Source organism: Homalodisca vitripennis, chromosome 1 (genome assembly GCF_021130785.1).
Source record: "Homalodisca vitripennis isolate AUS2020 chromosome 1, UT_GWSS_2.1, whole genome shotgun sequence".
NCBI classification, from domain to species: Eukaryota; Metazoa; Arthropoda; class Insecta; order Hemiptera; family Cicadellidae; genus Homalodisca; species Homalodisca vitripennis.
This window is the reverse complement of record NC_060207.1, coordinates 73,757,899-73,892,931: the sequence shown is the minus strand read 5'-3', so window position 1 is coordinate 73,892,931 and position 135,033 is coordinate 73,757,899. Positions and strand designations below refer to the sequence as shown.

Sequence of the window (135,033 nt, the reverse complement as noted above, 5' to 3'; positions counted from 1 at the left end):
CCGAGTGAACAACAGTGAGTTGAACACCGTTGTAAATAATACAGTTATTGCTACGGATAAAGTATATAATTGCAATAACAATTAAACCCACAATATTTTTAAAACTAATAAATTAGTTAAATTAACTTGGTTCTTTCGTAAAGGTATTTTATTGCACAATAAACTAATTTATTGAGTTAATACGGTATCAGTGAGCCAATGCGCCAACTACAGTTCCGGCAGAAACGTTCACTCGCTTCAAACGCTACTACAGGCAACAACTAAACTTCCAATAAAAAAAATGATAAATTACAAAAAAAATATTCATCTATTGTCACACAACTTTCTCGCTGACAAATTTTGTCTGACCAAAAAATAAAAAAAATCCTCGCTTACTACTTTTTTCTTGTCATTGTAAACGCTATGTAAAATGTAAAACAATAATCAAAATTATTTCGAAATTTTTTTAATATTTAAAAATGTAACCAATAGATTGCCAATATTAAGAGCTTTAATTTGACGCATCTTAACAGAATTGTACGACATTGGCTTCACTTTTTAAATCGCGAGAGGAAGCCGTAAAGGTCACTGATTTTCGCAGTCTGTTTTCATACTCCGCCGGGACAGTTTTAAACACAGCGAGACTGACTTTTCATGCAGGTTAGTAGTCCGCGGCCAAGTCTACGGTTAAAAAACACAGCGAGACTGACTTTTTTCATGCAGGTTAGTATCATTAGCATGTCGGTGACGCGAACCGAGGATTTTACCCTCTACCAAAACGCTCAACGCGCCTAAAGAAGTTTTCACTTCAAAAACTTGGGAATCTACATGCTTCAAAAGGTTCTACCTAATCTTGTTGGAATATATCCAATATATCTTAAATAGTTAAAATCAAATACCGCTCTCCATTTAAAAATATTTTTTGAGAACAGTTTGTTGCACAAGGCGTATATTTACAAGCTCTCAAACCACGACGACACATTCCGTAATATAAACCCCAAATTCCGGCAAATGCTGTAAAACTAAAGGCTATTCTTATTCAACTTATTGATGATATAAGGCAAAATATAACAGGAATATCAGCTGCTTTTTGAAGACAGTCTAAGCTGTATCTTGAAATTAAATCACCACAAGATCAGATTCAACTACAAACGATCCTTGATTTTATGTTTGTACAAATTGGTAATCCACTAATTCAATAGACTTTGATTTGGATAAATTAATTCAGTTACATTCTGTAGATTGCAACAGTGTCACCAGTTTCAACAATTAAAAATTTTTAGAAGGGGTGATACTCGAGCGGATAACGCTTTGGCGTATTAATTACAACCCACAAGATCACATGTTCAGAAAATTTGCAACATCAGACCTTCACAGTAATGGGTTTTATATCACGTACATAGAGTATGAAAGAATAAATTACATTAACAAATGACCTACACACGCGCTGTGTCATTTTGTATGATCACAGATTCACAGCTAGCTCATCTATAGATTATTAACTTGGACTCATCAATTCATAAGTAAAAATAAAACTAATAAATTACAATATTACGGTGTCAGGGACTATTCATTGGAAATCTCGAGATATTATCTTAATAATAGGTAGGCCTACCAGTTTTTTGCAGTTAAAGGTAAAAACTCGTTAATTAGACTCGTTTCTATAGGTGTACCTGAGGGGTTAGGCCTGAGCCATTTTTGTTCATTATTGCCATAAAGGATTTTGTCTGATAATAATGACAAAAATTATGAAAACATAAAGATTTAGGTTATATAGAGAATTTTATGAATTATGCTAATAAAGATGTCGATTTCTTTTACATTTTTCTGAGCATAACTGAATACTGGATGAATTAAAATGAATGTGTCATTTACTCTAGTCAAGACTGTCTTTCTCAATCCAATGTTTATTGTTGTAACACTTACAAAAATGATAGTTTGGCAGTTTATGTGGACACTGATGTAAGTTCTTGTGCAATAAATCGAGACCAATTCTGTGCTGACAAAACTAAAGAACTTGCAGTCACCGAGCTGTTATAGTCATGGATTTAGGCCTATCGTGGTTATCTCTGTACATAAATATCCAGGTGGAGACTGATATATTTCTGCAGCAACTTGACGTTTGTCAGCCAATGAGAAGGACATAGTAGGTAATAGGAGGTGATTGTAATATTCATAAAGAGACTACATCCAAAGAAGAAGCTGATTTTACAAATTTACTTCACCGTCACGGACTCTACATATCCAGCCAACAACTTACAAAAGTAAAGGCATGTCTGGACACATGTTCGCCACAAACCTGAATAGATGGAATTTTCAAGTATCTGTAGTCGAGCCTTTGATTGCGGACCATTAGACAGTTATCCTAAAATTTAAGACACAATCTACCCTGGTAAGTGACATACCTTCTCCCTTTTGGCACTCTAGATGTAGTTTTTTTTGTAAGAGAAATATATCAAAAGACAAAATACCACTTTTTTACAAAGCTTTAAAATTGATTGACTGAGACCGAGAAATAGTGAGTAGTGGCCGGAAGTTTATCACGCTCTATTCCTTTGTTTCAGTCATAAGTTTAATGAGCTTGTTCCATTTTTACCATGTAGAGCATCTAAGCAAAAGGGAGTTTTTAGACCTAAGTTTAAGGAGGTTAACAGGAAGTGGTACTCACCTGAATTAGGTAAATTAACACTGCATGATTTAGATTTAAGGGACCTAATCCCAACAGTAGGGCTATACTGGACTCCCAATGCTGTAAACATAGGAAAATTTAAGGCCCAAACTGACAGAAGCTTAAAAAGCAAGCAATGCTTCATATATCTGCTAGTAACTGATGCAAGGCATCTTGGGAGGTAATCAACCAGAACAAAGCCAGGCTGCTTAAATATAAGAATCCCTACATACATTTGTTCAATCTTATCCTGGAAGGAGGAAACCTCTAAACAAATTAAAAACATTGTCAATAATTTTAGGCCTTAAAAAAACTCTATATGTGTATGGCTTAACATGTGATGTCGTCAAGTCAGTCATCGATGCAGTACCGATCCGTAGTTCCATCAACATTTGTCTGAGGTATGGAGTTTTACCAGATTTTCTAAATATAACCAGAACTGTCCCTGTTTACAAGAAGGATGATCACCATATCCTGTCCAACTAATGATCAATTTCTGGTATTACAGCTCTGGCGAAGATCTTTAATTGCATTATGATGAACCAGCTGGTAGACTACTTTGAATCAAATAATTTGTTTTTGGACAGGCAACATGGGTTTAGGAAGATTCGATCAACTACAAAAGCTATTTTTGTTAAGAAGATTTCAAAGGCATTCAAAGATGGAGAATCTGTGGCACTAACGCTTCGTGATCTAAGAAAAGCGTTTGACTGTGTGTCACATTCCATTTTGAAAATTAAGTTGGTCTTATGTTTGCTTAATTGGGAGAGCAGTTCATGCAACACTTACCTCTTACTTATCAAATAGAAAGCAGGCTGTGTGTGTATCTACAGGGTGCAAGAACTGAGTTCCGAAACCTTGAGCACAGAGCCCCACAGAGTTCGATTCTGGGTCCTCTGCTATTCTTAATCCACATAAATGACTTACATCAAGGAGGACATTCACTCTTGTTTGCGGATGAAACTACCCTGAACAACACTGGAAGGATCTTCATGCTCTGGAGTGGGACGCAGCTGAAGTGATGAGGCAAGCGAAACAGTGGTTTGATGCTAATCACCTTCAGTTAAATACTGAAAAGACCCAAAATTTTCTCTATACTCTTAAAAGTGTGGCGGACTCTGACGCTGAAGGTTCGATTAACCTGCTGAGGTTTCAGCTTGATTCCAGATTATCCTGGACTCTAACATGAAAATGTCGGTGACTGATGCGGAAACAATTAATAACAGTATCTCAACTGAATGTCAAACTGACATAAATGCAACATCAATTATAATATTTGAAGAGCTCTTGGGAGATACATTTGATGATGTTCTACATAGATATTTTGAACTAATCAACAATTATCTGTTGGACAATGATCGTTTTCTCATTGTAAGCCCAGTATTATCTCATGCTGTTAAATGCCTGGAGGATTATTCACATTTCCTTGAACCTAACAGCTTGGGAGAGAAAGATATGTTTCTCATTCCAATAAGTGATGCTGGGATAATTGATAATGCTGGCGGATCTCACTGGAGTATTCTGATGTATTATAAAAATACAAACACCTTTTATTATTACGACACATCAAAGCTATTTACAAATCTGACACATGCTGAAACAATTATGCATAAGCTATCAAGTTACCTTAAATTGCAGAATCCTTGTTTCGAAGCTCAAAGTCAAATAAATGGTTACGATTGCGCTATTTATTCAATAGTTATAACAAATAACTGCATCCAAGAAGCTCTCACAGGCAATATATTTGATTATGAATATATTAAGAAGTTGTCAATGAGCAACATAGAACTAATAAAAAAGAGATCGTTGTTGGCCTATATACTAAAAAACTGCAAAGGATGTGAAAAAAGAAAAATATTTGAACTTTTGATGGAATTTACCGAAAAGGAACCCAAACTTGATAACCCCTTAAGTAAACAAGAGAGTAAAATTGAGATACTTCAAGAGTTAGTGAAGAATCAAAAAAGAGAGATTGAACATTTGTTACTTCAATCAAAGAATGTAAAAGAAATACAAGGTCAAAAAAATTGTTAAAACAATTAAAATAATTGTGATTATGACAACTTCAGCAGTTTGAGTAATTCTACTATTAGTCATACATCAAACTCTCTGAAAACCAATAAGACTATACACACGAACGAAAGGACATCAAATGAAATAACCGTTTCCATTGACCATAAACAACATGGCAAGCCAAAGAACAAACTTCATGTGTATGCCGATAGCCATGGCAACAACCTAGGCAATCTTTTGGCAACAATAATGCCTGATACTTTTGAAACATTTGTATGTGCTAGCTCTGGTGGTACAACCAACCATATTTTGAAAAAAACATCCCATATGATAGAACATTTCACAAAAGAAGATACTGTGATTGTTATAACTGGAGCAAATGACATTTCTGAGTTGCCCTATAAGGACTCAAATGTCAATATATCAAGCATGTTTCAGAAGTTTCCACTGGAAAATAAACATACTAACATCGTGTATGTAACACAATTTCATCGCCATGACTTGGCCTGGGAAAGTTTAATTAATAAGGAAATACACAAAGAAAACAAAACTCTACAACAGCTGAATGATTTGAAGATAATAAATATTACAAATTTCAAGAAACATTTTTTCAGCCAGCACGGTCAGCACTTAAATAAATTTGGGAAACAAGTTTTATGTAGGAGGATTGCTGATACAGTTCTACACCCACAATTTGAAACAAACAAAATTAGCTTTTGAAGCTCAAAATACCATAAAAATTATTGAGGCAGATATGAAACTCTGTTTGAACAGTATTGTAAAAATCCTGAAGTGGCTTTTGGACACTGTATCTCGACAGATTTTGAAATGAAGAAAAAAACATGAGTCAGGGGGTCGCTGTAGCATTCAAGAGAAAATTTGGGAAACACAGTAGTTTACAGTACTGTTCTCAGAATTTAACTTACCAGAAATCAAAATTTGGGGCAGCTGTATATAGTTTAGTGACAAAGTCTAAATATTTTCTCAATGCCAAAAACTTTTCAAGTTATAAAGAAACATATGACTCAGCTTTCAACCAATTAACAGAAGATTTTAAAGCTCGTAACTTGAAATTACTGTTATCTGTTCCCCAATGGGTTGCATCAGAGACCGTGTTTTACCTCAACATTTCGTATCTAATCTGTTGAAATTCAAAAAGACCACAGGAGCATCTATTTTAATAATAACAAAAAATGATTCACCTAAGAAAAACTTGCACAATGGAATGCCTTATAACGTTTTTGTAAAATACTTACAACAAATCATAGTAAATAAATATGCTGAACAAAATTGGTCCAAAGTAGATCAAACATACATCAAACATTGTACATTGTATAAGTACAATAAACTGAATAACCTCGCAATGGATGAAGTCTTTACTAAAACATCAACTCTGTCTGTTCCCAATGACTTGATGGAAAACACTAGTTGTGTGAAGAGCGCACAAACGAATAGCCCAAATAGATCAAATGATGTCAGCCTTGATACACCATCAAAGCTGGAGCAGTCAACTACCCCAGTAGTACCTGGTGAACTTAGCTTTGCCGATGTTGTAACCCAATCTTCACCGTCTGAAGCACTAGAGACCATTCCACTGCTGCATGCTGCCTCAGTATCAAGCATGTCAGCATCACCTGGAGGTGTGTTAAGTGAAAGTGTGTATGAGCAGAGTCAGTCATTGAGTGAGGTGCAAATCCAACATACGAGTGAAAATGCCGGAGAACGATCTGTTAACCGTTTAAACTCAGTTACCAGACCTCTCAAAGGGAAAACGTAAATTTTGATCCAAAAATTTCAATCAACCAATCCAAGAAAAAGTCTAGCTACCAATATTCAAAATTTTAAAAAATTAAAATTTTTCATCAAAACATTCAACATTTAGAATCCAGAAATGAATCACTAGAAATACTTTTAGAAGAATTAAATCCGGATATAGTAGTTCTTAGTGAACATATTAAACTGGATGAAATTTGTCGATTAAATCTAAGTAAATATACGGTTACTTCTCATTATTGTAGGAAAACAACCATTAGAGGGAGAGTTATGGTACTATGTAAGATGGGATTGAATGGAAACAGGTATAGTTTCCGGCATGCAATGAATTGCAAGAAGATAGACAGTTTGAATTTTGTGCAACAATGTTTAGCTATAATAGCTTTAAGTTTATTGTAGTAGGTATTTTTAGATCTCCCAGCTCTAATACAAATATATTTCTAGAAAAATTGGATAAATTAATAAATTTAATTAAAAAAAAAATGTGAATATATTTTTTTAGTGGGTGATATAAACATAAATACACTTATAAATTCTAAAGAATGTAGAAATTTAAAAAACATTTTGAAAGGTCATGGGATGAATTGTTTGGTAGATTTTCCTTCTAGAGTCTGTACTACAGCTCAGACCTGTATTGATCATGTTTTAAGCAATTTTCCTAAACAGGGTGTAAAAGTTGAGGGTTATTACAAATATTTCTAACCATGACGCCTAACTTGTTGCAATAGATGGAAATTTAGATTATAGACACAGTAATAATGATTTAACGAAGTTTCAAAGAAAATTCAACAAGGAAAATAATCAATTATTTCTTAAATGTGTATCTCAAGAAAGTTAGAACAGTATACGAGGTATGGCTATTAAATAACGGGACTGATATTGTAAAAAAATGTATTTTCATTTTAAACATGATTACTTATTATCACCTTCAATATACACCCCTTCTCTATCCCTGCAACGCTCCATGCGAATTTTCCATTGTTGGAAACAATGCTGAAAGTCATCTTCTGTCAATTCTTTCAGGAGTCTTGCCGCTTTTTCTTGAACAGCTTCTACGGATTCAAATCTCGTACCTTTCAATGCAGATTTCACCTTAGGGAAAAGATAAAAGTCGCATGGTGCTAGGTCTGGCGAGTAAGGTGGATGTTCTAACACTGGGATGCTGTACTTGGTCAGGAACCGCTTGACAGATAACGCGGAATGAGCTGGCGCATTGTCTTGGTGCAAGATCCATGATTTGTCCTTCCACATTTCGGGTCGTTTTTTTCTTACTCTTTCACGTAGTTTATTAAGTACCTCAAGATAGTAATGTTGATTAATTGTTGACCTTCAGGAACCCAGTGAAGGTACACAATCCCACAAATGTCAAAAAAAAAAACAATCATCATTGCTTTAAATTTTGACTTGCTCTCGTTCAGTGAAACAAGAAAACAATTCAATTCAATTCAATTCAATTCAATAATATCTTTATTCACACATTCATCAAGAATGGTTACAGAGTCAACACATGCAGTAAAAATTGATGTCATCAAGAAGTAGGTAAACTAGTTTAAAACTATTATAAATGCAAAGAGAAAATATCTTTAAAATTTGATATTAACTAACATTTCTGTAAAATAAAATATATATGAGGAGAAAATATATGAATGCATATACATACACATACATGTCTTAAATAATAGCATTAACAGAATTAAAAAACTCATTCAAACTATAAATTGTAGAGTTTATCAACAGGCTGTGCAGTCTTTTCTTCAGAGTTTTAGAGTCACATGTTTTGAAGTTTTCTGGAAGCATGTTAAAGAGTCTTGCACCGCTATAGGAAGGCTTCTTGGTGTAAAGGGTTGTTCTATGCGCTGGAAGGGATATATCATTTGCCCGTCTTGTTGTGTAGCTGTTGACGTCACCAACCCTTGGTAATCTTTCTCTTGAGGCGTGGGTGATTACCTCGATGATGTATATGGACACTACTGTGAGTATCTCAAAAGATTTAAAAGCCTCTCTACAAGATTCTTGTGGCTGTAGTCCTGCCATGATCCGCATAACCCGCTTCTGTAATACCAGGACACGATGAAGGTTGCCGGCAGATGAACTTCCCCACAGAGTTATTCCATATCGAACATGTGATTCGAACAGAGCGTGATATGCGGCTTTCAAAGCGATAGAGGTACCAATGGATTTAATCCTCTTCATTGCAAAGATTGCAGAGCTAAGCCTTGAACACAGTTGGTCGGTGTGATTGCTCCAGGAGAGGCCTTGATCCAGAGTTAGGCCTAAGTGTTTTGTGTTGTCAACTCTCTGAAGATCTGGGGGCTCAGTCAAGCATTCTTTTAATCGTCCAGAAGCGAGATATTTTGTCTTTGCAGCGTTAAAAACTAGGTCGTTATTTGAGCAATATTGTTGTGCCATACTGACTGATATGAAGGTACGAATGTCCAGGTCTTCAATGGCATTGCCACTCGTTACAAGAACGGTGTCATCAGCAAACATGACTGGGTAGCTTATATTACCCAAATACTTAGGTAGGTCTGCAGTAAAAAGAACAAACAGAACCGGGCCCAACACTGAACCCTGGGGAACACCTCTTGTAACAGCCAAGGGCCCAGATCTTGCAGTCCTCTCTGTTCCATCCAGGTTTTGTTTTATTTCAACGACCTGTTCTCTTCCCGTTAAGTAACTCTCAAACCACTTGACTGTAGTCCCTCCAAAACCAAGAGATTTAATTTTGTTGATAATTAAACTATGGCCCAAACAGTCAAACGCCTTACTTAAATCAAGGAAAACACTTGTAACTGTGTTCCCTTTCTCCAAGTTGTCAATGATGTGTTCTATTAAATCGGTAAAAGCACTTGTGGTTGATCTTCCAGGGATAAACCCATGTTGTCTATCAGGCAGGAGATTGTTGAGTTTAAGGTGGTTTTGAATTCTGGTTAAAATTATTTTTTCTATGATTTTTGAAATAGTTGGGATTAGGGATATCGGCCTGAAATTTTGTAGCTCCTTTTTGCTTCCCTGCTTATGAAGGGGATAAACTTTAGATATTTTGAGTTTGCTAGGAAAAATCCCCTGAGACAAAGACTTGTTGATTATATCTGTAATGGGTAAAAATACTTCACCAATGCAAAACTTTAGCAGCTTAGAGCTTACGTCATCAATACCTGAAGAAGATGTTGACTTCAGTGACATTATAGTGTTAAAAACTTCACTGATGGAAGTGAGTCTCCATTCCATAAGTGAAGTTCCAAGAAAAGAAGTATCACTCATAACAATGGGTCTTGATTGATTGTTTTGCAGTAGAGTTTGCTCGGCTATATTGGAAAAAAGATATTAAAGTGTTCACACAATTTGTCTGGGTCTTCTTCTACCCTTCCTCCAACATCAATCTGCCATCTTGCCCCTGCACTGTCTTTTCTTGAAATTCTCTCACTATTGATGACATTCCAGATGGCTTTAGATTTATTACTTGACTCAGCAATAAGGCTTTCATTTTCTTCCCGTCTTAGAGTTTTTAGTTTTAGATCATACATTTTTTTCTTGTTAAACGCATCCACTTTGTCTTGCTCACTTCCAGTTTTTTTATATTTGTCAAGCGCCAGGATGAACTCTTTTCTAAGGCTGTTAGCTTCTGGGTTGTGTAGGGCTAGAATTTTTCCTCTATTTTTTTCGGTATGCAAATTTTACGTGGACATGTGATGTCAAGGGCTATTGTCAGGGTATCAATAAAGTTCATGTAAGCCTCGTCTGCTGTGGCTGCCTGATAGACTCTGTCCCATGATTGAAGTGACAGGATGTCCTTGAAGTGCTGGAGGTTGTCAGGATTATAATTTCTGTGAGTAGTTCTAAAAGCTTCATTTTTCTTTATTGGGGCGTCAACGTAGCAAAGCTGTCCCATATGATCTGAAAGGCCCGTATTTTCCACTATGACTTTGACTCTGTCAGTGTTAAGATTGGTGCAGACAATGTCAATGGAAGTAGCAGAGGTATTAGTGACTCTTGTAGGAGGCAACGGTATTCTGGTTACATCGAAGGTGGCGAGTGCTTCGCATAATGCTACATTTTCTCTTGATGGAAGCAAGCAATTTACATTGATATCACCAACAATACAAATTCCACTGTTGTCACAAGGAAGTAAGCTGAGGGTATCAGTTAACAGGGCCAAGGCATTGTCAAGAGGAGCACTGGGTGGTCGATATATCCCAAGAATGTATAAACATGATTTCCTGTCGAATGTTATCCTGATTGAAGACATTTCACATACGAGTTCTTCTGAATGGTCAGCAATATTAACACTCTCCACCTCATTAGCCATGTCAGTGTGCTTGTAGATGGCAACACCACCTTTCCTGTGACTCTCTCTGCAAAATGCAGTTACCAGACAGTAGTCCACCAGGCATACATTTTTCAAAGTTAATTCACTTAGTCCATGTTCTGTGAGGACAACTAAATCGGGCTTGTGGATGTGTAAAAAGTTATTTAATCTATCGATTTTATTGCACAGCCAATCTATGTTCTGATGGAAGATTTGAATCTTGTCTTTAAATTTGAATTCAGGAAGATTCTGCATCGAGTTTTGCTTCTTTGAGTTGGGTCTAAAAAAGTCTGGGTTTCTGAAGAGTTTGAATTTTGGAGTGGTAATTTAATTGTTGGTACAGGTTGACGGCATAATTTTGGATCTACCGTAACATTCAGTTTTTTTGACAGGGTTTGGCTGGCTCCCTCAGTGGCGGTTTGATTCAGTTTTTTGGACAGGGTTTGGCTGGCTCCCTGAGTGGCAGTTGGATTCAGTTTTTTGGACAGGGTTTGGCTGGCTCCCTCAGTGGCAGTTTGATTCAGTTTTTTTGGACAGGGTTTGGCTGGCTCCCTCAGTGTCGGTTTGATTCAGTTTTTTAGATAGGGTTTGGCTGGCTCCCTCAGTGGCGGTTTGGTTAAGATTATCATATGTAGTCTGGTTGGATAAAACATGAAGCTTGTCGATATTATCATTAAAAAACTCCTCGTAAGTTTCTCCCTCTCTAAGCACCTGTGCAGTAAATGGAGGTGACTTCATTTCCTTGCCATGCGCTTCCGACAGATGAGTTTTGTGTTTGTTCTCTGTAGGTTTGTCTAACTCTATTAAATTATAAAGTGTGTTCACAGGATGCTTTATTTTCTCACTACCTGAGTGGGAATTTTGGGATTTTCTTATTTCAAAGTTTTTTCCACGTGACTTTTTTCTTATTTGAATCGGAAAGGTTCCATCTTCATAAGTGTGTATAATGGGAGCTACTAAGTGAGTTGTTGGTTTATCACCATCATCATCAGTTGACTCCATTGCATCATGAGATATCTTGTTGATGTCAAGCGTCTGACACTTAAGTCTGGCTTCCCAATTTTTTGCTGCCTGAAGGGATATACTAAACAGATTCTTTCTTTTGGTTTTATTTTTTGAATCTGTGCTAGATTTTTTCACATGGAAGTGGGTCTTGCCAGAAGAACTGTTCCTGTGACCACTTCGGGGAATGCAAGGTGAAGAGTGTTTTGTAGGCATAATGTTTTCAAAGTTGTTACAACATTGATGGTGAATACCGTCTGACAGTTTCTGAATTGTTTGCTCCATTTGGTCTTGTCGTTTCTTTAGAAGCAGAATTTCCAAGTACACTGATGAGGATTGTGCTACTAAAGGGGAGTTGCTGTCATCAGAAGTTTGTGTGGAAGCAGATTTAGTTGACTCAAGATCGTTATTTTCAAATTTAGTACTCTTCTGAAGTGTCAAAATAGTCATTTCCAAATTTTTAATTTTTGTTAAATTCAAATCAATAAGTTTTTGAGATTTTATGTCTTGTTCTTCAAAAAGGTTCTGCAGTTCCAGTTGAAATTCCTTTTCTTTATTAAGTTGGAGTTCAGAGTCTCTCAGTTCTTGGCTGAGTGATTCTATCTTGTTAATGTGGTTCTTTTCATTTTCCTCCAATTCTTCTAACTTTTCTTCTGTCCTAGCTATTGTGGCAACCAATCTAAGATTTTTTTCCTCCAAAAGCTTAATTTTTTCCAAAAGAGTTGTTCCTATCTTGGCAGCCATTTCCAGTTTGTCCTCTTTATTCGTTATGTCTTCCAGGAAATTACTTTCAACTAGACTATTTTCTATGTCCGCTAATGAGTTGTTGAGAGAATTTGTTCTATTATGTAGGTAGGGGAAATTTTGAGGCCTGTTACTCATGTATGACTTAAGTGGAGAGTCAGCAGAATGGATTTCTTCAAGTTCACTATGTAGGCTGATTTCTTACCTTTGTGATACCTCTTGCTGCTGCCTTGTGGAAACAGTGCAGCCATTGCAGGTCCAGACATTAGCACCCTCTATTTTCAGTTCCTTAAGACGCTTGTCTGTAAGATTTGCACATCCCGCATGGTACCAGTTACAGCAGGGACCAGTGCATTTAATTCCAGAATATTTTACTCCGATCCTACAGAGACCACATGGGTATTTAGGGGTGCTTGCTTTGGATTTTATCATTGTGGAAAATCAGATTCAATTGTTTAAAATATAATTTTCCACATTTCCTTATGTAATGAAAATAATAAAATTGATGCTAATTAAAAAAAATATATATTAGAATGGAATATTCTAAAGAGTCAAATTGTCCAAAAGTGGATTGTCAGTATTGTATAATTGTGGTTGATTAGATGGCAATCAAAGCCTTGTCAACAATGTATACAGTGCAGCCAGCCGTATGCATAGCTGTAGTAACAGTTGTAATATAGAGTTGAGGTAGGCTCTGTAGGAATGCGTGCCAATGCAGAGTCAGCACAGGTGTTGAGTTGCTCCCTCCACAGTGCTGGTGTGATTGTCGCTGTTGCAAATGATTAAGACCTCACTGCCAGCAGAAGTATGTCAGAATTTGTATCTATATATCAGTGAGTCAGTTTCACATGCGGCTGTATAAGTATTTAGATAATGTTGCGTTGGAAGTTTAGACGTCTTAGTTGATGAGTTGGCCTCTGACGTCACTTATGAATATTTGTGTGGCAAGTTGATAATGTAGTTATACTTATACTTAGTTGCTATATCAGTAGTGCTATAAAATAATTAAATTAGTTAGAGAAGTGCTTGAGTTTGTTATATTATGTGATATATCTTGAAAAGATTGTTGCAGTTGTTGATCTAGTTCGTGATGTTACTTAAAGTTTTCTTGGATTATTATTGTCTTCAAGGTATTTAAATGTTCCTTAAATAGATGATACTAAACTTACAGTTTAGAAGTATTGATTGGTGTGCAGTTAAGTTGGTACTTTGTTGATTTTCCCACTTAAACTTCACTAAAATGTAGGATCACTTTCACACTAGATGATGGGTGTCCGCCATGTTTGATTCGGACATTTCAACAAACCAAAACAGTAACACTACGTTTCGAGATCTGCAATGACTTGCATGGACCAAAAGTATCAAACGGATCGGATATTTGTAATAAACCAATGCGGAGTCACAATATGGTTTTAAGAAGTTCGTCTCGCATGAACCAATAATAACGAAAGGGCCCATTCCTGTCCCCCCTTCCCTTGTATTTCCGCCATCTTGTTTTAGCCAGCCGTCACGATTACCATTGGCTAGTCCCTCTGGTCAGTCGTAGGTGGTTAGTAGACGAGTGAAGACGTATTGTGACCTGTATTCAGTAGTTTAGTTTTAATGGTTAGTGTTTTGTATAGTTTTGTATTAAGTGCATGTCTATAGAGTTAGTGAAGTTGACAAACAACATGTAGGTTGTGATTCCTGACTTAGGCGTGCCACAACGCTTTAGTAAGATTTGTTTATTTTAACCTAGTTTGTAATTATGTATTAGGTTAGTTCTTTACCTGAAGAAGAGATCAGATTGCAGATCTCGAAACGTAGTGTTACTGTTTTCTTGTTTCACTGAACGATGGCAAATGTCCTGAAAAATCCTGTTTCCTTCACAATCCTTCCATCGTCAAAAATAACCTTCAAACAAAGAATTGACTTGCTCATTCTTGCTTTTTTGGCTCTCGGTGAAGTTGAGTCTTCCAATGCATGGATTGGCGCTTCGTTTCCGGATCATAAGTAAAAAACCACGATTCATCACATGTTATTATTCTTTCCAATAAATTTGGGTCATTTTCAATGGCATTCAAAGTGTCAGTACAAACATTTTTACGAGCTGCTTGTTGATCAATCGTAAGAATTTTTGGTACCATTTTTGCACACACTTTTCGCATGTTCAAATTGTCATGTAAAATTTGCCGTACACATTCTTTATCAATGCCTACAGATTCAGCAACTGCACGAATGCTTAATCGTCGGTCAGACCGAATCAAATTAGCAACTTTTTTTACATAGTCTTCCGTTTTTGATGTTGAAGGACGACCTGGCCGCGAATCATCTTCCACGTCTTGTCGACCATCTTGAAAGCGCTTAAACCATTCAAAAACACGAGTCCGCGATAAACATTCACTGACATACACTTCTTTTAGTAAATTATAGGTTTCGGTAGCGGTTTTTCCAAGTTTAACGTGAAATTGAATAACAATTCGTTGCTCTATTATTACGCTAACCATTTTTCCGGCAAAACAAAATAACAACACTTACATAAATGAAGGTTATGACACAACGATGTTGTTTACAGAAACGAGACTAACTGCATTCTGAAGAGGAAGTCTCAAACTACACAGCTGTTGGTCATTGTTGGTTGGTGCATGCGCACTCGTTCCACTGCAGCGTCAGTCCCGTTATTTAATAGCCATACCTTGTATATAACGCACCTGTCCAGGAAAAGTATGATGCATTTTTTTCAATATGATTTTATTATTTTGATACATGTTATCCTAAAATGAAAACTAAACAAATTAATAGAAAAGAGTCATGGATAACTGAAGATTTACTTAAAATGAAAAATGAAATTTCAAAAATTTCTTCCCTCAGTAGAGAAAGTAACAGTCAATATTTAAACAAGTTTTAAAAGTAAAAATCAAGGAATACAACAGTCAATGTAAAATAGAAAAACAAATGTATTTAGATTCATTGATTTCTGGCTCCTCAAATGTATGCAGGGAGACTTGGAAGATCATAAACAGTGAAATTGGTAAGAGGACTAAAAGTCATGAAAATATAGCTTTAAATATTGATGGTTTAGTTGTTAATAATCCTAATATAGTTTCAGATATGTTTAACAACTTCTACATAAATATGGTTGATTCACAAATCTTATCAAAACTAAAACTTAACCCTTCCCGTGCAGTAAATGGATATATCCGTTAGGCCTAATTTTTACCGAATCGCGGTAAACGGATATATCCTTCAAAGTCTATTTTAGGTTATTTAATAAATTGTAGTTGCCGTGGAATCCGCTGTTCAAGGGAGTGTTGAATACTTGTTCCGAAAAGCAGATGTTACAGTTTGAACCTCATTGGCACGTCGCAGTGGTGGGAGGGCGTGGCTTTGTCCCCCGTGGCGTGATTTAGCCTGTCTGCGGCGAACCATTACGCGGTAAACGGATATATCCCGGCACAGCATATTTTAGTGTTTAACGCTGTTTGGCCATATTTTCTTATTTACTGTTCGTGTTCCTGTTGTATTTAGCATTATATTATCTTTTTATTTTGTTATTACTTTATTTGTTGTGTCGTTATAGGCCTGTATTGTTATATGCAATGGCGAATCCTGACAATTTTTTGTAAAATTTGAAAATTTGTTAAAAAATATTGGGGTCTGATTATTTTGTGATACTGTATTATTTTTTATTCCTAATAGCCACCACTAACTAAAAAATAAATTAGAGTTGGTAAAATGTAAAAAAAATTTTTAAAGTTAATTACGCGTTATGAGTCAAAATTGAAAGATAAATTCCGCGTGGGAAGGGTTAACTCAACTAAATCAACTAAGTCATTTGGTGAAGATCAACCAATCAAATTACAAACAAAAAACTTTTTATACCTAAAAATATTTTAGAAATAGATCTTGAAAAAATTATCATTTCTTTTCCAAATAAATACTCAACAGGCTATGATGAGGTACCGATGCCAGTCATTAAACTTACTAGACAGTGTCTAATTCAACCTCTTGTTTATTTAATTAACTCCTCATTCATCAGTGGGATTTTTCCAAAAAAATTAAAAATATCCAAGGTTAAACCTTTATTTAAAGAGGGCCTACGGGAATGTGCATCAAACTACAGACCAGTTTCTATGATATCTTCATTTGCTAAGATTTATGAGCGAGCCATGTCAATCCAACTAACAAAATACTTAGAAATTAATAATCTTTTTGATAAAGAACAACACGTTTTTGTCTCGGGAAATCAGTGATTAGTGCTGCTACACAAATGATAGAGTCAATTATTGATTCGGTAGATAAGGGTAAAAAAACAATAGGGGTCTTCTTAGATTTGAGTAAAGCATTTGATAGTGTAGGGCATAGTGATTTGCTTGATGCACTACAAAAATTAGGAATTAGAGGAAGGGCACTTAATTGGTTTAATACATATCTAGTGGATAGGTTACAATTTGTACAAATAAATTTTGTTTCAAATTTTAAACAGTTATCCTGTGTTAAATCTGACCGTAAGCCTGTGAAAAATGGACTCCCACAGGGATCTATATTGGGTCCATTACTTTTTCTGTGCTACCTCAGAGGATTACCCCATACAAGTCACTTTGAGAACATTTGTTTGTACGCAGATGACATAAATTTGAAAATATCAGGAAAGTCAGTTGAAGACATACAGACCTCAGCTTATGTTAGTCTGTCGTCTTTGAACCAATATCTAATTTCAAAAAATTTACTGTTAAACTCACTAAAAACAAAATATGTTACATTTTCAAGTAAAAAACAACTGGATAAGATTAATATATTTTTAAATGAAGAAATGATATAAAATGTAGATGAAACAAAATTTTTGGGATTAAAATTAGACAAAAACTTAAACTGGAACTCACACTTAGACCAAATTTGTAGCAAAATATCTTCCGGTTTGTTTGCGTTGAAACGTATGTCAAAATTTTTTAATTTGAATACACTCAAAACAATTTACTACGGATTAATTCATTCACATATTACCTATGGTATTATAGGTAATACTTGTGGTACAAGTAAAGCTAATCTGAATAGAATTCTAATTTTGCAAAAGAAAGCACTTCGTATCATGTTAAAATTAAAATGGAATGATTCAGTAAGGATTCATTTTTCAAAGCTGGGTATTCTCACTGTTTATAGTCAGTATGTTTTTGAGCTGTGTCTGTTCATCAAAAGAAATTTTAATAATTTTGTGAGAAACGGAAACAATCATAAATATAACACAAGGTGTAAAAATGACCTGGCTTCTGACCAACATAAATTAAGGATGTATGAAAAAAAAAACCATCATATTCAGGTATAAAATAGACTGCCTAAAGAAATTAAAACAATAGAGGACTTATATAAATTCATAACTAAGCTGAAAACAATGATGCTGGGCAGGCCCCTGTATGCATTGGAGGAGTTTTTTTTTTTTTTTTTTTAATAATATACCGATAGTTTAAATATTATTTTTAATATTGTTATGTGTAGTTTGTAATATCATTTGTGTAAAATATCAATTAAAGTATAATCAAGCTGTTTTAGTATACTAAATAGATCACAATTGAATAAATTATTATTTTTATAAATAAAATTATTGTAAAAAAAAGATCATAAAAAGCCTTAGCCAACTCTTTTTAATATACTGAAGAATTTTGTACATGAATTTCTTAAAATGTATCTTAGAGTTTGTAGAAAGTAATGTAATGACACTATTCTGTACATGTTGTGCAATTGTGAATAAAGAAATTTGAATATGAATATAAAAAAAATATGAATAGTAGGTCGCTAGGCCCAAGATTATAGTTAAGGAACTTTCAGAATCATACCTAAATTATTAGTTAACAATATTATCATGAAAGCTGGTTAGGTTTGGATAAAAGAAATTGGGTGGTGAATCTACGGTAGATAAATAGAAATGGCACGAAGTCGCTAATATTGGTAACGCAACCCCCACCTCAGATTCCCAGCACCATTCCTACCCAGCATTTAATTCAAATCACACCTACCAATCCATTTTTCATATTCGGATAATATACCTGTGATGAATATTCAAACAATGGATTAAATCACCCCAATGCAATGATCGACGCCACAAGGGAAGCAGTGACCTTCACCAACATGATCAGATAACTAAATTAGTTCTAGTCATTTAAAATAAGCACTCTTTGACTGCCCTGCAATAGCAAGGGAGTGGTACGCCATCTTTGGTAGTTTGGCCAAGGGTGGAGCCCCAGGAGAACTTGATTAGTTGTTTTCAGTGGTTTGTAGAACTGCTGAAACCGTAGACTGGTTAGCCTCATAGTGTGCTTCCGGGGTGCGCAAAATGCCTATGAGTTTTAAGTGCATGGCAATAGGCAGCCTCATAAAAGAAGAAGAACACTGTTGAAACACCAATATTGATAACAGATTACAAAGATTATTATGCAGGAAAAAAGTTTAAGTCTACAAGTAGTTTAATTATTTATAAATTGTGACATTTTAAGGGACGACGTACCTCATTTGGGAAGACCAACCATCAACTGCCAAAGAGACGAAAAATGTTTAAAAAATCTGACATTTCAAGCTAGGCTGTAAGAAGATTGTGCTAGTGTTTGTCAAAAAGACCTGATTTATGACAGTTAGGGAACTAGTTTTTCCATCATGATCATGTACCTGCACACAGACATCTCTGTTGGCCACTTGTGCAAAAACAATTATTTGGCCTTACCAATAGGGTTAGAAAAGAGCTCAGTTTTAATAACATTGATGATATAAAGAATAAAATGAGGTAGATGTCAGCCATTAATAAACATAAATATAATACATTTTTCAAACAATGGAATCACTATTTTGACAAATTTATAATTTACTTTGTTTTATTAAACATTTTAATACATAAATTTCTGAAGTTGTTCTTTAAATATGAAATTAAAAAATGTCAACTAATCATTTGAAATTTGGAGTCCAAAATCAGTGTATATTTAATATTTGAAAAATAATAATAAAAATGTGTGTATATATATATATATATATATATATATATATATATATATAAATAATATTTCAATAAATATTGAATCACAAAAAGTACTCACTCCGCCGGGACTCGAACCTGGATGTCTCACTTGCCGGCTGAATGTGCTACCTTATACCACAAAGCCCTTACTTTTTACGATTCAATTATTTTGCATTTGGCCGTATCTGTCACTCATGCGTTTAAACAACCAAACTAACATATGATCGGAAGACCAAATACCTGTCAAACGACTTTTATTTACATTAATTAAATTTGTATAAATGGCAATAGCCGTATTTAATTTCAATAAACATTGAATCACAAAAAGTACTTGCTCCGCCGGGACTCGAACCCGGACTCTCACTTGCTGGGTGAATGTGCTACCATACACCACAGAGCCCTTACTTTTTATTTACTATATAGTATATGTATATTTACAAAACGGATTTTGTAATATTTAAGTTAAATTAAATAATTTAACTAATCTTGCAGGTTGGTTATTCTGCACACTTGCAGAAAATAATATTGATTTCTCTTGAATTTGAAACCACTTCTATTTTTGAAAAATTTAAAAATTAGCATAGTTTTCAGAGCATGGTAACTAATTTTTGTCAGCAGGTTTTTTAACACACCATAGAGGCATTGCTAGTTACCAATTTTACATGGAATAAATACCAAAGGTGATAAAAAAACAATTGGACCTCCCATAATATGATGGTGGTCCACAGGCAAAGTGTTTCATACTGCTACTTTTTTCAGTCTATTGTTTACTGATCCAACATCAATTACATCACTACAAGGTGCTTTCTGTATTATTCAAAGTAACAATAATTATATCAAAAGCCAAATGGTCACTCATTATTTAATTACAAATGAGCTCATTGTTTGGGGTAAAATAAATAGTGGAATCACTATTGTTGTAAACTGTTTACATTATTTCTATTTACTAGTTTTGAGTCAATTTAATCTCATGTATGAATGTAAGGTATTACCATTATATATCTTTTTACCGTTCAGATAAGAAGGCATAAAATAGTCAACAAACTGTGCCTACTGTCACCACGCATGAAATGAAATCAAAACAAGGTGTACCATATACAAAACTTTTATTTACTTACTGTGGTAACTCTATTTACAAGCCTGGCATTATATAAGCAATATTATCTAGTATTTTAGAAAGGGTTTCTGGAGAGCAGCCATTGCTGATCTCAGGTACTTGCTGGGTGAGACACAATAAAGGCCCCAGAGCACACAGTAGAGAATCTAACAGCACAGACAGACTTCCTGAGACAGCAATCTGGCCCTGCAACAGTAGGCTACAATCAGTAACACGTCAGTAGTTATTATGTGAGTATAATAGTGATGGGTAAGAAAGAACGGAACTGTAATATTGGAATCCACAGAGCATTCGGATATGCATATATCTTTTGAGGATGTAAAACCATATTTACACTCATTCACCCAATTGTAAACAGTTGCAAACACAGGGGCAGATGTCCCATGAACTTCTTCCATCTTAGCTTTGATTTCTTCCAGCCCATTCAAATAATGAAAAATCACTGCTTGAATCTCACTTTTATCCATTTTTATAGATAAATAAATATGTTCACTTCAATTGATGACAACAATTAAATTATGTATGGATACAGCTGAAAGTTTAACAGTTGACTAGTTAGGAGTACTACTTAATGGCAAACATTTATTGTTGATATTACAATCATCATATCTTGGATTTTCTAAGGACTTATTGAATGACCCCCATACTACAAATAATATTACAAATTCAAATAAATTACGTATTTTTTTATAAGTGCTTTATAGTGGTGAAAAATATAATTTATATTAAATTAGTACTATAGTAGTTTCCCAAATGTTCTATCAACTTTTAATTTTTAAGAATGAATGACTGCTTGTCTTAATAATATTGTTCAAAAGATTTTGAGAAAATACAAACAGCAGCAGAAACCATGTAAATATTGCCTCTTACTTCATGTTCCTTCAGACGTTCTCCGATGATGGAGAGAGATTCTCCGAGCAGTCGCAGATGTGCTGACACGTCAATTGGTTGTGTGCCCACTACTTTATACATGCCGGGACCAACCACAGGCTCTGCTACCAGAGTAGACCTTCCTCCTCTGCCACAAACATCATTTACAAATAGTGTTTCACAATTCAGATTTCTTCAGCACATGGAAGTTATAGGTATATAAAAAAAATCATGAAAATTACAACAGAATAGAACAGTTCTAACTAGGTTGAATTATGTTTTAGGTTAGTTATTTACCTGAAGAAGAGATCAGATTGCAGATCTCAAAACGTAGTGTTACTGATTTTTTGTTTCACTGAACAATGGCAAATGTACGGAAAAATCCTGTTACCTTCAAAACCCTTCCATCATCAAAAATAAACTTCAAACAAAGAAATCATTCTATTTAGAAATGTTCCATGTATAATTTAAAGTGTACAGATTAAATTTTTTCAAGAGTTTTTCAATAGTTGGGCAACATGTGTTAATATATGCTGCATGATGTATATGACATATGATTGTAATCAGTTTGCTTAAAAATTTATTTATTTTGTGATTTCTCAATGCCATTAAGGTTACCCATAAAACCAATATAAAAGTGTCTGCTAACACTGAGCCAAACCCCATAAAGCAACATGCACCATCAATTCGTTGTTGCCTGCATACAAATGAAGACGCTTCATGCAAAATTTAAAGTCAACAAATCAATTTGTTCTCAACATATTGTGTGGACAGACAGAAAAATAAAATGTTTCCAGTCTTTCAAGTGATAGGCCTGCTATGATCAGCCAATTATAATTGGTTAGGCCTACTTTATAATATATAGTTGTAATATAATAATATATTATAATTATTACCAATTATTAAAGCAAATTTTATAATTAATTATAGCTGCCTTTCACAATTTAAATTGAACTAAATTCAATAAACGTAAATTATTTCATCTGTAAGTTTTACATGGAGTTATTATTTCCAATTATTCAATTATTTATTCATAGCACAAATATTTACATTATAATTCTACTATTTTAATCTTTTAATATGTTTTATGTAAGAAAGTTGTCTGTATATTACGTTTACATAATTATTGTTTACACTGATTAATATCAATGTGATTAGCATAAACAAGTCATACTAAATAAATCTGAGCGTAACATTAATGAGTATAAATAAGCCTGTAGACTTAACATTAATGTCTTGTACACATTTAAATTTAAAAAATTGAATAATTATATACATTTAGTATATTTTAGGTATACTTTTAAAACATTTACTTACTCTGACTTTTTCTATTCTTGTTACTGTTAAATTAATTAATAATAAATAACATCCACAACATGTCTTTAGATTATGTTTGAAACATTTTATTGAACATTATTGAGTACAGGCAATGATAAGCATGATTTTTCATGTTACTACTGGGTCAATAGACAGGAAGAAAGTTTTTCAATAACACTGATTCATAGATGAAGGCTGTTTTCTATTCAACTGTTACTGTACACAACTACTATCCTAGTCTACCACTAATGTAATAATAATCAGGTGTAAACATGGAAAGATTAACCTTCTATTCAAATCACTTTAATAATTTTAGTTGAAAAATATATACTGAAGCAAAAAAATATTATAAATGCAATATAAAATAAACATTATAATAAAAATAAAAATTATAAATAAAATAAAATAAATAAACCCTTTATAAAATTGTATCATATTTTTATAATCTGCAAGCAAAAATGAATAAAAATCAATAGGGAAATGAAATAACAGAGTTTGAAATATACAAAGTGGCAGTAGATTGATATAGATTCAGAAAACAATCTAATGGATTTATACAAATAAAATATAAATGAGTATGATATGTATTTGTCAATAAGAAATACATACTTGGAGGTATGAGATGTTTATACCATTCAATAAAAATTATAATAACAACAGATTGGTTGCAATTTAAAAAAGAGGTAAATGAAGTTGTCTCTATATCTTTAAAACAACTGTCATAAATATAATGAATTAGGTTAAAGAGGATCTTCAGATTAATTTTTATAATGGGCAAATATAAGTTATAATACGGTCTTATAGTGTAGTACTCTTAAGTAGGCTAAACATTATTAGTTACCATTGTTATAAATTTATTTATTTAATTTAATATTATTATTAGTTTTGTTGAAGTGACACTACCAAGATATACGTGAATACAAAGAATTGGCTTATGCAGTATTGTACTACTCCAATAATCATATAGACTATTTCTGATTATTTATGAGTCTAATATTTGGTATACTGGAGTGTTTTTATGTCGTGGTTAGAAAAACACTAATTGTAGCGTTTATATTAAAACTAGTCAAATTTTATTTGTTACTACTGTATGCTTTATAATAGACCATCACAAGTATATTATAGAACTAGTATAAAATGTTGTTGGTAGGAAGCAGCTAGCAGATGAAACAGTTATACTAAAAAAATTAATAAACCCCAATGTAGTAGTTCCAAAATCAGATACACACGGTAAAACAAAATGAAGATGGAAAATATTTTGTGGATGTGGATTTAAACAACATCCTAGTAACAATGGAATACAATACTGCAGCTTATAGGGAAAACTTTGTGTAAACACTACTATCTCTCGAAATCATTAGAATTTCCCGTTTCATTGGATACTCTGAGATCTACAGGTATACATATTCTTCACTTTTCTCCATAAAAAGTATAATTTGGACTATTGCAAGAATTTAAAAATATAAAAAGCCACATTGGTCGAACCATTCTTGCAAACAAATAACAATTAATTTTTATTTATGTATATAAAATTGCAGATAGATTATTACAGACTTTTACAGCTAGCAACAATGTGTAAGCCAAACATACTATTACCAACATGCAAGCATGTTATTCAGTTACAATATATTCAATAAATTACTCTAATTACGCCCTCATGAACACATAGAAGTTTTTCTCTAATGCCATTGGTTATATCATTTACAGATCTCTTCATCTTACCAAGTTTGTCAATTAACACAGTTTATAGATAACATAGAAGAATTTGTTGTTATGGCACATTATTACTTTTTGTGGAAGTAGTATTTAATACAAGAGTATTTCGTAATGCACGTATCAACAGTGAAACAGTAGCGGAGTTTAGACATTCTTTAATTGAATTTTCAAAGAAAAAATCCAAATCAATTGTCACTAATTTGTATCTCCATTACAGCAACTCATCAACAGAGATGCTGTTCTCCCTTTACACTACTGAATTTGATCTAAAATACCACATTAACTAAAATGTTCGTTTAATTGGTCTTTCCAATTAAATTCATACAATTTTGACAATATGTGATATATCCTAATTAGGCATTTTAGGCATTAGAACAGACTGTAGTCTGGACCTTGCTTATCAAAAATAGTTTATATCTACTTGTTCCTTTTAACATGTGAATAATGATATAGTTTTAAAGTTGTTTGCAAGCTATCTGAAGGATATCTACCCAATGTTACATTTTAAATTTTTTATGCTTTCCAATAGTGAAAACATATACAGCTAGACATTATCATGCCAATTAACTTGTTTCATTAGTTATACTATCTTCACAGATAATAACTAATATTGTAAATACCCTTATAAAATATAAATTAATCATAATTAAACAACTGAAATCCAAATCCAAAATAAAGAGATATAATGGTCATAAGTAATTGAAAAATGACAACTTATTTAATTAATAAGATTAATAAATATATTTAATTTAAATACGTCTACTAACAGAAATAGAACAAAGTAGTGTGAACAATGGAAAATATCCGGTTATCCTTTGTAACTTGGTGTTAAACACTTTGGTTGCTCTATTGGAACAGTAATGCATGTTTGTATTATACAGTAGAACCCCTCATATCCGGCCACCACGGGACCGAGCCCCTGGCCGGATAACGATTCGGCCGGATAAACCAACCTACAGTACACAGCACTTGACGAAACAAAACAATTGTACTGTACTGTACTAACCGCACTGGAAATAATCAACGAACTGTTTACAGGTTAAACCTATTAGCTCAACTGAGGACAGCACAGGAAAATGTAAACAAATAGATACACCAAAATAACGCAAGAGTCGTGGGAGACTAGTGCGTGCAACTGCGCGTCTGCAAGCCGTGGTAAATAAATTTCGATATTGGATTCCGGGAAGTGGCCGGATAAACCGAGGTGCGGTAAAACCGAGGCCGGATATGAGGGGTTCTACTGTAACAGTAATTAAATTATTTCATACAATGTCTTAAATGTATGAAATAATTGGGAAATATTGAAACTAAGGGGTGCTAATTCAGCCTTAACCATGCACTAAATAAGCATACACCCTCCAGGCCTAACGTCAGAGCCCAAGGAGGTACAGCATCTCCAGCTTTACCACAAACTAGTGACTTTCATATAAGTCTACAGCAAACCGTACAAATCTCTAACATCAGGTGTAAGAATTGCAAACTCCCCATCCAAGAGAAAGTAAGTATCCTATTTTATATAATTTATTTACAATGGAAAGCAGCTGACATACTAGATACTTCCAAACTCATCAAATGGTTAATATTATAACATTTGGAATATTGTTTCCGATGATGCTAAAACTCACTTGACTGGGTGGTCGGGGGGAGACACAGGGATGTTTCCTCCCACTGAAGGCTGGCCCAGCTGTAGCACTGGCTGGCTGGTCTGCCCTCCACCCCCAGTTGATTGCTGTTTGTTGATAAACTTGCGAGCGGGAGGAGACCTTTTCTTTGGAGATGATGTCGTGACCATTGGAGTACTTTTCTCCTCCTTTCCTCCCTTGCTTGCTAGCCTTTTGGCTTTTCGTTTCCAGATCTATAAAGTTTACAAGATTAATCTTTAAATTTAACTTCTAAAATATCAAATTAACATTTTGAGTGCCATGAGGAGAGAAATGTCTTTATACGAAAAATCCTAGAATATTTTTCTAGTGTAGTCTACAAGTAAGAAATGGGGTGGCTTTTATGTAAAACACAAAAGAGTAAGAGAAAAATTATTAAAAATGTAGTGTAAAGACATATTTCAACCCTGTGCTCTGAAAAATATTACCTGATAGATGAATATGCTAATTACTTTGTGAAATCAAATTTCTTGAGTTTGATCCATAAAATCTATTAAAAGTTTTTAAAGAATTTAACAATTTAATATAAGTAAAAATGATGCAAAAACAATATTTAAAAAAATGTTGTCATGTTACAATTAACATTTTTTATGAAAAATTCTGTTTTTATCATTATTCATTACAATGATAGTGCTGTATAATATCAATATATTTTACCCTCATCTAAAGTTTTACCACAAAAATGGTACATAAGGTCTTGATTTGCACAATAGACCATTCCTGCATCACTTCTTTTCTGTACATATACATTGTATACACTAAAAGGATGTATTTTTTTATACCAGAATCTTGTCCTAGTACTTATGTAAGGTCAAGTGAAGTAATATTGTCTTCTTGTAATATTCTGCTAATAAGACATTAATACATTCTTACCAAATTACCCTTTGAGGGTAATTTGTTACCCTCTGATGATGTCCTAATCGGCAAAAGTGGTTTTGAAAGTATATTTTGTAGAAGTAAAAAATGTTTAAACTAAATTACAAGTCAGCTGAGTCAGTCAGTGTGCATATAATTTGCTGAAAGAAGTATATGGCGATGAATGTTTATTGCAGGCACGTGTTTTTGAATGGCTAAAATGTCGTCAGGGTGGCATACCCTCTTTTCAAATTCCTGGTAGAAAATTTCCAATTCTCTTTTTTTTCCTGAAGGAAAGAGATAAATTGTCTCCGCACTTAGCCCCAAAAGGAGCTTCGCGCCTCCCTTGCTTATATTTGTGTCCTCAGAATCTGAAGCTTTTACAAAAGCCAATCAGTTTTGAGGACTCCTGTTCTTTGATGTCCTTGGGGCTGAGGAGATATGCCCCCAGGAATCTTTTCTGAATTTTTGATATGGCAGGACAGTTTAGCCAAATATGTTCCGTTGATTCTTCCTCTTCTCCGCAGAGTCTGTATTTATCAGTCTGGCGAAGACCTACCCTCCTAAGATGTTTCCTAAAGGGACCATGTCCTGTCAAAATCCCTAATATCATTCTTATATCCTCCTTAATCTGATGTAGAGATGCCCACCCTTTAGCATAAGGAGAGATAAAAATGTTAAATTGTCTTAATCCTGAGGTCCTACTCCAATTAAAGTTTCTTATCCTCTTTTCCCAATCTTTTACAAGAGCTTTGCTTCCGATTCTCTAGTCTATTTTCAAACCAAATACACAACTGTAATGCTGTATTTAACCCTTACGCCAAGGGCAACGATGATGGTTTATCGTCACTAGCAGCATTTGCAAGAAATGCCCCAAAGCTGCGGTGCTCTAGCATTTCGTAGCTAGCGATATACGAGAAATTCGGTGACCATTTATCACTATCACCTATATTAAGCTATTTAGTTTTTATCTCTGTCTTTCGATGTGGCGATATAACATCGTGTATACCTAATAACTTTCCTTTCTGGGATGTTTAGAAAATACATGTATCCAATTCGGAAATAGAAAGATAACAAATAAATACCAAAACAGCACTACTGTGGGGCAGAATGCAGTCGAGTATTGCGGGTCAGAGGTCTAGCGGTGCGCGAACTTTTGGTACAAGACAATGATTTCACTGGTACACAAGGTCAGTTCAGTACAATCAACAAATAAACCAAATACTTTCATCTGAACTTTCTTACTACTTAATTAATTTATCTTTTTTGAGGGAGGGGGATGCCTAAGAATACCACTCACTACTTCAAAGGAATTTGCAGAGAGTCAGGGAAATGAATATATTTAAAATTACAAGTGATTTCTTCTTTTAAGTAATAGAAATGGTAGGTTATAAAATGAGCTTCCAGAATATATTACAATTAGCTAAAAATGTATGGATGTGTATTTATAGAGAACATATTTATTTACATCTACGAAAAGTACGAAGTACGGATAAAATACAAATTAGCGATCATCATTCTGTTTACTATCCAGGAGCTAAAATCCGTGCATGGAACCAGCAGACACGCTAGCGTTGACAAAGCAAGAACAAGATAAGCAATTTTACTCATGAGAACTGTCGCAAGTACTTGCTACAGTTGTATCGCTGGTTGTTTCAGGAGTAAAGACGAAGTCTTTTCACATACGGCAGTGATGTCTCACAACTTCACAACATCAAAAGTAGCCTACCCAGATTAAATCATTATAATTAGATTTTCTAAGTATACATAATTACTTCCTGTTAGTTCTCATGAGAAAATTATTATATCAGTAGTATTAGCTATTTTACAGGCTTCATTTGATGGGTAAGCCAACTTCGCATTATGATAAATACCTAGCATACCCACATTAAATAAAAATAAGCATGTACTCGGAATATTTATTGTTATTTCCTGTTAGTTCTCACAAAACTTTCATTAGTTCAGCAATATTAACAACATTACAGCCTTAATTCAATGTGAGTAAGCCAACTTCACAACATGAAAAGTAGCCTACCCAGATTAAATCCTTATAATTCGATTTTTTAAGTATACATTGTTAGTTCCTTATTAGTTCCTGCTAGTTCTCATGTGAAATTCTTTATTTCAGCAATATTAACAACTTTACAGTCAATGAGTACACTAATTTCACACCATGAAAAGTTGCGTACCCAGATTAAATCATATTAGATTTTCGGAATGTATATCGTTAGTTCCTCCTACTTTTCACGAAAAATTCATTAGTTCTGCAATGTTAACAACTTTACAGCCTTAATTCAATATAGTCCATAGTCAATTATATATTGCGGAGACAAATTACATTAGTATAGCAAACATGAAAACATGTTAAAATTTACATTTGACCACTCATTCCACCATCTATCATCAATACTTCCCACTACATTCGAGTCAGTCTTGTTATTGTGTGGTCTCCCAATCATACTCTAGAAACTTTTATATTATAAAATGTATTTGACGCTAAATAGCGTTTCAAACGAGTTTTTAACGCCTTGAGCGTAGAGGTTTTTCTTAATTCATTAGGCAATCAATCTGTTACTAAAATAAACCCCTGCGTGTGAAGGTAAGCGTTCATAAACCACCGTCCTGTCTCCCAGATCGGTAGTTGTCTCTGCCTCTAGTCTCATACGAATGAATATCTGGGCACATAGTCAAGGCACATTTTTGACAAACAATACGTTGTTTCCAAAATGTAGAGGCTAGGCAGAGTTAACAGTTGCAATCTTTTGAAGTTGACCTGCATGACCCTCTAGACCAGGGGTGCCCAACCTTTTTTACCCAAGGGCCACATTGTAAAGCCTTTATGGCCAGGCGGGCCAACATCCCAGGGAATTTGGAACCCCAAACAAAACGTATTGCCCGGGGTTTGTTCCAGAAATCTTGTGCAAAATATGAGTTTTAAGGTTATTTGGCCCTTGTTTCCTGATTATTGTAATTTCTTATTATTTATTAGTTGTTAGGTAAAGGTTTATAATATATTATGTGTTTAGGTACTTTTAGTAGAAATAAATATAACCCCAGACTTTTGGATGTTTGCTCTAATTCTGAGGGAACAATAAAAAAGTCACCAATAAATTGAATACATTGATTTTAATTAATCCTACTAGGATACTAGGACATACAAATTACGTGGCGAGTGGTGACCTTGAGTTGGGTAGGGGTTACGTCGCTGCACCGCGCGCTGTGCTGTGCTTTACGCGCACTCTATTCGCCAGCCGGCAGCCACCACCGTAGTCAGTGAAATCTGTCTGCAAATACTTTACTTCTTTGAACACTCATACTCCACCAAATGAATACGGCTCGTTCTACGTGAAATCGGCTGGACTACTTGGTTCTCAAAATTTGTATTTATTTAATATTTCAAATGCTTGTAAACAAATTTGGTTGTTTTGGCAACAAGGCGGGCCACATAAAACTGACTCGCGGGCCGGATTCGGCCCGCGGGCCGTAGGTTGGGCAGCCCTGCTCTAGACTTTAATTTTGCAATGGTGCGGATCGCTTGCTTCTGTAATTTGAACACTCTTGAAAATTGATTACTTGCACAGGCACCCCACAATACCAATCTGTAAGTGAGGTGGGAATAAATTAAGCCATAATACACGGTTATCAGAACTTGACTTGGGCAGAGACCTCAGAACATAAATGCCTGAGGCTAACATTCCATGGATGTGAACATTCCATGTCAAACCTTGAACAAGGTAAATTCTAAGGAATTTCGAGGTGTAGACTTCTAGTATTGTATCTGCTAACATGACGCTAGGTCCGTACAAGAAGTCTACTGAGTTTAAAGTGAAATTCAAAACGTTACATTTAGAAGAATTTGTCTTTAGATTGAGACTATGTAAGTGTTGAACACAATGGATAATTCTTTGACATAGGAATGAACTAAGCAATGTGAGAGGCACGCCTCGAATGCCATGAGATTTCATTCTGTCAAGCAATATAATATGGTCAACACAATCAAATGCTTTAGATAAATCGAGAAACACACTTGAATCGGTGATTTTACAAAGGGCATAAGTCAACATTTTTTTCAAAATTTTTCAGGAAACAAAAAAAAAACCGATTATGCATTAAATGGTATTGATTTGATATAAAACAATTGGGTTTTTTTTGGCTGATAATTATATATGAATTATGGTATAGTTTATGTAATTTAAAACATAATTTATATTATATACAACCCGTCAAAACAAATTTAAAAAAAACACGACTCATGCCCTTTTGTTGAAATCAGTCATACGAGGAAAATAGCTATAAAAGGAGGGATAAAACAGAAACTCATGTTGTATTATGACCAACACAATTTTTATTACCAACATATTATATACTAACATTTTAAGGTCCCAGTATTCGGTTTAGATAATGACAAAATTAAAATGGCTCTCCAGTAGAGGCTTACAGAGTAAAAACATCTAGCCTCATTCAATCTCCAACACTTTCATCTTGGTCAACGCCTGGATCTACGTTCTTCGGTTGGGCGCCACACAACAAGTTGTTATGTCATTATATGAGAATCCAAGAAATATTTCATCGAGGTATGTAACTGATGGTCATCTTAATATCTTCCATTTTTTCAGAAGGGAATGGGTATTTTCCCCATTGTACTTTGGTGCGGGTCCGGGTATGTTTGTTGAAGTATCGGCTCCTTTGCTAGAACAAAAGTTTGTTCTACAACATTATTGTCTATGAATGGACACGTTTTTTTTACTGCACCTGGATGTTCATTTGAGTAGGTAAACATCATGTAAGGTGATGTTATGAAAGGATACTTTTTGTTCCTTCGGTACTGCCCTAACCAATGTCTCATCAGAAATACATGTTTTCTTAAAAAGTTCTGGCCACCACTACTAAAGTTGAGAATATTTTCAGTTTCATTACATTTTTAAGAGTAAAACCTTGAAGCGATTTCGGTAATAAGTCCGAGAAATCTCACTGGGAACCGTACAACCGTCAATATTTGTTCAATTTTCTTTCAAAACTCCAAAATACCCGGTCACAGGGTAAAAAAGAATGACCCCGAAGAGGAAAGAAATGAATAATTTTTGAAAAACGTTGGGTCCATTACTAAACTTAAAAACATTCTAACTATTGTATTATTCTTATTTTTTGTCCGAAACAACCCATCACTTGAAAACGTACACAACTCCTTGACAGAATCCAGAAAATTGTCAATGAATCTTTCAAAGAAAGAGCAAACTTCGTCTGGACCTTTTTTTTGGCAATAACTTCATGATACTGGTATAAGATGTAAGTCTTTGTTGTTTGGCTTAGATTGTGGATACAAAACGTATTGAGGCCAAGTTGTCTCATGTAAAAAAATATCTTGAACATGGAATTTTGGGAAGGTATATAACTTGCATGAAGCTCAAAACGCAATAGACTAAAATGTCCATTCCTGTTTTTGACAATTCAGTAAATTTCTTCCAATTTCTTGTAAAACTTTTTTGCTTCGCCTTTTGTGAAATTCAATATTAGTTCACCTGCCACTGCTCTTTTAACATTATCTGATAGATGAGGGCTTTTCAACTTGGCATCCCCAATTCTTCACATTTACAGCATGTTTATCGATTTGAGTGGCGCTACCGAATCTTAAAGTAAAATTTTCTTTGAAATACTTATTATAAAATTCATAATTTCAACTGATAGGTTGTGGGTATTTTTTGACAAAGAGTTTCATGCATGTGCCTTTACAGTAAGACGGGCATTCAAATTCAAATTGCAAATTCAAAACAATCTTTTTTTACCATTTGCAACATTACATTACAAGAATAAATATACAAATAACGAATGGTGTCCAAATAGTAATGAACTTGAGATTTAAGAACTCATACATAAGTTAATTTGCTAAAGAACGGTATGTATTTAAACAAAAGTACAATTATCACTTAAGGCAATAATCTATAGTTTATTCCACCCCCACCTGCTCTCAACAAAAACTCATTAAATGAGTATAAATGTTTTGTCAACAAGGATAGTTCGTTTTAATTATAGTCTGAACAATTTGACAGTAGGAATGGCTTTGTTTATATTTTTCGGGGATATGTGTACTATTGTAAAAACCTTTACTGTCCAAGCAACTAATGGGTTTTTTTCTCCTTAAATTCTAATTTTTTGATTTTGGTACTGCCAACTGGTTTCGCTTTCCTAGTCAAGTAGCCATGTTGATATCCCAATACCAGGAAGTAACTCTAAGTAAAAGCATAATTTGTCCTAGAATAATGAGTCTCTTTCTTCGGGAAAGACCTCTATGGTGAGATTTTTATTTTCTCACAACATCTGAGACTGTAAAACATTTCCGGGTAATTTATGGTGCCCCGTTTTATCACTAGGGATGTCTCCAGTTTTTAACAAATCACAAATTCTTCTAACACGTTTTTCCCGTTATTCCATGTAACGATATAAATAGGCCTTTTTACAAACTTCATAGCTTTTCTGGACCCTACCTTGACATGATATTGAAAATTATAAGATCTATCTTCTTGGCCTCAATCTTTTCGTGGTCTTCTGTGTTTCACATTCTGTAAAGTTAGAAGTCCTTGCAAATATATATCTATGTTTTTCGTTCTTAGAGTTTTAATAACAAGAAAAACAACCGTAAAATATCCATTTTGGTACAGTTTTCAGTAGAAGTGGTTCAAAACATTTCCCTTTTTACAGCTGCAGTTTTTCGCCAGTCATGGCGGTTCAGGTACAAAGCCTACCTTTAGAATTAGTATAACTCCTTTACCTTCTATTCTTGGCTTTCTTCCTCCACATTATGGTAGTACAAATTGTCAATTCCTAACACCTTTCTTTTTCGTTCTATTTTTGAGTTTACCAAATCATTATTTAAAATAGATGTATACCATTAGAATTTCATCTTGAGTTATGAAACCTTCTAAAACCTCACTCAGAAAACTAAGTAAATACCGTAGTTTTCAAAGTCGTAACGTTACATAAAAAAGAAATTAAGCTTATTGAGTCACAATATGCAACTTGATAGTTTCTATTAAACCAAAACAGACAAGAAAACAAAACCTCAACACCCAGAAGAAAACAACAACCTAATAAATTGTACTGATAATAACACCGACCAAACCCACAAACAAATACACATCAACTTACTACACTTCCACAATAACCTAGGAAGTCAGAGTGGCTAAAAGGGCGGCAATGATCAGCTGATCTAGTTTGCACTTTGGCAGTAGTTGAGTGCTGAAGACGGCACGAGTCACTGACTCATGCCGTTTTTGTGAACCACACGTATAAAATATAAGTCTAACCATAGCAACACTGAGCTATGGACTTAATGCCCGTTTGACAACTTAAACAATGTATTGACCCTCCAGACAGTAAGAAACCAATATAAACCTCAATTTCATAAAAAAATGTGACTCATGCCCTTTGTGTAAATCACCGATTCACTTAAAGTGTGATATTTTTACTTTTCAGTCCCTCTACAATCATATCGACAAGACCCACAATGCATTTATTATCGATTTGCCCTTTCTGAAGCCAAATTAATCATTTGAGAGCTGATTGTGTTGCTCAAAAATTGAACCATTCTCACTAAAAACAACTTTTCAAATATTTTGCTTAAAATAGGCAAAATTAAAAGAGGCCGATAGTTATTCATGAGTGTAGGGTTGTCTTTTTTAAAAATAAGGGTTACTTTTGACATCTTCAGGAGTGAGAGAAAAACTCTCAATTGAAATATGGGTAAGCCAACTTCACAACATGAATAGTAGCCTAGCCAGATTAAATCTTCTTAATAATTAAATTTTCGGAATGTATATCGTTATTTCTTCGTTAGTTCCTGTTAGTTCTCATGAAAAATTTGTTAGTTCAGCATTATTAACAACTCTACACTACTAATTCAATGGGTAAGCAAACTTCACTTCAATGGGTGCGGAAGTGGCGGGATCTTCATACCCCAACACATGTGCCAAGCCAGAGCATCCACGAAGCACATGCACAGCCATCTTCTCTCTTCTAAAGTGCTGTACTTTTCGTGCACGTGCACCTGGGAACTGCCTGATCCATACCTTGTCTTCGTTGATTATTCCAATCAGACTGAGCTGATCTGGCGGGCTTCTTTCAAACTATTCTCACTACATTCATTTTTCTTTTCTTACTACTCTCACCTGTCAGGTAAACTTCCCAAAAATCTATCTATAACTACCCTAAATCTAAATTTCCTTCTGTATCTAAGCCAAGGTGGAACAGCATATGCCGAGGGCTGCATGATCAATGGAGTGCTTGGTTGTTAATATGCCAACTCTGGATACCTGGGGACCTTCAGTTTAAACTTAGCCTTCCCCAAGTAGAGCGGGACAATGCTTGGGGTGACCTTTAGATCTCCACTCGTGGGAACAAAATGAGTAAAGAATCACAAAAAAACTAAAATAAACCGGAGAGCTCTTGTAGCACTCAAAAGTAGATGAAAATTCACAAAACATAGAGGGATTAATGATGGGTTCTGACCCTAGCAATCCTGAACAAACTCAAAAAACAGGCGGACTTCCTAGTAGAAGTCCTCAAACCTCCGACTCGGCTAGAGTCGACACGGAGAATAAGACACTATACTGGAGGGCGAACACCAAAAGGAAGAGGGAGAAAAAGCCGAAACGCTGCTCTCAGTACTGCCTAAACTATGTGGAGACGCCAGGAAAACGTATGATCTGGCTTCGGAAAAGAGGTTATTCTCAGGAAGAAGCCGGGGAATTGGCCTTAAAACCAATTCCAGAAGAAAAAAATAAATTTCTGACAAAAATAATAGGATAAAACATCAAAAAGACCTCACTCTGATGGATTGATGGATCCACACCGCAAGTTCATCGGAGAAAGAAAACAAAAGATGAAGGAAGACAGGGGGAACATCGGACCAATCTGCACAACCCCAGAAACCTTCATATAAACAAGCAGTAGAAGGTATAAGGGTGGGGGTTCTACACTCCAATTTTCCCGAGACCCTACTACAGAACAGATGGAGGAGATCCAGAGCTTCATCCTAGAATCTATCGTGGAGGAACAGGAGGGTCCTTACTCTCCAAGATTCTACGGTATCAACAGGAGACAAGGAGTTCTGATCTTCACCTGTGAAAACACCAATACCGCTGAATGGCTTAAGGGGAAGCAAGAATCCCCTGAGCCTTGGGAAGGAGCCAGTCTGAGGATTGTACCACAGGAAGAAATTCCACGTGCAAGAATTACGACTGTCTATCTCACTAACAGTATACATGAAGCCACCGACAAGATTATAAAGTTCTTGAAAGTACAAAACAAAGAGCTCTCTGTCGGAGAATGGAACGTTCTGCGTAGAAGCGATGAGGGAAAGTCAGTACTACTTACCCTGGCAGTTGACTGCGCCACAGCAGACAAACTTGAGAAGGAGGGTCCATGGATCGGCTACAAGTTTGGAAAAATTCAGCTCAGACTGAAAAAGAAACACTGAGGAAACACGGAAAAACCTACAAAGGTAGAGGAGACTTCAGAGAAATCTGAGACAGCCACCACCGAAAAGAGCACCGCTGAAGAGATGGAAGTGGAAGAGACCATGAAGGTGTCAGAGCAATCTGAATATACCTTACCTGAAAGGTCTACTCCACAAGCCAGTGCAGCGGTCGAAAGCGAAAACCAACTTGTTCCCTCTTCTTGAAGAGGGGACCCTCTCTAAAAGGACCATCCATCTTGGCCCGAGGAAGAAAAGGGAACAGCGTCTCCAAACAATCCAAAAGGAGGGACGGGGATGGACCACCAGGGGGCGGTGAAAAAAAGCGTAAGTATGCGCCTAAAACAGATATAGGCGCATGCTAAGGGTGCAACCGACATCTTGGGAAGGAGGTTTATCTCAACAGGCCTGGATATCGCCCTAATCCAGGAACCTTGGATCAATAGAGGTTGCATCAAAGGATTGACGACTCAGGTAGGTAATCTCATATGTGATCAATCAATTGAAAACCCCAGAACATGTATTCTAATTTCAAAACAAATAACAACCTTTGCTATTACAGATCTTATAACAAGAGATCAGGTGATAGCTACAGTGAAAGCTGCGACTGCAATGCTCACCATACCTACTGGGGAAGCACAAACATAAACCAAAGAGGTGAGGAACTTCTACAGTTTATGTTTAGCAATGATTTAGTTTTAGAAAATAGAGGGTCAAGTCCAACCTTTATTACTAGAACTAGGAAAGAAGTTCTAGACATAACCCTATCCACAGGACTCAAAAACAAACATTGTAAGGTGGCACGTCTCAGAGGACACCTCACTATCGGACTACTGCCCTATTAGGTTCGACATAGAGGAGATAGAGGAAAAAACGTGGCCCACAGGGTTTCTAAATCTACCAACTGGAAGGGATACCGAGTGTCCCTAGTAGAAGAGTTGGAAAAAATAAAACCTTCCAGAAAAATGAATTTGACTTAGAAAGGTCTGCACAATTAGTGGAACAAGCTATAATGAAGGCCTACGAGAAGAACTGCCCTCCTATGCCAAACAGGCTGAAGAAAGACGTGCCGTGGTGGACTGGGAGGTTGGAGACATTAAGAAATAAAACTAGGAAACTACTAAAATGGGCAAAAAGGACAGACAATTGGCTCCCTTATCTACACGCCCAAAACGAATATAAGAAAGCACTTAGAATGAATAAAAGAAGAACCTGGAGACATTTTTGCAAAAATATTAATAGCCTACCTGAGGCTACCAGGCTTCAAAAAACTCTCCAAACTGACCACACTAATCGAGGGGGGATCCAGCCGGGAGGTTGCTAAAGCCAGACAGCGGTCTAGAAGCCGGGTCCACACTGAACAAATGTTTGACAAACATGTTTGACAAATATGTTCGTTGAGGTGATCAGGGACAAACATTTTAAAAAGTTTGGTCAAACATTGTTTTGTCAAACAAAAAATTACTGTTTGGCCAAAAATTTCAGTGTTTGCTAAAATAGTCAGTGCTGAGCTATCAAATGGAACAGACATGAACGATAATTTGTTGTACCGTCGTCGTCCGCCTTGCTTGTATAGCCCGCGGCCGCGGCGTTAGTGTTCATCAACTCACCTAGACCTCGAAGATGGTGGCAGAGGCAGCTGTTGCAAAGGAGGTACGAGTATAGTGGTGAGGACTTGCGTTACTGACTTGAGAGCTGGCTGTTTTGTTCACTAACTTTACACGAGTGTCAAATGCAGATTTTGAAATACTTGCTAACATGATTAGGACCCATGGTTGCTAAGAAAAATACAAACTGGCGAGAAGTGATAAGTGTGAATGATCGTTTGGCTATAACTTTACGATTTTTAGCAACTGGTGATTCTTACCATTCTTTGATGTACTTATTTTAAAGTATCAAAGCAAAGCATATCCCAAATCGTTCCTGAAGTGTGTTCTGCCATGTTAGTATGTTGAAGGACTATATAAAGACCCCCCTAGCAAACCAGAAGAGTGGAAATCGATTGCAACTGATTTTAAGCGAGCTTGGCAGTTTGACCAATGCATCGGTGCTCTAGATGGCAAGCATATTGTGATACAAGCTCCAGAAAACAGTGGCTCTACTTTTTTCAATTACAAGAATTACCACAGCATTGTGTTAATGGCACTTGTAGACTCTAATTACTCGTTTTATCTATGTGAACATTGGATGCCAAGGACGAATATCTGACGGTGGTGTTTTTAAAAATTGTAGTTTGTGGAGAATCTTGGAAAATGGAACAGGTCTACCTGAGGAAGAAGCTTTACCTGGAAGATTATTTGCTGTCCCATATGTGATTGTGGCAGATGATGCATTCGCCTTACATAAGCCACATAACGAAACCGTTCCCAGGCCACCAAGAAAAGGGAAGCAAAAAAAGGATATTCAACTATCGCTTGTCTCGAGCTCGCAGATGTTCTGAAAATGCCTTTGGAATTCTCAGTTCAGTCTTTAGAGTACTGAGAAAGCCAATGCTCCTAGACCCAGAAAAAATCTACTCTTGTTACATGTGCTTGTGTCCATTTACATAACTTTTTGCTTCAAAGCAAATCATCAGCAAATGTATACACACCTCCTGGTTTCCTAGACAGCGTAGCTCCAGATGGGAGTATTGTTCCTGGAGATTGGAGAGAAGACAACCAAGGATTGCAGTCATTTTTATCCACTTCCTCGAATAGGAAGAAAACCCAGTGAGTTTGCGAAATCTGTGAGAGAAGAATTATGCAAACTACTTCGTCTCCAACATTGGTAGTGTACCGTGGCAAAATGACTACTCATGAGCAGTGTGGGATGAACTCTGGTTCCTTTTGGCATAAACAACTACAGCTGACTTTTTTATTTTATAAAGTTTGAATTTTTTTAATTGGAAGTGATGTTAGTTAGACGTTCTTCGAAATTTGGACATTTACCTTAAAGGCTGTAGGTAAATATATAACAAATCATACATAACAATCCATAACTATAACCTAATTATAAATTTAACTAAACCTAACTGTACTCCTAACCTAACTGTAAGGTAAATCAAATAAATATTACTCACATTGTATCCTGAAAAACTTGTATTTTTCTTGAACAAACACTTAATACAACACTCTTAACAAATACTGAATACAACACTGTTAACCATCATTAAATTGTATTAAATGTGATAAAAAATAACTGCAACAACTGATTAAGAAGTGTAAATGTTATAAGTCCTCAAAGTATCCAGAAACTGTATTCATTGATGAGGCTATAAATGAAGAAATATTTCCCGATGTCTTCCTCTTCCACTGGTTTCTCAAAAGTTCCTGGTTGTTCAGATGTTTTGTTTTGTTCAGGTTTTTCAGAAACGTCCTTGTACTCTTCCATTTCAGCTTCAAAAAGTATATTGTCTATCTTGTTTTTAACAATGCAGAGTCTCATGGGTTTTTTATTTTTCTTATTCGGTTGGCAACGCACTCCCCGTAAACTGTATGGCTCATCTTTCGTTGGTTTTGGCTCTTGCTGCATTTCGTTGAAACAAGTTTTGTCATGATATTAAATGCTTCATCAACTAGTTTTCTTTTATTTCCTCGTTTGGCAAACAGGCTTACTACTGACACTACTATTCGAAGTGCCACTAAAAAGACTAGCAGACTAAAAAAAGGTGTGCTGGTTCTTGAAGGGCCAGCAGATGAAAGTAAATCTTCATTTTCACTCAATAGATCTTCAGAAACTTCATCCTGTGTCTTGCTTGACACTGTTTGTCTAGGTACATTTTTGTCACTTAAAAACTGAAAAAATTGTAAACCCCACCAAAGCCTTTTTCTTGTCGGCAGTTCCCATTCCTGACTTTGGTATACTGCCTTTTTCTCTCTTCTAAATTGCACTAAAAGACTTTCAATTTTTTTTCTTTACTTCTTCGGTATTGTTTACACCTAACTCTTTAGCTATACTAGTGTAGGAATCTTTCCTCTTGTATTTTGTTTTTTACAGTTTGGTTCGTTAGTGTCCCAAAGTAACCTATGCGATTCGTACAGTTGTATTAACGAAATTACATTATCTTGTGTCCAAAAGTCCCTTACTCATTGTTCTTCACTTACCAATCGAATAGGAAACACAAAGAGCAGCCACTCACTAACAGAAAAACACCACAATAGACCTGTTTCTGACTAGGAACTCGCATAGACTGACGACACACAGTTTGCCAGTTGTCGCTCTGAGAGCAAACATCGAGTCCAAACAAAAATGGCGGCACTGTTCTCCCCCTACCTAGAAATATTTTGTTTCTTGACGCGTCCACAACTGGCCACGGGCAAACATTGTTTGTCAAACATAATAAAATTTGGCCAAACTGTTTGAACAAACATGTTTGTCAAACATTTGTTCAGTGTGGACCCGGCTTTACAGACTATTTACATATGAAAGAATTAAATGGGCTATAAGATCGTTCCAAGCCATTTAAATCTCCTGGGACAGATGGAGTTTTCCCAGCCCTTCTTCAAGAGGGGCTGGACATACTATTAAATACTCTTTGCATTCTGTTTAGAAGCAGTTTCGCCTTAGGATACATACCAAAAAACTGGAGGACAGCACTGGTGGTGTTTGTACGGAAAAAAAGACAGGGATCGGACTAATCCCAACTCGTACAGACCCATAAGCCTAACCTCCTTCATAGTGAAAACTATGGAAAAAATAATAAACAGATACATAAGGGACGTAATATTACCAGATCACCAAGTTAGTCCCACACAACACGCTTACATAGAAGGTAAATCAACTATCACAAAGGAGAACACCTTTGAAAAAAAGGAAGCCCTAGTCAGCGTCTTTATGGACATTGAAGGAGCTTTTGACAAAGTAGCATATCAATCCATGGAGACTGCGATGGAACGTTTTGGAGTTCCCCCCATGTAGTCAAATGGATGCCCTCCTAAAAAGAAGACAAGTAAAAGCAAAGTATGGAGACAAATCTGCCGCAATCACGGCCCAGAAAGGCTGCCCCCAGGGGGAGTTTTGTCTCCTCTCCTATGGGCGATGGAGGTGGATGATCTTCTAAGCAAAGCAGAGAAGAGGGGAACTAGGCTACTATGTTATGCGGACGATCTAGTGCTTATGATCAAAGGAAAAAACAAAGATATGCAGGAACGCCTAATACAAAAAAAACTAAACCTCATAAGCAACTGGTGTCATGGGGAAGGTCTACGGATCAACCCATCTAAAAAAAATATGATTACCTTTACCAGGAAGAGAAAGTTCCAACTTACACAACCTGTTCTGGAGGGAATCAGCATAAACCAAACAAAAGAAGTGAAATACCTGGGTTTAATCCTGGATGAAAAGCTCACTTGGAACTCCCATATTGAAAACAGGATATCCAAAGCGATAATGACCCGTGGGGCCTGTAAGACTTTTTGGATTTAAATGGGGACTTAAACCCAAAAGGATATATTGGATTTACAAAACCATAATAAATCCAATGGTCACATATGCTACCTTAGTGTGGTGGCCGAAAGTAGAACATACAAGTCACCTCAACTAAACGTAGTCATCATTTAGCAAAACTGAGACTTTACCTATGTTAATAATTTGTAGGTTTTATGTTTTTTTTAAATAATATTCCAGCAAATAAGCCAGAAGAGTGAATTTAGCATTTATACAAGTAACTACTCAATTCATCACATGCAAAATACAATAAATTTTATTTGAACAATAACAACTTCAAAAGTTTGTTATATAAACAAACCAGCCAACAGTCTCATGCAGTTTGATAGTCAGCTATCACTACAGCTGGTATCAGTTGATGTGATATTCAATTAGAACCAGTGGTAGGGGCACACAATACTCAGATTGCCCAATATCAATGTGTGGAGGTTCAAACACTGGTGCTCCAGCTTATCTTATCTGCTGGTCAAAGGTCAGCTCTCATGTATCCTTATCTGAGAGTCTATCCTATCAAACTGGTTAGAAACACTTACTTATATTCAAATTTGACAAATAAATTGAATTTTATCTCTTATTGTAAGTCAAACCTGTTTGGTTATAGTTCATAAAATCTTCACAACAAAAAACTGCTAATTTAGGTACCAATTATTAGAATAAAAACACACTAAAAACTGTATAAAACTGCACAAAACTGAAGAGCTGACTTGCACATGGATTGTGCACATAATATACCTGTAAAGGCCCTTGTATGTCAGACCATTTTGGTGTTTTAGCAAACTTTAGTAGCCTTGACAATCTCAAAAGTAGAGCTAACGTAATCACTAAACAGGTTAGATCTTTAGACTCCCATGTTGTATCTTATCTTAAAGAAAATTTAAATAACTTTAGTTGGAATTACTTGTATGGGTATGCTAATGTAAATGAAGCTTTGACTTATTTTTTAAGCATATTAAGTGTTAATTATGATGAATGTTGCCCTGTAAAAAATGTAAAGGTAAATGAGTCCAAAAGTAAAAATAAAATAAAAAATAAGTGGTTTACACCTCAACCTAAATTCTACAGGGATTCTGTTATGGTATTTTATGATAGATATACAAATCACAAAGATCTTACTGATGAAAATGTTCACAAAACTGCATACATTACAATCAGAAAGCAATACAAGGCTAAAATAAGACGGGCCAAACAAATTGCTTTTGAAAATTACATTCTATCATCCAAAAATAAGTGTAAAGCTGCTTGGAATGTTATTAAGTCTGAATCAAATTGTAACAAGGAATATCAAAAGACTACTATTGATTCTGATACTTTTAATAATTATTTTGTAAATTGTGTTAGCCAAATGAATAACCTACATCCAAATGATAACTTTGATTTAGCTATTCAAAATGTAAACAGTTTTATCTCTTGTAGATCCTCTGCAAGAAAGTACTTTACTTGGAAACCCATTACTGTCAAGGATGTCTTGTTTTGTGTATCTAAGTTTAGCTCATCACAAAGTGAAGATTTCTATGGGTTTTCTAATAAGATATTTAAGGAAATAATAGACACAATAGCTGAACCTTTAGTATATATATTTAATATGATTTTGGATCAAGGGATTTTTCCTAGCATACTTAAGGTAGTGAGGATTACACCAATATTCAAGAAAGGTGATAGAAACAGTCCCTCTAGCTACAGGGCAATATCATTAGTCCCTATAGTGAGTAAAATATTTGAGTGTTGTGTTAAAGATCAGCTGTATAATTTTTTTGACAGTAGGTCGCTTTTGTGTGAAGAACAGTTTGGATTTTTACCAGGAAAAAACACATCAAAAGCAGTTCAATCAATTGTTGAAAAGGTCCTCATAAGTTTTGAAAACCTATCCATGCTCTGCTACTCTAATTGTCAAAAGCATTTGATAGTATACCACACAAGCTTCTTGTTAAAGAATTACACAGCTACGGAGTTAGGGGTAAAGAACTTTTCTTGTTATCATCATATTTAACAAACAGAAGTCAAATTGTGATTCAAGGTTCCGATTTCTCAGATTACAAAAATGTGCAAGTTGGTGTACCACAAGGATCGGTACTTGGTCCTTTTTTGTTTATTATAGCCATTAATGATTCTGCCAATAGTATGCCCTGTGCATCAGTTTTATATGCGGACGGCACAACTTTATTCAATTCAAGCAAACACCTTAATGACTTAGTTACATTGCAAAATCAATCTTTACAAATAGCGCTTGAATGGTTCAAAAACAATATGTTGACTGTAAATGCTGGTAAAACCGAAGAAATATTTTTCTCTTTGGACAACAACAGCACAAAAAGTTCTGTTAAACTTTTAGGAATTCACCTGGATAGCAAACTAAGCTGGGATAATCATACTAGTCAATTATGTTGTTAAGTTATCTAGAGTTATATATTTGTTACGTAAATTAAGTCTCTGTGTTAGTAAAAAATTGTTAATTATGTCATATTATGCTTTTTTCATTCTATATTATCATATGGTATAAATCTATGGGGGAACAGCTGTGGGGTTCAGAGAGTTTTGATATGGCAAAAAATGGCACTAAGGGTTATCAAAAATACTGGTAGTAGAGAACACTGTCGTCCTATTTTTAAAGAATATAAAATAATGACTGTTATAAACATGTATATTTTCTCTGCTCTAGTCAATGTTAGGGAAAATATTGATAATTACCAGCTAAGACAGGACGTACACAATTATAATACGAGATCTAAGTATAAGCTAGAATTACCATTTGTAAGGCTCAAGAAAGCCCAGGTCAGCCATTATTGCATGAACATTGCACTTTTTAATAAACTGCCAAAGGAATGTTGGTACCTTGAACTAAATAAATTTAGATTATTACTCAAGGGTTGGTTGGCAGAAAATCCATTTTATAATATTGAGGAGTACATGACATGTGACACGAACGCTTTAGCAGGATCAATTTTACAAACTTGATAATAACTGTTAATTTATTTTATGTAATATTTTATAATGTCTGTGTTATATGTGCTATTTATTTTTGTGTGTATCTATATGTTTATTTATGATATTGAACAATCTTGTTTGAAGATAATAACAAAATGTAACTGACGATGCCTATTGTAATCACTGTATTATTTAATGGAAAATAAACGATCTTGTATCTTGTAACAACAGCTGCTAAAAGGCTATAGAGTCTTCAAAGGCTAGCTTGCTTAAGCATCACGGGAGCGATGAGCTCCTGCCCAACACTAGCAATTGAAGCGGTCCTGGGATACACTCCTCTGGGGCAGGAGGTGGTGAGCACACCCGCTCTAAGTGCAATGAAGCTTCTAGGAACAAAGGTAATAAATGCTACCTCCTTAGAAGGCCATATGAAGATATTGCAAGTATTTCCTGAGGCTGAAATGCTAACCAAAGTGTTATACGTAATGGTTAAGAAATACTCCTATAACAACCCATATATGGTCTCTATCGGAAGTAAGGAGAAATGGATTAAAAAGGAGGCCTACCCGACAAAAGGAGTCCTGAAGTTTTACACAGATGGTTCACGCCTTGACTGTAGAGCAGGATACGGAAAACATGGACCAGGAGTCAACATGGCTGTGCCCCTAGGAAGACATGTCACGGTCTTTCAGGTGGAGGTCATGGCAATAGACTCATGTTCCAGAAGACTCATACAAATGAGGACAAAAGGATTAAAATACCTAATACTTTCTGATAGTCAGGCTGCACTGAAGGCACTTGATACCTGTTTGTTTGATTCAAAAGCGGTCTGGGAATGTAAGAATGCCCTAGCAGAGCTTGCAATGAATAACAGGGTAACACTCGGATGGGTACCGGGTCATGAAGGCATTCATGGAAATGAAAAAGCAGACATCCTCGCCAAAAAGGGAGCGGAATCCAATGGTGGAGCCTTCTTTGGATAGCCTTCTCCAACATTAAAGCTCTGGTCAAAGATTGGGAAAAGAGGACAAGACACAATAATTGGAGTAGAGCCTCAGGATTAAGACTATCCAAACTGTTTATCTCTCCTTACGTTAAAGGGTGGACAGCTCTCTTAGATCAGAATAAGGAGAATATAAGACTAATATTAGGAATGTTGACAGGACATGGCCCTCTAAGGAAGCATCTTATGAAGATAGGCCTTAGCCAGACTAACGAGTGTAGACTCTGTGGAGAGGAGGAGGAGTCAACAGAGCAGGAGCAGTCTAATTACTGTAGACCGAGGACATAGGTGCTCATATTCCGAACACTGTATGGAATTAATTCTTACACTAGGAGCTTTTTTTGCCAATTGTACTCCTTAATTTTATACACATTATTATTCTTTGTACAGACACTTTTGGGCATTATTAGTGAACATTTTGACTGAAACAATTAAAGCAGCAGCACAATGTACATATGTGTCTTTTTTGCACCTACAGTAGTTAAACTTCTTATAGTTTTTAAAAGGACATTCATCGAGCTGTTTATGAAATTGCGATAATGCTTATACATTGTGTAGGTTAAAGCAATAACTTCAGCTAACGTATCGAATGCACACATGTTACGTAAAAGTACCTTAATTCCATTTGATTTACATGTGTTCCTATTCATTAAAATTAGTTTTTTTGGGTATACTACAATTTGAACTGGAGTATGATAATGAATGAAGAGTTTATCACTACCAATACCATGTATAGTTCTAGCATAAGGCTGTTTTATTATTAAAACAGCTTCTATACCGGTGCATTTATTAGGGATGTTAATGCTATCTGCTTCTTCTTTTTCTTTTTTTACTTTAAAAAAAAGTGAGATAAGTGGTGCATCACAAGCAAAATCTGCTTTTCCTGTTCAAAATTTTGCCACTGTGGCTGACACCGGGGGTGGGAGAACCATAGCCGTGGCTAACTCTTTCAATGATTTTTTTTCACAAGTAGGGCAGAGTTTGGCGATAAGTTGCCACGGCCTGTCGGCCCGCCCCTTGTGGATGACGCAGTGTATCAAACTGAACATGTGTTTCAGTTGGAGCCGGTCACCGACAGCCAGGTGGAGAAGTGCGTGGCTGAGATGCGCAGTGGATCTGCTCCTGGATGTGATGATTTTCCTTCTAATACCTTAAAAAACAATATTGTACATTTTCTTCCTCCTCTCAAACATTTAATTAATCTTAGTTTCACTTCCGGCATTTTCCCCGAAAGATTTAAACTGGCTAAAGTTATTCCGTTACACAAGGGAAACAGCAAATCGGACATGAACAGCTATAGACCTATCTCCTTGCTTAGTGTAATCGGTAAAGTGCTTGAGAAATGTGTAAAAAAACAATTTCAAAATTATTTAGAATCTAAATACTTAATATCGGAATTACAATTTGGTTTTAGACAGGGAACAAATACTTCAGACGCCTTTTTCAAAATTAATAAACAAATAATGCATTTACTAAATGAACATTTTAAAGTTTTCATGGACTTAGCTAAAGCCAATTCAATTGACAGAAATTTGTTGATTAATAAATTACAATATGTTGGTGTAAAAGGAATTGCATTATAATGGTTCTGATCTGAAGCAATTTGTAACAATAAATAATCGAAATAGTACTCTGTTGGAAGTAAATTACGGCGGCGTTCAAGGAAGTACACTTGGTCCATTACTCTTTCTTGTTTATATAAACAACATAGTAAAGCTAAATATTACTGGAATGTTACAACTGTTCGCAGATGACACAGTAATTGTTTCCAAAGGAAGAACCTGGCAAGAAGTTTATTAGGTTGCTTCGAACGACCTAACGCAAATACAAAATTGGTTTCATTCTAACATTCTAACCATGAACGTCAGTAAAACAAAATGTTTACCAATCGCATTAAGGAATGTCAGTGAGCCACCCGTGGAGCTGCAATTAGTACTGCACTCGTGCGGCGATTCAGCTAACACCGCCTGTCACTGCCAGCCTATCGAGAGGGTGGATGAGTACAAGTACCTAGGTATAATTATTAATAAAAAACTTAGATGGGAACCTCACATTAATTATTTAAAACCTAAACTTAGAAAAATGATATATGTGTTTTACCAGTTAGGGCAAATTTTAAATTATAATGAATTAAAAACTGTTTATTTTGCATATGTTCAGTCTATTTTACAGTATGGAATCATATCGTGGGGAGGGAATCATAATCGTAAATCATAAATAAACCTAAACGTTTCTCATCAAATCAGTTGTTCATAGAATCAGATATTCCCACGATCCGTCAGTTATATATTAGGAATGTGAACGAGCTCCTCATGCAGTAGAAGAATGGGGCGATCAAGCCAGGCGGAGAGAGAGAGTGGGGGCAGAGCCGAGCAGTACCGATAAATCCCGAAAATTCCTGACAAACCCTGTACATGCGGCTGATAGCGACCTCAGTTCGGAACGGTTCTGATTTCTATTATCTTACGAATTAATGAGTCGTTTTATATCCGAACATATCTGCAAAACATAGAAATTATATCGAATTAATTATATTAATATTGAACTTTCTTTGTAACTCCAAAGACACTTTACAAAATGTGAGATAGTGCACAACGAATAAAATGTCATAATCTCATCATATTTTGCGTATAGGCTTAAAACGAAGGTAAATATTTTTTTTCTATTGGAATATATTCAAATTAATAAGGCAAAAGCAACATATTATAATGTGGAGTCGTTAATTGGTAGTAAATAAATTAATAATTACGCTACAAAATCTGTAATAAGAGTTATGTAATAGCTGTAATAAACTAAGGGGATTAAAAAAGAAACTTGTGAGTAAATACTCAACCAAAAACATAATTATAGAAATATGACAAAATCAATGACAACTACCTGACTTAAATACTTAACATAGCACGTGACATCATTAATATATACAACATTTTAATAACCTCAAATTATTACGATCAAGTTTTAACTTATAGCAATAGCTCTCTGTCTGTTTGTTGGATATATCGAGAACGAAAAATAAGCTATAGACTTGAAATTGTGCATGCAACTTCGACCAAGCCTGATATGTGTCATGTGGCGTCTGGCGTACGCAATTATAATACTGACCTGATCTATAGTACATGGCAATTATCGAATAATTTCTAACTAATAGTAATGTAACCTACAAATTATATTTATTTGATTAAGGCAGTTGGAAAATGCAATGAACCAAATATAATGTTACAAAACAATTTTAATGGATTACATTTTAATACAAAAGATGCAATTAAAAAACTCAACTTAATTGTTGATTTTGTTTTTTGGAGACCACGAAGTTCATTATTTAACTACTATGCTAAGAACGCAAGTCTCGAATGTTTTGAAAAGTTTAAATGTTTTCAAGCATGAATGCTTACAATCACATTTGAGCGACTAAGAAAATTAAAAAAAAGTACAATTAAATTGAGAATTCACTTGTAACAAACAAATTTCTAAATTTTGCGAGTAGGGCTCTTTTTAATCCTCCTGGATGTTTAATCCACCCTCGAATGTTTTCTAGCTGCGCCACTGAATGTAACGAGGTTACTTTGTTACATTAGACTTCCTTACGTCTTTTTGGGTCTTTCGATACTCCGTTGTATTGGTTTATTTGTATGTAGACAAGATTAATTGTCTGTCATTAATTACGTTGTAAAATCAAGGTTTAATGAAATAAATTTATTTGCGACGCATCCTGCAGCATCCAGCTTTGAAAATGTAATACATATGTATGTTGTACCAAATTACTGAAAGGTGTTTAACTCAAGAGTAGAAGCTAAAAACAGTGGTACATCTTAAGAGGTTTATCAGATTAATTGCCTGCAATTTAATTGTGCTGCATCCAGCAACATCCAGCTTTGAAAATGTAATTTAAATATATGTATGCTGTACTAAACTACGGAAAGGGGTTTGAAAATACAGTGATACATTTTAATAGGTTTGCCAGGTACTGAACTAAATTAAATTCAGAGGAGTACAGAGCGAGAACACGCGGACTGCTCATTCCACTATTCCAATACATGGGCTGTAGTTGGCAGGAGGGGCCCCTCCATCCCCACTCTTTCTCTCCGCCTGGCTTGATCGCCCCATTCTTCTACTGCATGAGGAGCTCGTGGAATGTGATGGTCTACACCTATAGGCACAGGGAGGCGGTACTCGGTCAAACCACTCACAGCTACTCTACCAGGGCCGCTGTGGGGGGTGGCGTGCGGGCTCCTGTCATCGAGATGACTGTGAACCTGACGAATGCATACTACGTGGCGAGTACATTGTACAGGCGCTTGCCTCCAGTGATAAGGGACTTGCGGGCCGAACCAACCGGTCTGTTCAAACGACTGATTACTACCTGGCTGCGGATGATCGGCTCTCCTCACTCCCACTTATCGTTATTAACTACATTTACTATAACTACTTTCAGATGCTTTGCCGTCATGTCAGCATATACAACATGTTCAACCGCTTGCTTAGATATTTTTATTCATAACTTTTATTTTATTTTATTTTTTGGGACTGATTGTGTGAGCTGAATTTTGCTTATTGTATGGATTTATAAAAAAGTCTATTCTATTAAAATTGTTTTAAATAAGAGCTCGCCGTCACACACAGGCCTCGGCCCATGTGACGGTATTTTCATAATAATCATGAAATTGTAATTATTGTATATTTTGAAAATAAAGAGTAATTTGATTTGATTTTTCTTAATACAGCAGACGAATATAAATTTGACAGTTCTTGGTCACCTTAGTCCAAACATTGTGTTTTTAGCTTTAATATGTCTAAATACAGAAACAGATCTGTGAAGAAGTTCTTTGCCTTTATTTGCTATTCTAACACCCATTAATGGCATTTTTCTATTGTGTTTTAATTTCCGACTGTCAGTTAAAAGTGGTTGCCAAGCAAAAGGTGGAAGTTTCTTCTACATGATCGCTCATTACGTTCATAAACTTTAGATATCGGTTTAATTTTAGACCATGGGGAATTAAAATTTCAAATGTCTTTTCTGGAAAAAACATGTGTCTCCGAAGCACTACTAGATATATCAGAACTGTATTCTGTGGATAAATCATCATCATCAGACCAGTTACCTTCAGGTTTGCAAAATTTCTTAGGCAATATTATTCCCTTTAATTTCCTAAGCTTCTCATAAGAACAGTTTGCCCACTATCTGTTTGATTATCAAGTATTCCAAGAAAGGTGGAAGTCGAAAATGGACAGTTTTTGTCAAAATGGACAGTTTTTGCCAAAATGGACCGATTTGTATTGTTTCTCACTACCAAATCGTGTTGGAGCAGTACCAATCTACTTGATTTGTCAATAGACAGTTGCATTAGTTAAAAGCTCGAATATAAAATGACGTGAGACCAAACACAAATCAAATGCCGACATTTTTCCACTTGGAAGTAATCTGCGTAAATCTAAAATTGCGAATTGATTGCTAATCTACGTATATTCGGCTCAAATCATAAGTTGTCTTTTTACACAAACTAGATCTTTTCAACATCAATCCTGAAAATGAAAGCCTGCACTTCCCTAATTAAAAAAAAATCAGCAGTGACAACAAGCTTGACGTTGGCCAATACAAAATGTTCATTAATGATCTTAAATAGGAATTTGAAAAGATTCACAAATTTTAAGAACATTAAGATTGTCTTCAACATCCTCAATAATATTTACTCTCTGGGTTCTGCTGATGAATAGAGCGATGAAGCTGCAAATATTTTCAGGAGTAATAAAGCTGCTCTCAAGATAGAAATTATCGATTTCCAAGAAAACAATTTTTAAAACACCAAAAAGACAAAGTGTAATGTCAAGAGTTTTGGATAAAATTTGTTTGTGTTAACAAATATCTAGAATTTTAAAAATTAGCCTTAAACTTCTTACTTTGTTTGGGTTGACATATGTTTGGAAGCAGCATTTTCTAACAAGAACTTCATTAAAAAATAAATTCTGGAGCAGACTTATGAACGAAAATTTGTAATGTTTAATGACAATAGCCTGCACAAACTTTAGTCCAATCTTCGGAAGGATAGTTCAGGGCTAAAACTATTATTTTGCTCATTAAAATTGTAAAACACCCATGATACTTCCTTTTGATTATAACGTTTGTTTATTATTTAATAAAATTATGTTCCAAAACCCATTTGTTTTATTTATTTATTGACATTGCATCTACACATATTTAAATATGACATTTTATTAATTCAATTATTAAGCCACAATAAAATTTCACAGTTCCTATTTTTTATGACAAGCAATTTTTTGTTTAGAGCAGTATTTAATTTTATAGCGTTTATATTATAATAACAAAGGCATTACACTAACAGCATAAAAAAACTTCGGGAATAGCATAACTAACGTAAACTAAGGATTCCAACCAATTTTAAGTGGATGAGCTATTTTGGGTGGACCAAATTACCAGGAATAGAAATTTAAGAGTTCTTAATAGAAAACTCTGTAAACAAAGGTGGTGAATGACAAAACTAATGGAACCTAACAAAAATTTTGTCTGGAATGCATTTTTCATCGATGATACTACAATCTAAATAACTTTTACGGTTTAATCTTGCATTGCCACTTTTCGCTGTGTGAAGTATGACTAGCCATTGAATTAGGGTTGTAAAATGATTTTTATTGCTGAACTAACAAATCTTACATGATAACTAAATAGAAATAATGAGGAACTAACGATATACATTACGAAAATCAAATTATTAAGATTTAATCTGGGTAGGTTACTTTTCATGTTCTGAAGTTGGCATACCTATATTGAATTAAGACTGTAAAGTTTTTAATATTGCTGAACTAACAAAAGTTTTTATGAGAACTAACAGGAACTAATGAAGAACTAAAAATAAATATTTCGAATACATGCTTATTTTTATTTAATGTGGGTAAACTAGGTATTTTTCATACTGTGAAGTTGGCTTACTCATTACATGAAGCTTGTAAAATAATTAATACTATTGATATAATAATTTCCTCAAGGAACTAATAGGAACTAACGATGTATACTTAGATGTATAATTAAAAAATCGTATTATAAGGATTTATTCTGGGTAGGCTACTTTTAATGGTGAACAGTTAGCGTAACCATTGAATTAAGGCTGTAAAATTGTTAATATTGCTGAACTAACGAAATTTTTGTGAGAACTAACAGGAACTAACGAAGAATATGAAAAAAATGTGGGTTTGCTATTTTTGGTATGTCAACTTCACAGACCTCTTGGCAGTCAAAGGATTAACCCTGGAACTGGCAATCAATATTATAATGTCGATCTGACACGCACCCGTTTTGACAGTTTTTACAGTACTTAGTCAACACTACCACCACTATTTTTATACCATTTCAAACAGAAAGAGTTGCTCATTTAATGATGAAACTTGTTTTCCTGTTTTAGTAACAGTGATTGATGTCACGGTCATAAACTTACCAGAACGGTTGCAATAATCTAGCCATTTTGAAACAGGTGTCTGTCTGTTTTGGTCTTTAGATTTAGTCACAGAAGATATTTATTTCACGAGACAGTGTTAATCACTTATAAACAAGTTTTATTATAAATCTTTTAAAATCGATATGTAGTGTTAATTTTATTAATTTCATGTTTTTATATGTGATATGTTGTAATTACTAATCCTAGGTAAATCTAGGCTATTGTGCAGTGCAGTGAAAGTGTTTGGGAGTTACAATATCAGTGATCATGGGTATGGTTTATTATGTTGGGTTAAGCTATGTTTTAGGCTCTCATTATAATAATGTTCCAACATTTTGCTGACATTAGAGAACTTGTGACTTGTCAGACTCAAACAACCTAGGCCTTTACAGTGACACCTAGGTTTCACTTTATACTTTCTGAAACTGCAAATTAAGCCAATATTTCGGCAAAAGTTCATAAATAGTATTTATTTATTGTAAAATTAGTATAATCAGCCAAATACAGGGTGGAGCGCAGTAGTTTGCTTTTTTGCACTGCAGGCTGTGGCGGCTCTGTTGGTCGAAGAGAGGGGAGAGTGGGCATGGCGTTTCAGTTGCCATCATGCAGTGGACACGAGAGGAGAGATCGTTTTGTGTTGAAGCGTATTTTTCAAATGCCCACTCGATCATTGCAGTGCAGCGTACTTTGCGTTTACGATTCACTGTTCCCCCACGCGGACGTGTTCCTGGTCGGCAATCAATTGTAAATTGGGTAACTGCATTCAGAACAGCAGAGAGTGTGTCATGTGTACGAAGGGGACCTCAGAGAAGGATTACAATACTGGAAAACATCAATAGAGTTAGAGCAGCAGTACTGCAATCTCCAAAACGCTCTGCTCGGAAGCAATCACTTGCTCTTGGCATTTCAAGACGTTCTCTCCACCGGATTCTTCATGATGAACTGAGATTTCACCCGTATAAAATGTGCGTGGTCCATCAATTGTCATCACGGGACTATTTGACACGGCGTACTTCTTGTGAAGACATGCTTGCAACTATACCGCATGACGCAATTGTGTTCTTTTCTGATGAGGCACATTTTCACCTCAGTAGGTGTGTCAACAAGCAAAACATGTGCTACTGGAGTGAAACAAACCCCAGAGAAGTCCACCAGAGACCCCTGTATTCGGACCGCGTCACTGTGTGGTGCGCCATATCACGAGTAGGCATCATTGGACCTTACTTTTTTCAGGATAACCGTCGTGCCATAACTGTGAATTCCGAACGGTACTTGACTATGATACAGGATTTTTTTCAGCCGGCTCTTGAGGCAATGCAATTAGAGGATACATGGTTCCAACAGGATGGTGCCACTGCACACACAGCGAGGGTTACCATGAATTGTTGGAGGCAAATATTTCCTGGACGGCTTATCTCTTTGAGGGGTGATGTGAACTGGCCGGCACGCTCACCAGACTTAGCCCCATGCGATCTTTTCCTTTGGGGTTACCTGAAGTCGAAGGTGTATATCAACCGAACCAACACCTTGGAAGACCTAAGGAACAATATTGAGGCTGAAATTGGCAGAATACCAGTCGACATGCTTGTTAGAGTTAATGAAAACTTCAGAAAACGTATGCAGCAGTGTGTGGATGCCGAAGGTCGACATTTGCCAGATACATTATTTAAAACCATGTAATTTAAAAATTCCCTTACTGTTCAATATAATTCAAATAAAAAATAATTTTTTCTAAGGTTCATAATTTTTTTATTTCATTTCAAAATCAGCAAATTACCGCACTCCACCCTGTATTTTCATATCAAAATTTAGTTTTTAAAGTTTTATTAATAGTCATAGTAATAAATTTAGGTTTTACACTCCAATTTTCCCGAGACCCTACTCACAAAGGAACAGATGGAGATGATCCAGAGCTTCATCCTGGAAGCTATCGTGGAAGAACAAGAGGGTCCCTACTCTCCAAGATTCTACGGTATCAACAGGAGACAAGGGGTTCTAATCTTCACCTGCGAAAACACCGAAACAGCTGAATGGCTTAAAGGAAAGCAAGACTCCCTCAAGCCTTGGGAAGAGGCCAGTCTGAGGATTGTACCAGAGGAAGAAATCCCTTGTGCGAGAATTGCGACTGTCTATCTTCCTGATAGTATACACGAAACTACCGACAAGATAAAGAAGTTCCTAAAAGGACAAAACAAAGAGCTATCTGTCGGAGAATGGAACGTTCTGCGTAGGAGCGACGAGGGGAAGTCTGTTCTACTCACCCTGGCAGTCGACTGCGCTACAGCAAACAAGCTTGAGAAGGAAGGTCCATGGATCGGCTACAAGTTTGGAAAAGTTCAGCTTAGACTGAAAAAGAAACACCAAGGAAACACAGAACAACCCACAAGGGAAGAGGGGACTTCAGAGAAATCTGAGACGGTCACCACGGAAAAAAGCACCGCTGAAGAGATGGAAGTGGAGGAGGCCACGAAGGTGTCAGAGCAATCTGTACATACCTTACCTGAAAGGTCTACTCCACAAGCCAGTGCAGCGGTCGAAGACGACAAACCAACCTGTTCTCTCTTCTTAAAGAGGGGACCCTCTCTCAAAGGACCATCCGTCTCGGCTCGAGGAAGAAAAGGGGACAAAGTCTCCAAGCAATCCAAAAGAAGGGACGGGGATGGACCACCTGGGGGAGGTGGGAAAAAGGCGTAAGTATGCGCCTAATACAGATAAACATTTATCTCAACAGGCCTGGATATTGCCCTAATCCAGGAGCCTTGGATCAACAGAGGTTGCATCAGAGGACTGACGACTCAGGTAGGTAATCTCATATATGATTGAACAATTGAAAACCCAAGAACTTGTATTCTAACTTCAAAACTAATAACAGCCTTTCCGATTACAGATCTAATAACAAGAGATCTGGTGGCGGCTACAGTGAAGGTGGCTTCACTGCAAGGGGTCACAGAGGTTACTATAGCCTCAGCCTACTTCCCCAACCCGTCAACAAGCTGCCCACCGAAAGAAATAGAAAGACTTTTGCAGAGCTGCAGAGACAGAGGTTCGGCCCTCATTCTCAGTTGCGACTGCAATGCTCACCATACGTATTGGGGAAGCACAAACATAAACAAAAGAGGTGAGGAACTTCTACAGTTTATGTTCAGCAATGACCTGGTGTTAGAAAATAGAGGGTCAAGCCCAACCTTTATAACTAGAAATAGGAAAGAAGTCCTAGACATAACCCTATCTACAGGACTCAAAAACATAAACATTGTAAGGTGGCACGTCTCCAAGGAGGCCTCACTATCGGACCACTGCCCAATTAGGTTCGACATAGAGGAGATAGGGGAAAGATACGTGACCCACAGGGTTCCTAAATCTACCAACTGGAGAGGATACAGAGAGTCCCTAGCAGAAGAGTTGGAAGAAATAGGACCCTTCCAGAAAAATGAATTTGAATTAGAAAGGTCTGCACAAATAGTAGAGCAAGCTATAATAAAGGCCTACGAGAAAAACTGCCCTCCCAGGCAAAACTGGTTGAAGAGGGATGTGCCGTGGTGGACTGGGAGGTTGGAAACATTAAGAAACAAAACGAGGAAATTATTAAAATGGGCAAAAAGGACAGACGATTGGCTCCCTTATCTACAGGCCCAAAATGAATATAAAAAAGAACTTAGAACGAACAAAAGAAGAACCTGGAGGAATTTTTGTAAAAACATTAACAGTCTTCCTGAGGCAAAAAAACTCTCCAAACGGAGCATACTAATCCTATGGGGACTCTAGTAAAGGATAATGGAGACCTAACAATGAACAGGAAGGAGACCTTAGAACTACTTCTGGAGACACACTTCCCGGGGGGGGGGGGGTCACCTAACTCGTAATGAGGACACTTATTCTCTATTTGGGGGGGGGGGGATCCAGTCGGGAGGTGGCAAAAGCCAGACAGTTGTCTAACAGACTATTCACATACGAAAGAATTAAATGAGCGATAAGATCGTTTAAGCCATTTAAATCTCCTGGGGCGGATGGAGTTTTTCCAGCCCTTCTTCAAGAGGGGCTGGATATATTATTAAACTCTTAGCATTCTATTTAGAAGCAGTTTCGCCTTAGGATACATACCAAAGAACTGGAGGATAGCACTAGTGGTGTTCTTGCGAAAAAATGACAGGGATCCAACAAAACCCAGTTCGTACAGACCCATAAGCCTAACCTCCTTCATGGTGAAAACTATGGAAAAAATAATAAATAGACACATAAAGGACGTAATATTACTGGAACACCCGCTTAGTCCCACACAACACGCCTACATAGAAGGAAAATCAACCACCACTGCTCTCCACAGTTTAGTGAGAGAGGTGGAGAATACCTTCGGAAAAAAGGAAGCCCTAGTCAGCGTCTTTATGGACATTGAAGGAGCTTTCGACCGAGTAGCATATCAATCCATGGAGACTGCGATGGAACGTTTTGGAGTTTCCCCAGTCGTAGTCAAATGGATAGTAGCCCTCCTAAAAAGCAGACAGGTGAAAGCCAAGTACGGGGACGAATCGGCTGCGATCACGGCCCAAAGAGGCTGCCCCCAGGGGGGAGTTTTGTCTCCTCTCCTGTGGGCGATGGTAGTGGATGATCTCCTAAGCAAAGCAGAGAAGAGGGGAATAAGGCTATGTTATGCGGACGACCTAGTGCTTATGATTAAAGGAAAAAACATAGGCAGGCTGGAACGCCTAATACAAACAGAACTGAACTTCATAAGTAACTGGTGTCATGGGGAAGGTCTACGGATCAACCCATCAAAAACTAATATGATTACCTTTACCAGGAAAAGAAAATTCCAGCTAGCAAAACCGGTCCTGGAGGGAATCAGCATTAACCAAACAAAGGAAGTGAAGTATCTGGATGAGAAGCTCACTTGGAACTCCCATATTAGAAACAGGACATCCAAAGCAATAATGGCCCTTGAGGCCTGTAAGAGACTCTTTGGATTTAAATGGGGACTTAAACCCAAAATGATATATTGGATTTACGAAACCATAGTAAAACCAATGGTCACATATGCTGCCTTAGTGTGGTGGCCGAAGGTCGAACAAACAACAGCTGCAAAAAGGCTACAAAGTCTTCAAAGGTTAGCTTGCATAAGCATCACGGGAGCAATGAGCTCCTGCCCAACACTAGCTATGGAAGCGGTCCTGGGGTACACTCCTCTTGGCCAGGAGGTGATGAGAACAGCTGCGATGAGCGCAATGAAGCTTCTAGGAACAAAGGTAATAAATGCTACCTCCTTAGAAGGCCACATGAAGATATTGGAAAATTTTCCTGAGGCTGAAATGCTAACCAAAGTATCTGATACTATGGTTAAGAAATACTCCTTTGAAAAACCATATACAGTCTCTATCGGAAGTAGAGAGGAATGGATTAAAAGGGAGGCCTACCCTAAAAAAGGAGTCCTGAAGTTTTTCACTGATGGTTCACTCCTAGACTCTAGGGCAGGATACGGAATACATGGACCTGGAGTCGACATGGCTGTGCCCCTAGGAAGACATGCCTCGGTTTTTCAGGCGGAGGTCATGGCAATAGATTCATGTTCCAGAAGACTCACACAGTTGAGGACAAAAGGATTATCATACCTAATACTTTCTGATAGTCAGGCTGCACTGAAGGCACTGGATACCTGTTTGATTGATTCGAAAGCGGTCTGGGAATGCAGGAATGCTCTAGCAGAGCTGGCAACAAATAACAGAGTAACACTCGGTTGGGTGCCGGGTCATGAAGGTATTCATGGGAATGAAAAAGCGGACATCCTCGCCAAAAAGGGAGCAGAATCCACATTGGTGGGGCCGGAGCCAGGTTGTGGGATAGCCTTCTCCAACATTAAAGCTCTGGTCAAAGATTGGGAAAAGAGGACAAGACACAATAATTGGAGTAGAGCCTCGGGTTTAAGAATATCCAAAATGTTTATCTCTCCTTATGCAAAAGGGTGGACAGCTCTCCTAGACCAGAATAAGGAGGATATAAGACTGATATTAGGAATGTTGACAGGACATGGCCCTCTGAGGAAGCACCTTTTGAAGGTAGGCCTTAGTCAGAGCAGCGAATGTAGACTCTGTGGAGAAGAGGAGGAGTCAGCGGAGCACATTTGGTTGGATTGTCCTGCCATAGTAGAGACTAGGAAAAGATACTTGGGAGCATATCTCCTCAGCCCCAAGGACATTAGAGAACAGGAGCCCTTAAATCTGATTGGCTTTTGCAAAAGCCTCGGTTTTTGAGGGCACAAATTAAAGTAAGGGAGGCACAAAGGTCCCTTTTAAGACTAAGTGCGGGGACAAATTGTCCTCTTCCCTCAGGAAGGAAAAAAAATAAATAAATTTAGGTATGGCCACCACTTAAAAAAAATTAAGAAATTGGTTATTAATTTATTTGTTGTTTTGTAGTGAATATAATTCTCTAAATTTTAATATATTTTGGAAACATTTAGTGTAAAAATATTTTTTTTTTTTTAATAATCGTAACTATAGTAACAAATTTAGCCTTTCATGTACTATTTGTGATTTTTACAATATATTTAATTTTTCTTCAAGAAAACTTAGATGTCATAGGCTGTATATTTTATGAAACTACATAAAATGAAGAATAAATTGGCTATATTGTATTATCACACTTTTCCAGGTGCAGTCCAACCACTTAAAAAAAATTTAAACTTTTTGGGTAGTCATATTTTGTTTTTGCTTAATGTTTTATACATCTTTTTATGTTTTATCTCCATATACTCCTAAAAAATAATGTATTACACATATAGGTTTATAGTAAATATGTATGTTTTAAAAACTTTTTAAAGTTCAGATAAAAAACAATCAAATATGGCCTGCCATATGAAAAAAATTACTGCCAGTTTCAGGGTTAATATTCAAGATAGCTTATACAATAAAGCAACATAAAATCCATGTAAACAAAGCAGGCATGTAGATATAATTTAGCTGACAATAGTTTCTAATAAATTACTTTTATTGTTTATATCTACAGACAGTTCATGAAGAACTTGAAAAGAGTTGTTCAAGTTATGTTTTGTAATGTTTCGGCCACAAAAATTAACCTTTAGAATGTTGAATATAAATTTCTGTACATCCACCTAGTATGCTAATAAAAAAATCTTGTAAACTTTATTTTGTTTAAAGTTCTATATGAATTTGGGTTTCAAAAACTATTGTAGGACAAAAAATATATAACCTGAATTATTTAAATTATTTTTATATTTTTGTATATGTTTTATCATGTTACTAATGAATTGATGAAAGTTTCATCATCTAGGTTAGCTGTTTTTATAATTAATTTAATATAAAACTAAGATTTGGGATCATTAACAGGAAGCCAGGAACAATGGAGATGCAGCTGTTATCTATTCTGATCTTTAGTCAATACTCTAGTGCATTCTGTTATCAGTTTTACAAACCACAATTCACAACAATAAATAAACTTGATTAACAACATTTCCCATAATACAAGTTTTACACAAATTTAATCGTGCAAGATTTTCTGTAATATGCTTTGGAAGGGTTAACCCTTTTACTGCCGGCCATTTTTTTATCGTACCAGTCAAAATTGCCAAGGGGGAAAATCGCTGTTGTGCATTCATTTACAAAAAATGCTGTATCTTTTTTATTTTTCATTAGATTTGCATTAATTTTTACTTTATTTACTCGTATTTAAATGCTGTTTTTCAAGTAATAAAAAAGAAATTTTAATTTGAAACAAACTCATTATTTAATTTTAAAAATTATGTAAATAAGAAATAAATAAAAAAATAAAAATTGTGTTTGGCATCTGATAATTTATTTTTAAAATTATACTAAAATTTTGAGCATGATATCATTATAAACTAGAGCAATTGCTTAGAACATATACCAAATTTGAAGGTGCTACCTTGAAACATAGCTGCACTATGAGGATTTTCCCAAAAACTGGTAGGCCTCCTCTAGGCCTACCAGTGGAAGTTGAAGGTAAACTTATCTGTGCCACATCCCCCTCACTATCTAATAACTCCTCATTATCTGATGGTAAGATAAAGTCAGGATCGTCATCAGTGTCATCCACATCACTTTGATTGTCATCAATAGCCCTAACACTAATATCAGAATCGTTCTCGGCATCTGAATCTGACAAATTCTGAAGGAAATTGTCACTCAGTTCGTCTTGCACTTGTACACCACCATCGATTAGACTGTTAATTATTGTTCCCTCACTCACAGGAGAGTTAGATGTAACTCTTTTACTCATTTTATCCTTGATCAACAAAAGTAACACTTCAAAAAACTTTCGATAACATTGTAAACAACAACAATGAACGAAGATTTCAGTAATCTAACCCGATCATCTGGTTTTGACAGCTGTCTAGGTAGTTCGTCAATTCTAGTCAAAGACGACGAAAATAGAAATCCAAAGTTCTTCAAATGGCTTCTTTCATTATCCTTTCCTCCTAAACAACCAAAATACCGAATATTTCGGCATTTGAACATTACAGTAGCCAGTAACAATAAAAAAAAACAGACGTCCGACATATCGGACGTCGGCAGTAAAAGGGTTAAATAATGGTGTGATAAATAAAATGCAAACAAACACATAACAGGCTTCCAGCACTTCACGTATAATACATGAGATCAACTCTGGACTCTACTTTTTATTAAAAGATCAATATTTTAAAACCTTGGCAATTTTCTAATGTTTCAGTAAAATTAAAAAAAAATAATATTTCCAATAAATAAAATTTAAAAAGTAATAACAATGTATCCATCATTTTCTTAATTTTACAATAACGTTAAGAGCAACTAAATGGCAATATTTAAATAAATTAGCCTCACAAACAAATAGTTATAGTTAGCAATTGCCAGTTTCTTGGATCTGTTTATTATAGACAATAGTTATATGAGGCATGTGTTTAAAAAGTAAGTACTGTTTTGATATAAAAAAATCAACAAGTAAATTTTTAAAAGAAACTTTATTTACCTGAAAGAGCATTCTTTCCTCTACTTCTCTACACAATTTCTATTATTATTAAGGCACTTGTTGTATCTTGGGACCAGCTTTTGTATGCCGTCGTCAAAGAAGCTTGCCGCCAGACTGGGCAACCACTGTTGCACAGACGTTTTTACTTCTTCATCATTGGAATGACGCTTCCCCGCCAAATGCGTCTTCAAGTGCAGAAACAAATGGTAGTTGCTAGGCGCTAGATCGGGAATGTATGGAGAATGGTCCAATTGTTCCCAGCCAAATAAAGTGATGAGCTCTTGCGTCCGATTTGCTGAATGTGGACGAGCATTATCGTGGAGCAAAACGATGCCTCCACTCAGCATGCCACACCTTTTGTTTTGAATTGCGCTGCACATTTTTGTTTTAGTTTCACAGTATGCGGCTGCATTAATCGTTTCACCGCGAGGCAGAAAATTAACCAACAACACACCTTGTCTGTCCCAAAAGACAGTGCACATGATTTTCTGGGCAGAAATTGTTGCTTTAATTTGACTTTCCTAGGGGATGTTGAATGCCGCCATTCCATTGACTTGTTTTGATTCTGGTGTAACGTAGGCTATCCACGTTTCATCGCCTGTAACGATATGGCTTTAAAATCATCGCCCTCGTTACTGTAACGCTCGAGAAAGCTCAATGCACTGCCCAATCGTTTGGTTTTGTACTCATCATTCAACATTTTCGGTACCCACCGTGAACACAGTTTCCGATAATTTAAACGTTCGGACACAATTTCGTAGAGAACACTTCTTAATACAGCAAGCAAGAAATTTTTCAGCTAAGGACGAAATTGTGAACCGTCTGTTCTCTTTCACTTTACAGTCCACTTTTTGAATGAGATCATCGTTAATGACTGAAGGTCGCCCACTTCGTTCCTCATCATGGACGTTTGTGCGGCCATCTTTGAAGGCCCTAACCCATTTCCGCACCATTCCTTCACTCATAATGTTTTCACCATAAACTTCACTGATTTAACAATGAATGTCAGTTGCTTTTAAGCCTTTAGCACAGAGAAAACTAATCACAGCACGCACTTCACAGTTGGTGGGATTCTCGATATTCGGCGGCATTTTAAAATCACGTAAACAAACAAAGACTCGATCAAACAGCGTCGTAATGGTCTGTGGCTTCCCAACTGATGTAGCTACACTACGTGCATGCGCTAAACGGCAACTACAGCGGATCTGTTTATTATAGATAATGTATTATTTATAGTTAATGGACTTACATATTTTTCATTATATGGTACAGTTGCCCATAGCTCACCCAACCGCTTGCTTGTTTGTGAGAAATCTGAAAAATATTTTATTTGTATGGTAAAAACAATGTAAAACATAATAAAAAAACAAATATCTATTTTCTTGCCACCTTAAACATAACTAGTATAACTATATATGTTGATACATTCAATGTGTTCTTTGGGAGCTCTTTTATGGACCACAGATGTATCTGAAATACTTTTATAACTGTACTTTTTTCAATAAACAACACTAATTACTAAAACAGAACTACAGAATACAGGTCACAATACATGTGCACCCGTCAACCAACCAGCTACGACTACGATGTTGTGTTTAGTTTTTTATTAATATTTAGTGCATTTTTAGAGTTAGTGAAGTTGAAACACAACATGGTAGTTGTGATTCATGACTAAGGCGTGTCACAACGCTCTGATATGATTTGTTTATTTTAACCTAGTTTGTAATTATGTGCAGGTTAGTGATTTACCTGAAGAAGAGAACAGATTGAAGATCTTGAAACGTAGTGTTACTGATTTATTGTTTCACTAAACGATGGCAAATGTCCGGAAAAATCCTGTTTCCTTCACAAAATGAATTGTTACAACTTCTATGGGAAAGATTTAATAAAATTCCAACTAGTGCAATTTAGATAATCAGTAGTAAAAGATAAGACCAGTGAAACACACTTTGATATTCTATAACTATAGAGCAATACAGTGTCTAATTTTGAGATACTACACAATACCACTTTAACATCTGGTAGCAAACATTTTAAAGGAAATCGAACTATTTTATTGGTAATATATTTCACACTAAATTGTTTATAAGTAATGGTACTGTCCTAAGCAAGCACTGAACAAGCACATATTATGTACAGTCTTGAAAGAATACTTCATACTTTCTACTTATTCTTTTAACTTTTGATGAAACTGTTTTCTTTTTCTACAAATATACAAACAAAGCTAAAAATATCATGATGATACAGTGAAATATCAATATTACCTAGCTCTGGATTTGCACGCATCAGTTCTTGGCGTATCTCTTTTGCCCATAACATATAAGCAGTGAACCGTGTTTTCTGAAAAAATAAAATAAAAAAACATCATCGATATTTACACCTCCAGAATAAATAGTAATTAATTACATTGTAAAATTATAGAGATTAGTATAACAATTAAGTAAACATTTCTTATCTTTATTGGGCATAGAGCAATGATAGTCAATAGTCATGGTCAAACTATGTTATACCATATTACATACAAAGTAAAAATCACTCCAATAAAACTAATAACAATAATAATATAAATTTGAATTTTTAATGATTTTCTATTATTTAATCACACAGACAAAACATTACTTCAGATACATTTTAATTTAAATTGATTAACCATTGTAAAAATGTTAATTTTACTTAATGTATTAATAACGTTATTAATTTAGTTTTATTATTAATATTTATTATACCTTGAAAAAAAAAAACAGTAAACAACAAATATTTGTTTTTGAGCTGATTTAGGTATAAATCATTAATAATGTTATTAGAACAAAAATTGTGTGATATACTTTATTTACTCATACATTTAATTGATATAGATAAGAATAGATTCTAAAAAAGCCGAAGCCAATACATACGCCTTTATCTTTTCGTTGCGCTTTCATTCTTCCAACAATTCTTCCATCACGAATAATTAATTTCTTCTTAGATGATTTTTCCAACATGTACAATGACTGAGCCTGAAAATACAGTTTTATAAGTTGTAATAGTTTGCCTTTTTTTAACAGCAAGCATATTTCAAATATCAGTTCATACGTTATAATTATTATAAAGCTACATTGATTTATCCTTGGATGACTTTTCAAACATGTACATAATAAGTACTGTTTGAAAAAGTCATTGTCTTGTTTAAAATCAAGTCACAAATCTTCACCAGGAAAACATTGAATAATCACGAGATAAAAATCTTATAGTATTATTCTGACTTCCTGTGTAGAAGCAAAATGAATACTAATACAATGAGTGAGTTTTAAAATAAAGCATTTGTTATAAATAGTTGTATTAAACAATCAGGCACATATATTTTCTGAATATTTGAAATAGAGTTATAAAATTGGATGGTTGCCATTCAAAACCTATTTTTAAATTCCCGGTTTTTCTGGTCAAAAATTTCTGATTTTCTTGTCCATTTCTAAACCAAATAAACAACTGTATCTGTAAAACTGTACTTAACCCTTACACAAAGTAAAACGATGAATGTTTATCGTCAGCAACTATATTTGCGGGAAATGCCATGAATCAAGAATCTTTAATTGTCGTCCCACAAACAATGTATTGATAAAAAGGATTAGTTGTCTAAAAGTCACATGATAGGCTACCTAATGTACGCCTAACCTAAAAAATTAATTACTACCAATTAGGTACAGTGAAAAGTGCAAGTCAAAACTCTTAAAACTAAATTAAAAATTAAAATAATAAGTCGTCAGTACTGCTAGATAACATTTCTTCAACAGAGTAGAAGGAATTTTGCTTCAGCCACCTTAAAATAACATTTTAAAACTTTTTATTACTAATATTCCTACAACCTAATGGTAACGTGTTGAACAATTTTATACACAGATACATATGTTGGGTTTTGGTTAGCCTAGCAAATCCTAAATCTATGAGATACCGGTACCTTGTGTCATAGTCTTGAGCAGAGCTTCTCAAATGACAAGAAAGGCTGTAGCTATAGCCATGGACTACAAAACAACAAGACATAAGGCTCCTCAAATACAATGGACAATATGGTTTGGACAGTTTGAATACTATACGACCGATTGTCACATCTACAGGTAAGTTTTTCAGATGAATAGTTGATCAGAGGACTGATGGGATTTCTACCAGCCATCGTCCATCCAATGCCACTTTGAAGGTGATAACTAATGAACGTGATAGATTTGGTTGGCTGGCCCTGAGAACTGCCGCAAGTACTTACGAATTTTAATGGCCGACTCTGCTCTGAGCACTTGTAAAGAACTGTTGAACACTGGTTGAGGCAGCTGGGCGTGAGAGCTCTTGCTCCCGTTGACATTAGTGATTATTATTGTTGGACACATAAATAATGCTTGCACAACTTTTTGCCAGATAAAATGCAGCTTACATCAGTTGAGGTTTGGATATTAACTGTGATATCAAAACATAACATTAAATTATTTGTTTTAACCTATGTAATCTGATGTCCAGTCACAACGTGTATGTGAAGAGCAATTGTTCATAGACCAACCGAGGCTTCAGTCACAATTCGACGGTGGGCAATAAACGTTATAGTGGCAACTTAAAGTTTGTATTGCACATACTGGGAACGCTCAACACTGGCCACATGAGCAGCATGGTGGTACCACATGGTGCCGTTGATCCGCCGCCAATTCCATATTTTAAATTCTCCTGCCGCATAGCCCTCAGCTCATTCTGTCATTGCTGTGTATCACCCATCACACCCAAACATCCCTTTCTCAGCTTTACTTGCTGTTCCAATCCCACTATTTCCTTCTCTAAAAGGTATCATATCAGGTCTGTTAAAAATCCAACTGAAAATATGGTGTACTCCATAAACCGGGTAGCATCTCTTATTAAACCGTCAAACAAATGACAATATTGACCGAACCGAATTCTAAACCTGAATAGGGTGAACACTACATTTTAGGCCTGCGAAATCTACCTAAAAGAGTTTTTACAAAATGCTATTTTCACTCAGGAATAATAGTTGGACAACTTCATTCAGAGATTCATTACATAAACTGAATAAAACTTAGAAAAAAAAACATTGTTTGTATCGTGGCCACTACTCTTTACCGCTACCGCTCATATAGTGGCTGAGGCCTGAGATGATCCGTTGGTCGACTTATTTGCTCAATGGATTCTTATGTGTTTGGGGGCTGGCCACGACACAAGGGTAGAGCTTGACAAGATAAACTCCACAACACCAGTAGAGGCAACCAGTGTCAGAAGGGACTCACGAACACATATCCGATCTTCATTCAAAATTTCACGAACCACGTCAAGTATGCCTAAAACACGATGTTTTGAGATTAATGATGTCCTAATTCAAGGAGGTATTAAATTAATTCTTGATTCCTAAGTTCTTAGATACGGAAAAATGGCTTTTGAGATTTTCCTGATTCTACAGGAGATTCCTGGTTTTTGTTTCTGGTCCATTAAATTCCCAGCTTATTCCCAGTTTCCCAGTCGTGTGGCCACTCCAATCCAGGATTCAATTTTATTTGAACATTTCATTATGTTACCAATCCACATGTTACAACTAATTACTTGTATTGACACCAATTAGTATAACGCACTTACCTGTTGCGGCTGCACATGAAGCGTGTAATAAGAAAAGAATTAAGGTAGTACATGTTTGTACTTTAGTATAATTTTAAGTAACAAGTCAGTCACTAAAAAATGTGTCAGACTGGATGAGACATCTAGGTTAAAATAGTTTAAGTATTTTGAAAAATAAATCAGTAAATATACTAAAATAATCTTTAAATGTCCTTAATACCCTCTAAAATCTATATATATAAATGAAACTGTTCGTGTGTGTAACAGCATCACTCACAAACGGCTGGACGGATTCGCCTAATTTTTTTTTAATTTGTTCGTCTTGATCTGTAGAAGGTTATAGGATACTTTTTATCCCTTTCCCGATTCAGGATTCCGCCCCACTGGTTACAGAAATACCCGTAAGAAATGCATTGCAGCAAACATATGTTATTAAGTGAAAGAGTCTTTTCAAATTTTTAATCAGCTGTTCTTTGTAAACATATATAATGCGACAAAAAATTGTTGTTATTTTTGACAGTAACTAAGTAAACATAAATATTTTTGACGTTTCTATGTAAACAAACATTTTTTGACATTTACAACGTGTCACAAATGTCAAATTTTTGATAAACGTGATTTGATATCTTTTTTACAATTTCCAAGAACAGTGTTATTTTCCATCAGTAAAAGGTTTAAAAAAATAGGCAAGTATTTTTGTTTTCTCATGTAAATATTCTTTGAAGAATGTTTTTCTCAACATTTTTTTTTACAGAATTCCTTTGAGCAGTTTTTTGACGAATTTTATTGGAAAATAACATAATGCCGCCAAGAAAAAAAAGTGCTTTAAGCCGTCACAGCGCACGTGCGATAGCAACAAAACGAATTCGTAAATATTTGAAGGCGCTAAATTATTATGTATATTTACATACCTTTAAGCTAAATTTCAGGTTGAACTTAAAGCTTGAGTGTTAGATCACTTTATAATGAAGTACGTGTACGTGTGCAATTGTTATAAAAATACAAAGATTTCCTTGATCGTTGCAACGAGGCAAACTCTACATCGGCGTTGTAAATTGAATTCACTTGGTCCAGAAGTACACATACACGGGCCAAGCTTACGAACAGCGTGCGAAGCCACGGAAACCAGCTAGTTCTAACTAAATTATTCTACAGGTATTGCTTTCCTTGTTATAAAGATCAGGTGTTATGAAGATTTATTTCAAATTCATATTAATATTAAGTCAATAATAAATACAAAAATCTCTACAATTCTCCCAAATAGCTTCTCATCTAGATATTTTACATGTATGCTATTTTGGACTTTATAAGCCAACTTTATAAACTTGCTGGTTTACTTATTTCCACCGCTATGCTTAATAAAATTGTATTTACACACTTTTACACTTTGTCAGTACTTTTAATAGAATTAACCGCAATTTTAATCTGTAATAATTTCCTCCAAAGTAATTTGGACCATCAAGATTGGCTCTACCATAAGTATAAGGAAGAAATTCATCATGATCAATTATTTAAATTGAATTACAGTTATAATAAACATTTTGTGCATATAATATAGTATCCAGCTACCTGAGTAGGGGTACCAGTGTCAGGACTATCAGGATTGATTCTCTGAAACCCTTCAGTGACCTGAGCATTGTCTGTGTTGCCAAGTCCCATGTGTTCCTCCATGTCATCTTCATCTACTTCACTACCTGCAATGCACAGCACACCACTGATAACTAGAAATTTACAGTAGTTTGTTACAAGACTATCAGAACAACTAGTTGTCTACAATCTGTGATACTCCAAAATACATGAATAAAGCATTAATTTAACTTTGTAACTCTGTATTTCCTTGGTTTTTAATCAGAGTTTACTGTGATTGTAGTTTACTTTGTACAAAAATAGACAAGTTAATATAAAACAGACAAAACACTATTAATATTAATTACTTCTTAAGACTAAAAAATATATATATGTATATGTATATACACAAAATAAAATGTGTATGATTATGCGTGAAAATGTACATTCTGCCCAATGAGAGAGTCCACTCAAAACTTCTTTTCATTCCCAATTTTCCCGTTAGAGAATTTCCAATTCTCTAATCCATTTTCAAACAACTATAAAGCTGTATTTAACACCTACACTGAGTGGAAAAGTGAAGTTTTATTGTTACCAGCTGTATTCGCAAGAAATGCCTCTAAGCTTTAGCGGTATAACAAATTTTGTCGCTAGTGATATACGAGAAATTCGGTGACAATTCATCGTTACCAACTGCTTTAAAAGCGCCTTAGTTTTTGTCTCTGTGTCTTTCAATGTATCGACATAACACCATATAAAACTAATAACTTTTCTTTCTGTGATTTTTGAAAATACATATATATACCAATTTGTAAAAATAAAGAGAACAAACAATTACCAATATAGCACTACCAAAACAACAAGTCATATCATGTACCTTCTCCTTATGAATAATAGAAAGGGTAGCTTACAAAATGAACTTTCAGAATGTATTCCATTTACTTAAAAATGTAATATTTATAGTGAATCTATCTATTTTTTACACCTACAAAAAGTTAAACGTATAGATAAAATGGAAATTAGCGATCGTGTGTCTACCGCCGAGCAGATACCATCATCCTTGCATACATCAGCAGACACGCTGCCATTAACAATTACAGAAATAGAAATTATGAACTTCAGTTAAATTAATTTTGTTATACATCACGTTATTTTGTTACTGTATGTTTCTAAATAATTTTATACACAAAGAAACTACAAAAACATGTTTAAAAATTGGTAATTTGCATACTGAAAATCAGTCAATGTCCATGAATAAACGCAGCAGACTTGTGACGATGCCCCAAAATAAATATAGAAAATACTAAGTATAATTAAAATATTATTTGTTAAAATACAGTAATTTGTTAATTAGCTTATCTATCAACATTTTTCAAACAGAAAGTAAAAAAATGTTTTAACAATCCATAATTTGTGTACTGCCGATCATCCATCGTCCGCAAATAGACTTAATTGGATTCGAGATTCAGTTTCCACACATCACTAGTTGTAATATTGTGAAATCGTAATTTTCAAAGTGTATTTAAATTTTTACTTCTGTTGGTATCGGAATCAATCCATTACCAGTAAAAATACCAGAGAAATTATACACATTCACGCATGTTTTTTCTGAGCCAAAAATTCATGCATATTTCACGTTTTTCAACATTATTATCGTTGCTGGCAGACCTACTTACAGTTCCGCAAAAGTATTGTGGTTCAGAATATATCTCACTGACGGCCAATACATGAAGAATGCATCAGAAAGTTATCTGCTACAGAAATTACCAAAGTGCAGTTAATTTGTGACCTATAGAAAAAGTAGATACCAGTAGAGAACAAAACCTTCCTTAGTTGCCCCCAGAATACAATTAATCTTATCAATTACTGGTTCTTAAATAATTGATGTATGCCCTTTAAGATAATATAAGAATAGAATCACCCCTTCACAACACAAACACTACTAAGTAAATAAATACAAGAAAGACTGTGATTGAAGTCATTAAGTGTTCGATAAGCTATAGTCAAGGACTACGAAACAATATGACGTAAGGCTCCTCATGTGCATTAGAATATTTAGTTTGAACAGTTCAAATACTGTCCAAACAATAGTCACATGTGCAAGAAAGTTGATCAACTGAATAATTCATAGGAAAACTGATGGGATTTTTACCAGCGTTCGTCCAATGCCTCTGTGATGACAAAAACTAATGTACGTGGTAGACTCAGCCACCTGGCCATCTGCAAACTGGTAAAAATATTAAGCTGCATTTAGACAAAATTAAAGTTGCAAAAAAATTGTTGCAACTACTGCAGCATAATATGAACAAAATAAGCAATCTTAGTAGCAAGAACTGTTGCAAGCACACGCTGCGGGTGTATCGTTGGTTGTTGTTTGAGTCAATACAATATCTGTTCACACACCGCAGTGGTGTCTCACCAATGTTTATAGTTAACATTTTAAAGTTAACACTGCCAGTTCTTGCAAACAACTGTCCGACACTGATTGCAGCAGTGGTCACGAGACCTCTTGCACCCGCTTAAACTACTGATATTTTACTGTCGGACACAAAAAAAGTGCAAATGCAGCTAGTTCAGTCAGGTTTGGATGTGACAATGATATTAAAACATAACATCCCTCTCTTTGTTTTAACCTATATAATCTGGCTTCCAATCGGAACATGTGTGAGGAGCAATCGTTCATAGACCAACACAGGCCTCAGCTGCGATTGGAGTTGTAAGCGGAGAGTATTAGAGCTATGACTTAAATCGTAATGTTTGTATTGCACAATCAGAAAACGTTAAACACTGGCCATGACAGACACAACCAGTCCCCTTGTGGTACCACCATATCCACTGCTAATTCCAGACATTTAAATTTTTCTCCTGCCATTCAGTCCTCAGCTCATTCTGTCTTTGTTGTGCATCATATCGAACTCAAACGGCCCCTCTCGGTTTTACCTGTTGTCGTAAATCCACTATTTTCTTCTCCAAAAGGTGTCTTACCAAGTCTGGTAAAGATCCAATTGACACTCTGGTGTATCCAAAACACTGTTGCATCTCTTAAAACTTTTAAACAAATGACAATAATCACTTAACCATTATAGGGTGAACAGTGAACACTGTACATTTTAGGCCTGCACAATTCATCTAAAAAATGTCTTTCCAAAATGCTATGCACAGACTCATTACAGAGGCTAAATAAAACTTAACACGTTCGCTGCGGGCAGTAACTCTGGTTACCACAGAACCTTTGTTCTGAAATGAGTTCAGTGTGTAGCCAGCACTCAAGCTATCAAAACGCTGTATTTCTCGCTCCTCGGGAGGTAGTTTTCACACATTTTTATGCACTTTGTTTACACATTAGACTTTTTCATTATTTTTAATGATTTTTTAAGGTTTTTTAGTAGTAAATGATTGTGCAACACAATGGATCTTCCCCCAGGACCAAGTGGTGTACAACAGAGCCAGTATTGAGTTCAGATGATGAGGATGACAACATGAACAATGTGGAGTATCAGACAGACTCGGAAGTTGAGGATCCTGATTATGAGACCAACCCACCCCAATGGGGTGCTCACAACCAGATTGGAATGAAAGATACTTCCTTTTACTTGACAGAAAGGATTTTTAGTTCCTTTGCCAGATGACAAATCTCCAATTAGTTTTTTATATTCATACTGCTTGTGAATATAGTTTTTTAGAGGGAATTGTTAAGGCAACCAACAAGTGCGCATTCGAATTTTTTTGTGGCCCCATACTGTACCCGGTTCTTGAGTTGGTAAATGGAAAGACCTATCTATGGAAGAGTTGTTGGTTTTTCTTGGTCTTATTTTACACATGGGCATAATAAAAATGCCCAGACTCCAGGATTGTTGGAAAACTAATAAATTGTTTTCTTCTTGTTTTCCAAATTTCATGTCATGAGACTGATTTTTTATTATTATCTTACTCTGCTTGAATTTCAAAAGCCATTCTGATCGATCTAACCGCTAATCTAAAGTCCAGTTCCTTATTGATTACTTCAATAACAAAATAAAGCCTGTGTACTACCCACAACAAAACCTGTGTATTGATGAGGGAATAGTATTTTGGTGTGGTCGGCTGTATTTCCGTCAATACATAAAAAAATGGCAAAAATTAGGATCAAACTATACAGTCTGTGCTATCCCCATGGTTTGATTTTAAAGTTCTTTGTGTATTGTTGTGTACTTGATGATTTTGGTGGCAAGGGACATGCAGCTAACGTTGTACTAAAACTAATGAAAGAAAAACTAAATTGTGGACACAGCCTTTACATGGACCATTATTATTATAGTTTTTCTCTTGCCTCCACTCTTTTGAGAAGAAATACGTACAGCACAAGTACACTCCGATTGGATAGAAAGTACATTTCAACGGATGTTAAGTCAGTTCAGTTGAAAAAAGGAGAAACCATTAAACACTATGCCGAAAGTGTATTGGTTGCTAAATGGAGGGATAAAAGAGTAGTGTCTTTCATATCCACAGAACACACTAATGAAATAGTCACTTCAATCAACTGCAACCAACTTGAAAGGAAAAAACCTCTGCCAATTGTGAAATATAATCACTTTATAAAGGGAGTTGACTGAAGTGATCGGATGATGGCCTATTATCCCTGCGGGAGGAAAACCATACGCTGGTACAAGAAGACTTTTATTCACGTTTTGCAGATGCTGATGATGAACGCACACTACCTCTTCAACAAAATGCAAATTTCTCGTAATGAACGAAAAATGCCTTTGTATGATTTTCATCTAGCAATTGTTGACCGTCTCATACAAAACCCTCCTGCACTTCCATGCCATTGAAGCGGGAGAGTGTTGACTATGTCCCTTCCAAGATTGAAAAGAAACAAAAGAGTGGCAAAAAGTTAAAAAATAAAAGATGCTGAGTTTGTAGTGTAAAGGGAATTGTGAAACGAGTGGTATGGCATTGTTTGCAGTGTGATGAACAACCTGGCTTGTGTGTGCCTTATTGTTTTGACCAATACCATGAATAATGACAGACAAAAAGGTTTTGATTATGTTTGTTTCTTTGTTTTTTTTAAGTATTGAAATTATAACTTTTCATATTTTCCACCAAATATTTGTAAATAATAAACGAATTTTGAGTTGGTTTGTTGGATGTATATACACATTTATATCAATATTTTATTTTAGTAAACTTATTTCTTCTTTTTTCTTATATTTTTATAAACTTATTTACAATATTTTTTGTATAATTTAAAGTAAGCATTGTTTTATAATTACTCACTACATATTTGTAAATAATAACTGAATTTAAGTGAGTTAGCGGGGGATATATATAAACTATTTCACGTTTTTTTAAACTTTTACATTCATTTTGGTTTACACAATTACTTATAGATATTGTTTATGTTTGTCTAAAACGAATAAAATACGGTCCAGTTAGCTACAATGTATTCATTTGGAATATTTCCACTGCCATAAAAGGACGTTCCCTAGTGCGAGCGGTAACTAGAGTTACCAGCTGGCAGGGAAGACTGTCCCCAGGAGCTAGCATTCCCAAAATGGTCGAGAGTGATAATTTTTGTGACTAATGAGTAATTTTCATATATTTCTATCATATTTCATCAAAAGTAAGTAAAATATATTTTTTAAGTTTCAGCATATACGGAACTCTATATAGGTATTTTTAGCAGCGAATGTGTTAAACACAAAAACACAACTTGTATCACGGCCACTATTACTTTGCTGCTAGCACTTGTATAGTGACTTAGACCCGAGATGATCGGTCGGCCAACATTAAATGTCCAGTAGATTGTTACATGTTTGGGGACTTGACACAACACAGGGGTAGAACTAACCAAGATAAAATCCACTACACTAATGGAGGCAACTGGTGTCAGATGGGGCTCGCGTACATAGTCGTTAATCTTCATTCACAATTTCATAGACCACGTAGTGTAAAATATGATGTTTTAAAATTAACCAAGTCCTCATTAAAGGAGGTGTCAAATTACTTTGTGATTTCGTGAGTTCTTAGAAACAGAAAAATTGTTTTTGAGAATTTCTCGGTTTTCAGGAAGATACCCGGCTTATTCCCAGTACGTTAAATTTATTCTTGGTTTCCCCGTCGGGTAGCCACCCTGCTAATGCAGCTTATTAGTGATTGATATTTCTTCAGTGCTTACTTATTAGTGCATGGGTTATTATTATTACTTATATCAAATCTAGCAGATTGTCTTGCAAACCATTAGTTTTGGCTAGTAAAACTCTTACATTTCCTTCCATTTCTATTTTTACTGTTTTACTAGTCCAAAAAATTACCATCCCATTAAAGTGAGCCTCTGTCTCATGAGTATAGATTGAGAAATTGGAATACCATTAAAATTCCCACACATCAAACTTACTTTTTTTTAGAAACATCTCATGTAGAATGGGGCGAAGCTATTTAATTCCCTGCCTCTAGTAGTAAGGGCTTAGATCAAAATAATAATCAAATCTATTGGAAATAAAGTCATAGCATTCCTACTGGATAAAGGCTATTATAATATCACAGAGTTTGTGGTCAATGATAGAATTTTTATTTATTTAAGCTTGTTGCCAACCCATTAAATATAATAAACATATAGTTTGACACAATGATGCAGTTTGTACTGTGATAAATAAATATGATTGAGTTTGACCTTGATCTCAAGATATAAGGTGTATTTAGGCTTATTGTTTATTTCTAAATCCAATTTTATACTTGAACATTATAAATCTAATAAATTTTATATTAAACTTTTACCTCTGTATAATGTTTGTTTGGCTCTTAAATTCAAATATGTAAACTGATCAATCTAATGATGTGTCATATAATATTTTGAGATGTTAGAGACAATAATTAGGCTTGTTATAACAATATATCCATACCACCACCTTATTGGTAAGAACAAGTACATGTATTTACCTAAAGAATCTAAGCTGGAGTCATTGTTGTGAAACATGCCCAGTTCGGAGTCTGATTCAGAATACTGAGGCACCTCTTCCTTAATACCATAATTTGGAACTGGAACTTCATTATCTTCCTGCATTGACAAAAAACAGTTTGTTAGCTCTTATTCAAGTCACTTAGAGAACATTCAATATTTAAACTTCAGAGACACAAGCATCACTTTACCTGCAATAAGTTATAAAAATTGTAAAAATAAAAACTTACAAAATTGTGAAACTAAAACAATCTTGGATATTGACTGCTTAGTGCCATAAATACACCAAGAAATAAATTTCATCTTAAATATGTATTATACTTATAATAATGTATTACTTAAATAATTAATAAATTAGTAATTATATACTTAAATATGTATTAAGAAAGATAACATTGAAGTATTTTTATGGTGTAAAATTTACATTTTGTTTATTGTTAATGATTAAGCTACTTGTATCATATAGATACAATATTTAATCGATAAAAATATTCAAAATATTATAAAAAATTATTTTAGCACACCTTCATTATTATTTTCTGCCCATATAAATTTTAACCTGCCAGTGTTAAGTACTATAGCTGTACTACCGCAATTTTTCAATAATTAATTATAAAATTGTCTATAAAACGGTTACCTGGAAAGTTTGTGGCAATAGTGCCACATGGTTCAATACCTAGCAATAATCACATGTTATTGATTGTTACTATTAAGACAGTTTCTTTGTTTACTTTGAATATTTTGCACAGTCTATTATAGTACTCAATAAATACGCACCTCGTTAACTTGTATATACAAGTTTTATCATTTAATAGTAATCAACATAATCTTTTCCTATATTGGTGACCCCAACTAGAAGCGCACTGGTATAATTTGTGTACCTGAGAAGTGTATTTCTCCCTACATTGATCAAGGTTAACCTCTGAACAATATGCTGGGTAACGTTAAGCAGATCAGCATCCTTCGCCAAGAGAACGAACAACTCCAACAGCAGATCGAAGAATTACGTATACAAGCAAAGCAACTACGGCAGCAGAGTTGAGGTGCAAATGCAGAGCAGAAGCTGTTGTCCTGTTGTCAATGCCAGTGATCTCGTCCTGTAGTGGAAAGTCCAGCTCCTACACGAAACACTGAATCTTTAAATTGGGTTTGCTGGTATCATTCAAAATTTCAACAAACCCTAAAAAGTGTGTTCCACCTTACAGTTTGTCGAGAAACGATCAAAAACAGTTTGTAAGGACAGCATCTGTCTGTTTTTCATCTAAAAGCCATCTCATTGTAGTTGATAAAGCGTCAAAATACAACTTCCTTGTTGTGACTGGTTCTATGTTGTTTTCTTCGTGAACGTCGTTCCCCTGAGAACTACGAGCTGAGTGGCACAAATGGAAGCAAGACCTACGGATTTCTAACTTTGAATCGTAACTTCTTATGAAGATTTATTGTAGCTGATATTGATGTACCTATAATTGGTTCTGATTCTTTTGCTCACTATCATCTTTTAATCGATTGTGGTACAAAATCCATTATCGATGAAACGACTGGTCATCGTGCTTCAGGTTTACCACAAACTTTTTGCAAAGTAGCATCAAAGATGTGAGTAATTCTTCACATTTTTCTACCTCTTATTTCTGATTTTCCTGATATTACTCAACCATCTGATTTACCACAAAAAATCAATTACAAAACTGTTCGTCATATTTGTACAACTCTGGACAACCAGTCAAAAGCAAATTTCGTCACTTGAACCCTGAAAAGTACAAAGTTGCTCGAAAAGAGTTTGATAATATGTTGCAAAGCTGGAACAACTCGTCCTTCCAATAGTGAGTGGTCATCTCATTTACATTATTTAGCACCTAAAAGAGATTTAAGCTGGCATCCTTGCTGTGATTATCGAGCGTTAAACACTCGAACTATTCCAGATTGCTATCCAGTTCACCATATTCACGATGCTACTTATTTTATTGATGACTGTAAAGTATTTACCAAAATTGATTTAGTGAAAGACTATCAACAAATTCCTATTGCTTAAGAACTGCTATAACTACACCTTCTAGACTTTTTGAATTCCTGTTCACGACGTTTGGTCTTCGAAATGTTGGTCAAACTTTTCAAAGATTTATGGATGATTTATATGGACGACATTCTCGTTTTCTCGCAGTCTAAAGAAGAGTAGGAACGTCATCTTGGAATCATTTTCGAACGTGTCTCTAAGTACTGAATGGTCATAAACATGCACAAATGTACCTATGAAGAGCCACAGGTTACTTTTCTTGGTTACAACATTTCTGCTGATGGTATTTGAGCTCCAGTTGAACGTGTCAAGGCAATACAAAATTTTCCATTACCAAATACAGCTCCAGAACTTTGCCATTTTATTGGAATGTTTAATTTTTATCGCAGATTCATCCCTTATGCCTCAATTTGAAGCCCTATTGCATGATGCTATTAGTAATCTGATCCTCAAAAAGTACCAACCGATCTCGTGGACACTTGAATTAAGAGAAATTTTTCAAGCATGCAAAAACTGCATTTCATCTACTTCACTTCTCGTACCCTCATGTCAACACACATCTTGCCTTATTCACAGATGCTTCAAATTACTCTGTTAGACCATGGTTACAAAGTTTCTATTGATTGTGTGAAACCGTCTTTCATTCTTCAACATCTGTTCCTACTGCCCAGTTCCTACTACTACACTTTTAACCACATCTACTTCGCCTCTTGTTCAAGAACGTACAATTTGTTCTGGAAGAAGAGTTTGTTTCAGGGATGTTTTGGACCTATAGCCAGTCACTGCCCACGGGAATAGTGTGGCAATAGTGCCACATGGTTCAGTGCCTAGCAATGATCACATGTTATTGATTGGTAATATTAAGACAGTTTGTTTGTTACTTTGAATATTTTGGTGAGTCTATATTGTACTCAATAAAAACGCATCTCATGAACTTGTATATACAAGTTTTATTATTTAATAGGAATCAACACAGCCTTTTCCTATAAGTTCAATCAATGCATTACATATTAAACCTCAGAGGACTACCAGACCAATCGACTAATCTGTCGGCCTCAATGGTTTTTGCAGAAAAGACCAAAGCCCAATCCATTGACCCATTATAGTGCCGGTAATCAGGGCTTACAATTTATAAAAACTGCTTGTATTTAACACGTTGAGTGCAGATCCCATAATTTTATGGAATTGTTGATTTTCATTATAGCGTATTAAGCAATCACTAAATTGAATACATAATGCAATAAGTTTCCTTAGTTGATTATCAACTTAAAGATGGTTCATACACCAATCTGTCTTTAGCTCTATAATGACGAAGCAAGAATTGATTCTCTTACGAAATGAACGGTCTGTTTGTGTAAGACCAGATAAAGGGCAGTGAGTTAAATAGAAGAGATAGTGACAACACAGCAGAAGGCAAAATTTAAGTGATAACAGGAGTGAGCAGAAACACAAGAGGTTGGACAGCCAAACCAAACATTGTAATGATAGATTAAATTAAGCATACCATGTGCTTTTCTTTCTTGGTCCATTGTTTTATCGTAAATGTATTGTTTTGTATTTTAAAAATTTATTTGACCTTATGTATCATAGTCATTGATAGATTTGAAGACTGATTGGTAATTCGGTTTTTTATTGAATAGTAATTTATTTTAACTATAAAATACAAAATACAAACCTCTTCTGAATTCATTTCCATTTTAATGGACATTTTCTTCTGCAGGTTTGACGCTCTAGGTACAGAGTCTGCAACAGTCATTTAATTAGATAAATAAGTAAAAAGTAATTTTAAAGAATGCACAGGATTATTAAAAAGGGAAAGAGCATCATTTCACTAAGAACATTAATGAGAGAATACAACATATTTATTTGTAACTATTTTGTGCATTAAGAAAATAAATAGTTGATTGAAAACTACATTGCACTGAATGTTTCTTATAAATCCAATGAACGCTTAGACCCTAGACCCTTACACTTGTATGCAATAATAACGTGATAAGAGTAATTTGTTAAAGTTTATTTAAATTTGAAAAAAAAAATTACAATTCTATGTTAACAACCATGAAACATGGCCATTACACAATATTTTTACCATTATGTAATTTTAACTATTACAGAGTTATAGTGTAAATTTATTTCTGGAACCCCCAAATCTCTCTTTTATGAAAAAGGACTGTTCCAGTTAACTTTCTTCTGGTTGAATTCCCATGACATGCTTCTGGCACTACTGGGCTGAATTCATTTGGCTAAACTGGTGCGGAAGAGCATTTCAAAATTGTTTAAAAATTTTATTCACTCAAAACAAAACTATTAATATTATACATTATGGTAAAGATGATCTAATCCTCTATAATATGGTAGTATTTTTTAATTATTAAATGTAGTCACTTTCACGCAAATGCTGACTTGTGCTTGCCATTTTAGTAGTGAAGAACGAATAAACAATATGACGTCAGTAAAACAGTAGTTGCATGAAGTTACAAATAGTTCCTATGATTCTGTAAGGAAGCAACACAAATTGGAGGGAATTGTGATGAAAAACAACTAAATAACTGTCAATGAAGAGATTAATAAAATATTTCACAGGTGATTAGGACTTTAGCACCAGGCTAACCGTTGTAGCAATTACGGACGATTACCCAGTAGAGGGTTAAATAAATAATAATTAAATGTTAATCACTAATAGTGAGTATATTTTTTGTACATATACGATTGATTGTTTTTGTATATTATTATTTCAATAAAATACACTTTAGAGCATGTTGCACAGGTTTACAATTTTAGCAATCAAATATAAAGATTTTCAGAAACAATTTACAGGTGGTACATACTAGATGATATGTATGGATCGAGCTTCTCATTTTTTTTACGGTATCGTTCAACTTCATCCAAAGATTCAAAGTCCGTTAGTTTTGAGGATTTTTTACGAACACGTCCAGATCTTGACACACCTGTCACCTCCAGTTCAGCTGAAACAGAATAGGACATGCAATATTTGTAATCACAGAAATGTCACTGCAATCAAATGAGCTGTTTTGTTTGTAGCTTGTATTAAATGTTACTTGGAATTTTTTAACAGTTAATTAGACTAAGCAAATAATGTTCATTGACTGAGCGTTAGCAATGCCCGTCACTTGAGGGGATGGAAAAATATATATTTCTGTCTGTCTGTCGACACAATATCTTGAGTATGAACTGTCTATAGACTTGAAAGTTTACATGAAGCTTCATTTCTACATGCATAAAATCGAGTTTGATGATGGTGCATGTGACTCATGGGGTTTAGCTGAGTATTATTGAACATTTTAACATTATTGGTCTTATGGGTAACTATGATAACAAAAAAGTTTCAGAATAAATAAATTTGCAAACAAACTGAGTATATTTTAACAAGTGATATAGTAACAAATGCAGCCTAATGAAACGACAATAGACTTGAAATTTTCCATGCAACCTCAGTGAAACTTGTTAAGCAACACATGGTGTGGCATAATAATACCTTGTTTTAGTAATAGTTGAAAATATGTTAAACCTTTTTTTACAAAGGTACTTTTTATCATAAAATATTAATTTATTGAAACTGATTTAATTTTATTACATTGTTTAAAAACTTTAAAATTTATTAAAACAAGAATCCACACTAATTTTTATCATACCCTTTTCAGATTATAAAACTATCCAGATTTTTTAAAAAGGCCAACAGACGTCTTAGAGGGGAGAAACTCACTAAAATGTAACTCACTTTTAACACATACACTGGACACTAGTCATGTACCAGCCAAGTATGTAAGCAGTATGAAACTAAAGTGATACAATAAGTTCTACATTACCGTTATTCTTTCAATGATCATATTTATACATTTTTAAATATTACATGTAAATTTTCTTATTTATTTTATTATCAATAAGGTGCCTAAATTTGCATGATAACTTACTCTAGTGCTTAATTACTCTAAAATATAAAAACATTGTTGGCCTTTTACATTGATTTGCCAAAACAATATTGTATGTAAGGATTTGTGATAAAGTTTTCATGCAATGCATTCACTTCTCATATAAAGAATTCCGTGATACAAGACATAATATGTATTAATATATGTTCATGATTTTTTAGTCCACTTAACATAATTATGTAACGTTAAATGTTAAAAATATCTCTGTATTACAAATACTATGGGTAGCTTAATTTTTTAAATTTGAATTTAATTCAATTTCAAGAAAGTACATGGCCATAATATTTCATTGTACCTATTAATGTACCAAAACTGGCTATAGTTCCATATCGGGCCAACAAACCAATCAAATGTAATATCGAACTAAAACAATTTATATATTAATTTCACTAAAATTATTGAACAAAAGATTTTAAGTTTCATACAAAAAATTACTACTAAATATATTATTTCCATCTGTTTCATCAGCAACTATTATATAAAAGAGTCAAAAGAAATAAATCAGTTGTCACTAAACAAAATGTCCATTTTGTTTTTGTTTTTTTTTTTCCTTCCTGAGGGAAAAGGACAGTTTGTCCCCGCGCTTAGTCCTAAAAGGACCTTTGCGCCTCCCTTACTTTAATTTTGTGCCCTCAAAGACCGATGCTTTTGCAAAAACCAATCAGATTTAAGGGCTCCTGTTCTCTAATGTCCTTGGGGCTGAGGAGATATGCTCCCAGGTATATTTCCCGAGTCTCTACGATGGCAGGACAATCTAACCATTTTGTTTAGTGAATTCAAAGTTTTTAATTCTTGTTGTTTTCCAGGCATAAAATTCCTTACGGTTTTGTAAGAGGAAAAAATGTATTCTTGTCAGATAAATTTAAAATTCCATTCCAAAAAAGTATCTGTCTAGGAGGTTAGTTAAATTAAATGCTATCACTGATTTTAATGTTTTGTTGTTGTTTTCTTCATAAGTTATTACAAAATAAACATGTATAAAAATATTACAATCATTAAATAAGTTATTATTTTTAACACCCATTTCCGATAGTTGTATTTAGCAAATAAGTAGAATGTAAAAAAAAAAAAAATCATCTGTTTTTATATACTGAAATACAATTTACATTATTATATCTTGTACCAATTGTAGACATTTTTATCTCGATTGATGACTTTGATAACTGGCCATTCTGGTATATTTAAATATGAATGATCCATATTAATATGACATGCATGAAGCTGACTCTGTTGTTGATGAGCACCACCACACTCAAATAAAGGTAACAAATTTTTTATTAGAAATACCTAAAATATCAAATACAAAAACGTTCTAATTATATCTATATAAATAAAAATGAATTTTTCGTTCGTTAGTCTCGCTAAAACTCGAGAACGGCTGAACCGATTTGGCTAATTTTGGTCTTGAAATGTTTGTGGAAGTCCAGGGAAGGTTTAAAAGGTGAGAAACATTAGAAGGGTTTGTCTGAATATTTAATAATTCAGAAAAATAATTATAATATTTACGACACGTAATCCAAACTTAACTGACCCTAAACAGCTGTTGACACTTTCAGCTGAAGTTCACAAAAGTCACAGAAATATTTGTTTAGATTCAAATTTTATAAAATGTTAAATAATTATCCAATGCTTGATCAGTAGTGTTAAGTTGATTACAAATACAAAATTATGATCTAATTCTTATTTTAGATTGCACCAATGAAGAATAAACCATAATGCATTGAAAATAATATTTAAACGGTGTTCTAAAACGCACCTTTAAGAAAGCTGCGAATGTTTTTTTTTGCACATAAGGTTGAAACGGGATGTATCACTTAACAATTTTACTGTAGTTAAAGGAAAAGCAAAGGGATGGCACATTCTTTATCTAATATCAGAATCTGAATACAAGCGACGGAAGTAGATGCATTATTATTAAAGTAGTATTTTTAAACCTACGTAAGCACATATCAGGATGAAAACAATATTACTTATAGCACCTAAACATATCACAGACCGCAAATAAACGCTTTTAAATCTAAGTTGGATTTCAAAGCTCATATATGTTTTTATTTTCTTGGCCAATGCCACAACATAAACTCAACTATGGAGCTATAAATAAATTAGAGCGGAAGTGAATAATCGGTTGTAGGCCTACCTGACTTTTTTAACCGCAGTATCATTTCAGTCGTACTTTAGTTATATATTTGCTTTATCGGGGCAAAAAGCAATTAATACTATGGCACTTGAATAATCTTAGACAGAAACTAAATAAAAATAGCCGAAAGTCGACGCTTTTTGTTGAACTTGGTTTGTTTTCTATATGACTTGAAAATGCTCAGATAGGAAATTATCTACAGAACAGACAGACGGGGGGGTCTTTGCTTTGCTTATTTTGGATGACATGGGGGGTAGGGGAGTCTAGATGATGATTACGTCATCGGTAGTTATTTTCTTTTTTACACGAATGGCAACCCACACATTGTCTTTGCTTGAAAACGAAACGCATTTTCGGGGATTCCCGCAAGTAATACATTTTAGTGAGTGTGCGGTAATTCCCCTACTCGCGTTAGAACCGAGTAAGGGAATTACCGCGCGCGCTGTTCACTTGTCTAAATTTCCTCTATCAGTGTATTGTTTCGTTTGGATGCTATAGCGAGTAGACGTATTGTAAGCATAGTAAAGCAAGTTAACATTTGTGTTACCATTCATTCCATTAGCCAAAGTTAAATGTTTGAATAAGATGTCGTTTCAAATAGTCAAATCCAAGTTATACCAAAAATTGTTTGAAAGTTTTAAAAAATCTCATACAAGTACGAAAGTACAAAATGTACAAAAGTTAGTTAACGAAGTGTGGCGAAATTACAAATTACAAGCAAAATCCGACAAGGAACTAGATATTATTGTATCTAAGAGAATCGAAGAAGAATTGCAAGCGGCGACTAAGAATAAATCCAATCTACTACATTTTTTTGTAAGGTGAGTGACGAAATCATTTTAGGTACCTAAGAATACCTACTAGAAATATTAGAAATCGCCAAAAAGTTTCTCTTTGCTAATTAGAAAATATTATGGCCTATCTTAAAGTATAGAGGTAATATTCATTGTATAGATTTATTTCTTATAATTAATTCCGTCAATTGGTCACAAAATACAGGATGTTAGTTTTATACATATATATATTGCCTAAAAACAAAAACTTTCTATGGGTTCTGCTAAAGATTCTCTTATTAAGCTACATAAATACAACGTATGGCAATATATATGGTAAATGCAAAACCCTATGGTTTTAAATCTAATATCTTTAAACGAGCAATTCGTTCCGGTCACAAAATACAGGGTGTTATACTCTATTCAAATAGGTATTTAACAGAATGTAAACAATCTTTATATGTCTTTTTATTGAAATATGTGGTTTAAAATTGTAAACTGTGTAAAATCTGTTGTAATTCATTTAACAACTCAACAAATATTAAAATTGCTTTTCTGTAAGTACATAAAGGTGCGTACAGACATCGCGAGGCGTGCGCCGCGAATGGTTCGCACGTATACATGTGCCGTAGCATGCCTCAGGTTGATGTATGCGAGACGAACCATTCGCGGCGCAAGCCTCGCGATGTCTGTACACACCTTTACAAATATCTGATTTTATAATTGCATATTTCAATAAAAAGACATATCAAGATTGTTTAAATTCTTTTAAATACCTACTTGAATAGAGTATAACACCCTGTATTTTGTGACCGGAACGAATTGCTCGTTTAAAGATATTAGATTTAAAACCATAGGGTTTTGCATTTACCATATATATTGCCATACGTTGTATTTATGTAGCTTAATAAGAGAATCTTTAGCAGAACCCATAGAAAGTTTTTATTTTTAGGCAACCTGTAAACCTGCAGAAAAAACACAAATTACACAGCCAGCTTCAAATATTAAAAAACAGGAAGAAGATAAAATAAAAACCGGTAATGAATCACAACAGCAATGCGAAATTAATAAAAATACAGATAAACAGAGACCAAAACCTTCTCAGGAAGCTATGAAAAATAAGATTGCTCTACTCGAAAAAAATCTGAATGCTTTGTATTCTGCCAGAGATACTATGCTAAGCCGTGCTGAAGTTGATAAACAGATCATTAAGTTGCGCGAGGAAATAAAAACAGCAAAACAGTCTTTAAACAGGAAGGTTCAAAACGCAGTTGCCCAGAAGAAACACAGGGATGGTATGAAAAGAAAGTTAGAAGATATTTGTCATGAAAATCCAGAAATGAAAAAAAGACTATCTCTGAGGGATTCAGTGGGACGTCCTAATCTTGAAAGCAATCAACCTTTACTATTGAAAACAATCGCGAATATAGCTTTATTTGGGAGTGCAGCAGATGATAGAAGACGAACGGAATCAATTCGCAGCGTAAAAACTCTTGATGAACTCACACAAGAATTACGTAAAATGGGATTTGACATTAGTCGCAGTGGGACATATCTTCGTTTGATTCCCAGAAAATCTAATTCTGTAGAGGGACGAAGACATGTATCGACAGTCCCTGTTAAGCTCATTCGGGCTCAAACTGATCACCACAAGAGCCACTTAGATAGCAAGTTCACTGAAACATCAATCCATTATTTAGAGAACATAGCATCCATACTAGGACCAGATCAGGTATTTTTCATATCTCAAGATGATAAAGCTCGAGTCCCTATTGGCGTAACTGCGGCAAATAAGCAAGCACCTCTTCTAATGCACATGGAATATAGAATCAAATTGCCTGATCACGATTGGGTAATCGCTGAGCGTCATAAATTAATACCATCTGTTTATGCTGGTATCAAAATCACTTCCAATATGCTAGGACAACCGCAAGCCGTTAGATATTCTGGACCAACATACATCGCTATTCGAAGTGGAAAGCATAGTTCATCTACTGCTAATACTTATGCTCAGGATTTCGAGACGCTTCTCGAACTTGAAGAGTTTCGACCATTAGCTAAAACTGACCATGGACTAGTAAAACCAGTGGTAATCATGACGGTTGATGGAGGGCCAGATGAAAATCCACGTTATCAAAAAGTCATAGGATTTGCTATACAACACTTTAAGCGACATGATCTCGATGCATTGTTTTTAGCTATCAATGCTCCCAGAAGAAGTGCGTATAACAGAGTAGAGCGCAGAATGGCTCCTCTTAGTCGGGAACTGGCTGGTTTAATATTGCCTCATGACCATTTTGGGTCTCATTTGGATGAACGTGGCGTTACAATTGATGAACATTTAGAAAGATCTAATTTCGAATTTGCAGGAAATGTATTAGCTGAAGTATGGAGTTCAATGCAAATTGATGGCTATAATGTTAATGCAAAATATGTTGGGGCAGGTGAACAAGATCTTCCTGATTTTCCAGACATTAAATGGTATTCAGAACATGTGCGTGAAAGCCAATACTTGCTCCAAATTGTAAAATGTAGAAATACAGAATGCTGTCGTCCAAGAAGTGGCCTATTTAGATTACTAGACAACAGGTTTCTTCCACCACCTGTAAAAGTAAAACAAACAGTTGATGACTTGGTTTTAGATGAAGGAGGGCAATTTCTTAATCTTCCAGTCAATTTAGCTCTACGCTTAAGTGATTCACTCAAAGATTTCCTGCAAATGCCATACGATTATTTTTGTCCGACGGTACAATTGAGGCTATCAAGTCGAACATGCAAAACGTGTGGTCTTTATCATGCTTTCGTCAAGTCACTAAATCGTCACATCGAAAAGATCCATAAGAAAGTAAACACGCACACTGATAGGAAAGTTAGACCTGTAAGAGTCGCTGCTCGTCGTGCTAATGAACTGATGTGCATTATTCAAAATTTAGAGCACCATGATGTTGAATGGCTCGATGAGAATGACGTAGACATTCCAAAATCGGATGAAAGCGAGCAGACTCACAACACTGAGCAGCAATCGAAGCAATCCAATGTCATCGAAAACTTAGAATCATGGATTCGGGTTTCATGGACTGAAGACTGTTAATTTGAATTTAATATATGTACCAAAAATTTAAAATAAAGTTTGTTATGTTAGTAAGATATAATATTTTTGTCCTTTACTCTATGTTGAATACAGTTTCAGTAAAATATAATCTCTATCCTAAATCTATTTTCTTATTTTTCAAATTATAATTATAACGTTATAAAATTTAAAAAACAATACATTAATTGACAAATGTTTACGTAAGCATGGGGGGAGGGGGTAAGAGCTTTGCTTACTTTTGCTGACAAGGGGGATGGAGGGGTAAATAATTGCAATAAATCTGCTTACGTAATACTTGAACGGCCCCTTATATGTCCATACAACAAAACCTAAATTAGAACCAATAAAAATTGTATTTACGTTTTGAATCTTTAAATTGTTGATACTGAAATAATATTTACCTGGAATGTCTACTTATGTTTAAAAAAATTTTGGGGTTCCATCATATTACACCACAAATCCTTTCAATAAGAAAGCTATGATTTTCCATTTAAAAGATTGAGTGTGAAGCCCCGGGTAAATGCTATTAATAAATTGTCTTTTAAGACCTGTAAATATATATACATATCTTTATATATATATTTCTTGTGTGCGTGTGTATGGGGATGAACTCCTCCTAAACGGGTGGACCGATTTTAATGAAACTTTTTGTGTGTCTTCAGGTGGATCCGAGAATGATTTAGATTCACAATTCGGTCCAATTTAAATTGTTTAGATAATTAATTTTTTATTTATAAATAAATTATTGTTGATCTTGGAATATTTTACATTGGATCAGCCAGACTGCGCTACGACACGTAATACAAAGTGAACAGTTACTTAACAGCTGTTAACACTTTCAGCTTAAGTTCAACAAAGAGGCTGAAAAATGTGCTTACATTTAAATTGTAGATAATATTACGTTATTAAAGTGCTTGATCAGTAGTGTAATGCAGATTTCAAAGATGAAGTTTCACCAATTGTTCTATGTAAACATTATAATATTACAACACAGCCATATGTTTAATTAATTATAGTCTTGAAAGCATAGAGTAAGCATAAACATAAAAAAATTACACCACTTCTTATTTCAATATATTCTGTACTCAATTTGGAGGGTAGAGGTTAAAATTTTCGAATTAAAGATGTGTGTACAGGACAACGTCTGTCGGGTCTGCTAGTGCATTTATAAAAGTCATTATTGCCAGCTCTTTTTATTGTACTTAATAACAATATTGTTCAAAATGAATTAAAACAACTAAAAACAGTTGTATGATATTTGAGTCACAAGCTGTCAAACAAGTTTATCCTTCAAAATAGTATAAAGTAACTAAATGTTATGTTTTTGTTTGTTACATTTTATGGTAGATGTGAAATTAACAGACGGAATGGTAAAAGATGAGTTTCACATTATTAACCTATTGCTATCACCCTTCTGAACAAAAGATTATAAGATTTCAATGGGTAACAATGACAAGATATAGGACATTAAAAGTTCTATTATAGGGTATTAACTACTATTCTCGTGCGGAGTAATATTTCCTTGGTACAGTGGTTGATGTGAGTAAAGCAGAGAGACACTTCCATACTCGTCACGTCCAACATCTCAACACCCGAGGGAAACAGTGGTAAGCAAAGCTGATAGCTGAAAAAATTCAACAAATCACAACAAGTGAGGCAGAGACAGTTCCAGCAACTCAGCAGTCAAGACAGCAAATAGAAGAAGATCTTTCCTCTTCAAGAAGTACTGCGTCGGAAAACTGCCAACCCTTGCAGCTGGGCAAGCATCCAGGTCAGACTACAGTGACAATAAATCCTTAAATATTTTTCATTTAAACATTCGATCCATTAGAAATAAGTTAGATTTGTTGGATTTATTTTTAAGTAGTTTGAATTGTCATATTGTAACGCTAAGTGAGCACTGGCTTTATACTGAGGAAGCCTCCATGTATGTTCCATATGGTTTTAAGATAGGAAATATTAGTTGTAGGAAAATGTCACTAGGAGGAGGAAGTGTTATAATTGTCAACCAGGATGTTGATTTCAAGACTATTGATGTGGATAGTTTTTGTATCGAAAAAACCTTTGAAGCGACAGCAGTGATTCTGTCTAGGGAAAACCTTGCCATAGTTACAGCTTACAGACCACCAGATTCTAATATAGACTTTTTTCTTAATTCTTTGGACACACTTTTAACTTTTCTGTACTAAAAATATAAAAATTCAAAAATTGTTATAACAGCAGATTTTAACATAAATATTGTAAAGAAATCATATGAAACAAATTCATTTTTAAATGTTTTAAGATCTTGTAACCTGTACTGTCTGAATCAAGAAGCAACTAGAGGTAAAGCATGTATAGACAATATTACCACAAATGTATCTAGAGAACATGTTTACTGTATAGTTGTGGAACCTCACTTATCGGATCACGCAGGGATTTTGGCAAAGTTTGGTTGTTTTAACCCAAAATTAAATGGTAATAAGGAAGTAAAATATGTTAGAAACCTTTCATATAATGCCACTTTAAATCTTAGGGAAAATTTAAAAGCTGTAGACTGATTACATATTGGCAATTTTTCAGAGGTTGATCAAGCCTGTGATTACTTTATTACTAATGTGACAAACTCTCTCAATGAGTTTTGTAAAGTGAAGCAGATTAAAACTAACGCTTTGAAAATCCCACACCATAAATGGTTTACATCAGAGTTAAGAAAATTTAGAGAGTTTGTGGTTGGCCTTTATGATAGGTTCAAAAGTAGCAAGGGTACACTTAATGAAAATTACCATAAGAAGGAATATTTAGGAGCTTTAAAAGAGTACAGGTCCAAAATTAGGCAAGAAAAAATAAAGTCAAATGAAAACTATATACAAAATGCCACAAATAAATGTAAAGCAGCATGGAATGTAATAAAAGCAGAAACTAACTCTGGCAATAACAATAAGTATGATAAGGCAGCAGGCATACAATGTGATACATTTAATGACTATTTTGTTAATTTAGTAAGTAATCTAGATATAGGTAGTGGTTTAAACACTGGTGTATTGGAAAACAATGCAATAGAACTTACAAATAATTACGTCTTGAATTCTAATAGGGCAATAGAGATCTTTAGTTGGAAAGAAATTGTAGATAGTGACATTTTAAAATTAGTATCAAACTTGAGCTCATCAAGGAGTGAGGACTATTACGGGATATCTAACAAAGTGGTAAAGGACATCATAGACATAATTTTAAGACCTCTCACCGTTATTTATAATATGATTCTGGAACAAGGTAAATATCCAAAAGCCTTTAAGATAAGTAAAGTTACACCCATTTATAAAAAAGGAGATAAACTTAATCCATCAAGTTATCGCTCAATTTCCTTGATACCAATATTTAGTAAAATTTTAGAAGGGTGTATAAAAATGCAACTAAATCTTTTCTTTGTACAAAATATTTTGTTCTGCGATCAACAATTTGGATTCATCTCTGGACGTAGTACTGTAAAAGCTGTAGAAAGAGTAGTGGAAAAAATGCTTTTAAATTTTGAAAGTAAGTTTCTGACGTCTGCAACACTGATAGATTTATCAAAGGCCTTTGACTGTATTTCTCATGAATTAATAGTGAAAAAATTGTTTTGTTATGGTATTAAGAATAATAAACTAAATCTTTTCAAATCATTCCTTAGTTATAGAGAGCAGATGGTTGTACAAGGGCAAGACAAATCTAATTTTAGAGAAATAAAAGTGGGTGTCCTGCAAGGTTCAGTGTTAGGACCTTTACTCTTCGTTATTGCCATCAATGACTTAGATTTTAATACACCGTGTACAACAATATTGTACGCTGACGATACCACTCTTAAATTGTGATCAAAATCTTGATGAACTTGTTAAGTTAGAAAACCAGGCAGTTAAAAGGGCATTAGATTGGTTTGAGGCTAATAAACTTATGGTAAACAACAGCAAAACTGAAAAAATCATTTTCTCTTTGAATCACACAATATATAAAGCCTGTAAAGCTTTTGGGAATGTATAGTAGGTTAAGCTGGGATTATCACATTGAAGAACTGTGTAAAAAACTGGCAAGGGTAACCTATCTTTTGAGAAGGTTAAAAAACTGTGTATCAAGAAATATGCTAATTATGGCCTACTATGCATTTTTTCAATCTCATTTGCGTTATGGCATAACCCTATGGGGTAACTCTTGTAATTCCGAAAAAGTTTTTGTATGGCAAAAAAAAGCCCTTAGGATAATAAAAAATGTTGACCTAGGGCGTCGTGTGTAGAAATTTTTAAAGAACTAGAAGTAATGACCCTTTATAATTTATATATATATATATATATATATATATATATATATATATATATATATAGGATATATATATATATAGGAAGTACATAGATATCCAACTAGATCAAATTATTTCTTAGAATTGCCTCAAATAAAATTAGAGAAAACCAATAGAAGTCACATTAAAATGAAACTTAAATTTTTTAACAAATTACCTGAAAAGGCATGGACTGTACCCCTGCAAAGTTTTAAAAAAATAACAGAAAGGTGGTTTAAACAAAATGTTTTTTATTCAGTGAATGATTTTTTGAACTCTGATATTAGTAGCCTAAGATTTTTAATTATTTATTCATTTATTTATGATATTTTTAACTGTGTGTAGATTCAACTTTTAAACCTTACATCAACTTTAGTAAATAATTTATGTACATAGTTTAGTTTATTTATTGACTTTCATATTTATTCAATTGACTTACATGAAAAATATGTGCCTAATATGTATTTTTTAAGGTTTATATGCTGTGATCATTGTAAATAATTAGCTATGACTTTGTCAATTGCATTTCTATGGATTGCCTAACGACAATAAAAACCTTGAATCTTGTTCTACATCTGTGCTGGTCGTCATGTGGTTTTGTTGCAGCCTTGAGTCAACCTCGGCTAAAGTCAGTCGTTGCGTCATCTTTGGATATGTAAAATAACAATAATGCTGAAATAAAAAAAATTGACCTAAATAAAAGACATTTTTCTTAATTTAGACCTTCTGAGAATAAAATATTTATATCGGCCTATAAAAGTGGTTCAGGCTGAAAGTGTCAGCACATATGGCAACATACGAAAAACATCCTTTGAGGTAGTACTAAAGGATCAAAGAGAGGAGTCTGATTACAAATGCCTCAGGCTAGTACTGTTAGCTAGGAAATGCTACTTGGTAAAAAAAAATATTGTAAATTCACCTAACCATAACTTCATACTATCTTGCAAGAAAAGTATTTCCACTTTTAATGTTCTAAAATTAATTATTTGTCACTTTCATCCCTTGTATAACATTGTATTCTTTGATTCAGAAGGACAATTGCAATAGGTTGATAAAGGGAATCTTGTTAACCGTGTTGATAAAAATCAATTTGAAAATTATGTAAACAAATTCAACAAACTTTCTACAAATGAATAAATAGTGCAGAAAACAAATATAAGTTTAATATTTGAGAAAGAGAATATTTATGTGAGTTGAGAAGAGAATTGAATGATCGAGTATATAAGGGTGAGGTTGGTCTTGCCATTAAGTACTAGAATGGAAATTCCAAAATTAAGACAAAAACTAGCATATCTCAGTAAACATCACAAGCTGAAAGTATACTATCAAAATGTCAATGGTATTCGTTTTAAACTCAACATATTTAAACTTTCACAACATTCCTTATGTAACTATGATATCATTGTTATCATAGAAACAAATCTTTCAAAGGAGAGTTCCAGTGCTGAACTGGGATTTAAAAACTACTCTGTATATAGACTGGATAGATCATCATCCACGAGTATAAAGAAATCAGTTGGTATTCTAATTTTGGTACAGAAGTGATAATCCTCATGGGCTTATCTCCATTGATGAACCGTTAGTTGAAACCATTTTTGTTGCTTTGAGGTATGCACCATCCTAATTTCTGCTCTTTAATGCTGTTTATATTCCACCCAATTCTGATTCCACTCCAAATAGAGTTGATCATTTTTAAGAAAACACTACAAAAGATATATAAATTTTCAACGTCACTTGGGGACTACATCAGGTTCTCTATCAGGGCCTAATGCAAGCTGCTACAGCGAGATCCCTACCAACGTAAAATCCTTCAGGAGTTATGTAAAGGAGCTGCAAAAGTCTTCAGCCATCCCCACTCAGCTTTTCTGTAATAATGTAACAACTAATAACTTACATACTATGTTCAATTTGTTTGCAGAATTCTTTTCTTCAACATTCAGCCCCAAGGTGGTTTTGTGATACACTGACTTATTTTGATTTTGCTAATTGCTTAAGTATAAGCCATTACCTAGTCAGTTTTCCTATACCTCTTAAGACAGGGTATGTTGTCCCAATTCCGAAGACGAATAATACCTATGATGTCACAGACTGTAGGCCAGTTGTTATTCAATCTGCACTGGCAAATGTTAATCGAGGATTTGGTTCTTGGTATGATATTAAACGACTTGACTAATATTATCGTCTCTCAACAGCATGGATTTTGTAAGAGACTTTCCACACAAACTAACCTGGTTGTTTATAAAGACTACATTTTATTTGCCTTCTCCCGTAGACATCAAGTTGATAGCATCTACTTGGACTTTTGAAAGGCATTCGATAAGATAAGTCAATCACTATTGATGTCCAAGTTTAAGGGATTCAAATTTGTTGGTGCATCACTGAAACGGTTCCAAAGCTATTTGAAGGATCGTGTACTTCAGGTCAAATTCAGAAACTGTTTGTCTAGGGTATTTGTTGCTACTTCGGGGGTCCCTCAGGGCTCCAAGCTGAGCCCAATACTCTTTTAATTAATTTATTAATGGCATCACCAATGGTCTATCATCTGAATGCCTGCTTTTTGCTGACGACCTCAAGCTGTTTTCTGATATATTTAATTATGAAGACTCTGTAGTCCTCCTACGTGATCTGAACTTAATAACTGCGTGGTGTGCTAATAATGGCATAGTACTCTATCTAAATAAGTGTTAGCTATCACTTTCTGCAGATTAAGAACCAGTTTATATTCAATTACAATTTAATTAATGATATTAAAGGGGTGGATTTGTGAGAGGGAATCTGATGCACATATAAACATTGTGACTGTGAAAGCCAGCCAGATGGTAGGATTAATCTTTCACATTTAAAAAGGAATTTTTGATGAAAATACTTTAATATTGCTGTATAAGGCTTTAGTTCGTCCTCACCTCGCCAATGGCGTAGTGTAGCGGGTACAATGGTTATCGCAAGATAACCGGATCAAGCAATGTCGAGCGTGGCTGCTGCTTGGATGGGTGACCGCTGAGCGATCCTGTCCTTGCAAGCAGCTTGCCTGCCCAGCCGTTGGTGGCAGTTCGGAAATCACCTTTAAGCCGTAGTCCCCTGGTAAATTTAGTAAATTCTTGGGATACCGAAGATGTATTCCTTATCTTGAAGTCTGTGTCAGCACTCGAGCAGGAATTTCAAAGAAAAGAAGAGAGTTTGACATTGTATTCCTGCACTAATTTATTATTGGAACAATAGATTCTCCAGAGCTTCTCAGATGCATATCGTTCTTGGTGCCTGCAAGAACTAGATCCAGATGTCTTTTTTGCAATTGGCCATCACTTGAACAACTATAGCCATTCTATCACCTGTCTTCACAAATTTGGCAATCGTGTTCCTGAAGATGTGAACTTCTTTTGTGATAATATAAACCAGCTGAAGAGTAAATTGCGCCATTGATGCATGTTTGGTTTTAGTTTATATAATATTTATATTTTTTTAAATATCAATATCCATATTTCTTAATTCTTCATTGTTTGTTATTTATTATTAATTATTTAATTCTGTTGAGTTATACATTTTTGCATTATTTCAGGTGCATGCTGCTTCTGTAAATTGTATAAGGACTTGAGATTTTTCTAGTATTGTTGTACTTTCTTGAATTATTAGTGCTGGTATGCAGGATCGTTGTATGTTATGCTTATTATTGTTTATTGTTCTTCACATATTTATTATAATTGTTAAATTTGTACACTGGTGGATGCCTTTGTTGGAAAATAAAAATTAAATAAATAAGCAAAACTAACGTAACTATAACTTTCTAATTTTGTATGTACATACATTCTATTTATAATTCACTTGGTAACTTCCAATCACATAAAAATATCTAATCTCAATTTAAAATTAAAACAAGATTACCTAAATATACTCTCACTCTTAAAAAACATGACCAATTAAAAAGAAATAGGGTACGGTACGATAAGAGGACCCGGTTTTTTATATTGAAGAATAATCATCAAAACCTAAATTCTCATCTCAAATCCTAGATTATCAATCGATATAAAAGTATCTATAGTCCTCAATAACAATCATATGTTTTAAATTAAGATATGAATATAATATTTACAGTGATGAAACAAATTATTATAACCAAAATTAGGAAAACTGAAGACGACCATATTTGCTCCTCTCAAAGTTAGTTGTTTCTTTCCCACATATTTCACAAAATAGGTTTTTCAATACAACTTCAACATGTTGAAGCCACGAAAAACATGTCTTATTATCTTTCAAAACAATGTTGTGTAGTTTTCTAAAATTGACTGCCATTTTTAATAATCAAATGTTACTTATGTAAAATTGAAATATTACCTTACGTGTATTATTTGAAAGTGTTTACTGCTGTTAATATAGATTATAGTTAATTGTTCAAAATAATTAATCAGTATCGATTGATTTTATCGACAGTTATGATTAAGTAATATCGTTTGCCAATTTCAATATAAAAAAACCGGGTACTTTGGGATTATACCGACCACACCAGTATGAAGAACACAAAAATATTAATTTATAGAAACAAACATGATAGAAGAAGAAAACAACTCTTTAATTACAAAATTACATCAATCGACAAGCATTTCCAGGTATTGTGATCGGTATTGTTGTCGCTGTTATCTTATCTTTCTCGAGAATCCCGATTACGGCAGGCCGCGCGGCATCACATGATTATTTGAGTCTTTTGCACAATACATAATTGCCTTTCCATTACAATTCAATTTATATTTCTGATCAGCCCCTCTAGAACTTGATATTTTACTGATAGGTACTATCTCGAGGGATGTTTTTCTGTCGTTGACATCAGCGCAGGGCAGCACCAAAGGTGTTGCCGAAGCCCGCGCTGATGGCCGGAGGCACTCGCATTTTGGGTGGCGGAGTGTAATCAAGAATAAAAGCAAGTTTTATATGTTTTTTCAATAAAGAGTTTAGTTTTTGTTTGGTAATGTTTGTTATTGTTGAATTTTTGTGTTTAGAGAAATGTAGGAGACTCTGCAATCACGTTATCTACTAGACCGCTCGACTTTGACCTCTGTCTGAGGATGGGGAGGGGTTTGCGATAAGACAATTCCTGTTTTATATTGGCGAAATATTGTTCTGCGCTAACCTAGTAATCAGTAGGAGCAAAATGTCAAATAACGATTCATGTCTGGGTGTGGTCGGTATAATCCGAAAGTACCAAAAACCGGGTCCGCTTATCGTACCCTACCTAAGAAATATATTAATGTCATATTTAACTGCTCATGTAATCTATAATATCAAATCAAATCAAATCAAATCAAAAATATCTTTATTACGTTATCGTCAAGATAAGTATAGTGTCATACAATATTACTGAGGAGCAAGTACAATTCTGAGTAATTTTTCAAAAGTCTGGTTGAGTTTGCCAGCTCATGAATTCTTCAATGCTGTAGAAGGGTCGATTGAGAAGCCAGGTCTTCAAGTGACGAGCGAATTGTTGTTGATTCACTTTTTTCAGCATCTCTGGCAAACAGTTCCACATTTTGGCGCCGATGTAACTTGGCTTATGTTCAGTGCTGCGGAGTCGGTGCACAGGAAGGCAGTAGTCAGTGGCCCGTCTGGTGTTGTAGTGATGGAATTGCTCACCCCTTTCTGCTATGCCTGGAGTCTTGATGTGGACATACGTTACTGTTTCCAGGATGTACAGGCCTATGACTGTTAAGATTTTGAGGTGCTTGAAAGCATCCCTGCAAGACTCTCGTGGTTGGAGATTACCCAGTATTCGTATGGCTTTTTTTTGTTTCAAAAGTATGCGTTGCAGGTTGCCAGAAGTTGTCCCTCCCCAAGCTGCTATCCCATAGCGGATATAGGATTCAAACAGGGAGAAGTATGCAATCCTCGTGGTCATGGTGTTTCCTATATTTTTTATTCGTCGTATTACATACAGTCTGGTGCTTAGCTTTTTGCAGAGGTTGTTGATGTGTGGTGTCCAAGAAAGGTCTTGGTCAACTGTTACCCCAAGGTACTTGGTAAAGGTGGTGTCATCGGTCTCTGGTAGCCTTGGAGTTTTTTTTCTACACCTCCCTAGAATGAGCTGTTTTGTCTTCTTCTCGTTCACAACTAGGTCATTGTTATGACAATATTGGATAGCCATATTCACTGCTGTGTATGCATCTATTTCTAGTTGACCAGGAGTTCTTCTGCCGAGCAAGAGCACTGAGTCATCAGCATACATGATGCAGTTGCTGTATTCCTGTATATACTTAGGGAAGTCATTTGTGAAGAGAATGAACATAATGGGTCCCAACACAGAGCCCTGGGGTACACCTCTTGTGATCTTTTTTGTGCTTGACCTGACCTTTTCCGTTTCTCTATTACTGTTGTATCTTAGCTCAACCATTTGTGTTCGTTCCGTTAAGTAGCTGGTAAGCCATGCTTTTGAGGTTCCACGAATTCCAAGTGTCATTAACTTTTTCAGAAGGTGTTCATGGTCAAGACTATCAAAGGCTTTACTATAGTCTAGAAAAATGGCAGTTGATGTGTTCCCATCTTCATGCTGATCTAGTAGGAACTCTACAAGATTAATCAGTGCTGTGGTTGTAGATTTACCAGGTAGGAAGCCGTGCTGATATTCTGTTAAGAGATTGTTGTTTGAAAGATGTTCGAGAAGTCTAATCAGCATTAATTTTTCTATTACTTTGGATATGGTTGGGATTAGTGAGATAGGCCTGTAGTTGCCTGCTTTTGTGGCATCACCTTGTTTGAACTTGGGGTACACTTTTGAAAGTTTCAGGGCAGACGGGAAAACTCCTGATGAAAAAGATAGATTAGTAATGTGCACCAGTGGTTCTATAAGTTCGTCTTGGCACTTTTTCAGGACTATGGTAGATAAGTCATCGTATCCTGCTGAGGGCTTTGACTTCAATCCACTAATAATTTTGGCAGCTTCTTCTGAATTAGTTGGCTTCAGTGTCAGGTTGGGGATGTAACTATTTTCGGTCGGAGTAAATGGTTGTTTATTGTTCAGCCCATTGTTTATGATGGTTTCTTCAGCCATGTTGACAAAAAAGTTGTTGAGATAGTCTGCCATCCGCACTGGGCTGGACGTAACCTGGCCACCTACCTCGAGTTGGGTGAGGGCATTTTTGTTTTCTTTTGGCTGCCTTTCTAAGTTTATGACATCCCAGATGGCTTTTGTTTTATTATCCGCATCTGTTATCTTAGCTATTGTGTCTTGTTGTCTTAGGTGGCGGAGTTGCAAGTCATATTCTTTCTTGAGATGGGCAGCGTGTCTTTTATGTTCCTCGCTACCAGTGGTGTTGTAAGCGTTTTGAGCGAAAAGAAATCTTTGCCTCAATTTTTGAGCATTAGGGTTGTGGAGAGTGTGTTTATTTTTGTTTCCGCTTCTTTTGCACCTGGTATGTTTCACTGGACATGCTTGATTGAGTGCTGCAATCACTCAAATATAATGCAAATCACTCAAATACTCAAACACAAATTTGTTTTGATATGATTTTCACTAGTTCAAGACAACAATAAAGTACAAAAATGTAATAAAATTTAAAGAAGTTCTTTTCAACGCATTAGGCATTTGGAATTTTCCAAAACATAACCTTTTCAAACAACTATTGTATGTAAATATTTATCTGCTTACAGGTTATTGAAACGAAATTTCTGAAAGCCAAGATTACACCCTTTGCAATAATAACACAAAATCATTGAGAATGTAGTTGCAGGGTTAAGATATTGGTTATTGGTATCAATTTACATTAACGTGACCATGGAAAGGTATGTTCATTTTTTTTTTTTTCTTAAAACTACAATTTTTCCTAAAAACAATATTGAAGAAAAAATTCGTCGGCAACGAAAATCAAAGGAGCTACGATTTTTTTAAATCCTCTGAAAACTCTGTTTTTGACAGTTTCCTATAACTCCGCATCTGCTCAAACTCAGTATAGCCAGATTTTAAAAACCGATTATCATACCAACAACGAGAAATTATCGTACTTTAATATAAAATAATCGTACCAAACACATTTAATGAAAAAGTATGTTATGTTCGTATAATAAATTATGTTATAATTAACTTTTGGTTTGTTACTTGTATAAATTTGTCAAAAATCTTTCATGGTACGATAATAACTACCCATCGTGTATCTTACCGGCGCATAAAATCAATGAAATTATCGTACCTTTACGATAATTATCGTACCTCTGGCAACACTATCCATATTTGACAGTTTGGTATTACTCCAACCCTTCTCAAATAAGAAGGGACACCATTTTGAACTACTGTTGTTCCTCCACGTCTATTCTTAACCTCCTAGTTCAGTAGTGGTAATGGCACACCTTTGTGTTGGATGTTCGGTATCTCACGTGGAAGCAATTCGTAAAGACGAGTATACGTTAATCCTGTCAACGATGCCTGCCCGCTGCGCACTGCTTGCTCTTTTAGAAAAAAAATTAACTCGAGCTTGCAAAAGTCGAATCCCAGATCACGTGATGCCCCTGCTCCTTAATGCAATAATGTCCGAAAGGCATCAATATAATACAATAATAAACTTTTCCCCCCAGTTCATATGCACCTGTGATAATAATACTTGGCTATAAATGCCCAACCCATAAAAAAAGTCCGGTACTTTGGGATTATACCGACCACACCCAGACATGAATCGTTATTTCACATTTCACACCTCCCCATCCTCAGACAGAGGTCAAAGTCGAGCGTCTAGTAGATAACGTGATTGCAGAGTCTCGCCGCCCGTTCAGCTGGTGCATCGCTTTGTTGTACTTCCGTGTTTTACCTCTACATTTCTCCAAACACAAAAATTCAACAAAAACAAACATTTACCAAACTAAACTTTTTATTAAAAAAACACTCAAAACTTGTTTTTATTCTTGATCACATTCCGCCACCCAAAATGCGAGTGCCTCCGGCCATCAGCGCGGGCTTCGACAGCACCTTCGGTGCTGCCCCGCGCTGATGTCGACGAAAGAAAAACATCCCTCGAGATAGTACCTATCAGTAAAATATCAAATTCTAGAGGGGCTAATCAGAAATATAAATTGAATTGTAATGGAAAGGCAATGATGTACCGTGCAAATCACGTGATGCCGCGCGGCCTGCCGTAATCAGGATTCTCGAGAAAGATAAGATAACAGCGACAACAATACCGATCACAATACCTGGAAATGCTTGTAAGTTTGTAATTTTGTAATTGAAGAGTTGTTTTTTCGTTCTATCATGTTTGTTTCTATAAATTTCTATTTTTGTGTTCTTCATACTGGTGTGGTCGGTATAATCCCAAAGTACCAAAAGTCCATTTTCCATGGTCACGCTTATGTAAATAAATACCTGGTTATTTTGTTACGTTTTGTTTATTATTTATATTAACCCTCGAGCTGGCAGTTGAAATTTCCTCAAGTGGCAGGCCATTTTGAGGCGTTTTGCAGTAGTATTGGTTTTTATTTTTTTTAAATATAATTTGATTATAAACCTATATGTATTATATATCACTGTTTTCACAAGAAAATTTACTTTTTATTCATGGAAATAAAAACCCAAAAATAAAAGAAATTTATCACTTTTTATACTAAGTTTGTTTTCAAAAAATAAAAAAGGTATGTAAAAGTGGTGGGGGTGCACCTATAAAAGACATATTGTGTGAAAAAAAATATTTCCAAAATACCCAAAATGTTGAAAATTTTTTATAGTTTTAGAAAATGTATAGTTTACTACACTTTTTTTAATTAAAACAATTATGAAATACTCTAATCTGAAGATAGTACAATACGGCTAAATTCGTTGCTATGGATACGACTGTGTTACAAAAATTTATCAAAACCTTAATTATTACTCGAAAAATTCATAAAATACATTAAAAGTAAGCCTATAAAATAAATAAAGATGCTTTATATCATGATCATCGCATATGAAATTGATCCTAAAGCTAACTAAAACTATCACAACACTGCACATAGCCTAGAACACAAAATCTCACTAATATATTTTTTCACATATATTTCTTCATAACATGACAAAATAAACTGATAAAACACAATATACGAGAATTTATACGCATAAATAAACACACTTATTTCATGTAATAAACTTACGTTTTAGATGGACAAGAATAACGCGACCGGGTAACAATACAACAACAATGGCCGACTGTTTACAAACAACTCTCGTTTTCAATATGTCATACTTAAATCATGGCATACAAAACAAAACAAAATACATCGATCAAATCAGCAACTATTTCTGATTCCAGTGGTATATGAATCATTGCAGTTTAGTTCGTATATTGATTATAACAGATGTCAAACGGGCACGTGTCAAATCGACTGATTTTCAGGCGACTGCCACTACAGAAACATTAATATCGACTGATAATCAGGCGACTGCCAGTTGCAGGGTTAAAGTTTTCCTGTCACTTGTCTCAATTTTATCCTTTTATTAATGGTTGGCACCTTTTTCATTTATGACATTACATAGTTGTTTAAACTATTTCTATTCTTTAAAACATGCAACTTTCATTTAATAATTTAGTTACATTGGATACATAAATTATCATGATTATAATAAGCAATACAAGAACGGGTCTGTTTATCATACTCTGCTCAATACTATTTATTACCTCTTCCCACATTAAAATTTATAATTCCTTCACTTCACTTAAGGACTATACAGCACTTCAATTTTACAGTTCAATTATGCCATAGTTTTCCTTCTTTCTAAGTTACAAGATCTAAACTATAGCCTATGTCTACTTACACCCCTCCATGTCTGAAGGAAAATTTCTTTGTTTATTTAAAGACGCCAGCTTTGCTTATTCTTTACCACAGTCTTATTCTACAGTAGGTCAAATAAGGACCTTCACCGCACCTAAAAATTTCAAAGTATACACAGTTCTAAACTAAACCCTCTATTAGTCCAACATACACTATTCTATTCAGAAATCTATTTGTATTGTAATGTAATTGGCTGGCACGATTCAGGAAGTTTTGCATGCAACACAAACAAATCACTTTTTTTTCGTTATTACATAATTTTTTTGTAGAGTTAGCAAAGAGGAAGAAATCAGAATGTTTGGACAATGACATATGCTTCCACATGTAACATTTTCAGCATGATTCTATTGAAGACAAACTCTATGCCGGCCGTGTGTTGTATGAAGCTAGAAAGAGACATGACTATAATTATGCAGAAATATAAGCAGTTAATACACAAGTGATAGCGAGGTAATAATATTCTGCCATCCACATATGTTATTAGTTTCAGCTATTTCTTAAACCTTGATTAGCTGTTATTAAAACATCTACGTCAATTAATCCCCTAAGCCACAATATCATCAATTATTGTTATCTATGTAGGAATTGTATCTATTGATAAACGAAAATGAAAAAGGAATATGTGTAAATAAAACCATTGTTAATTGTGTTAAATATGTTGTATGTTGGATAGATTTCTGAAGAAAACCACAAAAGTGACCTCCTTCCACCATGTAGTGAATGTAGTTTATATGTGTCACTTCTCCATTTACACAATGTTTTATAAATTATTTATTTAATAATCTATTCCAGAAATATTACACAACATTAAGTAACAACTATCAGTAACCAAAATAGCGTGATCATTATTCAAAAGCAGTCCTTGCGATTGTAATACTAGTTCACCATCTCTCGAAAAACATAAATATTATAATGTTTAGAACAGGGGTCAACAATTACTTTTATTTGGGATTCTATTTAAAATAACATAACCGTAACGGTCCGGAAGGAAAGTACACAATATGGGCTTAACTATGGAAATAATAAACTGTACTATGGAAATATGTGTAGATACAGTACCAATGAATAAATCAAACAAATGGGCTTTGGAACATTATTTAAATAAATAAAAAAAACAAACGTTATAAATAAAAATAAGTACCATGAGTGTTTTACAATATTAATGAGAAACATTGTCTGCTCCAGAATTGATTTTCAATGCAACGAAAATTCTACATCACAAACATATGTTGACCGAAACGAAGTGAGAAGTTTCAAAGTCTAATTTTTTATATTCTGGATATTTATTTGGACAAACAAATGTTATCCAAAACACTTGGTAAGAAACTTCCTCTTTATGTGTTTTAAAACTGTATTTCCTTGGAAATCGATTATTTCTACCTGGAGAGCAGCTTTATTACTCCCGAAAATATTTGCAGCTTCACTGTCCCATTCACCCACAGGATCCAGAGAGTAAATGTTACTGAGTAAATCTGTGAATATGTTTTTAAATTCCAATTTAATATCCTTAATAAATGTGTTGTACTAGCCAACGTCAAACTCGTTCTCACTACTGATTATTTTTAAACTGAGGAAGTGCAGGCATTCATTTTCAAAATGGATGTTGAAAAGATCAAGTTTGCGCAAAAAGTTCGTTAATTCGATCAGGACCTCCCATACAAGCTTTTTTTTGTCTCTAAGTTTAAGGACCAGCTCATTGATGTGTTTCAAAATATATGATAAGAAGGCTATGGTAGTTACATATTCTTTATTGCTAAGAAAAATTAAGTGGGTGTTGGTTGATTTCTGATCAGCGTTGAAAAGGAAAGTCTTCAAGTCTTCTAAAATGGTAAAGTATCGGTGTAAAACGCAGCCTTTGTTTAGCAAGCTCACACTATTATGCAACAGCAGATAATGGGTGGAAATATGTTCAGAAATAATCCTCAAACAGTGTTTCATATGAGATGTGACAGGCAGCAAACTGACATGTCTATATGAAGAAGTTTACCTGGTTTTGGAATCATTATATTTTCAGTATTCCAATGAGATGGATAATATTCTAATCTTAATGTGACGTTGAATATGAATGTCAATAGTAATATACCCTTTCAAGTCAATTTATTTAATAACTTACAAGTTAACCGGTTTCCCAGGTGCCTCCTTTTGTGTCTGGTTTAACACACACTACAAGCCATAATTAGAACTATCACTAGCTAGGCTCATAGGTAAGTTAGGGTCGTAATAAGCTTGGGTCGTGCTGACACCAATTTACGTATAATTTGTTTTAACGCTTGTTCACTTGTAATCGTCCAGTCAAAAACACTATATTTCCTCAACAAATTACAAAGAGGAGCTGCAATGGTAGATAAGTTAAGTACATACTTGCCATAGTAGTTTACCATGAAATGCTTTTAGTTGATTAATATTAGTGGAAATATATACTACTCTATAGCACTAATTTATTACTGTGGTGTGCTTAGGCCCTCCTCACTTAACACACAACCTAAGTATTCTATTGATTTGCGAAATAACTCACGTTTCTTTTTACTCACTGTCAGACCATTATCACCCAATCTTTTATAAAATTCAAATTAACTCTCTTTATGAATATCATTATTTTCCCCAGTGATATCGTCTAGGAAAAACAAACAACTCCTGGAATACCACCAAGAATGGTTTGTATTATTTTGTGAATTATGAATTTTAGTATCTTATTTTATTACCTGGTGCTGAAGCAGCACCATAAGGAACCCTATTATATATAAATCGCCCGTTGGTAGTATTGATTGTAGACAAAAGTTTGATCATCCGAGCACACTTGCCTATATGCCTAAAACAAATCAATTTTAGATAGGGTTTAATGTTTTTGTAAAATTTTAAAAAAGATAATCGATTCTAGGTGTTGGATGTCTCAATTATTAATGAATCATTCAGTGAAGAAGCCCGAAAACCCTCAAACAAACTTAATTTTCCAGATCTTTTAATGGTTGGAACAGAACCTCCCTTTTCATATTAACTGTTACTTACAGCCTCAACTTTACTTTTTTGTGCAAAAGGAATTGATTGTAACCTAATACTTGTAAAAAATACACCTGTCAGATCTTAATGATTTCGATTAAAGCATTGAATTTTTTATGATCTCTCTCTCTCTCTCTCTCTCTCTCTCTCTCTCTCTCTCTCTCTCTCTCTCTTCCCCTCACCCCCTCTCTTTCCCTCACCATCTCGCACCCCATCCACCCACTACCATTCCCCCTACCACTACAATACAAAAATACGCAAACGTTGTATGTATCATATTTTTCAAAGAGTGTAATATTGCTGAAATGTCGGTTTTTAATAAATTATGAATAATATTAAAGTTTTAATATTTTTTTAAATAATTTAAATCATATTGTTAAATTATTTTACTAATATATTTGTAATTTCTTTTTCGTATTATTAAGCCATCATCATATTTTTAGCTATACAGTTATAAGTCAAATAGAGTAAAATAAATAAAATCGATAACTAAGGTATCTACATTCTCTTCAGTACAAGACTCCCAACACATAAAATTTTGGGATTCACGTGCAGCTATCATAACATGAACAATTGCAATTTTTTAACACGATCACAGTATTTAATATTAGTATTAGTATTATTAGTATTTAATATTTAAAAAACATCTCCACACAAAAATTTGTAATCAGTTTTTGGTAAGATCTTTATCGTATTATGTAATTTAGTGCGCTTAAATCAAATCTTACTACTGACATTGACTTTCCATGCTTAACATTTTTTTCTTTTATATTCTATGGTTGTTCCTGAATCCTAGGCTGGGCAATGGTAATACTAGTACTACTGACAAGTGACAAAACACTATAACAGTCATGCTGTCACCACGGCAACTGGTACTGACATTTTGCTGTTAGTTTTTTGGTTTACTTCGTGAGGATTTTGTCAAAGTAAAACTTTGGTTAATTATTAATGTTTTGACAGATTAAATTTATCTACGAAATGGTGGGTATCATTTACAGTTTAGTCTATATCAATAATTCTTTGTCTTGAAAGTTTAAAAGCCATTATCTATGGTAAGTAAATTATTGCTGGCTGTGAGCAACATAAAAGTGGGCAAATTGCCTTCTGGCTGGGATTAAATGCTTTATCCCGGATTTTCCAATTTTACTCTGCAGGATTCAATCAGTTTGTATTTTCAGAGTAGTGGGTCAGCTTATTATGTTGTCATTCCCGGTATTTTCAGTAAGTTGTTCAAACATTAGGTTTAAGATGATTGGATTAATAAAAATGTTCTCACACAATTGTAGGTTTATCGAAGTCATTGTAGTTGGAAGGTGTTAAAGTTAATCTGTTGGGAAGTGGTCTTTCATGGTAGTTTCCATTCTACATGTACAATATCTCCATATTAGGCTTGTTTGTGTTAAGGTCTCTTCAGTTAACCCTTCAACTGATAAGAAACTCCCAGAATGATACACTGATTTTGTTTCTGTGTAGCATATTTTTCAGATATGTTTAAAAATTATATGTTAAATGGTGAGTAATAAGTGTTCGTTATCAATTTTAGGAACCATTGAAAATTGTAAAATTATTTAAAAAAATAATGCAGTTACCAGAATGTTGTTTTTTTTTGTACATAAATTTAAAATATGTATTGTTAATGTGGTAATTGTCACATGGGTAGGGTACTATAAGCGGACCTGGTTTTTTATATCGAAATTGGCAAATGATATTACTTAATCATAACCATCGATATAATCAATCGATACTGATTAATTATTTTGAATTATTAACTTATTATTAAATAGTCTATATAAACAGCTGTAAACACTTTAAAATAATACACGTAGGGTAATATTTCAATTTTGCACAAGTAATTTTAATTATTAAAAATGGCAGTCAATTTTAGAAAACTACAAGACATTGCTTTGAAAGATGATAAGACATAGCCTAAATAAAATATATTGTTTTTGTGGCTTCAACATGTTGGACTCCTACCGAAAACCCCATTATGTGAAACTTGTGGGAAAGAAACAACTGTAACCGTGAGAGGAGCAAATATGGTCGTCTTCAGTTTTCCTAATTTTTGTTATAACAATTTGTTTGATCACTGAAAATATTAACTTCATATTTTAATTTAAAACATATGATTGTTATTGAGGACTATAGATACTTTTATATCGATTGATAGTCTAGGATTTGAGATGCGAATATTAGGTATCGAAGACTACATTCTTCGATAAAAAAAAACCGGGTCCGCTTATCGTACCCTACCCTTGTCACATTAACGGCTGAAGCGGCAAAATAGGAGTTTCACGTTATTAACTTATTGGAATTGTCCTACAGAACAAAACAATATAAGGTTTGACGGGTGGAAATGAGAATTAACGAAGTTCTAGACCATAAAAAATGGAACAACTTTTCAAGCGCGGAGCAATATTTCCATGTTCTATATCCACATCGGGCATCACGTGACCTTTGTGACCATGATTCAACCTCGTGATGACGTCATCGGATGCGGCACCATCTTTACAAACGTAAATGAAAAATAATACTGAAATGAGCAGAATTTTGATCCAAATGAACAATGTTTTTCTTAAATTTCGAGCTATAAATTAATTAGTTGTTATCGAGTTGAGACGAGTGCCTCCGGCCATTAGCGCGGGCTTCGGCACCGTGCTGCCGCGCGCTGATATCAAGGAAAGAAAAACATCCCTCGAGATAGTACCTATCAGTAAAATATCAAATTCTAGAAGGGCTGATCAGAAATATAAATTGGGTAATTCTAAGCAATATATGGGTCAACCTCGATGTTTCTCATATTACAATATAATGTTCCAATAGTCAATTAGAAAAGGAAATGACTAGAATTTCTTGCCGGAAAGCAGTTATAGGGAGCAGGCAACCGCCAGACGGTCATATATTGCTTAGAGTTACCTATTAGTGATCAGGGGCACTGACGTGATCTGGGCTTCAAATTTGGAACTACTCGAGTTAATTTTTTTTCTAAAAGAGCAAGCAGCGCGAAGCGCTGCGCAGCGGGCAGGCATCGTGCGTGATCCTTTTTTTTATTAAAAATGTCTGATAAATTGTTATTTAATATTACAATATAATGTAGGTAATGTATGTAAAACAATTTTAAACACATAATTACATGCTGGAAAGCAAAGTAAACCAATATAATCCGCCCAATACAAAATCTCCGTAAAAATCTGGTAAAGGAATCTGTGTCATTCCTTTGGCCTGAATCAATTCAGTATATACGAAGATCACGCACGATGCTTGCCCGCTGCGCAGGCCAAAGGAATGACACAGATTCCTTTACCAGATTTTTACGGAGATTTTGTATTGGGCGGATTATATTGGTTTACTTTGCTTTCCAGCATGTAATTATGTGTTTAAAATTGTTTTACATACATTACCTACATTATATTGTAATATTAAATAACAATTTATCAGACATTTTTAATAAAAAAAAGGATCACGCACGATGCCTGCCCGCTGCGCAGCGCTTCGCGCTGCTTGCTCTTTTAGAGGAAAAATTAACTCGAGTAGTTCTAAATTTGAAGCCCAGATCACGTCAGTGCCCCTGATCACTAATAGCACAGACAATGGATACGTTTCTGTATCCATTGTCTGTGCTAATAGGTAATTCTCGCGGTTGCCTGCTCCCTATAACTGCTTTACAGCAAGAAATTCTAGTCATTTCCTTTTCTAATTGACTATTGGAACATTATATTGTAATATGAGTTGCCTGCTCCCTATAACTGCTTTCCGGCAAGAAATTCTAGTCATTTCCTTTTCTAATTGACTATTGGAACATTACATTGTAATATGAGAAAAATCGAGGTTGACCCATATATTGCTTAGAATTACCATAAATTGAATTGTAATAGAAAGGCAATTATGTAGCGTGTAAAAAACTTAATAAATCATGAATACGCTTAATATGAATAGGTATATAATTGGACATTAATAGAGAACACTTACCATTAGTGTGTTCTACAGAATGTACAGAAACTAAATAATCTTGTGTAATTAAGTTTTTTACACGCTACATAATTGCCTTTCTATTACAATAAATCATGAATACGCTTAATATGAATAGGTATATAATTAGACATTAATAGAGAACACTTACCATTAGTGTGTTCCACAGAATGTACAGAAACTAAATAATCTCGTTTCGGTCGAAACGTAACCTCTTAACATACCCGATAAAACACTCCGACACACAAATTCACTACGATTGGTCGAACTAGTGGATGGTTGATCCATGATTGTCACATCACGCACTCACTCGATCCAAACTACAGTACACGATATCCAGCGAAGTACTGACTTCTGCCCCGGAGCGTTCAGATAACAGATACGCTATCAGTCCCAGCCGCAGATAATATTTACGACACACCAGTTTACTATGATTGGTTGAACTACTGGATGGTTGATCCATGATTGTCACGCAATCACTCGATCCAAGCTACAGTATTCGTTATATCTGACTTCTGCCTCAGAGCGCTCAGATAACAGGTACGCTATCAGTCTCACCCGCAGATAATATTTACAGATATCCAGACACAGCACACAAACAGAACATTAAAACATTAAGAACTTAACTATTTATGTATATACCCTCTAAAATCATGTTATTTGTCATTTGCACCCCCTAAAACCATATATATATTGTGTTCAGGAGGATGACAGAATACGTTGATAACGTCAAATTCGTAATTTGCCACCTCTACCTTTAATCTTATAATTTCCGTTAATTTTTTTGTTTTCTAAGTTTTACTCCATCCAGCTAGTACATGACTTGAGATAATAACATACTGTAAATTTACAAATATAAGTTTTGTAGTGAATAAAAAGGGCTCCAGTGTGATAAATGACCACCAAGACTTGAATAATGACAATTCTGATTAAATCTAAACTACTGAACAAATCCAATTATGTTTTAGGTATTTCATACAGTATTATGGTATAGTTCAGATATTTTTCTATAACTAAAAAGGAGTAGGGTGCAATAAGCGGACCCGGGTTTTTATATTGAAGAATATAATCATCAATATCTAATATTCGCATCTCGAATCCTAGACTATTCAACCAGAGAACCAGAAAGTGATCGATCAAACAGGAAAACTCATAAATAATTATGAGCCACAATTCATATGGTTTGTGTCATAATTATTGAATTGTTTATAATTATACATAGGTAATTATATATTATTACGTGTATGTATATTATAATTTTTGTTATATATACACATATATATATAATATTAATAATACAATTACATGTGTTATTTGAAAGTGTTTACAGCTGTTGATACAGATTAAGTTAATTGTTCAAAATAATTAATCAGTATCGATTGGTTATATCGATGATTATGATTAAGTAATGTCGTTTGCTAATTTTGATATAAAAAACTGGGTCTGCTTATCGTACCCTACTCTAAAAAGGGTACTTACATGTTAACGCCACTGCAGCAAAAATTTAATGGTTAACAAGTGCAGACAATCTAAACCTACATTTTTGGTGAAAAAATATTAAATAAATCATTTTATTTCACATCAAAATACTTTAGAAGTTCAAAAAAACTTACTTAAAAGCAAAGTATTCATTAGGATTTAGATGGAAAATGGATTGATAAAGAATTCAACATAGATAAACAACAAGGTAACAAGAAAATCAAAAGATAAGTTCACACTCATTGAAACACCAAGGTTGTGTAAAAACAAAGAGGTTTCTATAATCGAACGGTTTCTATAATCGCACAACAAGATTGCTCTTTACTGGCGCATTGGTAGAATTTTTGCTGCGATGGCATTAATATGCTATGAATATATAAACTACTGAATAATACAAAATCTAAATGACAACTGAATAATGTAAGCATTTAAACCTTTCCGGGCCAGGAGGCAATATATTGCCACCATAGATCATGTCTGAAAAATGCCAGGTGGCAAAATATTGCTGTCGGTGACATATGCGAAAAGCGGTACATGTTTTCTTTGTTTCACAAGGAGCCAGACCCCTTTATCGTTGAAAATAGGAAAAGGTAAATAAATGTTGTTTTGTTTGTAACATTTCAAAAATATATAGTTTTTTAATCGTTAACATATTTTTTTAAGATTTAAAACCAGCAGTACTACATTTTTATTTAAAATATATATTACGTAGTTTGGTCAGAAAATGTTTTCAGTATTTTTAGATGATCATGAATATCAATGATTTGATAATTATGATAGGTGGTCACTTATTATACTGCAGCTTTATCACTATCACTATCGATTTGTTCACAACTCAATTAAATTCCACGGGTTCATAATCATCCAGACTACCCAACAATAAATATAACAAATAAATATCATCTTGCACTTCATTTTTTAGTTTTGTTAGGCAAGAAGTTTAGAAATTGCACCTAGTCCTATAAGGATCTTTGCGCTGCTTCTGGAGTGACAAGATATTCTGGATGGGGTCGAAATCCATGAGGAAGAAATTAGGGATTTAATATCAAGTCATGTCTCCTTGGAAGAAGGTGAAGCCAGCTCTGAACCAGCCTCTTCAATCAAAGCAGACGGGGGTGGGACACCCTTATGTCCAGGCTAGCAAGAACCTTTGACATTTAGGAAACTCCAACAGTCATCTCCCCCAATAGACTAGACCTATCGAAATATCCTTGTGTCTAAGAGTCTTGACATTTGCAGTTAGTGATGTGTCGCTCTTGGAGATTCATAAGGTTGCCCAGATTTAAGTAACACATTGGTTTTTGCTGTGCTCTGTGTGGGTTCACATGGAAGGTATAAACCAGCCAGAAGCGATTCCATTTTTTGCACTTCATTTGCCGATATGTCACTTTCATCATCAGAACTAATATTTTCATTATCCAATAGTTCATGTATATCACTTCCACAACAAGGATCACCAATTTAACAACATAACAATCAATCATAAACAACTAGCCTTTAGAATAACCTAGCAATAAAGAATGTCAAGACTGAGCAAGGCGCCACCTTGCAGCACATAAGCAGCTGTGTAGTCCGTCAGCTGTATTCCATGCTGGCTTTGGATCGATATCAGCTGACAATGAGTAATATTGTGAATATAAACTATAGAAAATGAATTGGTTTATGAATAGGATATTTTACTGGTACAAGTTATTTCTTTATAACTTAAACGTTTTTTTCACATAACAATAGTGGAAAGTTGGCTGAAGGCTGTGCCATGTTTTCAGTTCACAAGTGGTATTAATGAACGTAAGTGTAGGCTTTTTAACTACTTTGTTTGTTCTGTGTGTAAACATGTTAGCTGTGTATTAAGGCTGAAATAGAATTTTGCAGGAATTTCCTAAATAGCATGCCCACCCATCAAGACTTTTATTATATTTTATGGCAAATCACAATTTATTACAAAATCATAAAACATGAAATTAACAAATCCAAATTACAGCAAACAAATCTCCAAAAGATTTAGTTTAACAAATCAAAGGAAAAATATCAATAGCCCTAGGATAACAAAAATATACATTTAAATCAAATTAACAATGAATAAATAAAATTTATCAGTTAAAACATTAACTACTGATACTATCTGAGCTGTCCTAAAGTCGGTGGTATCACAGTGAAGGTGTTAACACCATAATATAATATACAAGGCATGTTTTAAAAGCAAAAACTGTTTTGAAATAAAAAAAAAAAACAAGTAAATAATTTACAAATATAATTCATTCAATTGAAATACTATACTTTACTCTACTTTTATACATAATTCCTATTAATATTAAGGCACTCATTGAATTATGGGACCAGCTTTTGTATTCCATTGTCAAAAAAGGTTGCTGCCTGATTAGATTACCATTTCATCACAGTTGTTTTTATATGGCAGTTTGAACACAATTCAGTTGGACTTATCCGGAGGCCACTATTCCCTCCTGTTTTCCTCTTAGTGTACTACTAATAATACATATAAGTGTTCACTGAATTTTATCTTTAGTGTAAACATATTTGATATTTTAGTACATTCCTAAATACACACTTTTAATTGTATTACAGGCAAGTGAAGTAGAAGAAACTTTAAAAAGGATCCAGTCTCATAAGGGAGTTGTGGGAACTATTGTTGTCAATGCTGAAGGTGAGTGACATTTATTTTGGTGGATTAAATCAGAATATGTAATAGATCACACTCATTTATGAACATGAGGATACACGACCATCATACCAGAAGGGTATGGGTATTGTTACATCCTCTTTACAGTTTAACAATAGCTGGTCATAAAAATTTTCAAATTACAAAAACATAAATACTGCATTGGAATATTTCCCACGGAAAATTATAAATTTATGATACAAAAAGATTTATTCTATTTGAAACTTTAAAACTAAACTATTGTATGGGATACTTTAATTTTCGTATTTATATACATACAATAAAATATATTTCAACATAGTATAAATACAATAAAAATATTAATGTACAATATTTAAATTCAGATCTTAACCCTTTGAGTGCCGGAGCATCGCTATTTGCGATCCTGCATTATATGCAAGAAATGCCAGAATCGCTATTTGTGACTTCTGCAATAACATATTTTATATAGTATTTATGGCTCAGTGACTATACATACGCATTCCAAAGGCTCAACATAACTTTTGATGAAGGTTTTGTTGCATTCTGATTAGATTTTTATTTTTACAACGATTGTAAAAAGAGCGCGTCAGTCGAGTTTAGAATTGACAGTTACACGGACGAGCCGTCACATGTTATGTTTGCTCTGGTGTTTATTTCACAAATGATTATTAATATTGAAAGTTTTTAAGTGTAAATGGGATTGTGGTGTTAGTGTCTTCATATTATTTCGTTTGTGAATGTTGTTCTAGTCTGTGTGTAAGTAGAACAATGACTTGATCGTGAATTACGGTGATCGTAAGCAGCTAGTACTTTACTAAATACATTTGTATAGTTTTTATGTTTTTTGTGTCTGTTCAGTGATATTTATAAACAATAAGTTGTAAAAACATTGCTGACAATGAAGACCTAGTATTGCAGGCATTAGATTCAAGCATTATCAGTGTAGACAATACACAGAGTGTTAGGTTAGGTTAGAAAATTTCTAGTTTGTAGCAGTTCATATTTTCATATTTATTTTCCAAACTTTATTTATAAGTATAAAAAAGTGTTTATATGTCTATTTGTAAAGAATTAAATGGAGTATAAGGTAAAATAACTGAAAGTGAAAAAATAAAATATTTCAATAACACTAAGTTGTGTCAAAATAAAAAACAAAATGTTTTGCTCATAAAGTTTTTGTTAATGTTTTATTTATTGGTATAAAAACGTTAAATAAGTAATCAATGTATGAAATTTATAAAGAAAATATATTTATCTACAGAAAAAAACAAAAATCCAGGACATTATACCAGTAAATAATTTTTTTTATGAATTTTTAACCACACCGTTGCAAAATCAGGCATTTTCACTCGGCATTTTATGCATACCATAGCAAAACGCCGCGGCATTCAAAGGGTTAACTTACTGATAATGTAAAAAGTAACTAACTATCCCACCTCTACATCATGTTCCAATGCACATTCAAAAACTGACATCAGCATTTATAATTCAGTTTTGCCAAGATAAATTGTTTCTAAAAAGTTGTGTGTGTGAGATCTTAATAATGTGAAGCAATCCCCTCTCTTCCAAATCCACCCTATCCAAATGTTTTGTAGAAAGTGTTTTTTTTTTTTGCATGTGAAACATTCCTTGCTTGCAAACCTTACAATTACAAAATGTTATACCGTTTGTCAGCAGGCCACATAACAGGGTGCCAGATATAACAGAGTACGATATGGCAGGTTTTACTGCCACTAAACTGTTAGTCCTCTACGTTGCAAGGTTGCCGATGCAGTGAGTTCAAGGCATATCAACACATTTCTGCATGTAGTATTCGAGTACAAGATTTATGTATATATATATATATATATATATATATATATATATATATATATATATATATGTAATAAATGTTACCTACAAAATAAAACATTAAATAAAAAATATTATAAGTAAGTGGTTTTGTTTGTAGTTTGGTAATTTACATGAGGAAAAATAATTGATTACATAAGTTCAGAAAACTAAACGATGTCAAGTTTTGTACCAAAACATATAAGAATATACTAGATTAGCTCTAAAGCCACTAAATTATACTAGGCAAAAATACTAATAATTTCTGTAAATTTTCTGAATGTGCAATTTTTTCCACCAATAATGAATTATTGAACAGTTTTATGAAATCAATGTATTGATTATGAGTAGAATAATACATTTTCAATGGGTGGAAGAATATAAAAAAAATAAATAAATAAAATAAAACAGATAAAGAAAGATCTTTATAACTTATTCGAAAAAGACTATATAGTCTGAGAAGTTCACTGTGAGTCAGTGCAAGATAGATATGGTCTCTTGGCTTTGATTATGAACATGAAGACATTTCTCCTCATTGTTAAGAAGAATAATTTGTAAATAAATATTTACTCCACTTCCACTTTTAAGTCATTACAAGTCTTAAAACAGTAACTAGATCAAAACTTTGATCAGTATTGATTAATGTTGATACGTATGCTGAAGTGTATAGAGCCCTGATTCAGAAGAGTATGCATTTGCGCACGGAGTGTGGGACTCCCTTGCTGACTACCCACTAAACCCCCTACGGGCCACGGAGGACCCAGGCCGGAATCTTTTCGGATGACATCTTGCCTGTTCCGTGTGTCTTATGTCCCATCCAGGACAAAACTACTTGTTTCGGATGCAAGGGGTCAGCCAGGCATCCATCTTCACGCTTTTGATGAAGAATCGCATGTACATGAGTGGTGACTGCATTCCATGCGTCCTCACTCTGCAGTATCAGCTCCACAATGGTGTCTGCCGAAACATCGCCAACTGTGGTGTCTGAACGTTCGCCTGGCCTCGGTGAAGCGCCCGCAAGCGAAGAAGTTGTGATGAACATCATCATCCTCCTCCGGGCAGTAAGCACACCGAGGCGACCTGACTTTTCCCATCGTGTAGAGATACTTCCTAAAGTAACTGTGCCCTGTCACGAACTGACACAGGTAGAAATTTATCTCCCCGTGGCCATGATCTATCCAGGGTTGAAGCTCTCGAATGAGACGGAAGGTCTAGCGATCGTCTGATCTTTCCGTCCACCTCCGCTGCCAAACCTGTAGAGTCTCCACCCTGGCAGCAGCCAAGACATCCTCTCTCCCCCACTCGACAGCCTCCCGAAAGACGGTTTATCTCTCGATAGCCATCAGATCAATAGGAATTACCCCAACCACGACCACCACGGCCGAACCAGAAACGATGCGATAGGCGCAGGCAACCCTAAGTGCTGCTCTTCTCTGTACCGATAATAGCCTTTGACTGTATCGCCTTATCCTCATGACACCCGCCCAAACCTCTGCGCCATACAGAAGGGTTGAGTTTACAGTAGACACGAGGAGGCGTCTCTTACTTGACCTAGGGCTTCCTACGTTAGCCATCAGCCTGCCAAGAGACAAAACCACCTTAGAGGCTTTATCGCACACCGCCTGGATGTGCTCCCAATACCGAAGACGGCAGTCGAGTAACACACCCAGGTACTTCGCCGCAGTCCTTGTCCGAACCTCAACACCTCCCACATTCATAGAGATCAGAGTGGGGATTACGATCTCGGTCTTGGCGACCGCCAGCTCAAGTCCGTGGCTCGTCATCCAGGCATTGACCCGAATCATTACCTGATTAAGGTGTAACTGTGCCAAGTCCGGAGTCCTCGCCGTGATGACTGCAGCTACGTCATCGGCATAACCCACGAGGAAGACGTGGGGCATCTCGAGGCGAAGCAAACCATCGTATGAAACATTCCATAGGTCTGGGCCGAGAATAGACCCTTGAGCCGCACCGGCAGTGACTTCTTTCGTTCTCCTTCCGTCTTTGGTTTCATACAACAGCCGATGGTTCTACAGGTAGTCCTGCACAACGACCAGGAGATAGTCGGGCACGCTGAAGTCCTGCTGCAACGCCTCTAGCATGTCCTCCCACCGAGCAGAGTTAAACGCGTTCTTTACGTCAAGGATGACCAACAACACTACATTCAGAAGAGTTAGTACTCACAAAGTCTAAAACGTTATGTTTATGGTTTGATAGTGTGCAAGTTCAAATCTTGTCTATAACTGGAGTACTTTTTAACAGTTATGTCAACCTTGTATCGACAAATTATGTTGTTTTATGAAATCATGAACTTGACCCAAGGGGACAGGTGTAAAATTAGAAAGGAAATCAGCCAATCTCTTTAAAAAAAATATGATGTAAGTGTTTATTTTGAATACAAGAGGTCACTTGGAGTGTCATGAGCATGTGCTTTAAAATAGAGTAACTAATATATAAGAGTGACAGTAGTAATTAGAAGATTAAAAGCTCTGTCTTTATTCCAGGCATACCAATTAAGACTACTATGGACAACACAACCACTGTTCAGTACGCTGGTCTCATCAGCCAACTGTCTGACAAGGCTCGTAGTGTTGTCAGAGATTTGGACCCTTCCAATGATCTAACTTTCTTAAGAATAAGATCAAAAAAACATGAAATTATGGTTGCTCCTGGTAAGTAAAAGGCCTATCTCACATGTAGGTAGTTGGGTAAGTAAACTTATTCTTTCCCATATCTAATTTTCCGTCTCACTACTCTTTCATTCTACTTTTATTATTTTGAAATTTATCATATAACATTTTGGCAATGATCTTATTATTCGAAAACTAGAAAATCTGGAGCAGCAAAGGTATGGTTTTTTTTTCCCCTGGGGCGCCCTACTGCCATGCACTTAAGCCTCAAGGGCTTTTTGCGCACCCTGGAAACACCATGAGGCCTACCAGTCTACAACTTCAGCAGTTCAACAAACCGCCAAAAACAACCTATCAAGTCCTCCTGGGAAAATTCACCACCCCTGTCCAGGCTACCAAAGATGGCATACCGCTCTCTTGCTATTGCAGGGCAATCAAAGAGCAGGTGCTCAGCAGTCTCCTCCTGCTCATAACACCTTCCACAGAGCGGATCCTCCTGAAGGATGCCAACTCTGTGTAGATGCTTCTTCAGGTGACCATGCCCCGTAATGAGACCAATGACCTTAGAAGACATTGATCTGTTTAATGAGAGAAGGTCCGAAGCCACCTTGGAGGAAGGTGACTGTAATACCATTCTACTCACTCTCAAACCCGGATGTAACCTCCACCTTCTCCCATGCTCCGCTCGAATCCATTTCGAGACAACCCTAGAGGATTCACACCTTGGAACACCGCAGAACGGTTAAGGGCCCGTCATAATTGTTGCTGAGCCCTGGTTGGCCAGGGCATCAGCTCTTTCGTTCCCAAGAATCCCCTCATGACCAGGAACCCAACAAACGGTTACATTGTTGATTCTGGCAAGGGAGGAAACGGTCTGATAGCAATCCCAAACCAGTTTGGATTTGATTGCGCAAGAATCCAGCGCCATCAGCGCTGCCTGACTGTCCGTGAAAATGTTAATCGTCTTGCCCCTATATCGCAGACGAAGATTCTCACGAGCACATTCCATAATGGCTGCGACCTCCGCTTGAAAGACTGTCGGATACGGACCCATAGGAACCACCAGCTCCCTACATGGTCACACTCCCAGAATTCCAGCGCCTGTGCCGCTTTTTGTTTTGGAGCCGTCTGTGTACCATTCGAGCTCCGCTGGTGGAAGAGGTTTCTTCCCCTCTGACCAATCATCCCTTGAGGGTAAAATAATCCTAAAGGGTTTGTCAAAGGAAAACTTTTGTGGCATCTGATCAGAGATCATGTGCAAAACATCCTCCTGTATCAGAGTGCCAATTCTGCAGTGCCCACCGCTGCAGCCCGACCAGAGTCCCGTCTGCTGAAGACAGTAGGCACTCCTCCTGGCCATAGCTCGAATGACAATGTCCAGGGGGGCGAGATTAAGACAACAGTCCAGAGCCGCACCTGGCGCACTAGGAAAGGCCCCAGTGATAGCGAGGCAGGCCATCCTTTGGATGCCCGCCAGACGTGCTACCACCGTCTTGGCTTCCGTTTTTGGCCACCATACGACAGCTCCGTACATTAGTGCAGGTCTGACCACGGAAACATAAAGCCAGTACAAGAGCCTCGGCTTCAGTCCCCAAGGCCCACCTATCACACGTCTGCATTGCATTAGAGACCACTTACCCCTGGCAATGACCCTTTCTAGATGAGGTTCCCAGTTTAGAACCCTATCTAGGATCACGCCCAGGTACTTGACCTCAGGCTTCAGCTCAACGGGTGAGCCTTTAAATAGAAAGGGACCAATGCCCTCCATCTGTCCCCTCCATCTGTCCCCTCCTGGTAAAGGCAACCACGGCAGCCTTGGTGGGGTTGACGGTGAGGCCAACCTTATCACACCAGTTTCCCACCATGTTCAGAGCAGCATTGGTCAGTTCCTTGATTGTTGTGTTGAACTTGCCACTCACAAGAATCACAATATCATCTGCGTACCCTTGTGCAAAGACATCGCTGCTATTCAAAGAATTTAGCAGGTCATCCACAACCAGGTTCCACAGAAGAGGAGAGAGGACGCCGCCTTGCGGACAGCCCCTCATAGCCTTCGCACTAACACTTTTTTTTTCCTTCTGAGGGAAGAGGACACTTTGTCCCCGCACTTAGTCCTAAAAGGACCTTTGCGCCTCCCTTACTTTTATTTGTGCCCTCAAAAACCGAGGCTTTTGCAAAAACCAATCAGATTTAAGGGCTCCTGTTCTCTGATGTCCTTGGGGCTGAGGAGATATGCTCCCAAGTATCTTTTCCTAATCTCTACGATGGCAGGACAATCCAACCAAATGTGCTCTGCTGACTCCTCCTCTTCTCCACAGAGTCTACATTCGCTGCTCCGACTAAGGCCTACCTTCAAAAGGTGCTTCCTCAGAGGGCCATGTCCTGTCAACATTCCTAATATCAGTCTTATATCCTCCTTATTCTGGTCTAGGAGAGCTGTCCATCCTTTTGCATAAGGAGAGATAAACATTTTGGATATTCTTAAACCCGAGGCTCTGCTCCAATTCTTGTATCTTGTCCTCTTTTCCCAATCTTTAACCCGAGCTTTAATGCTGGAGAAGGATATTCCACAACCTGGCTCAGGCCCCACCAATGTGGATTCTGCTCCCTTTTTGGCGAGGATGTCCGCTTTTTCGTTCCCATGAATTCCTTCATGACCCGGCACCCATCCGAGTGTTACTCTGTTATTTGTTGCTAGCTCTGCTAGAGCATTCCTGCATTCCCAGACCGCTTTCGAATCAATCGAACAGGTATCCAGTGCCTTCAGTGCAGCCTGACTATCAGAGAGTATTAGGTATGATAATCCTTTTGTCCCCAACTGTGTGAGTCTTCTTGAACATGAATCTATTGCCATGACCTCCGCCTGAAAAACTGAGGCATGTCTTCCTAGGGGCACAGCCATGTCAACTCCAGGTCCATGTATTCCATATCCTGCCCTTGAGTCTAGGAGTGAACCATCGGTGTAAAACTTCAGGACTCCTTTTTTAGGGTAGGTCTCCCTTTTAATCCATTCCTCCCTACTTCCGATAGAGACCGTGTATGGTTTTTCAAAGGAGTATTTCTTAACCATAGTATCAGATACTTTGGTTAGCATTTCAGCCTCAGGAAAATTTTCCAATATCTTCATGTGGCCTTCTAGGGAGGTAGCATTTATTACCTTTGTTCCTAGAAGCTTCATTGCGCTCATCGCAGCTGTTGTCATCACTTCCTGGCCAAGAGGAGTATAACCCAGAACCGCTTCCATTGCTAGTGTTGGGCAGGAGCTCATTGCTCCCGTGATGCTTAAGCAAGCTAACCTCTGAAGACTCTGTAGCCTTCTTGCAGCTGTTGTTTGTTCGACCTTCGGCCACCACACTAGAGCAGCATATGTGACCATTGGTTTTACTATGGTTTCATAAATCCAATATATCATTTTGGGTTTAAGTCCCCATTTAAATCCAAAGAGTCTCTTACAGGCCCCAAGGGCCATTATTGCTTTGGATGTCTTGTTTCTAATATGGGAGTTCCAAGTGAGCTTCTCATCCAGGATTAAACCCAGATACTTCACTTCTTTTGTTTGGTTAATGCTGATTCCCTCCAGGACCGGTTTTGCTAGCTGGAATTTCCTTTTCCTGGTAAAGGTAATCATATTAGTTTTTGATGGGTTGATCCGCAGACCTTCCCCATGACACCAGTTGCTTATGAAGTTCAGTTCTGTTTGTATTAGGCGTTCCAGCCTGCCTATGTTTTTCCCTTTAATCATAAGCACTAGGTCGTCCGCATAACATAGTAGCCTTATCCCCCTCTTCTCTGCTTTTCTTAGGAGATCATCCACTACCATCGCCCACAGGAGAGGAGATAAGACTTCCCCCTGGGGGCAGCCTCTTTGGGCCGTGATCGCAGCCGATTCGTCCCCGTACTTGGCTTTCACCTGTCTGATTTTTAGGAGGGCTACTATCCATTTGACTACGTCTGGGGAAACTCCAAAACGTTCCATCGCAGTCTTCATGGATTGATATGCTACTCGGTCGAAAGCTCCTTCAATGTCCATAAAGACGCTGACTAGGGCTTCCTTTTTTTCGAAGGTATTCTCCACCTCTCTCACTAAACTGTGGAGAGCAGTGGTGGTTGATTTTCCTTCTATGTATGCGTGTTGTGTGGGACTAAGTGGGTGTTCCAGTAATATTACGTCCCTTATGTGTCTATTTATTATTTTTTCCATAGTTTTCACCATGAAGGAGGTTAGGCTTATGGGTCTGTACGAACTGGGTTTTGTTGGATCCCTGTCATTTTTTCGCAAGAACACCACTAGTGCTATCCTCCAGTTCTTTGGTATATATCCTAGGGCGAAACTGCTTCTAAATAGAATGCTAAGGGTATTTAATAGAATGTCCAGCCCCTCTTGAAGAAGGGCTGGAAAAACTCCATCCGCCCCAGGAGATTTAAATGGCTTGAAAGATCTTATCGCCCATTTAATTCTCTCGTGTGTGAATAGTCTGTTAGACAACTGTCTGGCTTTTGCCACCTCCCGACTGGATCCCCCCCCATATAGAGAATAAGTATCCTCATTACGAGTTAGCTGACCCCCCGGGAAGTGTGTCTCCAGAAGTAGTTCTAAGGTATCCTTCCTGTTCATTGTTAGGTCTCCATTGTCCTTTACTAGAGTCCCCATAGGATTTGTATGCTCCGTTTGGAGAGTTTTTTGAAGCCTGGATGCCTCGGGAAGACTGTTAATATTTTTGCAGAAATTCCTCCAGGTTCTTCTTTTATTCGTTCTAAGTTCTTTTTTATATTCATTTTGGGCCTATAGATAAGGGAGCCAATCGTCTGTCCTTTTTGCCCATTTTAATAATTTCCTCGTTTTGTTTCTTAATGTTTCCAACCTCCCAGTCCACCACGGCACATCCCTCTTCAACCAGTTTTGCCTGGGAGGGCAGTTTTTCTCGTAGGCCTTTATTATAGCTTGCTCTACTATTTGTGCAGACCTTTCTAATTCAAATTCATTTTTCTGGAAGGGTCCTATTTCTTCCAACTCTTCTGCCAGGGACTCTCTGTAACCTCTCCAGTTGGTCGATTTAGGAACCCTGTGGGTCACGTATCTTTCCCCTATCTCCTCTATGTCGAATCTAATTGGACAGTGGTCCGATAGTGAGGCCTCCTTGGAGACGTGCCACCTTACTATATTTAAGTTTTTGAGTCCTGTAGATAGGGTTATGTCTAGGACTTCTTTCCTATTTCTAGTTATAAAGGTTGGGCTCACTATTCTCTAACACTAGATCATTGCTGAACATAAACTGTAGAAGTTCCTCACCTCTCTTGTTTGTGTTCGTACTTCCCCAATACGTATGGTGAGCATTGCAGTCGCAGCTGAGAATGAGGGCCGAGCCTCTGTCTCTGCAGCTCTGCAATAGTCTTTCTAATTCTTTCGGTGGGCAGCTTGTTGACGGGTTGGGGAAGTAGGCTGAGGCTATAGTAACCTCTCTGTCCCCTTGCAGTGAAGCCACCTTCACTGTAGCCGCCACCAGATCTCTTGTTATTAGATCTGTAATCGGAAAGACTGTTATTAGTTTTGAAGTTAGAATACAAGTTCTTGGGTTTTCAATTGTTCGATCATAAATGAGATTACCTACCTGAGTTGTCAGTCCTCTGATGCAACCTCTATTGATCCAAGGCTCCTGGATTAGGGCGATATCCAGGCCTGTTGAGATAAACCTTCTTCCCAAGATGTCAGTTGCGCCCTTTGCATGGTGTAGGTTTATCTGTATTAGGCGCATACTTACGCCTTTTTTCCACCTCCCCCAGGTGGTCCATCCCCGCCTCTTCTTTTGGATTGCTTGGAGACTTTGTCCCCTTTTCTTCCTCGAGCCGAGACGGATGGTCCTTTGAGAGAAGGTCCCCTCTTCAAGAAGAGAGAACATGTTGGTCTTTCATTTTTGACCGCTGCACTGGCTTGTGGAGTAGACCCTTTAGGTAAGGTATGTACAGATTGCTCTGACACCTTCGTGGCCTCCTCCACTTCCATCTCTTCAGCGGTCCTTTTTTCTGTGGTGACCGTCTCAGATTTCTCTGTAGTCCCCTCTTCCCTTGTGGGTTGTTCTATGTTTCCTTGATGTTTCTTCTTCAGTCTAAGCTGAACTTTCCCAAACTTGTAGCCGATCCATGGACCTTCCTTCTCAAGTTTGTTCGCTGTAGCGCAGTCGACTGCCAGGGTGAGTAGGACAGACTTCCCCTCGTCGCTTCTCCGCAGAACATTCCATTCTCCGACAGATAGCTCTTTGTTTTGTCCTTTTAAGAGCTTCATTATCTTTTCGGTTGTATCGAGTATACTATCAGGAAGATAGACAGTCGCAATTCTCGCACGAGGGATTTCTTCCTCTGGTACTATCCTTAGACTGGCCTCTTCCCCAGGCTTTAGGGAGTCTTGCTTTCCTTTAAGCCATTCTGCTGTTTCAGTGTTTTCGCAGGTGAAGATTAGAACCCCTTGTCTCCTGTTGATACCGTAGAATCTTGGAGAGTAGGGACCCTCCTGTTCTTCCACGATAGCTTCCAGGATGAAGCTCTGGATCTTCTCCATCTGATCGGTTGTGAGTAGGGTCTCGGGAAAGTTGGAGTGCAAAACCCCTACCCTTATACCAGCTACCGCTTGTTTGTAGGAAGGTTTCTGGGGTTGTCCAGATTGCTCCTTGTGTTCCCCTTGATTTCCTTCGTTCTTTGTTTTCTTCCTCTGATGGGCCTCCGGAGTGGATCCATCAGAGTGAGGTCTTTTCGGTTTCTTTCCCTCCTTTTGTTTGTTCAATTTTTTATTTCTTTCTTCTGGGATTGGTTTTAAGGCCAATTCCCTGGCTTCTTCTTGGGAATACCCTCTTTTTCGGAACCAGACCATGCGTTTCCTGGCGGCTCCACATAACTTAGGCAGTACTGGGAGCTGTCTCTCGACTTTTGCTCCCTCTTCCTTCTGGTGATCGCCCTCCAGTATCGCATCTTCTTCATCGGTTTCGACTCTAATCGAGTCGGAGGCTTTTGGACTTCTACTAGGAAGTCCGCCTGTTTTTTGGGTTTGATCAGGATTGCTAGGGTCAGAGCCCATCATCAATCCCTCTGTGTTTCGTGAATTTTCATTCACTTTTTGAGTGCTACAAGAGCTCTCTGGTTTTGTTTGGTTTTCTTTAATTTCTGTACTCATTGTGTTCCCACGAGTAGCGGAGATCTAAAGGTCACCCCAAGCATTGTCCCGCTCTACTTGGGGAAGGCTAGGTTTAAACTGGAGGTCGCCAGGTATCCAGAGTTCGCATATTTACGACCAAGCTCTCCCTTGATCACGCAGCCCTCGGCATATGCTGTTCCACCTTGGCTTGGATACAGAAGGAAAATTAGAATTAGAATAGTTTAAGATAGATTGTTGGGAAGATTACCCGACAGGTGAGAGTAGTAGGAAAAGAAAGTTAAAAATTTGGATAGTTCAACAGAAAGCCCGCCAGATCAGCTCAGCCTGATCGGAATTATCAAAGAAGACAAGATTTGGATCAGGCAGTTCCCAGGTGCACGCGCATGTAAAGTACAGCACTGAAGAAGAGAGAAGGTGGCTGTGCGTGTGCTTCGTGGACGCTCTGGCTTGGCACATGTGTTGGGGTATGAAGACCCCGCCACTTCGCACCCCGCACTAACACTTGCTCCCATGAGGGATGTGACAACAACCCTGTCCGTGAGCAAGGCCCCTATCCAGTCACACACCTGACCATCAACGCCACGTCCCGAGACCGCATTGATGATCGCCTGAGTGGCTGTAAAGGTATGGTTTCAAAGCTATTTTGAGGGATGGAGACAAAAATGGAGAAGAAAAGATGGGGAAGAAAATGGAGTATGAAACTTGCAAGATCCAGTGCTTAACTTTTTAGTCGAGGTGTCCACAATGATCTGTTTTAGAGCCAGTTCATTTTATTCTCTTCACTAATGACTACCCCAATACATGGGAGACACTTACTTAACTTTGTTGTACGCTGATAACACAACCCTTGTGTTTAGTGAAACCAACTGGCTATCGTATCTTATATATCCCTCAATATGGCGTACCAGTACTGTCACAACAATGACAAACACTACCATAACTGCCCAAGTACTATTTGCCCAGACAATTTGAATGTGTAACACATATAGCAGAAGTTTTGTTGAATTATGAAAATTTTAAACATTACACGTCTTGACAAAACATAATCCTAAACACCTCATGTGAACAAACTTTGTAAGAAGCTGAGTTCCAGTCTCTATACAATTAAAAACATCAAGGCTTCAACGCATGAAACAACAACAAGAATTGAATACTATGAATTCCATAAGAGGTATTTTTTAGAGGTATCGTATGAACCTCAGGTGCTATGATATTTAGTGAGTATTTAAACAACAAAAAAAGGCAGTGAGAATACTGGCAGGATTGAAAAACTTGATAGCTGTAGAGAAACTTTTTAGGACTCACAAATTCCTAACAATTGTGTTGCTCTATATTGAAGAGACTGGTATGATCACAATAAGAGAGGACCTGTTTAAACGAGGTAAACTTCACTAATACCATCTGAGAAATACTACATTATATGACCTTCCATTGCACCGTCTGACTCAGTTTGAAAAGAAGCCAATTTATGTGGGAAGGAAGCTTTAAAAACTCCTTCCACTGGGACTGAGAAACCAGAAATTGATTTATTTCAAACCTGCACCACACATGTGGCTCACTGATTGTCCCTTCTACTCCATAGAAGAATTTATTCAAGGAGTTTTTGACACAACTTTGTAACTTAACATATACTTGTACCTATGACACAATACTGTTCTCAATGAGTATGTTAATAAAGAACATTGTCTATTGTCAATGTGGTTGGAGAAAATCCAAGAAATGTTTATTCAAGTGAAATAGTTATAATATTATCCATAACATTATTCATTGTTCTCTCCTTTTTTTATATACTGAATGAGTCTGAGGAGTTTGAGATATCTTCCTTATAGACTCATCCAATGGAAGTTTATGCTCCTATTCTGTTATTTGTTTACAATGATAACATTGCTAGTTCGAAATAACACAGAACAGACGACCTTCGGACAGAATATACCATTGTATCTGACCCTACTGAACTGAAAGTATTTTTTAACCTGGAAATGTAAAACCAAAACTACAAAACAGAAGTAACCTGCTTCTATTTTAAACTTGTTAATAATTGAAAATGTTTAGTTTTTTGGTGTTTAGCCCAGTTACAATAAGTATCCACATTTCTTGGTTGTCAATTCTTACATTCCAGACCTAAAAGATAGCTGGAAAATTATGGTAAGGATGAGGATTAGTATTTTACAGCATTTGGCTGAAACAACTTGAGAAGCAAGTGCCAAAACCTTTCATATCCCAGCTTTATGTCTAATCTTTTCTGTTGCCGAGTACTGTACTACTCTTTGGCTGGACAACATACTTATGATACTAGTTCATGCGGAACTTACGAAGGTAAATAGGCTAATCAGTGATACTCACATTTCATTCAATATATAAGGGGACACTCTGTACAAGATGCAATAAAGTTTTGATAGAAAAGGATCTTAAAATGTTGATCAATAAAAATCTTCCCTGTGTGAAAGGCCATCCATCAAACGTAATCCAGTTGGAGTGCTGTGAACTACCTCTAAATTTAGTGGCCTGTCAGTATTTTGAATTTTTCTCAACAATACTATTGCTTGATCATTTGGTATTTGTGTAGTCTAGAAAGATAGATAACCTTGCACGAAATCTGCTAAAGGTACTGAGTAAGATGTCTCCAAGAAGTGGACTCTGGACAGCTTCTATCCAGTGGTGGTTGATGGAACCACTGAATGCTGATATGAGACATACAGATGTCCTGTGATTATGGAATGCCAACCAAAGTGTATCATTATTAGCAAATGTTTTCTGTGGTAATTTTTAATAGGGATTGCGAATTAAATGTTCTTACTTAAAAGTCATTCATTAGGCGAGAATGGAGTTTGACAGGCTTTTTGGCCAAATATTTAATTATCTTGTTTAATCTTTATATTAGTAGTAAGGTTTTATAATATAGATATGCACTTTTTATTATTGTAATCAGCTGGTGTTTTATTAAATACAGTTACAAGGGTTGGCTATCCTGCTAACTGTTTCATCCTTATTAGTTATATTTAAAATTTGTGCCTCAAATCATTGGTTAAAAACATTTTTCTTTGATCTTTTTAATTTTTTTATCACATGCTTTTCTATTACATCCCTAATGATAAAACAATTAATTTAACCAATCATTTCCTGGTTTGAACGTGTTTTTATTGTACTATTATTCTGAAGACTGGTAGCTTTATCAATATTATGTCTTCAACATTAGCATGGACCTCAAATTATTGCTTAAAATCTCTCAGGTAATTTGTTATCATGAATGTTACACGATAAAAGTATTTATTTATGTCAGGAGCTGCTTTACCCTCCAAGTTGCAAAGACAAACATGTGAACATGCTCGGCCTAACGATACCTTATTTTCAAATGCAATTTATTATAATAAAACAATGTCAAAGCTGCAAAATATACATACCATACTATAATCATCTAAATTAAAAATAAATAATAAAATAATCATCTAAATTACATTTTTCTTATAGATTACAATAATAAGTATACTATATAATTTAATCATAGTCATTATTCTAATGTATAAATATTTTTCTTGAAATAGCACAATGACTGGCCATTACCCTTTACAGAAAATAACACAAACATGATTGGTATAACTAGAAAGGACAGCTAATGATATTTCATAATTTGTTGGTTAAAATAAAATAGTATATGTATATTTACCATAATAAGATCTATTAGAAAAAAGTGTAGACATCTTTTTATTTAGCAGAATCTGAAAATATTGGTCATTTGTAAAACAATTTATTGTATTTGCATCAGACATCTTTTTTAATGGGAGCAGAAAGAACATAGAATCAATAATTAATTATGTGCTATTATTATGTACACACGTGTTCAAAACAATGTTTTCGTCTATGCATTATTTTACGTCTATTAGGCTAATAAAATTAATTAGTATAAGTGTTATTTTATTGTTTTTAATTATTTCTATTTGCTCTGTCAATGAAGTTGGCATGAGTCTATTTTAAAATAACTTGTGCATTTTTTTTAAGTGCTTATATTTTTCCCAAACAATTTACACAAGTATGCATCAACACAAGTAATTTTTACACCTTCCACTTGGAGGATTAGATAAAATTTATGTAACATTACAAATACACATAGTAAATATCATTTAGGATGTAAAAATTATTGTAATACTTTGATTTATGTTCATTGTATTTGTAATTAAAATTAGAATGGGTACTAATATGTTATCTTAATTATTTTGTTTATTTGCAGATAAAGAATTCATCCTAATTGTGATTCAGAATCCAGCTGAGTAAAGAAGATATTTGAAATATTTGCACCAATTAATTAATTTATTTAACGTTGATGTTGGTATCGTACATGTATACACATTTGTGTTGATGTATTAGTGATACGTATTAATAAATACTTTGTAATAAAATACTGTATGATTTATTTTTCCCTCGGCTCAAACAAAGGAAAACTGGTGAATGAGCATTATAGTGCATTGTGAAAAACTGAGCTCAAAATAATACTCTAATTCATTAACCTGTTATTCCTAATGATTAACGTAACAATCCTAATCAAAAACTTTAGTTATTGGAGATGGAACTCTGGTACATTTTTAGGCTAACCAAATAATCTACTGTGTAAAAATTAAAACCATGTGGAGTAGATTTGTGGATATTTTACAACCCATACCTAGAAATTCACTGCTCTGAATACTTTGATTCACTACTCTATGTTTTATATATATATATATATATATATATATATATATATATATATATATATATATATATGTTTCTAGTTAGAAATATTTATTTAAAATATTTTTGGTTGCATATAATGTAAAGTCCATGAGTTTATAAGTCTCTACTTCATTATTAGGTAGAGAAAGAACAGAGAGAAGAGTGCCTGGAAAAAAGACTATCTGCTGTCCAGTTGCTACTGGTTTAACAAGGCCATTAACACCAACATATCTAAATGGCCATGGATGGGAATGGAAATAAATGCTTAATATGTATTTTAATGGAGTCATTCATACTGATGTCCATGCAAGTCATTTGCTGAGTGATCAGCATGAAACATCTTAAGTGGACAGCATATGCAATCGATGTTAACTGATGGAACTAGGAGGAAGTGGGTGGGGAAATAATATGTTAGTCAAGTCTTCACATGCTATGTGTGAATTGGCACATCCATGTACGCTAAAGATGGCGGTGTGAAAAGACCTTTATTGGCTCTCAAACCCACGTATTTATCTCAGTCCCAATATAACTTTAGCTTGTTCATGCTACAAAACAATGAGTCAAAATTTTTACGAGATTTACTTGATAACTTTGGTGGTATTTGAGCTATTTGACCAATAGAGAACAGGTGGTTGAAATTAAATATGCCCAACATAATAAAGTTCAGCGTATTAGATCCTGCCCATTACCAGTTTTAAGAGGCGTTTCACAGGGATCTGTCCTGGGGCCTGTCCTATTTACACTTTTTACCAACGACCTGCCTAAATATTTGGAAGAATTTGCCACAACCCTGATGTATGCTGATGATACTGTTCTGCTTCTGTCTGAAGAATCTATAGAACATTTAGAGATCCAGTCATATATTGCTATGAATATGGCTGTACAGTATTGCCACAATAACAATCTAGTGGTAAATGAAACTAAAACCCAGCAGATAATTATGGGCAGCAAAAAGGAACAAACAGCTCACCTGCCAAATATTCGGGTGGCTTCAGAAGCGAAGTACCTGGGAGTGACAATAGATAAGGATCTCAGCTAGACAGCTCATGTTGACAGTTTGTGTAAGAAACTAAATACTGGGATCTATGTCATAAGAAGATTAACAAAAATTACAGACACTGCCACGGCTAAAATAGCATATCATGCTCTTTTAGAATCTCATCTCCGTTATAGTATCTTAGTATGGGGAAACTCTTCAATAGGCAACCTACATCGCATCTTAGTAATCCAGAAAAAGGAAGTAAGAGCACTGACTGGCTTACAACAGAGAGACAGTTGTCGTCCATTCTTTGTCAACTTATCAATATTGACGGTCACGGCTCTCTATATTCTGGAGGCAGTTACCTTTGTTCACAATAATGGACTACCAAGAGGTCGTGACATCCATCATTACAACACTCGAAGGGCAGAAAACTTTCATCTTCCTGTGCATCGAATGGCCCTGTTTGAGGAGAAGCCATCATACATGGGTATGAAGCTGTGGAACTATTTACCAGAAGATCTGAAGAAGAGTAACACAAAGGCTTTCAGGAGTGAAGTAAAGAAGTGGCTACTAGAAAATCCCTACTACACCATTGAAGAATATCTAGAAAGAGATTTTTGATGGGGAAAACAAGACCAATTTATTGCATACAAATTTTAATATTGTTAGTTTTAAGGACGCTGTTACTATTCTCTATGAATATGTAAATAAAGAATATTGTCTATTGTATAAGTAAAATCTGAGGAAAGTGTGTTATAAAAGGATTATCTGGTGATAATTCCCTGGTAAATGTGAATGACAAATTCACATAAAAATACAAGTACTATGTTTTAAATTAATTTCAGAATAAGATTTAATTATTTAAAAATCATGATTGAATCATAATCATGCTAATATATGCAATTAGTAAAGGTAGTTTGAAGTTTGTTTTAAACTAGCCGTACTGTTAAACAAACGATTGGGTATTATGGTATTATAAATGCAGTGACAAGTAGTGGACAATTTTAATTACGGTACCTATACATTTAAAAACGCAACTAAAAGTTATGATTCTAAATGGTTATTTGATTTTAAAGTACAAGATACGTTGAGTTTCCTACTGTGAGAGAAGCCATTTTAGTAAATTTGAGCTGGCTAAGTTAAAAAAAACTAGAGGACATTAGTTAAGGGCGTAAAATAAAAAGTTAGTTTTAAATATACTCATATTCAGCTAATGTTAAACATTTATCAGATATGTAACTTGTATTAATCAAAGTGAAATTAGTGCATAATTGTATAGTGCTAATGCGATTTCTAAAGTAACCTTTGTTATCAAATCGAAATGCATGTAAATGCTTTCATCATCATCTTTGGCACTGATTCGACCTAAAAGATGAATCTTCTGGTCACACCTTACAGTGTCTTTCCCACAGTCATGCTCAAACCTTTCCTGTATGCTTTTTTGAAAGTGTAAATTTTCAACCACTTTAACGATTTATTTGAAGAGTTAGCAAAACCCCACTTTTGGAGATGGTACATTTGGCGCACCTGAAACGGCTTGAACTCATTTCATACAGTTTTATCACCCCCTCTATCAAATTATGAATTCAGCCTCAGCTGTAATAATTAACAACATATACTAACTAACAAAAACAAGATTGACAATTTTCCTTTTAATGGCATAATTTTAAATGTTCTAATAAAAGTTTCCTAAGTATAATATGTGCCATATTTATAATATTAATGTTTGCTTTTGTAGTTCCCCTATAACAATGTTATCACAAATAATTGTCCAAGAAATCTACATAGTGACACGAAAAACCTGTGTGCTAACTGAGTTACTTCTACTAACACCAAGACAACCAATTACAACTGAGGATACTTATAGGTAGCCCACACGGCAATACACGATAGTAGGTGAAATTACACCAAAGTCATTGACCGATGAAGGAGAGAAGATGTATGCAACACTCAACCACCAACTGCATCAATCTGATCCTCTGTTAATGCACCAACAAGCAGTATTTCAGACATGTATAAGTATGAGAATATTTTTCAAGGAATGAAAGATATTTTTGTGACATCAATATAAAACCTATGAGTGATTAGAATAAAATAATATTCCAACAGCCTTATGTGCACATTCACCATATTTCTTACAGTAAATTACATTTCCCTTAAATGTACACACTCACATAGGACTTGTCACAGTACAAATATTTGCATTCACCACATCCAGCCATTGAACACCCAGGTCAATCTCAGCAATAAATCCTCTGGCAATTCGAGCACTTAAATTCTGTTGTGCCATGAGAAGAATCAGATGATGGTGAATTTGAGAAGCTGAATCTTCAGAGAGAGAGAGAGCACTTCTAAACTGGCATTTTCTCGCAAGTCGTATATTATATCAACGGATAAACGAGCCTTGGGGGCAGAAACTTTTCTCCAAAATTTGATTTGGAATAATAAAATCAGATTGATTTTCCATTCTGCGTCAGCCTAGTTGCCTCCAATCTCAAAGCACAAATACTATATTATACTCAAATATATATACAACGTATATTATTTATTTTGTTAATTTTACATCGCTTTACATGCTTTTCACACGACAATCAGTCAAAATATCATAAGGATTAAGAAGACCTTTCTTATACATAAATGTTTCAGGTATTTATAAGGAATTACAAAACTTAAAAATTACAGAATACTCGTATATTGTAACCTGGCTTTATTTAGTCTGTCTGAATCATGACGATCAATCTATCTATTGTTCCAATTCTATTTAAAATACTGTAGCCAAGACTCAAGAGTATAATTAATATGGTACTTTGGGATTATACTGACCACACCAGTATGAAGAACACAAAAATAGAAATTTATAGAAACAAACATGATAGAACGAAAAAACAACTCTTCAATTACAAAATTACAAACTTACAAGCATTTCCAGGTATTGTGATCGGTATTGTTGTCGCTGTTATCTTATCTTTCTCGAGAATCCTGATTACGGCAGGCCGCGCGGCATCACGTGATTTGCACGGTACATCATTGCCTTTCCATTACAATTCAATTTATATTTCTGATTAGCCCCTCTAGAATTTGATATTTTACTGATAGGTACTATCTCGAGGGATGTTTTTCTTTCGTCGACATCAGCGCGGGGCAGCACCGAAGGTGCTGTCGAAGCCCGCGCTGATGGCCGGAGGCACTCGCATTTTGGGTGGCGGAATGTGATCAAGAATAAAAACAAGTTTTGAGTGTTTTTTTAATAAAAAGTTTAGTTTGGTAAATGTTTGTTTTTGTTGAATTTTTGTGTTTGGAGAA

At 35.4% G+C, this 135,033-nt stretch overlaps 2 protein-coding genes across 4 annotated transcripts; one reads left to right on the top strand and one right to left on the bottom strand.

The window, feature by feature from the left end:
* Nucleotides 1–20,556: 20,556 nt before the first annotated feature.
* Nucleotides 20,557–103,566, bottom strand: LOC124364674 (HMG domain-containing protein 4). The gene is made up of 11 exons (XM_046820340.1): nucleotides 103,323–103,566; nucleotides 81,159–81,296; nucleotides 80,006–80,073; nucleotides 76,301–76,418; nucleotides 69,386–69,510; nucleotides 65,134–65,235; nucleotides 64,504–64,579; nucleotides 63,489–63,553; nucleotides 26,113–26,342; nucleotides 21,455–21,602; nucleotides 20,557–20,770 (listed from the first exon to the last, which is right to left on the bottom strand). The coding sequence occupies exons 1-11, from the start codon at nucleotides 103,330–103,332 to the stop codon at nucleotides 20,600–20,602; spliced, it is 1,251 nt and encodes a 416-aa protein (XP_046676296.1). The 5' UTR covers nucleotides 103,333–103,566; the 3' UTR covers nucleotides 20,557–20,599.
* Nucleotides 103,567–107,150: 3,584 nt separating this feature from the next.
* LOC124364662 (dynein light chain roadblock-type 2) lies at nucleotides 107,151–130,438 on the top strand. Of its 3 annotated transcripts, none has more exons than XM_046820318.1 (4): nucleotides 107,151–107,317; nucleotides 114,365–114,443; nucleotides 118,775–118,942; nucleotides 130,270–130,438. In XM_046820318.1, exons 1-4 carry the CDS (start codon nucleotides 107,315–107,317, stop codon nucleotides 130,311–130,313), a joined length of 294 nt encoding a protein of 97 aa, XP_046676274.1. In that variant the 5' UTR covers nucleotides 107,151–107,314; the 3' UTR covers nucleotides 130,314–130,438. The 3 variants fall into 3 exon arrangements, with proteins under 3 accessions (XP_046676274.1, XP_046676264.1, XP_046676284.1); XM_046820308.1 differs by lacking the exon at nucleotides 107,151–107,317 and adding an exon at nucleotides 107,419–107,557; XM_046820328.1 differs by lacking the exon at nucleotides 107,151–107,317 and adding an exon at nucleotides 107,580–107,848.
* The last annotated feature ends 4,595 nt before the right edge of the window (nucleotides 130,439–135,033 follow it).

Bases quoted from the DNA above. Each gene is read 5' to 3' on its own strand.
- LOC124364674 (XM_046820340.1), bottom strand. The intron at 76,419-80,005 runs GTTTGTATTTTG...TTGTCAATGCAG, and splicing joins TGGAAATGAATTCAGAAGAG to GAAGATAATGAAGTTCCAGT. The intron at 21,603-26,112 runs GTGAGTTTTAGC...TGTTTGTGGCAG, and splicing joins CCCCCCGACCACCCAGTCAA to AGGAGGAAGGTCTACTCTGG.
- LOC124364662 (XM_046820308.1), top strand. From the start codon at position 107,534: ATGTTGTCATTCCCGGTATTTTCA. The intron at 107,558-114,364 runs GTAAGTTGTTCA...ATTGTATTACAG, and splicing joins TGTCATTCCCGGTATTTTCA to GCAAGTGAAGTAGAAGAAAC. The intron at 118,943-130,269 runs GTAAGTAAAAGG...GTTTATTTGCAG, and splicing joins TGAAATTATGGTTGCTCCTG to ATAAAGAATTCATCCTAATT.